At 42.4% G+C, this 140746-nt stretch overlaps 9 protein-coding genes and 2 pseudogenes across 18 annotated transcripts; 2 read left to right on the top strand and 9 right to left on the bottom strand.

The window, feature by feature from the left end:
* Positions 1-3519: 3519 nt before the first annotated feature.
* Positions 3520-11615, bottom strand: LOC114594078 (amine sulfotransferase-like). 4 transcript variants are annotated; one of them, XM_028723246.2, is made up of 8 exons: positions 10706-11611; positions 9986-10160; positions 9019-9167; positions 7647-7855; positions 5860-5986; positions 4998-5092; positions 4190-4370; positions 3520-3809 (listed from the first exon to the last, which is right to left on the bottom strand). In XM_028723246.2, the coding sequence occupies exons 3-8, from the start codon at positions 9158-9160 to the stop codon at positions 3685-3687; spliced, it is 879 nt and encodes a 292-aa protein (XP_028579079.2). In that variant the 5' UTR covers positions 9161-9167; positions 9986-10160; positions 10706-11611; the 3' UTR covers positions 3520-3684. The 4 variants fall into 4 exon arrangements, with proteins under 4 accessions (XP_028579079.2, XP_077782196.1, XP_028579080.2 ...); XM_077926070.1 differs by having other exon boundaries at positions 9019-10160; positions 10706-11615; XM_028723247.2 differs by lacking the exon at positions 9986-10160 and having other exon boundaries at positions 10702-11611.
* A 3876-nt stretch (positions 11616-15491) lies between these two features.
* On the bottom strand, positions 15492-46561 carry LOC114594075 (amine sulfotransferase-like). 4 transcript variants are annotated; one of them, XM_077926069.1, is made up of 7 exons: positions 46495-46561; positions 19996-20140; positions 18732-18940; positions 18066-18192; positions 17199-17293; positions 16324-16504; positions 15492-15984 (listed from the first exon to the last, which is right to left on the bottom strand). In XM_077926069.1, exons 2-7 carry the CDS (start codon positions 20135-20137, stop codon positions 15860-15862), a joined length of 879 nt encoding a protein of 292 aa, XP_077782195.1. In that variant the 5' UTR covers positions 20138-20140; positions 46495-46561; the 3' UTR covers positions 15492-15859. The 4 variants fall into 4 exon arrangements, with proteins under 4 accessions (XP_077782195.1, XP_028579072.1, XP_028579071.1 ...); XM_028723239.2 differs by lacking the exon at positions 46495-46561 and adding an exon at positions 22439-22461; XM_028723238.2 differs by lacking the exon at positions 46495-46561 and adding an exon at positions 20234-20342.
* Positions 25514-26164, bottom strand: LOC144327123 (uncharacterized; annotated as a pseudogene).
* On the bottom strand, positions 26159-28102 carry LOC144327122 (uncharacterized). The gene is made up of 2 exons (XM_077925313.1): positions 27579-28102; positions 26159-27168 (listed from the first exon to the last, which is right to left on the bottom strand). Exons 1-2 carry the CDS (start codon positions 28100-28102, stop codon positions 26166-26168), a joined length of 1527 nt encoding a protein of 508 aa, XP_077781439.1. The 3' UTR covers positions 26159-26165.
* LOC114594077 (amine sulfotransferase-like) lies at positions 32411-45479 on the bottom strand. The gene is made up of 6 exons (XM_028723241.2): positions 45167-45479; positions 43961-44169; positions 43581-43707; positions 41337-41431; positions 33244-33424; positions 32411-32892 (listed from the first exon to the last, which is right to left on the bottom strand). The coding sequence occupies exons 1-6, from the start codon at positions 45462-45464 to the stop codon at positions 32768-32770; spliced, it is 1035 nt and encodes a 344-aa protein (XP_028579074.2). The 5' UTR covers positions 45465-45479; the 3' UTR covers positions 32411-32767.
* A 3390-nt stretch (positions 46562-49951) lies between the features above and the next one.
* Positions 49952-54856, bottom strand: LOC114593342 (amine sulfotransferase-like; annotated as a pseudogene). Its single transcript, XR_013392073.1, has 6 exons — positions 54710-54856; positions 54014-54222; positions 52913-53039; positions 52348-52442; positions 50404-50584; positions 49952-50248 (listed from the first exon to the last, which is right to left on the bottom strand). The product of XR_013392073.1 is annotated as an amine sulfotransferase-like (transcript).
* Positions 54857-60309: 5453 nt separating this feature from the next.
* Positions 60310-61860, top strand: DHRS1 (dehydrogenase/reductase 1). The gene has a single exon (XM_077926067.1). The coding sequence runs from the start codon at positions 60508-60510 to the stop codon at positions 61495-61497; it is 990 nt and encodes a 329-aa protein (XP_077782193.1). The 5' UTR covers positions 60310-60507; the 3' UTR covers positions 61498-61860.
* Positions 61861-64647: 2787 nt separating this feature from the next.
* On the bottom strand, positions 64648-77554 carry ZUP1 (zinc finger containing ubiquitin peptidase 1). Of its 3 annotated transcripts, none has more exons than XM_077926066.1 (9): positions 77407-77554; positions 72254-72364; positions 70818-70930; positions 68900-69068; positions 67626-67814; positions 67041-67209; positions 66195-66346; positions 64920-65137; positions 64648-64817 (listed from the first exon to the last, which is right to left on the bottom strand). In XM_077926066.1, the coding sequence occupies exons 2-9, from the start codon at positions 72333-72335 to the stop codon at positions 64770-64772; spliced, it is 1140 nt and encodes a 379-aa protein (XP_077782192.1). In that variant the 5' UTR covers positions 72336-72364; positions 77407-77554; the 3' UTR covers positions 64648-64769. The 3 variants fall into 3 exon arrangements, with proteins under 3 accessions (XP_077782192.1, XP_077782191.1, XP_077782190.1); XM_077926065.1 differs by lacking the exon at positions 77407-77554 and adding an exon at positions 74994-75252 and having other exon boundaries at positions 64920-65065; XM_077926064.1 differs by lacking the exon at positions 77407-77554 and adding an exon at positions 74994-75249.
* KPNA5 (karyopherin subunit alpha 5) lies at positions 76598-93934 on the top strand. Its single transcript, XM_077926063.1, has 14 exons — positions 76598-77009; positions 79032-79165; positions 80969-81070; positions 81151-81250; positions 82759-82853; positions 84546-84677; positions 85850-85938; positions 86181-86280; positions 86563-86726; positions 88004-88082; positions 89008-89133; positions 89994-90121; positions 90531-90709; positions 92143-93934. Exons 1-14 carry the CDS (start codon positions 76778-76780, stop codon positions 92328-92330), a joined length of 1848 nt encoding a protein of 615 aa, XP_077782189.1. The 5' UTR covers positions 76598-76777; the 3' UTR covers positions 92331-93934.
* Positions 93935-95420: 1486 nt separating this feature from the next.
* Positions 95421-106755, bottom strand: FAM162B (family with sequence similarity 162 member B). Its single transcript, XM_028723254.2, has 4 exons — positions 106429-106755; positions 104173-104284; positions 98746-98854; positions 95421-96844 (listed from the first exon to the last, which is right to left on the bottom strand). The coding sequence occupies exons 1-4, from the start codon at positions 106592-106594 to the stop codon at positions 96746-96748; spliced, it is 486 nt and encodes a 161-aa protein (XP_028579087.2). The 5' UTR covers positions 106595-106755; the 3' UTR covers positions 95421-96745.
* A 2227-nt stretch (positions 106756-108982) lies between these two features.
* Positions 108983-127461, bottom strand: GPRC6A (G protein-coupled receptor class C group 6 member A). Its single transcript, XM_028721703.2, has 6 exons — positions 127112-127461; positions 122335-122638; positions 118013-118843; positions 113887-114099; positions 112951-113074; positions 108983-111560 (listed from the first exon to the last, which is right to left on the bottom strand). The coding sequence occupies exons 1-6, from the start codon at positions 127303-127305 to the stop codon at positions 110428-110430; spliced, it is 2799 nt and encodes a 932-aa protein (XP_028577536.1). The 5' UTR covers positions 127306-127461; the 3' UTR covers positions 108983-110427.
* Between the last annotated feature and the right edge of the window lie 13285 nt (positions 127462-140746).

The following is a 140746-nucleotide window of genomic DNA, read 5'->3' as shown; positions in this document are numbered from 1 at the left end:
AAACCCAGCCAGATGGGTGGGGTATAAATTATTATTATTATTATTATTATTATTATTATTATTATTATTATACTTACTAAATAATTAGCACTGGTCGTTTTAGAAATCTGTCCAAGAAAAGTAGCAACCTTTTTCATTTGCACACAGCATATCTGAGATCAAACATTACTCAAGCCCAAGAATAAACTTTCAAATCCAATATATTGGCAGCAATCGTTCCCACCCTTCAAAGATTTTGAAGGATTTTCAGAGTCCACATCAAGATGGACAGCTCCAAGTCATTATAGTCAGAGTTCCATGAAAGCTATTTCCCAGTAAACAATGCCACATGCAGAAATGGCTCATTTTGTTTTTGTTTATCATCTAAAGCTAATGTTTTCAGGAATACCTTTGCATAGAAAATGCACTTGATGGCTTCCTGTGTTCTCCTTGCTAAACTGTCCAAATTTATCGTGCAAACCACTTTCAATGTCTTGGGCTTGGGCAGCTCCACAACTTTGTCTACCTCCGGTACCTCAGCTTTCCCCCCATGAAATCACAGGATTTTTTTTATACAGCACCCCTGAGATTGTGAAAGCGCAGTTTATTTTATGGTTGCAGAGTTTTTTATTTCAAATGATGGCAAATGCCAGTTGTGTTTCCTGATAAATCATACTGACTTCATATGTTGGAGTGATAGATGTTTCAAAGCCCATACAAACATTCCTGGCTGATAGATATTGGTTTCCTGATGTCCTTTATCCATCAGCTTTAGTTGCCAGGCAGACAGTAATAATACTCCAGAGCAGGCATGGGGAGTCATCTGATTAATGCTTTAATGCAAGTCCACCTAATTTCAACTTCCTGAAACGGTATGTGAACAGAAACACAGCTGCAGTTCATCCATCAAAATTCACACATCTTCAGATTACGTGATACACCTTTCCAACCAAATAATGTGTGTATATTAGGGGAAAGTGTTTATTATATTATGCCGATAATAGAATGTATATTTTACTGAAAATATCATGCAAAATTTAGTATATTAACAAAAAATATTGTGTGTATATATTAAGCATCTTTGTATATTTATTTGTACATGAATAGAAATGCACAGTAAAATGCAGACAATTTTTCATGATTTTTTTCTCTTCTTCTGCATAAACTGGTGCAGAAATATGGTGAACCAAAAAGAACCATGGAAATGTGAGAAACTAAAAGGAAACCCAAACAGATAAGATCCACTCATCCACACCCTTAAAAACTAGAAGAGGCAGAGGCAGTTTTTAAATTTGAAAGCAGAGATGGATCCTCCCACGCCTACTGCAGGGAAATTACTTCTTGCCTGATCATGAATGATCACGAATTCATATTGATTTTGTAGGACCATTATAAGGAAATTACTTCTTGCCTGTTGTACTTCTACTCAAAATGTCTTCAAATAATCACAAACATCTCGACCAATTATTTGCAACACATGGACTGACAGATACTACAACATATGCACATCCTGTTCTAGAGAAGGACCTAAGCAAGGAACTCCATTCAGAATACTGTTTGCTTGGTTCCAACACAGCTTTAGATGGATTGCAGCAAAACTCTTGAGATTTGGACAATTGGTACACACATGCAAGACAGAGAAAAGGTTTCTATAAATATTCTCAAGCTGGAATCAGACTCAGTTCACCATTGATGTTCCAGCAGAACCTGAAGAGGAGCCTTTCCAACTGCTCCTGAAAAACACTGTCAAAGCTTTCAATTTTTTTGCAATGGCCATCATGTTTTACCAGTCTCCAAGAATGCCTGGCACTGTGGTGGTCAAATAGATAGTTGTAACGCCAGGTTGTCACAAAATGCCATCCCTAGTTGCTGCTGCAGAATCCGGCACCTTTATTGGGAGGTTCCAAGATCAACATGCACATTCTTTTAGTGTAATGTCTCCCAAATATGGCATAGTCACATACCCTTTTTGAGAGAAGGAGCACTTGGAACGCTGGGATCTTGCACTGCTCAAAATTGGGGTGGCATGCAACAAGATGGCATAAGAAGTCTTCCTTGACATAGATTGTGGGGGTAGGATGCAGAGGGCTTCTTCACTGCTTTGCTGTCAGCTCCAGTCCAGTCTCTCAGAGGTGGGCAGTGGGGTCAGGCTGGGACTAGTGATGTGCCCCTCTGAGCTCCTGAGACCTTGCCCAGGGCCTGATGTGTTTGATTGCTGCTCTCAGGTCTAGGTTGGACCCTGGGCTAAATATTCCTAGACCTTCAGGACATGGCAAAGTGCAGACTTTTCCCTTCATATGTCCCCTGCCTGGGCCCTGTTCCAAGAATACCTGGGCCCTAAGCTCTCTAAGGAGACAAGCAAGCCAACAAGCATCCCTCCAGGTGGGTTGGGTCTGCAAGGATTTTTGCATGTGTTAGCATCTGTGTGTCCTTGGAGATGGAGGCAGCATTGGCGATGGCTCAGCATCCAATTTACTCTAGTCCTCTCCCCTGAAGGAGAAGGCTTCTTGCTGACTGGAAGAGGCACCAAGGCGGTATCTGGCTTGGAATGTCCAATATCACAGGGGCAGAACATTTTTCTGCCAACCCGCTTGGTGCCTCTCTGTTCTCTAGACTACTGGCCTTCTCCCTGGGCTCAGACGCTTCTTGGGATCCTTATTTCACCACTTGCATCCGGCTAAGACCTTCCCCAGGTTTATTCAGCCCCACCTTCCTGAGCTCCTCCCATTGATCTTCAGGATCCAACCATTCCCTCTGTGATGTCTCCATGGAACTCATGACACCATTTCTTAAGATTTAAAAGTAGCAGTGGGAACTTGTGATCCAGGTTCTATGGCATCCAAAATTTGCTTTAACTCTTTCTCTCTGCTCCATGATCCCGATGGAAATTCCTCCTTTTCAGTCTGACCCATGAAGGAGATTGCGATGGGCATCAAACATACACTGTCCATTTCCCCCACTTCTCCCCACATATTCCCCATGCACCCTCAAAATTGACTCTGAGGGGGTCAGGAGAACCCCAAGAACAGTGCAGAAGGAATGAAGGTGTGGAGGCATTGTGCCAACCAGCAGGCTGGAATGTTTGTCCTGATGGAATGATTGGAAGAGTGTGAAGTTGAATTCCACAAACAACAAATAAATAGGTGACATGAGTGAGTGGGATGATTTACATTGCCGTCTGGGCAGAAGCAGAGCTAGTTGCTCTGGCACCCAGGCGCGGGGTGAGCATATCAGGGGGGGCGCCCCCCATGGCAAGCGGTGAGCATCCAGGGGGGCGGCGCAGCAATGTGACCCCCCCCTCAGGGATGGGGTGGCCCACAGCCCGCTTCCTCCGTCAGTGCATCTGGGACACCAATAGTTGGTTAGTTTGCTTATTTTAAGAACATTTTTTTATTAAATTTCAATTATAATAATCCAGTGGTAGCCTCACTGCCAAATTAAAACACAATTACTAATCCCAATAGATATCCTGGGATTCCTTAACATTTGCACATGGGGTCAGAAATTAGGACATGTTGGAATGTAGAAAGAGAAGAAGCGGACAGTACAAATGTAATTTTATTGTGGTTTAAAAAAATTAATGCACATATTTGAACATTAGGAAACTATTAAGCCTCATGAGAGTATTCTGCTAAATCTTATAAATAGGGCTGGATTAAATGCATACAGTGTACTTTATTTCATCCTTCCAGGCTGAAGGCAGACTCATGATTCCTCATGGATGTCCCAGCAGAACTCGATGGGCAGCTTTTCCATTCTCTCCTTAAAAACGCTGTCAAACCTTTCACTTTGTGCGACTGTCATCATGTTCTTCCAGTCTCCAACAGTGCCTGGCCCAGGAAGCAGACAGAAAGAAAGTGCATTGTGGTGGTCAAATAAATATCCATACCTCCAGATATATTCCATCCCTAGATGCAATTGTCAGGTGAATATGTCAGGAATTCTGCAAGCAGCACCAAGTCAGTGTGATCTACCATTAACTTACCTTTGTGAAGAAAACCTCCTATTTAAACAAGGAAAAAACAACAGGGAAAGTACATAATAGAACAACTCTAAAATTAGGAAATAACAGAAACTGAGAGTTTCATGAAGACTGGAAAAATGAAATCACCATTACTTGGTAGCTATCACATATCAGTGTAAATTTCAGGTGAATCTGTAGGGGATTCTACAAGCAGCACCAAATCAGTTTTTTCTACCATTAACTTACCTTTGCGAAGAAAATGTCCTTTGCTGTGGTCCATGCGATCTGGTCGAGTGAACTCATAGTTTGCCCTGGGATCTGCTTTCATTTTATTAAATGTAGCCTGATCCACAACAGCATCCACCTCCTTTTCCGTCAGTCTCTTTCCCAGGAAGTTGCATAATTTCAAGACACAGCTTCTCAGATCCTGGAATGGAACGTGGTTTTAATGTCAGGCCATCCACAATAGAGAAACCTGACAGCCTAGAGACTAAAACTCATGGAATAGGCAGGAATACAAGCAGGGGAAACAAGCAGCCTGCATCTTTCTTTGCCTAGTTTGGAATAACTGCCATTGCATCATATTGCACTTTCATTGTTACGGTATTTTTATTCCATGAGCCATGCAGAATGCACTATATTATGGGGCAGCTCTTTCAACTGAGTCCACAAGTAAATAAATAAATGTCCCTGTTGAAGACACAAGGGAGGTTCTGTGACATCTCTACTCAGCAGTAGAGAAATGACATATTTCTGTGGCATGGGGGCCTGTGAAATGACATATCTTGCTTGGGATCATGACACTTTATTTATAGCCCCATAATCCCTCAGGGGAAATGGTTATATGCACTATTTGCTGTCTAGGGTCCGAAAAGCTGCACCCAAATCCATGGCCTGCTTGGCTTTTAAAAATCTTTAGGAAAGGAAGCGAGACTAGCAGGGGAAGAAGCAGCTGAGGGCACTTGAATAATCAAATTGCTTCCTTCCTCCATTTTGTAAAGGAGTGTTTTGATGGATGTTTAATATCAGACTGGATAGCATTTTGATAACTTACCTTCTTCATTTCCTCATAGGTAAGAAACAGAATATTGAAGTCATCCTTGTGAGAGTACCAGCCTTCCACATGGTCCAGCCATAAACTTGCAAGTACTGATGTGAGAGATGTTGATTTGGCATAAAATGTAGATCAGATTTTATATATAAAAAAAAAACATTCAGAGAGAAGCAGTATGAACATATAAAGTCCATTAAAACAATTTTAAGGGATCATTTTAAGAACCAGCAGTGGTACAAACCATTAAACAGTAGCTGAATTAATACCATCCACCTTCATCAAACACTTTCTCAGAGAAGGAATTTGCAGAAGAGTTCTGCATTTTAAGGCTCCCAGCAGTGCTTCAAAGCAATGTGATGGAAGAGTGATGGGTGGGCTGAGATCAGTCTAGCCTTCCTCCAGCTCACTTCCTTCTCAATCTGGCAGTTTCCTTATATGGTGTGGAAGTTAATACTTGCAACATTTAGAGACACTGTCTGGGTTTCTGACTTAACTTGACACAAATCTCTACACTTGATTAAGGATTAGGTGCTCCACCTTGTAATGATTTATAGCTGCTGCATCCTGATGCAGACAGCATACAAATCAACCTGATTTGCTGTGTGAGTTGGCCAGATCTATACCCTTCCTTCGGCATCAATGGGCACCAGCCATCAGTGGCATAAAATGGTGTAGTTGGAGTCTGAGTTGGAGACTCTTTGTGATGGATGGATGTGGAATTTCCTCAGAGTAACCTATGGCATCAGACATGGCATTCTGAAAACGATCCTTACCACACAGAGAATTTCTTTAGTCTTTTGTGAAAGGTGATAAAGATGAAGGGACAAGAGTGATTCATTTTAGAGTAGCAATTCGTCCTTACCCTTCCCAGCCAAAAACCTCTCCATGAAAATTCCAAAATCTTCTACCTCTTCAAATTTGATGATAGTTTTGGAAAAATGGTAAAAGGAAACCAAGACATCCTTTGGGTTTCTGGCCACATAAACAACCTGCAGGAATAACAACAAATTCTCTCGATTCCTAAAATAATAAATGGATGGATCTCAGATATCTCTTGTTGTGGATTCTTGGTGCTTCCAAGTTGCTTTACAGCCCTGGCAGCCTCACCCTCTTTTGCAGCATGAATGTCACATGCACAGTGCAATCCTATGGTGTCGAATGAGCTTATTCTTATTAAGTCTGTTGGATGGCACCCTTGTAACGAAGGCCATTTTTTTCTTTTTTTAAAATACTTTTATTTTGCTTTAAACAAATACATATAGACAACCAAAATTACAAACGAAAATTACTTAATAATGATAATAATGAAAAAAGCTAAAAAAGCTACAAAAAATATCAAAGTACATGGCATAAAACATAAGAAGAAGGATGAGAAAAAAAGGGAAAGGGAAAGGGAAAAGGGAAAGAAGGGAAAGGGAAAGGGAAGAAGAAGAAGAAGAAGAAGAAGAAGAAGAAGAAGAAGAAGAAGAAGAAGAAGAAGAAGAGGGGGAGGAGGAGGAGGAGGAGGAGGAGGAGGAGGAAGAGGAAGAGGAAGAAGAGCCAGAACACAGGAAGGCTCATCTACTGTACGCTTCCATCAAGGTCACAACAGATCATTATTCTTATCAATTCTCTCTATCTGCATTCCAAGGAATCCCTCATCTTGGTATCAGGGAACATTTCTCTATGATGTATCATTCTAAACATAACCAGGTCTTTCTTGTTGAACCCTTATCCCCTAGATCATTATTTATACATTCCCATTCTTCTTTCATCATCTTTTTAGGTTTATCTCGTAGTGCGTCTGTCAGCTTTGCGAGCTCCAAGTACTCGCACAACGAATGCCATGTTTCGAATGGGCTGCAAGATGCCTGAAGACCACCACATAAAATGGATGCTGTTGATGAACTATTAATAAATTGTGCTGATCAAAGAGCGAATGGAATGTGCATGTTCTGGTAAAAGTACTGTACCTGCAAGGAAACATAAAGACTGGCTGTGCAATGCTAGTTACAAACAATGAGTATCGTCTTGTGCCAAAAGTTACAGAAGACCAGGTGCAAACCATGAGAGTTGTGATATGCCAAGAACATGCTAAGGGTGGAGGACTGCCAAGAACATGTCAAAGGCAATGAGAAATGCCAATATTCAGATGTGCATCAAAAAGGACTATATAAGATCAGGTTTTTCAAGAGGGTTGGTGTGTCAGATGCAGCCAGGATCCCGCTGTCTGCCCACCCAATCCAGAAGAAGAGTGGTGAGTGTATGTGTGATTGTGTGAGAGACTGAGTGCATGTTCCCTTATCTTGTTACGTGTTCTGCTTGTTAATCAATAAAGCAATGTTATGTAGAAATTCCAATATATTGGTTGTCTGACTGCTTACTTGTGCCTGAAGTGCACTGAATCTCAGATAAAAGAACCTGTTTTATTCTTAACACCCTCCAGGACTTTTACTATGGTGGAGCATAAACTCTGTGCTGTTTAGGAGTCATGGGAATTATTCCAAGCTCAGGGTGCACAGAGCATTATTGATTCATATGGACAAAGGAATTGCAGCTGGATGAACTTCCCTCAAAATCAGAGAAATGTTAACGGAAACTGAGATGTTCATTCAAATAAGGCAAGACAAACATTGAATATGATCAAATAATAAATGTGCTGTTTCCTACTTTTGCTCTTCTGTTCCTTAATCCTTTGGGTACTAAATAGTAGGGTAGATGGGAAGAAAAGAGGCGAGGTGATGGACGACTGACGTAATCCACATTGCGGATATTGTACTCCAGCCACGGAGCCCTGTCTAGTAAGTCGACTTTTTCGGTTCCATCTCGGTGACCTTCATGATAAATCAAGCTCAAAATATTTTGGGTCCATATTGTGCCTATAAACGAGAATAAGTTTACTTAATTTCATTTATATGGGGATGCGGGTGGCACTGCGGTCTAAACCACAGAGCCTAGGGCTTGCCAATCAGAAGGTCATGGTTCGAATCAAATAGAAGGTGAGAGGTGGGGGGCACCAAATTTTGGTGTCACACAGACCACCACTGAAATAGGGGCAGCAAACGGTGAATGAGGAACATTGACCAAGGCTTCCTTTCCATTGTGGATGAGAAATGTGAAGTTCAACTAAAGGTTTCACAGAATTTGAGGATTTGGGAAGACAGAACAATATTTGCTAATAAGTTCCTTTATTGTTCAGAAAGCTACCAAAAACTCTATTCCAGATTCTTCACAGCACATTATACAAATGATAGACAAAGTCCAGGGAATAAAGAAAAGGTTGTCTGATTCTCCAAAGTACTTTGATTCAGCACATTCAAACTATGATTTTTTTATCAATGTATTCCAGAAAAAGGAATGTTGACAAATGGCCAGTGAGACAAACATAATAGGCAAAAGGCAGTTGCAGAAGCCTTTCTTCATGTCACCCAAGTCCAAAATGCCTATACAATGCAGAACTTTCCCTCTCTCTCCTCTCCCACTCTCGGTTATTGGGTCTTCCCCACCCCACCAACCCTCCAAGGCAGATTTGGGGGACACAAGGGGAGAGAAGAGTGAAGGAAGTTCTGGTGTGGAAGTGGAAGTTATTGCATGTAGGGCACAACTGCATTGGATACAGACCCCTGTTATTATTGGCAAAACTGTGGCAGATAAATGCTGAAATAAAGAGACACAGTATGAAAGTTCTTAAGAATAGAATTTTACAACCACCATTTTACCACCACATACAAAATCCTGAAAGTCAGTGAATACAATAAACCCTTAGCAAGCACATTTGAATGTTTTTGATGTGTATTTATGTTGTTTTCAAAACCTCATACAGGTTGACACTGGTGGAAAACATATTACTCCATCTTAAAAATAATAATTGCCCAGTTCACCTTTATGTAACCAGGTAAGTACCATACTACCAGTATTCACTTCACCTTGCATGTAGGTTTTAAACTTGCCTTAGGAAAATACAGATACTATGTAGATATATGTGGGTATCCAACAGGGTTGAATTGAAATGATGGTTCAACCTACGAAAAGGTACTCTTACCTGATTTTGGATAAGTGACTATAAATACATCACTGTCTCTTATTTCAAAACCCTCCAGGGAATCTAAGTGCTCCACTGAAGTAAATACTGGATGGAAATAAAATCCTTTGTATGTGAAAAGGTATTTCTCGCCTGGTTGCATTGCCTGTCTAAGAATAAAGAGAAGGGAATAGTTCCCTCTATTATATGACACTGGGAAAACGCAAAGAAATAGAGGTGTCATTTTGTCAAATCCTACTCTTTTTGCAGACCCCATAGCAGAATCCCATGCTTCTCTTCCATCACAGGTGAGCAACATAAAGGCCCATCATTTAAAGAACAGAGACTTGACCCATCAATGAGGCAACAAAGCATCCCCCCCCCCCCGCTTTAAGTGTTTTTTAAAATGGTGCTGCTTTCAACTCAAAGCTGGCTTTGCCACACACAATAAGGCTTTTCTCTTTCACCCTGACATAGTTATTTCTCAAGTGCATGTGTGCAGCATGCAAAATAGCAGCTTTTGGCCTCACTTTATGCTGCCTGGCATCATAGTTTGATCAGTGTTGCTATTCTGACACTCATTCTTGGACTCAGGGGAGGTGGGAAGGAAGCAAAAACTGCTCCCTGGAAATGGATCCAGGGAAAATGAAAGACAGACTGTTGGGAAATCTTGCCATTTCCTCCTGGGTTCTTGATCAGCTTCAAGAAATTGGGGTGGACGTATTTTCTGGCCTTCCTGGGACCAAACAGTAGATGTGCCTGGGGACCACAGGGTGGCAAAGAGAAAGGTATTCTTCACCGCCCATTTGGCTTCCATTGCCAGCTCTGGCTGAAACTGCTGCTGAAATTTGGTGCCCAAGGACGTTCCATGGAGGGAGTGCTGCCCTCAGCTTCATCTATGATAATACAGAGAGTTGGCTACACATACAATGGGCCCTATTGGGCAGGTGTTCCCATACTGAGACACCACTGCCAAAATAGCCCTTACTTTTTTTGTCTCCTCCCTGCTCCAATTTCTCTCCTCCCACGTAGCGTCTGACAAGGAAGGCACTTGCAAGGGTGGGCTCAGTGCATGGTATAAGGGGCGGGGAATTATTATGGGAGAAAGTTCAAGGCTCCGTTGGGTGCTGAGGAAACCAAAGTTGTCGCCAGGTCTTTTATACCTGTTGGGACATTTCAGGCCATAATATATAATATGATGCATGACATCAAGATATACCACCTTGTGATATTATAGATGAATGGGTGTTTTATAAACATTTAAATAAAAATAAAATCCATTGCTTAAAAGAGATAAAGAAATAAAGTGCAATGAAGCCTGAAAATCACTTTAATTCTCTATACAAGTCTTGTGTTTCATTGCTAAGAAATGCAACAATTGTTTAGTGGAAAACATTGTATGTACTAAATAGATTTTCCAACATATAAAAATTAAGGGTTGTATCCCATGCCGAATGAGCAGGGTTCCACTTGCCTAATGAGAGTTCACATTCAGTCCCCTCAAAATAACTATTAATCTCTGGTAACACAAATGTTGCATACTGTGTGACACCAGAAAAGAATATGAACTGTGACAAGAGTTTTCATGCATCTGATGAAATACCTTATTGCCCCGCAGAACTCTTGCAAGAAAGAGTAGATTAGTTGTTTGTCATTTAGTAGCCCTGCTTTTCCCTGGAAAGTTTAATTTACAAGAAAACTTACCTACCTTTTGTTTTTACAGTCAAAAAGTGTGGGAGAGAGGGGGAGAGACCGATCTCTTCTGTAGCTTGGAGTATTTCAGCTTTTGAAGGCTCACATTCAGAGCTCTCAAGGAAACTGCTTTATAGAATTCTATTAACTAATAAGAGTTTGGTTAAATCGATGGCTCCTCCTTAGTAAATCATTCCTGGCAAGTTACGCAAGAAAAGAACGGTAACACAGGAGCATCGAGGCACATAATCTAAAGAACAACAGGGGAAGAACTTGTTTCTTTGCACAAGGAACAGCCAAGATCAACAGTGGTCTTTGCCCGTTTAAGAAATAAATGCAGTATTACGTCTGGTCCACTAGTAGAAAATGGGCTCAAATGGTAAGAGAGACCTGAGATTCAACAATGGATGTCTATTTGTACACACATGCCTGCACTGACTTACACCCCAATAACACCAACTTAATCCCTTTTTGTTTTAATCCAGAATGAGGCAGCTAGACTGGTGACTGGGAGTAGCTGCCGAGACCATATAACACCGGTCCTGAAAGATCTTAATTGGCTCCCAGTATGTTTCCGAGCACAATTCAAATTGTTGATGCTGACCTTTAAAGCCCTAAATGACCTCAGTCCTGTATACTTGAAGGAACGTTTCCACCCCCATCGTTCTGCCCAGACACTGAGGTCCAGCGCTGAGGGCCATCTGGCGGTTCCCTCGCTGCAAGAAGTGAGGTTACAGGGAACCAGACAGAGGGCCTTCTCGGTAGTGGTTCCTGCTCTGTGGAATGCCCTCCCAGCAGTTGTCAAAGCAATAAACAACTATTTTACTTTTAAAAGTCAACTGAAGGTGGCCCTATTTAGGGAAGTTTTTAATGTCTGATGCTGTATTATTTTTAATATTCGTTTGGAAGCCACACAGATGGGCGGGATATAAATAAATTATTATTATTATTATTATTATTATTATTATTATTATTATTATTATCATCATCATTATAAAACTTACTAAATAATTAGCACTGGTTGTTTTAGAAATCTGTCCAAGAAAAGTAGCAACCTTTTTCATTTGCACACAGCATATCTGAGATCAAATATTACTCAAGCCCAAGAATAAACTTTCAAATCCAATATATTGGCAGCAATAATTCCCACCCTTCAAAGATTTTGAGGAATTTTCAGAGTCCACATCAAGATGGACAGCTCCCAGTCATTATAGTCAGAGTTCCATGAAAGCTATTTCCCAGTAAACAATGCCACATGCAGAAATGGCTCATTTTGTTTATCATCTAAAGCTAATGTTTTCAGGAATACCTTTGCACAGAAAATGCACTTGATGGCTTCCTGTGTTCTCCTTACTAAGCTGTTCAAATTTATCCTGCAAACCGCTTTCAATGTCTTGGGCTTGGGCAGCTCCACAACTTTGTCTACCTCCCATACCTCAGCTTTCCCCCCACAAACTCACAGGGTGTGTTTTTTATACAACACCCCTGAGGTTCTGAAACCGCCGGGCTCTACTAGGGGCGCCATGGAAGATGGCCGGCAATACCATCTCTCCAGCTCACACGAGGTAATTAAGGGGTTGAGATGGGAGTCATCAGCCTCCCAGGTTTCTTCCCAGTGGAAGGGAAGATGCAGTCTCATCTGCAGCTGCCCACAAACCACCCCCGAGTTCGAAAAGAAGGAGGGGGTGGGGGCACTGGATGGAAAGCCCTCGAGTGAGCTCGGATCTCCTGGACACTGTCTTCATGAGCGCTCCAAGTTCCATTTCTTAAGATAAAAGATTGGATAAGATTTATGGACATGCTTCGAGCGAAGAAAGGGTATTTTATCTGCTAATTAAGCCAGCCACTGAGATGCTAAGAGTGACGGATTGGAATAAAGATAACATCAAAGAACAACAGCTAAGCCGGTTTGTTTTCTTACTACGATACTACCTAACAACAAACCCCCCCCAGAAGAACCGTCTTTTACTACTTATAGCAAGTGAGATTGGAAAACATAAACTGTGTGGAAATAATAATATTAAGTAAAGCCTTTGTTTTTTGAAATATTTGGAAGAAGATAAAAGACTTTCTTGTGACGCACTACTTAATCAGGATCCGCCATTACGAGACAGACTGCGCTGCAGAGATTAATAGTCATAGGGGGAGGCGAGCTCTTACTTTGTTATTATATCTGCGTCTCAAGTTCGATTTGGCAAATCTTCCCTGGAAAGAAAAATGTTTGCTGCAACCTGTCTGAGAAAATTAATGAGCAAACGCCTAGATTCTATTTCATCAGAACTGAGGTAAGAAGGCGTCTGCCACCCGAGAAGGACTTTTGGATGGATTCAGCATAAATGGTAGCGCGTGAGGACATACTGCAAATAAAAGACTTACCAGCTGCAAAAAAAGGGGGGGGGAGTCATACAAAGTTCACACAGAAGTATAATATTGATCATTTCAGCTCGCCTGTGGAAACAACTCAGAGGCTATGAAAGAAGAAGGATAATAACAAGAAGATTTAAAGAAGGGACTAGTGGACACTCAAAGAAGTAGAAATATGAGATGATTGGACCCTACTGAACTTGAAGCATGGGAACCCCCAACAAAAAAATTATAATTTGGCAAAATATTTGGACTTTATGATATATATTTGTATAATTTGGAATATTTAATGTGATTTGATTGGATTGTTAAAATGGAAAACTTAATAAAATTTTTTTAAAAAAAAGAGAGATTGTGAAAGCACAGTTTATTTTATGGTTGCGGGGTTTTTTATTTCAAATGATGGCACATCTCAGCTGTGTTTCCTGATAAATGATACTGACTTCATATGTTGGAGTGATAGATGTTTCAAAGCCCATACAAACATTTCTGGCCGATAGATATTGGTTTCCTGGGGTCCTTTATCCATCAGCTTTAGTTGCCAGGCAGACAGTAATAGTACTCCAGAGCAGGGATGGGGAGTAATCTGATTAATGCTTTAATGCAAGTCCACCTAATTTCAACTTCCTGAAACGGTATGTGAACAGAAACACAGCTACAGTTCATCCATCAAAATTCACACACCTTCAAATTACGTGATACACCTTTCCAACCAAATAATGTGTGTATATTAGGGGAAAGTGTTTATTATATTATGCCGATAATAGAATGTATATTTTACTGAAAATATCATGCAAAATTTAGTATATTAACAAAAATATTGTGCGTATATATTAATCTTTGTATTAAGCATTATTTGTATAGCAACAGAAATGTACACTAAAATGCAGACAATTTTTCATGATTTTTTTCTCTTCTTCTGCACAAACTGGTACAGAAATATGGTGAACCAAAAAGAACAGTGGAAATGTGAGAAACTAAGAGGAAGCCCAAACTGATAAGATTCACTCATCCACACCCTTAAAAACTTAGAGGAGGCAGAGGCAGTTTTTAAATTTGAAAGCGGAGATGGATTCTCCCACGCCTACTGCAGGGAAATTACTTCTTGCCTGATCATGAATGATCACGAATTCATATTGATTTTGTAGGACCATTACAAGGAAATTACTTCTTGCCTGTTGTTCTTCCACTCAAAATGCCTTCAAATAATCACAAACATCTCGACCAATTATTTGCAACACATGGACTGACAGACACTACAACATATGCACATCCTGTTCTAGAGAGGGACCTAAGCAAGGAACTCTATTGAGAATACTGCTTGTTTGGTTCCAACACAGCTTTAGATGGACTGCAGCAAAACTCTCGAGATTTGGACAATTGTTACACACATGCAAGACAGAGAAAGAGTTTGTATAAATATTCTCAAGCTGGAATCAGACTCAGTTCACCATTGATATTCCAGCAGAACCTGTAGAGGAGCCGTTCCAACTGCTCCTGAAAAACACTCTCAAAGCTTTCAAATTTTTGCAATGGTCATCATGTTTTCCCAGTCTCCAAGAGTGCCTGACACTGTGGTGGTGAAATAGATAGTTGTAACGCCAGGTTGGCACAAAATGCCATCCCTAGTTGCTGCAGCAGAATCCGGCACCTTTATTGGGAGGTTCCAAGATCAACATGCACATTCTTTTAGTGTAATGTCTCCCAAATATGGAATAGTCACATACCCTTTTTGAGAGAAGGAGCACTTGGAAGCCTGGGATCTTGCACTGCTCAAAATTGGGGTGGCATGCAACAAGATGGCATAAGAAGTCTTCCTTGACATAGATTGTGGGGGTAGGACGCAGAGGGCTTCTTCACTGCTTTGCTGTCAGCTCCAGCCCAGTTTCTCAGAGATGGGCAATGGGGTCAGGCTGGGACTAGTGATGTGCCCCTCTGAGCTCCTGAGACCTTGCCTAAGGCCTGATGTGTTTGATCGCTGCTCTCAGGTCTAAGTTTTCCTAGACCTTCAGGACGTGGCAAAGTGCAGCCTTTTCCCTTCATATGTCCAATGCCTGGGCCCTGTTCCAAGAATACCTCGGCCCTAAGCTCTCTAAGGAGACCAGCAAGCAAACAAGCATCCCTTCAAGTGGGTTGGGTCTGCAAGGATTTTTGCATGTGTTAGCATCTGTGTGTCCTTGGAGATGGAGGCAGCATTGGCAATGGCTCAGCATCCAATTTACTCTAGTCCTCTCTCCTGAAGGAGAAGGCTCCTTGCTGACTGCAAGAGGCATCAAGGTTGTTCCACAGCAGGCTTGTTCTCTAGACTACTGGCCTTCTCCCTGGGCGAGCGGTGAGCTTCCGGGGGGCCACACAGTAATGTGACCCCCCCCTCAGTAATGACACCCGGGGTGGTCTGCACCCCGCCTCCTGCACCAGTGCATCTGGGACACCAATAGTTGGTTAGTTTGCTTATTTTAGCAATATTTTTTATTAAATTTCAATTACAATAATCCAATGGTAGCCTCATTATAACATTGCCAAATTAAAACACAATTACTAATCCCAATAGATATTATTCCTTAACTTTTGCACATGGGGTCAGAAATTAGGACATATTGGAATGTAGAAAGAGAAAAAGTGGGCAGTACAAATGTAATTTTATTGTGTGTGTTTAAAAAAAATATTGCTCATATTCGAACTTTAGGAAGCTATTAACCCATCCATATGAAAGTTTTTTTGGTTTTTTTTTGCTAACTCTTACAAATAGGCCTGGATTAAATTCATACAGTGCACTTTATTTCATCCTTCCAAGCTAAAGGTAGACTCATGATTCCTCATTGATGTCCCAGCAGAACTTGAAGGGCAGCTTTTCCATTCTCTTCTTAAAAACACTGTCAAATCTTTCACTTTGTGCGACTGTCATCATGTTCTTCCAGTCTCCAACAGTGCCTGGCCCAGGAAGCAGACAGAAAGAAAGGGCATTGTGGTGGTCAAATAAATATCCATAACTCCAGATATATTCCATCCCTAGCAGGGTATATGTCCCTCAGTGTGAAAAAAATTCCACACTCTAGATTGGAAAGACAAATATGCCACCCTTAAATATACATATTTAGAAAAAGGGGGGAAACAGGGAAAGTACATAATAGAACAACTCTAAAATTAGGAAACACCAGAAACTGAGAGTTTCATGAAGACTGGGAAAATGAAATCACCATCTCTTGGTGCCTATCAAAGGTTTGAGATTTTGCAAGCACCGACAATTCAGTTGGACTGCCACTGACTTACCTTTGCGAAGAAAAGGTCCTTTGCTGTGGTCCAGGATATCCAGTGGCATGAACTCATAATTTGCCCTGGGATCTGCTTTCATTTTATTAAATGTAGCCTGATCCACAACAGCATCCACCTCCTTTTCCGTCAGTCTCTTTCCCAGGAAGTTGCATAGTTTCAATACAGAGCTTTTTAGATCCTGAAATGGAACGTGGTTTTAATGCCAGGCCATTTACAATAGAGAAACCCGACAGCCTAGAGACTAAAACTCATGGAATAGGCAGGAATAAAAGCAAGGGAAACAAGCAGCCTGCATGTTTCTTTGCCTAGTTTGTAATAATTGCCATTGCATTATATTATATTATATTATATTATATTATATTATATTATATTATATTATATTATATTATATTATTATATTATTATTATATTATATTATATTATATTATATTATATTATATTATATTATATTATATTACACTTTCATTGTTGCTTTTATTCCATGAGCCATGCAGAATGCATTATATTCTGGGGTAGCTCTTTCAATTGAGCCCACAAGTAAATAAATAAATGTCCCTGTTGAAGACACAAGGGAGGTTCTGTGACATCTCTCCTCAGCATCAGAGGGCCTGTGAAATGATATATCTTGCTTGGGATCACGACACTTTATTTATAGTGTGGGGAAATAGTTACAGAACAATATTCACAGTCTAGGGTCTGTAAAGGTGCTCCTAATTCCATGGCCCACTAATCTTTTTAAAAAAAAACTTTAGAAAGGAAATTAAACTAGCAAGAGGGCACTTAAACGATCATATTGCTTCCTTCCTCCATTTCGTAAAGGAGAGTTTTGATGGATGATTAATATCAGACTGTATAGCATTTTGATAACTTACCTTCTTCATTTCTTCATAGGTAAGAAATAGAATATTGAAGTCATCCTTGTGAGTGTACCAGCCTTCCACATGGTCCAACCATGAACTTGCAAGTACTGATGAGAAAGAAGTTGAGTTGGAATAAAATGTAGATCAGGTGATTTTTTTAAAAAAAAACATTCAGAGAGGAGCAGTACAAACGTATAAACACCATCAAAACGATTTAAAGGAATCCTTTTAAGAACCAGCAGTGGAACAAACCATTAAACAGAAGCTGAACTAATACCACCCAACCTCACCAAACACTTTCTCAGAGAAGGAATTTGCAGAGGAGTTCTGCATTTTAAGGCTCCCTGCTGTGCTTCCCATCTCAGTGTGATGAGAGAGTGATGGGTGGGCTGAGATCAGTCTAGCCTTCCTCCAGCCCCCTTCCTTCCCACACTGCCAGTTTCCTTATATGGTGTGGCAGTTAATACTTGCAACATTTAAGAGACCGTGTCAGGGTTTCTTAGTTATTACTTGACACAAATCTCTACACTTGATTAAGGATTAGGGGCTGCACCTTGTAATAATTTGTAGCTGCTGCATCCTGATGCAAAGAGAATATAAATCCACCTGATTTCCTTTGGGCATTGGCTAGATCTATTCCCTACCTTCTGCATCAATGGACACTAGTCATCAGTGGCATAAAATGGTGTAGTTGGAGTCTCAGTTGGAGACTCTTTGTGATGCATGGATGTGGAATTTCCTCAGAGTAACCTATGGCATAAGACATGGCGTTGTGAAAACGTTCCTTACCACAAAGAGAATTTCTTTAATGTGTTGTCAAAGGAGGATAAAGATGAAGGGACAAAAGTGATTCATTTTAGAATAGCAAATCTTCCTTACCTTTTCCAGCCAAAAACCTCTCCATGAAAATTCCAAAATCTTCTACCTCTTCAAATTTGACTGCCATTTTGGAAAAATGGTAAAAGGAAACCATGACATCCTTTGGGTTTCTGGCCACATAAACAACCTGCAGAAATAACAACAAATTCTATTCTATTGCTGATCTTATTGTTTCTACTGTCTCTTTTGTTTTGCTTCTGTAGTTATTTCTGTGGTTGTGAAATGTGTCTGGACCCAAGTTGTTGAAGAGGGATATATATGCCTAAAATAATAAATGGATGGATCTCAGATATCTCTTCTTGTGGATTCTTGGTGCTTCCAAGTTGCTTTATATCCCTGGCAGCCTCATACTCTTTTGGAACATGGATGTCACATGCACAGAGCAATCCTATGGTGTTGAATGAACTTATTCTCATTAAGTGTGTTGGATGGCATCCTCCAAGACCTTTACTAAGATGGAGCATAAAATCTTTGCTGTTTAGGAGTCATGGGAATTATTCTAAGCTCAGGGTGCACAGAGCATTATTCATTCATATGGAGAAAGGAATTGCACCTGGATGAACTGCCCTCAAAAACGGAGAAATGTTAACGGAAACTGAGATGTTCATTCAAAGAAGGCAAGACAAACATTTAATATGATCAAATAATAAATGTGCTGTTTCCTACTTTTGCTCTTCTGTTCCTTAATCCTTTGGGTACTAAATAGTATGGTAGATGGGAAGCAAAGAGGCGAGGTGATGGGCGACTGACATAATCCACATTGCGGATATTGTATTCCAGCCACGGAGCCCTGTCTAGTAAGTCGACTTTTTCGGTTCCATCTCGATGACCTTCATGATAAATCAAGCTCAAAATATTTTGGGTCCATATTGTGCCTATAAACGAGAATAAGCCTATTTCATTCTTTCATTGTCATGAATGTGCTTAGTACTTTACAGAGTGAAATAACTGAGAACAACATGTCTCAGCATCGAGGAGCTTACTGTTGAATTGCAACACTGTTAAAGACAAGAAATGAGGGAGAGGAAGGAAGTCATGGGAAACACAGCAAGCAGAGGCAGATTTAAGGATCTGGCTGCACAGGTTGCCACCACTATGATATAAAATAGAAAGTGGGAGGTGGGAGGTGGGGGGCACTAAAGTTTGGTGTCACACAGACCACACAATAAGGGCAGCAATGGGTGATTGAGGAAGATTGACCAAGGCTTCCTTTCCATTTTGGATGAGAAAGGCAAAGTTCAGCTAAAGGCTTCATAGAATTTGAGGATTTGGGAAGATAGAACAAAACTGGCAAATAAGTTCCCTTAATTTTCAGAAAGCTACCGAAAGCTCTATTCCAGATTCTTCACAGCACATTATACAAATGATTGTCAAAGTCCAGGGAATAATAATAATAAAAAGGTTGTCTGGTTCTCCAAAATACTCCAAAGAAGAGTGAAGGAAATTCTGGTGGGGAACTGGAAGTTATTGCATGTGGGGCACAACTGCATTGGATACGACCCCCCTGATACTGGCAAAGTTGTGGCAGATAAGTGCTGAAATAAAGAGACACAGTATGAAAGCTTTTTAAGAATAGAATTTTACAAACACTGTTTTACAACCACATACAAAATCCTGAAAGTCAATAAATACAATAAACCCTTAGCAAGCAAATTTGAATGTTTTTGATGTGTATTTATGTTGTTTTCAAAACCTCAAACAGGTTGACACCGGTGGAAAACACATTATTTCCTATTTTTAAAAAAACAAACAAACATGACCCGGTTCTCCTTTATGTAACCAGGTAAGTTCTACACTACCCATATTCACCTCAATTTTGCATTTGGTTTTAAACTCGCCTTAGTATAATATGGATACTATTTACATATATGTGGGAATCCATCATGGTTGAATAGCAATCATAGTTCGTCCTATGAAAATGCACTCTTACCTGACTTTGGATAAGTGACTAAAAATACATCACTGTCTCTTATTTCAAAATCCTCCAGGGTATCCAAGTACTCCACTGAAACCAAATCTGGCTGGAAATAAAATCCTTTGTATGTGAAAACATATTTTTCATCTGGTTCCATTGCCTGTATAAGAATAAAGAGAAGAGAATAGTTCTCTCTATTATACGACAATGGGGAATCACAAAGAAATAGAGGTGTCATTTTGTCAAATCCTACTCTTTTTGCAGACCCCATAGCAGAATCCCATGCTTCTCTTCCATCACAGGTGAGCAACATAAAGGTCCATCATTTACACCTTAGAACAGAGACTTGGCTCATCACTGAGGCAACAAAGCATTCTTTTCCTCCTACTTTATGTCTGTTTTTGTTAATGGTGTTGCTTTCAACTCAAAGCTGGCTTCCCCCTGCACAATAAAGCTTTTCTCTTTCACCCTGACACAGTTATTTCTCAAGTGCATGTGTGCAGCATGCAAAATAGCAGCCCTTGGCCTCACTTTATGCTACCTGGCATCATAGTTTGGTCAGTGCTGCTATCCTGACACCAGTGGCGTAGCGTGGGGGGTGCCAGGGGTGCCGGCCGCACCGGGCGCAACATTTTGGGGGGCGCGTTTGGCCGCCCCCCCTCGAGGAAGCGGGAACCTCTCCAAGGCACAGCGTGCCGTCGGTAGAGGAAAAAAGCCGCGCAGCAGCAGCAGCAGCAGCAGCAAAGTCGGGAGGAGGAGGAGGTGGAGCGAGCCTGCTAATTCCTTGCTGGGAATTAAGCGGCTCAAGACTCTCTCCACTGGCCGCCTGGGTAGTGAGCCGAGCCGAGCAGGGAGTCTGGCGAGGGGGCGGGAAGAGACTTTCTCCCCTTTTTTCCACCTCGCCTGGTCAAAAAGGAGAGCGGAGTCTCCTCAGGGCGCCCTCAGGCAGGGCAGGGAAAGGCAAGCAGAGCGAGGAGGAGAGAGGGGGGAGGGGGGGCAGCCAGGAAACGCCGCGGTGTGGAGGAGGAATCAGTTAAGGAGAGAAAGCGAAAAGCCTTGGAGAAAGGGGAAAAAGGAAAGAAAAGAGGCAGCTCCAGGAGAGCGCGGGGGAAAGAGAAGCCTCGCTGCTGCTGCTTGGGAGAGTAAATTACTGTACTTGCCTTGCCCCGGGTTAGGGGGCGCAAATTACTTGCCTTGCCCCGGGTTAGGGGGCGCAAATTACTTGCCTTGCCCCGGGTGCTGATAACCCACGCTACGCCGCTGCCTGACACTCATTCTTGTACTCAGGGAAGGTGGGAAGGAAGCAAAAAACAGCTCCCTGTAAATGGATCCAGGGGAAATGAAAGACTGAAGTCTGTTGGGAACTCTTGCTAATTCCTCCTGAGTTCTTGATCCGCTTCAAGAAATTGGGATGACATATTTTCTTGCCTGCCTGGGGCAAAACCAGTTTTCCTTTCAGTGTTAGCCTTTGACTGTTCCTGGGGTCATAGGAGAGATTGTTTCTGTTCTACTCTCTCGACGACAGACAGTGCATGCATGTGTGTTTGCAAAATGAGTGGATGCTGGATGAAGGGGGCACATGGCTCTGTGTATGTTTGAGGTTGAATGGATGTCGAAGAGGGGAAAGAGAGACAGGGTGGTAAAGAGAAAGATATTGCTCAATGCCCATCTGGCTTCCATTGCCAGCTCTGACTGAAACTGCTGCTGAAATGTGGTGCCCAAGGACATTCCATGGAGGGAATGCTGCCCTCAGCTTCATCTATGATAATACAGAGAGTGGACTACACATACAATGGTCCCTATTGGGCAGGCGTTCCAGTACTAAGACAACCACTGCCAAAATAGCCCTTTCTTTTTTTGTCTCCTCCCTGCGCCAATTTCTCTCCTCTGAGGAAACCAAAGTTGTCGCCAGTGTGTCTTTTATACCTGTTTGAACATTTCAGTTCATAATATATAATATGATGCACCAAATCGAGATATAACACCTTGTGATATTTTAGACGAAAGGATGGCTTATAAAGTAAATAAAAGAAATAACAATAGTCAGTGCTTATAATTGATAAAGAAATAAAGTGCCATGAAGCTTGAAAATCACTTTAATTCTCTATATAAGTCTTGTGTGTCATCGCTAAGAAATGCAACAATCTTTAGTGGAAAACATTATATGTACAAAATAGTAACAAGAAAAATACTCTGGTTGATTTTCCAATATATAAATGAGCAGGGTTCTGCTTGCACAATTGGAGTTCACATTCAGTCCCCTTAAAAAAACTTTTAATCTCTGGTAGCACAAGTGGTGCACTCTGTGTGACACCAGAAAAGAATATGAACTGTGACAAGAGTTTTCATGCATCTTGTTGCCCCTCGGGACTCATGCATGAAAGAGTAGATTAGTTGTTTGTCATTTAGTAGTCCTGCTTTTCCCTGGAAAGTTTAAATTACAATAAAACTTACCTACCTTTTGTTTTTAGAGTTGAAAAGTGTGGGAGGGAGAGAGTGATCTCTTTTGCAGCTTGGAGTATTTCAGCTTTTCAAGGCTCAAGTTCAGAGCTCTGTAGGAGATTGCTTAATAGAATTCTGTTAGATAATAAGGGTTGGATTAAGCCGATGGCTCCTCCTTAGTAAATCATTCCTGGCATGTTATGTAAGAAAAGAAAGGTAACACAGGAGTATCGAGGCTGATAATGTAAAGAATAACAGGGGGGAAACTTGTTTCTTTGCACAAGCAACAGTCCATATCATCAGTGGTCTTCGTCCATTTAAGATATAAATGCAGTATTACGTCTACTCTGGTCCACTAGTAGAAAATGGGCTCAAATGGTAAGAGAGACCTGAGATTGACAAATGGATGTCTATTTGTACACACATGCCTGCACTGACCTACAACCCAGTAACACCAACTTTAACTCCAAAATAGTCCCTATTTGTTTTAATAAAACTTACTAAATAATTAGCACTGGTTGTTTTAGAAAAGTAGAAACCTTTTTCATTTGCACACAGCTTATCTGAGATCAAACATGACTCATGTCCAAGAATAAACTTTCAGATCCAACAGATTGGCAGCAATCTTTCCCACCCTTCAAAGATTTTGAAGGATTTTCAGAGTCCACATCAAGATGGACAGCTCCAAGTCATTATAGTCAGAATTCCATGAAAGCTATTTCCCAGTAAACAATGCCACATGCAGAAATGGCTCATTTTGTTTTTGTTTATCATCTAAAGCTAATGTTTTCAGGAATACCTTTGCATAGAAAATGCACTTGATGGCTTCCTGTGTTTTCCTTGCTAAACTGTCCAAATTTATCCTGCAATGACCGCTCCCGACATCAGATGGGGGCACCTTTTGCGTGGTTACACGCAGACCCCCAGATCCCAGTGCGACTCCTGGTAGTTTGGGCTGGCTTCATCCTCCCTAGGCTGGATACCTGGAGGTCTCCGCCTACCTCACCAATCGCCCAATCCCACCTTGGGAGGCGTTGCCAGGGGATTGGCCAGGTAAGGGGAGGGGCCATCCTGCCCACACAACAGAAGGTGAATCTTACCTCCGAAGCAGCAGTGGCGACAAGACCGCGATTTTGCGGCCTTGGGTGGTGGTTTCAGGCCTTGGGCGGAATCCTTTAGTCTATCTTCCTAAATGGTGTGGGGTGTGAAGCGGTGACCCACGCCTCCCTTGTGGCAGTGATACCAGGGTTCCCCGTTAAAGGGGTCTTGAGGGGAGGCATTGGCCATACACTGAGAGATTCTCATTGCTCTCCCCCCCCCCAACAGTGGTGAAACGGGGGGTGGGCTCTCTGCTTGAACATATGTTCTCCAGAGCCAGCCCAACCCCCACATATTCTGGATAATCCTAAAGTGTCCCAGATCCCCGGCTGGGGATTGAGAAGGATAAATGCCCAATGCCTGAGCCAAGGTCTCCCTACATCTGAAACTTAATAAAGTTGTGGCCAATTTTAATCCCATAGCACGTTGTCTTGAGTCATTATTCCGCTCGGGGGTCGCCTGGGGTTGGGGGGACTCTGCCTGCCCATACAAACCACTTTCAATGTCTTGGGCTTGGGCAGCTCCACAACTTTGTCTAACTCCCCCTACCTCAGCTCTTCCCCCATGAAACGACAGGGTTTTTTTTATACAGCACCCCTGAGATTGTGAAATCACAGTTTATTTTATGGTTGCAGGGGTTTTTTATTTCAAATGATGGCAAATCTCAGTTGTGTTTCCTAATAAATGATACTGACTTCATATGCTGGAGTGATAGATGTTTCAGTGTCCTTACAAGCCATTCCTGGCTGATAGATGTTGGTTTCCTAGGTCCTTTATCCATCAGCTTTAGTTGCCAGGCAGACAGTAATAATACTCCAGAGCAGGAATGGGGAGAAATCTGAATAATGCAAGTCCACCTAATTTCAACTTCCTCAGTCTGTGAAGAGAAACACAGCTAAAGTTCATCCATCAAAATTCACACATCTTCAGATTTTGTGATACACCTTTCTACTCATCCATACCCTTAAGACTTAGAAGAGGCAGAGGCAGTTTTTATTTTGAAAGCAGAGATGGATCCTGGCACACCTACTGCTTGCTGAGAATAGGACTGGGTGACTCAAGCTGTACTAAATTATATTGTGATGGTTTATAAATATCAGAGTCTGGTTACAGTTTGAGATCCAAAGAATGGGTGCTGCTAAACTCTTGGAAGAGCACAAAGAACCATTTTTATTTACGTATTCTTGTAAATGATGGAATCTGTGATTTTTTTCATGTGGTCGTGTTTGCTCAGTGAACGACAGGGAGGAGAATGTGTGTCAAACAATGCAAGGGATACATTCTGGGTGCACTTGTCTCTTATCAAACTTTGCTGCCTTGAACTGGCATGCAGTATGAAGGTGCAGCTTTTTTCCTATAGGCTGGCATGGGCTTGAATTCTGATTAATCATTGTCATTCACTAGGAATTGAATGCTTCCTCCATCTAAAATGCTTGTGAGGCAATTTTATATTGGAGTTCAAATAAGTTCTCCCATCGAACTACTTTTTCAAATTCGCTCAGGCCAGAGTTTTGGCACTCTTGCAAAGTTTATGACCCTTGGGGTAAGATGAGTTCCTCTGGAATAAGACTTTGTGAGTTGAGGACCCTCTAACCGCATAGGATTATAATAAGACACAGAGACACATTATTTTAGGTTAATGGGCAAAATTAGGCCACAACTTTTATTGGTTACAGCATATGAGTAGTATTGGCTTAGGCATTGGATGAAACAGCAATACAAGACTCAACCCCGCACAGCCGGGAGTCATATCGGGGTTAACAACCAATGAGAGGAGCTTGATGATGCAAATACAACTGGAAGCTCCCCCGTGATGTCACCGGGGGTCGTGCCATGGCCCTAGCCACTAGCAGGGCATCGGACAGGATCCACGACCGCCGGATTCCTTTAACGGAATACCCAAAAGAGGAGGCGCATACCCAATCCTTCAACACAACACACATATTCCAATGCCTAACCGCCACCTGAGCCAAAAGGCTCGCCGCCAATACCCTCACTGCTGCAACTAATTCCTAATACTTCTGATGATGTCTGCCAACCACACATCATTTCCTTGATCGGAAAGATAGACGCCATCATCAAGAAACAGAAACACATCACTGAATCGGATGTCAGGGTGTGCAATCACATGGCCATTCATATATAGCAGCTTGCAGGCCACCGCACAATTCAGAAGTTTCCTGGATTTGTCAATGGCTATAGGGTTATGACTGCCACACCACACCCTTCTTTTTAGAAGGGAGGACCAAAACACAGTTGTTTCTGGGAATAATAGAGCCAGTTCATTAAAGTTCTTCTTGATGTGCAACAACAAGTCCATGCTCTTCCTGAAGGCAAGGTCATTCTCCCCCAGGTGGATAATCAAGATGTTGGGAGGACCAAAAGATGCTGCATTTGCCTTCACTACTGGCATAAACTCTTCCCAACGCATGCCGCGTCTTAAAATCCAGGAAACACGAACACCTGATGGCAGACCAAGGTCATTGCCGATGCCACACTTGACCGCTCACACACGGGCCCAATGAACGATGCTATGACCACAGATCCAAATTTGGAGACCTGGAGAAGCTGTAAAATAAGAAAATGAAAAGACAGGTAAGGCTTGAGCACTATGGATTTTGAAAATACAGGTCAGCAGTTGAGAATTACTGATTCTTGCGAATGTATCCCTTATAAGCATTTGACTTCCAGCGACCTAGTACCTTGATCCTATCTGTTGGGAGGCCTAAATGGGATGCCATAGTGGCTGCTCCAATCCTAAAAGAGTGTGCAGCGTATTCATTGGCTGGGAAACCACAGGCATCAATTGCCTTATGTAAGGCACGCGTGAACTGGTGTCTCATCAAGCGGGAACCATCTTCATGTATGAATAAAGGGCCCACACAGGCAGATCTGAGACTCAAATATCTCCTGATGTCTTTTACCGGGCAAGGGCCCTGATGTTTGGATGCTGCAAGCTTGATCAAGGCACCCCTGCCATTCTGGTCCATTTTTGACCGCTGAATGTGTAACACCAACTCAGAGCTAGATAACTGAATGTCTTCTAACAGCAGGCCCCGTGAGGTACTAATTGATTGGGTTTCTGCAACAACCTTCCACACTCTCAAGGCTCCAAAGAAAGCAACAGCATAGGCAGCAGAAAATAATTGTGCTTCATATTTTGACCAGCAAATGGACCTAAGTTTTCTGCGTATCAAAGAGAGAAGGCCAAAAGTTATTGGCCTTCTGCCATCCTTTTTTGAGGGTTGAAGCCTGCTCCACCCCTCAGTTGCTCTATGGACAATAAAGTCTGCGCAAGGGTCAAATGAAAATGCCGATTTGCTAAAGAACGTAATTGCAGCAATGTGAATTTTTAAAGTTTTTGCAGCATGCCCTAAGTTATGCAGATGTGCCAAGCACTGTAGAGCATGATCAGTAGTGGGCGGAATACCATGCGTGAGAGCTATCTCCTTAAACTGAAATTCCAAGAAATCACACCAGGCTTTTTTATACGACCTGAGAGAGGAAGGTGCCACAGAGGCCAATACTCCCTTGATAACTACACGCTTCCAAGGTTCCAAAGGTGGTCCGGGAAAGGTTCTGGCAGCGGGTGAGCCTGAGGTGCTAATGACCGGAAGCGGTCCATCTGAAATTGAGATAAAGAGTCCACTATGTCATTATTAATGCCTGGGATGAATTTGGCAGAGAAAATAATATTAAATTTGAGGCACAGCAGCATGAATGCGCGAAGCAAACCAGAAACCCTCTCAGAACTCAAAGACTGTTTGGCCAGGACGTTCACCACTGCTTGATTGTCTGTCCTAAAGCACACCCGGCGATCACGAAATTCATTAGTCCAAAGGTGCACAGTCACCACTATGGGAAAAAACTCAAGAAAGGTAAGGTCCCGAGTGATGGCCTCGCCCTGCCAGCTTTCAGGCCAACGCTGAGCGCACCATCGCCCCCTAAAGTAAACTCCAAAACTGAGGGACCCTGCAGCATCTGACTGGACCTGAAAGTCTGAAAACAGTTTAAGGTTGTCCTGCCATAGGGAGATCCCATTGTAATTTTCTAGAAACCTGAGCCAAATCTCCAAATCTGCCTTGACAGACTTGGGCAGGTGGACCCTGTCATGTGGGGACTTAAGGCCTGCAGATAACCTAGCCAGGCGGGCACAGAAAAGTCGCCCTGGGGATGCTACCCTGCAGGCAAAGTTAAGGTGTCCCAGGAGAGACTGGATCTGCCTGAGGGTGACCTTCCTGAGGGGGAGAATTTGCAAAATAAATTCCTTAAGGGCAACCAGCTTATCCAGGGGCAGACGGGACGATTGGGCGATGGTGTCTAATTGAATACCAAGAAAGGTGAGCGTTGTAACTGGGCCCTCTGTTTTGTCAGCTGCCAAGGGGACTCCCAACTCCTGCATCAAGGAAGTAACAGCCTCTAAAAGAGAAGCACATTCAGAATTATTTGATTTCCCAATCAATAAAAAATCATCTAGATAATGAAGAACCCCTAACAAACCGGTTCTATAACGCAAAGCACAGTCCAGAAAGGTGCTAAATGTTTCAAATGCTGCACAGGCAACCGAACAGCCCATGAGCATAGCTTTATCAATCCACCCTAAAAGCCAAGAAGCCAAGAAGATGGAAATTGCTAGGGTGAACTGGCGATAATCGGAAGGCTGATTCAATGTCACACTTTGCCAAAAGAGCCCCCTGCCCAAAACTGCAAATAAGTTTGACAGCCTGATCAATTGAGGTATATTTAACAGAGCAAAGTTTGGGGGGTATAGTATCATTAACTGAACCCCCTTTTGGATAGGACAGGTTATGAATCAGCCTGAATTCCTCTGGGGTCTTTTTTGGCACGATGCCTAAAGGTGAAATGTGAAGGTTTTTGAGGGGGGAGTTAAAGAAGGGGCTGCCACCCTGCCTGCCTTGACCTCTTTTTCTATCTTTTTTCCTGGCAAACTCTGGCATTTCCCTCACAGATTTTGGTTTGGAGAATCTTTAGCTGTAAGAGTACCTGACAGTACTCTAAAGCAGTGTTTCCCAACCTTTTTTGGGCAAAGGCACACTTGTTTCATGAAAAAAATCTCGAGGCACACCACCATTACAGCCCCGTGACGTCAGCGCGCAGCGTCACGCCGGGAGGGACATGAATTGCTAGCAAATTACATAATCACCTCCTTGAGGGCTGGCTCATCTTCTCCGAAGGCAGAACCCCATTAATTAACAGCACAGACTCACACCATAGCCAAGACGAGGGGGGAAAACCTCAGTCATGCACAGTCATGCACATGTAGGGGCTAAATGAGGACGAAGACCGGGCAGAGAGCAGGGTTCAAATCACCCCACCTGGCCAGGACAATCCCTGGGTGCTCCCTTGGGCCACTCGCCTGACCCACCTCGCAGGGCTGTTGTTGCGAGGATAACACGGGGAGAACCACGCGCGCCCCCGGGAGCTCCTTGGAGGAGAAAGCGGGCGATGAATGCAACGCACGAAATATATGAGAGGCGACCAGGTTTTGCAGGTGAGGGGCCCCCGCCAGCCTCCGCTTCCAACACCCGGCGCAACGACACCGAAGTTTCCCCCCGGGCTCGGCTCGGGGAGCAGCGCTGCTCCCCCCCGGCTCCCCTTCGCCCTCCCGGCTCTCTCTGCCGCCCACTGGGGACCCCCCTCACCTGCCAAGTCCGGAGCGCCGGTGGAAGTTGCATGCATGCATGCAGGGCGCCGCGTTGCCATTGCATTGCACTGCACTCCATGCAACGCCTGCACGCATGCATTGCCTTGCACGCCCGCCAAGGGGTCTCCCCGCGGTCCAATGCGTCCCCTCCGGCGCAGATGCAGCATTGCAAAAATAAAGAGTATTCTAAAACCCTGAGAAAAACCATGCCACAAATAGGAGGCTGCTTCCTTATTAGGATAAATGTTTAAAATACGACACAGGGAGGAAAATTAGATGGGAGTGAAAGCCAAGCAAAGGAGGTTGTTATCTGCAGTTTGCTGCTGAGCCATTGTTGGGGCCAGGGGTTTTTTTGGGGGGAGCCCTGCTGATAGTGCCCCTGGCCCCCCAAAAGGGCTGCCTCCCTTTGAAACATGACGATACCAGATGGGCACCGCCACACACTCATGAGGATACTTAGAAACCTGCCTTTGGCATAACCCTTTGTTGTGCTCCCAGAAGAATTTGCTTTTAAAATCCATCTTTGTGTCCAATTTACCTGAGCAGATGTGATTGTGTTTGCTCAGTGAATGACAGGGAGGAGAATGTGTGTCAAACAATGTAAGGAATACATTCTGGGTGCACTTGTCTCTTATCAAACTTCACTGCCTTGAACTGACACGCAGTATGAAGGTGCAGCTTTTTTCCTATAGGCTGGCGTGGGCTTGAATTCTGATTAATCATTGCAAAGTTTATCATCCTTGGGGTGAGATGAGTTCCTCTGGAATCAGACTTTGCCACTCTTCTTGCACAACCTTTCTCCAGGGGAGTGAGGTGAGGGAGCGATAAGCAGCCCTGTCCTCTGAATTAAAGCCAAATGTGCTCAATAAGACTTTCCCTCATAATAAATTTGTTTAGGAATGAAGCTTTCCAAGAGATTATTCAGTACCATAAAAATAAATATCTCTTCCAGCAATCAAGATTTTCCACCAATTATTTGCAACACATGGATTGCTAATTGCACAAGCATTCTTCAAGGGCCAAAGGTGAGTAAATGACAAGCAGCGTACAATAAAATTGCTCTTGTAATTCTTACGTTACTTTTTCCACACTTCTGAAATTATACTATACCACACAGTTATGCATACCCAGCAATATGGTGTAACCCACCAAAGTGACTTATCTTCACCAGGGAAATGATCAAGTATCCATATTGGTTTTGTAGGACCATTACAAGGAAATTACTTCTTGCCTGCAATAGTTCTACTCAAAATGCCTTCAAATAATCACAAGCATCTGTTCCAACAATCACAGCTCTTGACCAATTATTTGCAACACATGGATTGACAGATACTATAACACATGCACATCCTGTTCTAGAGGAGGACCTAAGCAAGGAACTCTGTTGAGAATACTGCTTGCTTGGTTCCAACACAGCTTTAGATGGACGGCAGCAAATCTCTCAAGATCTGGACAATTGGTAAGGTAAAGGTAAAGGGACCCCTGACCATTAGGTCCAGACTCTGGGGTTGCGGCGCTCATCTTGCTTTATTGGTCAAGGCAGCCAGCATACAGCTTCCATGTCATGTGGCCAGCATGACTAAGCCGCTTCTGGTGAACCAGAGCAGCGCACGGAAATGCCGTTTACCTTCCCGCCAGAGTGGTACCTATTTATCCACTTGCACTTTTGATGTGCTTTCAAACTGCTAGGTTGGCAGGAGCAGGGACCGAGCAACGGGATCTCACCCCATCACGGAGATTCTAACCGCTGACCTTCTGATCGGCAAGTCCTAGGCTCTGTGGTTTAATCCACAGCGCCACCCGCATCCCTTGTGTGTACCAATGCATGTGTGTACCAATTGTGTGGACAATTGGTACACATATGCAAGACAGAGAAAAAGTTTGTAAAAAATATTCTCAAGCTGGAAGTAGACTCAGTTCACCACTGATGTTCCAGCAGAACCTGTAGAGGAGCCTTTCCATCTGCTCCTGAAAAACACTCTCAAAGCTTTCAATTTTTTGCAATGGCCATCATGTTTTCCCAGTCTCCAAGAGTGCCTGGCACTGCGGTGGTCAAATATAGATAGTTGTAATGCCAGGTTGTCACAAAATGCCATCCCTAGTTGCTGCACAGGATCTGGCACCTTTCTTGGGAGGTTCCAAGATCAACATGCACGGTCCTTTACTGTAATGTCTCCCAAACATGGAATAGTCACATACCCTTTTTGAGAGAAAGAGCACTTCGAATCTGGCACTGCTCAAAATTGGGGTGGCATGCAACAAGATGGCATAAGCAATCTTTCTTGACCTAGAGTGTGGGGGTAGGATGCAGAGGGCTTCTTCACTGCTTTGCTGTCAGCTCCAGCCCAGTCTCTCAGAGATGGGCTGTGGGGTAAGGCTGGGACTAGTGATGTGCCCCTCTGAGCTCCTGAGACCTTGCCCAGGGCCTGATGTGTTTGATTGCTGCTCTCAGGCCCTGGGCTAAATTTTCCTAGACCTTCAAAGTGCAGCTTCTCCCTTCATATGTCCCATGTTTGGGCCCTGTTCCAAGAATACCTGGGCCCTAAGCTCTCTAAGGAGACTAGCAAGCAAACAGGCACCCTCCAGGTGAGTTGGGTCTGCAAGGATTTTTTGCACTGGTGCAGTGTCCGTGGAGGAGATGGTGGCAGTGTTGGCAATGGCTTAGCATTGAATTTACTCTAGTTTCCTCCCCTGAAGGGGAAGGCTTCTTGTTGACTGGAAGAGTCACCAAGGTTGTTCCACAGCAGGAGGTGTCTGGCTTGAGGTGTCCAATGTTACAGGGCAGAACATTTCTCTACTACTGGCCTCCTCCCTGGACTCAGATGCTTCTTGGGGTCCTCATTTCACCTCCTCCATTCCCCAAAATTTGCTTTAACCCTTTCTCGCTGCTCCATGATCCTGATGGAAATTCCCCCTTTTCAATCTAACCCATGAAGGAAATTGCTATGGGCATCAAACATACACTGTCCATTTTTCCCACTTATCCTCCCTGCATATTCCCAACGCACCCTCAAAAATGACTCTGTGGGGGTAAGGAGAACCCCAAGAACAGCGCAGAGGGAAAGGAAGGTGAGGGGGGAGGGGTTGTGTCATCTGGCAGACTGAAATGTTTGTCCTGAGAGAACAACTGGAAGAGTGTGAAGTGGAATTCCACCAACAATAAATAAATAAATTACTTGAGTGAGTCGGATGATTTACATTTGCATCTGCAACACCAATAGTTAGTTAGGTTTTTTTAACAATAATCTTTATTAATTTTCAATTACAATAATCCAGTAGTAGCTTCATTAAAACAGTGCCAAATTATAATACAGTTACTAATCCCAATAGTTAATTTGCACTTGCAACTTGACTGTTGCACATGGAGTCAAAAATTAGGACATGTTGGAATGCAGAAAGAGAATAGGTTTACAGTACAAATGTAATTGTATTGTAATGTTTTTTTTTTAAAACAAGAAATATTACACATATTCAAGCATTAGGAAGCTATTAAGCCACATTTTTGCCCCTAACTCTTACAAATAGGCCTGGATTAAATGCATACAGCACACTTTATTTCATTCTTCCAAGCTAAAGGTGGACTCATGATTCCTCATTGATGTCCCAGCAGAACTTGAAGGGTAGCTTTTCCATTCTCTCCTTAAAAACACTGTCAAATCTTTCACTTTGTGCGACTGTCATCATGTTCTTCCAATCTCCAACAGTGCCTGGCCCAGGAAGCAGACAGAAAGAACGTGCATTGTGGTGGTCAAATAAATATCCATAATTCTAGCTATATTCCATCCCTAGTTGGGAATGACTGTGTGAAAAAGTTTCCACACTCCAGATTGGAAAGACAACTATGCCACCCTTAAATATACATATTTAGAAGAAGTAAAAAACAACAGAGAAAGTACATAATAGAACAATTATAAAATTAGGAAACACCAGAAACTGAGAGTTTCATGAAGACTGGAAAAAGTGAAATCACTATTATCAAATGTCATAGTAGGTGCCAAGTGAATCTGTCGGGAATTCTGCAAGCCGCACTAAGTCAGTTTGATCTGCCACTGACTTACCTTTGCGAAGAAAATGCCCTCTGCTGTGGTCTATTAAATCATTTGGCAAGAACTCATAGTTTGCCCTGGGATCTGCTTTCATTTTATTAAATGTAGCCTGATCCACAACAGCATCCACCTCCTTTTCCGTCAGTCTCTTTCCCAGGAAGTTGCATAATTTCAATACAGCGCTTCTTAGATCCTGAAATGGAACGTCGTTTAAATGTCAAGCCATCCGCAATAGAGAAACCTGACAGTCTAGTGACTAAAACTCATGGAACAGGCAGAATAATAATAACAACAACAACAACAACAACAACAACAACAACAACCTTATCTGGCTGTGTTTTCCCAGCCACCCTGGGCAGCTTCCAACAAAATATTTAAATACAATAATTAACCAAACATTAAAAGCTTCCCTAAACAGGACTGCCTTCAGATGTTTTCTAAAAGTCAGATAGTTGTTTATTTCTTTGACATCTGATGGGAGGGCGTTCCACAGGGTGGGTGCCACTACCGAGAAGGCCCTCTGCCTGGTTCCCTGTAACTTCGCTTCTCGCAGTGAGGGAACCACCAGAAGGTCCTTGAGGCTGGACCTCAGTGTCCGAGCAGAACGATGGGGGTGGAGACGCTCTTTCAGGTATACTGTGCCGAGACTGTTTAGGGCTTTAAAGATTAGCACCAACACTTTGAGTTGTGCCCGGAAACGTTCTGGGAGCCAATGTAGGTCTTTCAGAACCGGTGTTATGTGGTCTCGGCGGCCACTCCAAGTCACCAGTCTAGCTGCCACATTCTGGATTAGTTGTAGTTTCCGGGTCACCTTCAAAGGTAGCCCCACGTAGAGCACATTGCAGTAGTCCAAGCAGAAGATAACCAGAGCATGCACCACTCTGGCAAGGCAGTCCAAGGGCAGGTAGGGTCTCAGCCCTGGACACAGAATTGGGCTGCACACCTGATCCTTCAGAGGCACAGTTACCCCATTCAAGACCAGGAAGCCCTCCACTCCTACCCACCCCCTGTCCCCCAAAAACAATACGTCTGTCTTGTGAGGATTCAATCTCTTAGCCGCCATCCATCCTCCAACCGCCTCCAGACACTCACACAGGACCTTCACCACCTTCACTGGTTCCAATTTAAAAGAGAGCTAGAGCTGGGTATCATCCACATACTGATGAACACCCAGCCCAAACCCCCTGATGATCTCTCCCAGCGGCTTCATTAAAAAAGCATGGGGGAGAAACTTCAAGATGGCTCTGCAACTTCTCAGCTGGAATTGTAATGGTCTAAACATCCCTCGAAAAAGGAGAAATGTGTTTCATTTATTGAAAAAAGAACATTTGGACTTGATTTGTTTACAGGAAACTCATGTGACAAGATTGCATAGAAAACTACTCATCAACAAGAGATTAGGACAAGAATTTATTTCATCTGATAAAGTTAAGAAAAGAGGAGTGGTTATCTACGCAAAGGAAAAATTCTCTCCAAAATTGATGTTTAAAGACGAACATGGAAGATTTTTGGCAATTGAAATCCAAGTTCAAGGTGAAAATTTTTTGATATTAGGGATTTATGCACCAAATGAAGGGAAGTCGGAATTTTTTAAGAAGCTGCATGAGATCTTAATGGACTATCTGGACTACAATCTAATTATGATGGGAGATATGAATGGAGTAGTATCTACAAATATGGACAAATCACAAAGACAGGTAGTCTCTAAAGATGGGAGACTACCAAAGACTTTTTTCGAAATGACTGAAAATATGGACTTGATTGACATCTGGAGAACAAAGAACCCTCTCGAGAGAGAGGGAACTTTCTTTTCCGAAGCCATGATGACATGGACTAGAATTGACCAAATTTGGATCACTAGTGGGATGGCTCCAAAGATAAAGAAAGTGAAAATCTGCCCAAAAACTTGCTCTGACCATAACGCCATAAAGATGGAGATGAAGTTAACAACAGCTGGCTCTTTCAGATGGAGGATGAATGACTCCTTATTTAGAGATGAGGAGGTCTATAAAAAGGCCCAAAAAACTTTGAGAGACTATTTTGAAATAAACTTAAAAACAGATGTGGAAAAAAGAGTAATCTGGGACGCAAGTAAAGCTATTATGCGAGGATTTTTAATACAACAAAATTCAATAAAGAAGAGAAAACAAAATGAGAAGAAGGACAAGATCTTGGAAAAGATAAAAGAAGGAGAAAAGAAATTGAGATCTAAGCCAAAGTCCCAGGAGATTTTGAGAGAAATTAAGTTATATCAGACACAATACATGGAATTGATGAACCAAGAAATAGAATGGAAGATTAAGCAAATGAGACAAAAGACATTTGAATCTGCGGATAAGTGTGGTAAACTTCTGGCTTGGCAATTGAAGAAAAGGCAAAAACTAAATACGGTTACAAGCCTAGAGGTGGAAGGAAAGAACATTTATAAGCCAAATGAAATTAGAAACTGTTTTCAGAGTTACTTTAAAAAATTATATTCACAAGGGCCGCAGAATGAAAGAGATATAGATGAGTTTCTTAAGAAATTTGGTTTACAAAAAATCTCTCATCAAAGTAAAATAGACCTAAATCAGAAAATAACTGATCAAGAAGTAGAAGGTGCTATTCAAAACATGCAACTGGGCAAATCTCCAGGACCAGATGGGTTGACTTCTAGATACTACAAGGCCTTGAAGGAGTGGTTATTACAACCTTTGAAGGAAGTCTGCAACGAGATTTTGGAGGGGAGAAGGGCACCAGAATCGTGGAAAGAAGCGTATATTACACTCATACCGAAAACAGAGACTGAAAAGACTCTGCTTAAGAACTACCGCCCTATATCATTACTTAATGTGGATTACAAAATTTTTGCAGACATTTTGGCAAAAAGACTGAAAAAAGTATTGGTGGAAGAGATTCATAAGGACCAAGCAGGCTTTCTCCCAAGAAGACATTTGTCAGATAATGTGAGGAACATAATAGACATTTTGGAACTACTAGAGGTGAATATAAACACTAAAGCAGTTCTGATATTTGTGGACGCGGAGAAAGCCTTTGACAATATTTCTTGGAGTTTTATGAAGAAGAATCTACATGGGATGGGGGTAGGGCAAGGATTTGAGAATGGTATGGGTGCAATATATTCAGAACAAAAGGCTAAACTAATTGTAAATAATGTGATAACGGAAGAATTTAAAATAGAAAAAGGGACACGACAGGGGTGCCCAATTTCCCCACTACTTTTTATATCAGTCCTGGAGGTTTTGCTAAACATGATTAGAAGTGACCAGCTGGTTAAAGGGGTTCAGGTCGGAGCTAAACAGTATAAATTAAGGGCATTTGCAGATGATCTAGTACTTACTTTACAAGAGCCAGACACTAGTACGAAAAGGGTTTTAGAGTTAATTCAAGAATTTGGTCAAGTCGCAGGATTTAAGTTGAATAAACAAAAAACTAAAGTTTTGGATAAAAACTTTACAGCCATGGAAAGGGAGAGGTTCCAGAATGAAACTGGTTTGACAGTGGTCAAGAAGGTGAAATATTTAGGGGTCAATATGACATCTAAGAATGTGAATTTGTTTAAAGACAACTATGAGAAATGTTGGTCAGAAGTTAAAAAAGATTTAGAAGTATGGTCAAATTTGAAGCTTTCCTTGTTAGGCCGAATCGCAGTTATAAAGATGAATGTATTGCCTAGAATGTTATTTTTGTTTCAAACATTGCAAATCCTTGACAAGATGGACTGTTTCAAGAGGTGGCAGAAGGACATTTCGAAATTTGTCTGGCAGGGCAAAAAACCCAGAATAAAATTTAAGATTTTAACGGATGCAAAGGAAAGAGGGGGATTTGCCCTGCCGGACTTAAAACTTTATTATGAATCAGCAGCTTTTTGCTGGTTGAAAGAGTGGATGCTCCTCGAGAATACAGATATCTTGGATCTGGAAGGTTTTAATAATGTATTTGGATGGCATGCATATCTATGGTATGACAAGGTTAAATCTCATAAAGCTTTTAAAAATCACATTGTTAGGAAAGCGTTATATAATGTCTGGACCAGATATAAAGATTTGTTGGAAAATAAAACTCCAAGATGGCTGTCGCCAATGGAGGCTAAAGCTGTGAAAAAACTCAATATGGAGGCTAAATGGCCAAAATATTGGGAAATTTTGGAACAAGAGGGTGATAAATTGAATTTACAGAGTCATGAGAAATTGAAGACCAAAGTACGAGACTGGCTCCATTATTATCAAATAATGGAGGTTTATAACCAAGACAGGAAAAATGGCTTCCAGGTGGAGAAATCAAAATTAGAAACAGAATTGTTAGAACCCAATGCCAAGAATTTGTCTAGAATGTATAACTTGTTGCTGAAATGGAATACACAAGATGAAACAGTTAAATCAGCTATGATTAAGTGGGCACAGGACATTGGTCATAACATTATGTTTGCTGACTGGGAACAGTTGTGGACCACCGGTTTGAAATTTACGGCATGCAATGCCTTAAAGGAAAATATTATGAAAATCATCTATAGGTCGTACATGACCCCAGTCAAGCTAGCAAAAATCTACCATTTGCCTGATAATAAGTGTTGGAAATGTAAAGAAACTGAAGGTACTTTTTATCACCTTTGGTGGACGTGCCCGAAGATTAAGGCTTTCTGGGAAATGATATATAATGAAATGAAAAAGGTACTTAAATGTACCTTCCCTAAGAAACCAGAGGCCTTTCTCTTGGGCATTGTCGACCAATTGGTGTCAAAGAAAGATAGAATTTTTTTTATGTACGCCACCACAACAGCAAGAGTACTCATCGCAAAGCATTGGAAGACTCAAGAGCTACCCACTCTGGAAGAATGGCAGATGAAGGTGATAGACTATATGGGACTGGCTGAAATGACCGGCAGAATCCATGATCAGGGGAAAGAGACGGCGGAAGAAGATTGGAAGAAATTTAAAGTTTATCTTAAGAAACATTGTAAAATTAATGAGTGCTAAAATGTTGAGGTTTTAGGGGAAAAAGGGGATTACAGCTGTAAAAGATTAAAGTAAAAGAAAAAAAATAAGGGAAAATTTTGATAAAACCAAGTGTTAGGATTTGCTGAAACAATTTTGGAAATTGGGAGGTAGAAAGGGGAGGTATGGGGAAGTCGGCGAAGTAAGGTTTAAGAAAAAGGGTTATGAAATTATACATGTTTGTTTGCGTGTTTGTCTGTTTGTATTGTGTATTGTTTGTGTTTATAAAAACTGTGAAAAACCAATAAAAAAAATTATAAAAAAAGCATGGGGGAGAGGACGGAACCCTGAGGCACTCCACAAGTGAGAGCCCAAGGGTCTGAACACACATCCCCCAATACCACTTTCTGAATACGGCCCAGGAAGAAAGAGCGGAACCACTGTATAACAGTGCCCCCAGCTCCCAGCCCCTCTAGACAGTCCAGAAGGATGCTGTGGTAGATGGTATCAAAGGCCGCTGAGAGATCCAGCAGAACTAGGAAACAGCTTTCAACTTTGTCCCTAGCCCACTGGAGATCATTGACCAGTGTGACCAAGACAGTTTCAGTCCCATGATGAGGTCTGAATCCTGACTGGAAGGGATCCAAATGGTCCGCATCCTCCAGGTGTGCCTGGAGTTCAGCAACTACCCGATCAATCACCTTGCCCAAGAATGGAAGATTTGAGACTGGGCGATAGTTGGCCATCTAAAGATTTTTTTTTAAGAAGCAGTTTAATGACTGCCTCTTTCAGTGGGTCTGGGAAGGCTCCCTCACCGAGGGAAGCATTCATCACCCTGCAGAGCCCATTGCCCAGCCCTTCGCAGCTCGCTTTTATTAGCCAGGATGGGCAAGGATCAAGGAGACAGGTGGTTGGTTTCACTCATCCAAGCAGCTTGTCCACATCCTCGGAGGTAACAGATTGGAATTGATCCCATACAACTTGACTAGACAGGACTCTAGCACTCTCCCGCCCAGGCCCTGCTACCACTGTGGCGTCTACCTCATTCTGAATCTGAGAGACTTTATCTGCAAAGAACTTTGCAAAGTCATTGCAGAAGATATTGGGGCCTTTACCGGGCCCTGGTGGCACAGGTGGTTCCATTAAATTGTGAACCACCTGAAAGAGTCTCCTGCTGCTGTGTTCTGCAGATGCAACAGAGACAGTAAAGAAGGTCTTCTTCGCTGTCACTGTCGCCACTTGGTAGACTCAATGTTGAGCTCTAACCCATATCCGCTCAGATTCAGAGTGAGTTTTCTGCCACCAGTGCTCTAGCCGTCTCAGTGATTGTTTCATTGCCCTCAGCTCTGGGGAAAACCAAGGGGCTGTCCAGGCTCCATGCAATCAGAGAGGGCGCTTCGGAGCCAGACAGCCAATAGCCTTGGTTAGCTCAACATTCCAGCGGGCCACCAGGGAATCAGCTGAAAGGCCATCAACATGGGATAAAACATCCCCTACCACTCTCTGGAAACCATTTGGATCCATTAAGTGCAGGGGGTGGACCATCTGAATCGGTCCCACCTCCCTGCAGAGGTCACGGAGAAGTCCAGTTGCACCAGGAAGTGATCTGACCATGGCACTTCTTTTGTTTCGCTTTTACGTAGTGTCAGGTCACCCACATCCATAGAGGTGAACACCAGGTCTAAGGCATGTCCGCGACTATGACTTGGGCCAAACTTATTTAAGGACAGCCCCATGGAGGCCATGCTTTCCACAAAGTCCTGAGCGGCCCCTTGCAAGGTCGTGTCGGTGTGGATGTTAAAATCCCCCAGGACAACCAAATCAGGTGTCTGCAGGAGAACATCCGCCACGACCTGAAGCAGCTCGGGCAGGGAATCCTTGGTGCAGCGGGGAGGTCGGTACACCAAAAGGAATCCTGTACTGCCCCTATTGCCCAAGTTCCATAACATGCACTCAGAAAACTGAGTCTTCCCAATAGGACGCCTGGTGCAAGCTAATGACTTCCTAAAAATCACCGCAACCCCCCCCCCCATGACCTGGGTTACTGTGCGTAAGAGAAACCTGGTGGACAAGCAGCGGCAAGAACAGGACCATCTGCTTCATCCAACCAAGTTTCTGTCACACATGTCAGATCAATTCCTCCACCCACGATCAAGACATGGATGGTAGTGGTCTTGTGAATCATTGACTTGGCATTGCACAGCTGCACCTTCAGGTCATGTGGGTATCCTTTGCTGATTCCAGTATCCATCTGGTCAAGACCAGACCTGGAGGCAGGAATAGTCCTCAAACAGCAACTAAATCTGCTTCCTCTCTAATGACATGGTCAGGTCTTAGTGTAACTCCTCCTCCTACCCGTGATCACTGAGATCGGTTGTCCCAGTACATCCCTCCCCCCCCCCCATGGAACTTGCCCCAGCCATTCTGTTGGCTGGGGCCCACCCCGCCCCTTAAAAACAAAATACAAACTAAACAAAAAACCAATAAAACAATAGAAACTAAAAATAATTATAATAAACAACACTCATACTAAATTTAAGCAAATCCCTAACCACAACTAAACATTTAAGCTAAAAAAAGAATTTAAAAGGATAAAAGAATAATTTTAAAACATTTTAAAAAGAACCCTCTGTGCTGTACAGAGGCCTGTCGGGCCCCGTTCTCAGGATTACAAGCAGGAGAAACAAGCAGCCTGCATCTTTCTTTGCCTAGTTTGTAATAATTGCCATTGCATCATATTGTACTTTCATTGTTGCTTTTATTCTATGAGCCATGCAGAATGCATTATATTCTGGGGCAGCTCTGAGTCCACAAGTAAATAAATAAATGTCCCTGTTGAAGACACAAGGGAGGTTCTGTGACATCTCTCCTCAGCATCAGAGGGCCTGTGAAATGACATATCTTGCTTGGGATCATGACACTTTATTTATAGCCCCATAATCCCTCAGGGGAAATGGTTATATGCACTATTTGCTGTCTAGGGTCCGAAAAGCTGCTCCTGAATCCATGGCTTGCTAGGCTTTGAAGAGTCTTTAGGAAAGGAAGCGAGACTAGCAGGGGAAGAAGCAGCTGAGGGCACTTGAATAATCAAATTGCTTCCTTCCTCCATTTTTTAAAGGAGTGTTTTGATGGATGTTTAATATCAGACTGGATAGCATTTTGATAACTTACCTTCTTCATTTCCTCATAGGTAAGAAACAGAATATTGAAGTCATCCTTGTGAGAGTACCAGCCTTCCACATGGTCCAGCCATAAACTTGCAAGTACTGATGTGAGAGATGTTGATTTGGCATAAAATGTAGATCAGATTTTATATATATAAAAAAAAAACATTCAGAGAGAAGCAGTATGAACATATAAAGTCCATTAAAACAATTTTAAGGGATCATTTTAAGTACCAGCAGTGGTACAAACCATTAAACAGTAGCTGAATTAATACCATCCACCTTCATCAAACACTTTCTCAGAGAAGGAATTTGCAGAAGAGTTCTGCATTTTAAGGCTCCCAGCAGTGCTTCAAAGCAATGTGATGGAAGAGTGATGGGTGGGCTGAGATCAGTCTAGCCTTCCTCCAGCTCACTTCCTTCTCAATCTGGCAGTTTCCTTATATGGTGTGGCAGTTAATACTTGCAACATTTAGGAGACCTGGTCTGGGTTTCTGAGTTATAACTTGGCACGAATCTCTACACTTGATTAAGGATTAGGGGCTCCACCTTGTAATGATTCGTAGCTGCTGCATCCTGATGCAAAGAGAATATAAATCGACCTGATTTCCTTTGGGAGTTGGCCAGATCTACACCCTTCCTTCTGCGTCAATGGGCACCATTCATCAGTGGCATAAAATGGTGTAGTTGGAGTCTGAGTTGGAGACTCTTTGTGATGCATGGATGTGGAATTTCCTCAGAGTAACCTATGGCATCAGACATGGCATTGTGAAAACGTTCCTTACCACACAGAGAATTTCTTTAATCTGTTGTCAAAGGAGATAAGGATGAAGGGACAAAAGCTATCAACCAGACTAATCGTCTGGACCTGATGGACTGACCACAAAATATTACAGAAAACTGAAAATGTACATCTTAGAGCCACTGAAAGAACTTATGAATAACATCCTGAGATCAAGGAAAGTCCCAGAGTCCTGGAAAAAGGCATATATTAGCTGCCCTGAGCCCGGTTATAGCCGGGGAGGGCAGGGTACAAATAAAAATTTATTACTACTACTACTACTGCTGCTGCTGCTGCTGCTGCTACTGCTATTATTAAACAGGATACTGATTTAACAGCAGTAAAAAATTATAGACCAATTTCTCTGCTGAATAATGACTATAAACTGTTCACCAGTATTATGGCAGAACGTTTGTAAGTAATTTTGAAGGATTTGATACATCAGGATCAAGCTCGTTTTCTACCTGGCTGACAGATTAAAAATAACAGAAGAAATATAATAGATGTGATTGAGTATCTAGAGGTCATGGATGAAAGACAGGCGGCACTGATGTTTATTGATGCAGAGAACGCTTTTGATAATGTCTCTTGGAAAAAATGATTGAAATGATGGACTTCAGTAAGACTTTCTTAAATGGTATAGAAGCAATTTATTTTGAACAACAGGCAATGTTGATTGTAAACAAGACAATAACAGAAAAATGTAAGATACCAAAAGAAACAAGACAGAGTTACCCCCTGTCTCCATTATTATTTATATTAACCTTAGAAATCTGGCATAGAATATAAGAATGGATGATCGCATTAAAGGAATAACAGTGGGTTGAAAATCATATAAATTAAAGCTTTTGTGGATGACCTGGTGATAATGGTAGAAGACCCCTTGGACAACATACCAAGGGTGCTGGAAAAAATTTGGACAAGTAGCAGGCTTTAGGCTAAATAAAAATAAAACAAAGGTTCTGTTAAAGAATATGTCGGAACAACAGAAAAATGAATTTAGAGAAACAACAAAGTTGGTGGTAGAAAAGAAGGTAAAATACCTTGGTGTATGGCTAACAGCTAGAAATATAAACATTTTGAAAGATAATTATGTAAAGGAATGGAATGAAATGAAATAAAAAGAAATATGGAAGTGTAATATGGAAAATAAACCTGTCACTGTGGGGGAGAATCTCGGTGATCAAAATGAATGTATTGATAAGAATGCTGTTTTTATTCCAATCAATACCTGTAGTCAGAGGTGCAGTATACTTCAAACAATGGCAAAAAGATGTTTCAAAATTTGTCTGGCAAGGCATGATGGAAAACAGCAACAACCGGGAAAGATAGACATAATGATTGGTATTAGTAATTGTATTGCATTGTTGTAATGAGTCTGTAATTGGGTTGTAATTGAAAACTAATCAAAATTATTATTAAAATTATTATTTAAAAGTTGTTCATTTTAGAGTAGGAAATCATCCTTACCCTTTCCAGCCAAAAACCTCTCCATGAAAATTCCAAAATCTTCTACTTCTTCTAATTTGCGTGAAGTTTTGGAAAAATGGTAATAGGAAGCCAAGACATCCTTTGGGTTTCTGACCACATAAACAACCTGCAGGAATAACAACAAATTCTATTCTATTGCTGATCTTATTGTTCCTACTGTCTCTTCTGTTTTGCTTCTGTAGTTATTTCTGTGGCTCTGAAATGTGCCAGGAACCAGGTTGTTGAAGTAGGATATATACGCATAAAATTTCTGAACTGCCCTCAGAAACGGAGAAATGTTAACAGAAACCCAGATGTTAATTTAAATAAGACAAGACAAACGTTTAATTTGATCAAATAATAAATGTGCTGTTTCCTACTTTTGCTCTTCTGTTCCTTAATCCCTTGGGTGCTAAATAGTAGGGTAGATGGGAAGCAAAGAGGCGAGGTGATGGACGACTGATGTAATCCGCATTGCGGATATTGTACTCCAGCCATGGAACTCTGTCTAGTAAATCCACTTTTTCAGTTCCATCTCGGTGACCTTCATGATAAATCAAGCTCAAAATATTTTGAGTCCATATTGTTCCTATAAATGAGAATAAGTCTATTTCATTCATTCATTGTCATGAATGTACTTAGTACTTTGCAGAGTGAAATAACTGAGAACAACATGTCTCTGCATCGAGGATTTCGGAAGACAGAACAATATTTGCTAATAAGTTCCTTTATTTTTTAGCAAGCTACCAAAAACGCTATTCCAGATTCTTCTCAGAACATTATACAAATGACAGTCAAAGACCAGGAAATTAAAAGAAAGTTGTCTGTTCTCCAAAGTACTTTGATTCAGTGGATTCAAACCATGGTTTTTTATCAGTGCATTCTAGGAACAGGAATATTGACAAATGGCCAGTGAGACAAACATAATAGGCAAAAGGCAGTTGCAGAAGCCTTTCTTCATGTCACCCAAGTCCTAAATGCCTATACAATGCAGAACTTCCCCTCTCTCTCCCACTCCCGGTTATTGTGTCCTCCCCACCCCACCAACCCTCCAAGGCAGATTTGCGGAACACTGGGGACACAAGGCGAGAGAAGAGTGAAGGAGGTTCTGCTGTGGAAGTGGAAGTTAATGCATGTAGGGCACAATTGCATTGGATATGCCCCCCCCCCCCCGTTATTGGCAAAGCTGTGGCAGATAAATGCTGAAATACAGAGACACAGTATGGAAGTTTTTTTAAGAATAGAATTTTGCAAACACCATTTTACAACCACATATAAAATCTGAAAGTCAGTGAATACAATAAACCACTAGCAACCAAATTTGAATGTTTTTGATGTGTATTTATGTTGTTTCCAAAACCTCAAACAGGTTGACACCGGTGGGAAACATATTACTCCATCTTAAAAATAATAATTGCCCAGTTCATCTTTACGTAACCTGATAAGTTCCATACTACACATATTCACCTCAATTTTGCATGTGGTTTTAAACTTGCCTTAGGATAATAGATACTATTTACATATATGTGGGTATCCATCATGGTTGAATGGCAATCATGGTTCTTCCTATGAAAATGCACTCTTACCTGACTTTGGATAAGTGACTAAAAATACATCACTGTCTCTTATTTCAAAATCCTCCAAGGTATCCAAGTACTCCGCTGAAGCCATGTCTGGCTGGAAATAGAATCCTTTGTATGTGAAAAGGTATTTCTCGGCTGGTTCCATTGCCTGCATAAGAATAAAGAGATGAGAACAGTTACCTCTATTATGCGACAGCAGGAAATCAGAAAGAAATAGAGATGTCATTTTGTGAAATCCTACTCTTTTTGCAGATCCCATAGCAGAATCCCATGCTTCTCTTCCATCGCAGGTGAGCAACATAAAGGCCCATCATTTAAAGAACAGAGGCTTGGTTCATCATTGAAGCAACTCACCTAGCCTTTGCACTTTTTGTTGTTGTTGTTGTTGTTGTTGTTGTTGTTGTTGTTGTTGTTGTTAGACTGAGGTGCCTTCCCGCTGCTCTTTAATTCTTCTTCATCTGACCCTTCCTCATTATTTTGAGAGCCTCTCTCCAGAGACAACTCACCTTGCTACTGCGCTGGCTTTGCCCTGCACAATAAGGCTTTCCTCTTTCACCCTGACACGGTTGTTTGGTCAGTGCATGTGTGCAGCATGCAAAATAGCAATCCTTGGCCTCACTTTATGCTGCCTGGCATCATAGTTTGGTTAGTGCTGCTATCCTCACACTCATTCCTGTACTCAGGGGAGGTGGGAAGGAAGCAAAAAACTTCCCCCTGCAATTGGAACACTTGCAAATTCCTCCTGGGTGCTTTATGAACGGCATGGATGGGGTAATAATATTAATGGTAATGATAATAATCATGATGATGATGATGATGATGATGATAAGCAACTGGGGCAAAACCAGTTTTCCTTTCAGTGTTAGCCTCTGACTGTTCCTGGCATTGTTGGAGAGATTTATTTCTGTTCTACTCCCCCTATGACATACAGTGCCATTAAGCCTGAGAATCACTTTAATTCTTGCGTTTCATTGCTAAGAAATGCAACAATTGTTTAGTGGAAAACATTGTATGTACAAAATAGTAACAAGAAAAATACTCTGATTGATTTTACAATATATAAATTAAGGGTTGTATCCCATGCCGAATGAGCAGGGTTCCACTTGCACAATGGGAGTTCACATTCAGTCCCCTCAAAATAACTATTAATCTCTGGTAACACAAATGTTGTCACACCAGAAAGGAATATGAACTGTGACAAGAGTTTTCATGCATCAATGAAATGCCTTGTTGCCCCTTAGGACTCATTCAAGAAAGAGTAGATTAGTTGTTTGTCATTCAGTAGTCCTGCTTTTCCCTGGAAAGTTTAATTTACAAGAAAACTTACCTACCTTTTGTTTTTAGAGTCGAAAAGTGTGGGGGAGAGAGGGAGAGAGCGATTTCTTTTGCAGCTTGGAGTATTTCAGCTTTTCAAGGCTCAAGTTCAGAGCTCTCAAGGAAACTGCTTTATAGAATTCTGTTAACTAATAAGAATTTGATTAAATCGATGGCTCCTCCTTAGTAAATCATTCCTGGCAAGTTATGCAAGAAAAGAAAGGTAACACAGGTGCATAGAGGCCGATAATGTAAAGAACAACAGGGGAGTAACTTGTTTCTTTGCACAAGCAAAAGCCAAGATCAAAAGTGGTGTTTGCCCGTTTAAGAAATAAATGCAGTATTATGTCTGCTCAGGTCCACTAGTAGAAAATGGGCTCAAATGGTAAGAGAGACCTGAGATTCACCAATGGATGTCTATTCATACACACATGCCTGCACTGATTTACACCCCAATAACACCAGCTTTAACTCCAAAACAGTCCCTATTTGTTTTAATAAAACTTACTAAATAATTAGCATTGGTTGTTTTAGAAATCTATCTAAGAAAAGTAGTAACCTTTATGTCTTACTCCCCCAAATATTTTATGCCGTACTCTCCATTCCAAATATGTTGGACTGATAGATGTTTAAGTGCCCTTACAAGTCATCTCTGACGGAAAGCTCAGAAAGACTAGAGTATGCAATGCTTCAGAATTCCACCAGAGTACTGAGCTGTAGCCTCCTTCTCATAGGCTGTGGACAGGTGCGCCAAGTTGGGCCAAACATTGGGGGAGTGCATCACATATTCATGATGTCACATGCATGACACCCCCCCAGCCCAGCCAGACCCACTCAGTCCACTATCCACCAGACACATTTTCTGGTGGGGGTGACTGGGCCTCCCCAACAGGCTCCCATCGGAACCTGGCTCCAGCATGTGAAGGAGCTGTCAAGACTGTCACTCTCCTCAACTGGTCTGCACCACGCACATCTCCTCTTCAAGTGGGTCTGAGCCCTATGCCCCCAAATATTGAGGGGGCTGAAGCCCCCTCCACCCCATATACTCAGTGTCCCTGGCTGTGGGCACAGCTAAGCAGAGGTGGGTGGAGTCAGCAATTTGGACATCAAGAGAAAAAGCAATAGAGAGAATTAGAGGGCAGAGGGGAGAGTTTGGTTCTGGGGTTCAACTGGCTAGGAGTGTAACTCCTGGGCTGTGTGTGTGTAAAATCCACTCTGAGGAAAAACATATACAGGCACAGAAGGAAGACTCTGAGCTTATATTGAAAGGCAGTGTCTTTAAAGAGTATTTACACAAGGTTTAATGTGTAAATACACATGTATTTACACATGGTTTAATGTGTCAACCAAATTTCAACTTCCTGAAACAATATGTGAACAGAAATACAGCTACAGTTCATCCATCAAAATTCACACATATCCAAATTATGCAAAACAGCTTTCCAACGGAAAGGGACCATGTTTATTATACAAATAATATGATATAATGCTTATTTTAGCCAAATATCCTACAGAAAGTGTTATATTAAGAAAAACCATTGTGTGTGTATTAAACATGTTTGTCTATAAATTTGTATATCAAGAGAAATGCACACTAAAATGCTGACACTAAAAATTTTCATGAACTTTTTTCTTCTAAAAAACACAGACTGGTGCAGAAGTATGGTGAACCAAAAAGAACAGTGAAAATGTGAGAAAGTGAGAGGAAACAAAAAAGATAAGAGTCACTCATCCATACTCTAAAGACTTTGAAGAAGCAGAGAATGGCATAACCTGTACTAAATCATATTATGGCAGTTTATAAATACCAGAGTCTGGCTAAAATGTGAGATTCAATGAATGTGTGTGTTGCTAAACTCTTGGAAGAGTACAAAGAACCATTTTTATTCACGTATTCTTATAAGCTGCAAATGATGGAATCTGTGCTTTTTCACGTGATCGTGTTTGCTGTGTGAACTGTAGAGTATGTGTGTCAAAGAATGCAAATAATACATTCTGGGTGCACTTGTCTCTTATCAAACTTGTCTCTTATCAAACAGTATAAAGGTGCAGCTTTTTTCCTATAGGCTGGCATGGGCTTGAATTCTGATTAATGATTGCCATTCAGTAGGAATCGAGTGCTTTCTCCATCTAAAATGCTTGTGAGGCAATTTTATATTGAAGTTCAAATAAGTTCCCCCACTGAACCACTTGTTCAAATCCACTCGGGTCAAAGTTTTGGGCCCCTTGCAAAGTTTATCATCCTTGGGGCTTGGGGTCAGGTGAGTTCCTCTGGAATCAGACTTTGTCACGCCAATTACCTAACCATTCTTCAGGGGCCAAAGGTGAGAAAGCAACAAGCAGCAGAGTCCTCTGAATGTTTACCTGAAGTAAATCAAACTGTATTCATGAAGACTTACCCGCTTAATAAATTTGTTTATGAATGAAGCTTTTAAGGTGATTGTTCAGTGCCATAAAACACAAAACAGGGTTAGTGCATATTATGGACTACATGTGTCACAAGTTCCTCATCTCTAGTGTCTTTTTCTCTGGGGGGACACAGGGCTACGTATACCCCTAAACATTTTGTGAATCTTGTACTTTTGTCCATTTACTGTATTTATTTTTCTCGATTCGAACTATAAAATGGCGATTTTCTTGAATCAAAATGAGAGTATCCATGAACATTTTTTTTTAGAAAAATTCACTGCACATCTCAAAGTATGGGCAACACATCATTCTTTCAGACCAAGGACTCAGCTACATTAGTAAAAAAAAAAAAAAAACCCAGCACTTTGAGTGCATTATAAATATGCAACACCAGATGGCACTGGAGAACAAAAATAATTCTTTGCTAGTTTACATCACTTTTTTTCCCCTTTTGCTATAACGATTTAATTTCTGACTTATTTATAGTGGTCCCGTCCCCCCACCTGTGTATAGATCCATCCCAAGTGAAATTGTGGAAGACTTCTAGTCAAAATGACTTGAAATACTCACCAGCATGTGTTCCAACAATCACAGCTCTCCACCATTTATTTGCAGCACATGGATTGGCAGATGCTATAACAGATGACACACTGTTCTAGAGAAGGACCTTAGCAAACAACTCTATGCATAATATTTCTTGCTTGGTTCCAACACAGCTTTAGATGGACTCCTGCAAAATTCTCAAGATCTGGACAACTGGTACACACATGCAAGACATAGAAAAAGTTCCTAGAAATATTCTCAAGTATAGTGTCCAATTTAGCCATGCTCCAAGAAGCCCAACTAAACCATTTACTCAGGAAAGAGTCAGGGCTGCTCATCCAACCTTCAGCTTTTCCCGCTGCTTTCTCCTGGGAAAACCTGACCTTTACTGCTAAATTGGAGCAGACAGCCATTGGGTTTTCCATGGATTAACACTGGCTCTGATTCAGGGCTAAAAAAATGGGTTTCCCCAGAAACAGTATATTATCGACATCTCATTGTGGAAGAAAGAAGGTACCAATGTAAATAGGAAAGATATTTAATAAACATGTTCAGCATATTTTAGAATGAACAGCATATTGTGATGCACAAAGAATGTTTTAAGTGGTTTTTTTATCCTCTCCGTTGACAAAAGCTATGGATTAATCGTGTCCCACACTGTATACAATTTTCTTCTTTCAAGCTGGAAGGAGACTCATAATTCATCATGGATGTCCCAGCAGAACTTGAAGGGCAGCTTTTCCATTTTCTCCTTAAAAACGCTGTCAAACCTTTCACTTTGTGCGACTGTCATCATGTTCTTCCAGTCTCCAACAGTGCCTGGCCCAGGAAGCAGACAGAAAGAACGTGCATTGTGGTGGTCAAATAAATATCCATAACTCCAGATATATTCCATCCCTAGATGCAATTGTCAGGTGAATATGTCAAGAATTCTGCAAGCAGCACCAAGTCAGTGTGATCTACCATTAACTTACCTTTCCGAAGAAAATGTCCTTTGCTGTGGTCCATGAGATCCGGTGGCAAGAACTCATAGTTTGCCCTGGGATCTGCTTTCATTTTATTAAATGTAGCCTGATCCACAACAGCATCCACCTCCTTTTCCGTCAGTCTCTTTCCCAGGAAGTTGCATAATTTCAATACACAGCTTCTCAGATCCTGAAATGGGAAATAGTTTTGATGTCAAGCCATCCACAATAGAGAAACCTGACAGCCTAGAGACTAAAACTCATGGAATAGGCAGGATTACAAGCAGGGAAAACAAGCAGCCTGGATCTTTCTTGGCCTAGTTTGAAATAATTGCCATTGCATCATATTGCACTTTCATTGTTACGGTACTTTTATTCCATGAGCCATGCAGAATGTACTATATTATGGGGCAGCTCTGAGTCCACAAGTAAATAAATAAATGCCCCTGTTGCAGACACAAGGGAGGTTCTGTGACATCTCTCCTCAGCATCAGAGGGCCTGTGAAATGATATATCTTGCTTGGGATCATGACACTATATTATCAGTCCCATAATTCCTCAGGGGAAATGCTTTCAGTGCACTATTTTCAGTCTAAGGCCTGAAAAGCTGCTCCTGAATCCATGGCCTCCTTGGCTTTTTAATCTTTTAGAAAGGAGGAGATACTAGGAGGGGACGCAGCAGCTAAATTGGGGTTTTGAACTGTTTGCATTGAACATTCAAGTAAAGCTTTAGTGGTTTCTAAGCAGGCTGTCGCTTATGGGTGGATCTAAACACAGGGGGGGCGGGGGACCGCTATAAATAAGTCAGAAATTAGATCTTTTACCTGGAGGGAGGGGGGATCCTATGGGAAATGTCATTTCAAACAATTCCTGCTCACTGGCGCCATCTGGTATTGCATGTTTAAAATGCATCCAATTTGTTTTTTCTTCACTAATGTGGTTGAGTCCTAAGTCTCTACCAAAGTCAGAAGACATTGTTTTTCCCTGAAGGAAGACTGTGTCAGAAATTATTGTTTCCATTCACTTTGTTTGGAAAAATCATTGCATTCTTGTACATACAAAGATTGTGTGCCTTTTAAAAAGGTGCCTGGCTGGAAGAGCCCCATGCTGTCATTTATTTTATTTGGTGCTTGTCAGAGGCTGACTGGACACTGAGGAGTGGTGGCTGGATTCTGATGGGTGGGCACACCAGGAGAAGGCGGCTTGGAGACTGAACTGGGGGGATCTGCAACAGCTGGGAGACAAGAGTGGGAGGCAGGAGAAGCTGCAGGATTGGAGAGGGAAGACCAGGCGCAGGAGGAGGCAGAGGCAGATCAGGCTGCTGGAATGTGAAGGGTTTTCATGCCTCCTCCTTCTGCTCCCACTTATCATGTTCTTCCAATCTCCAGGTCCAGAAGAGGACTGAAGTGGGAGGAGCAGAAGGTTACACACAAGCGGAGTCATTGCCTGCTTGTGCGCTGCTTGGATAGGGGAGATTCATAAACCAAGGTTGGGGACAGGGCCTCTCCATTCTGGCAACTGCCTCATCCGGCGCACACCTACAAGTAGCTGAGACGGAGGACTGATAGATATGCTTTGCCTAACTTGTAAGCGTATTTTTGCCAATGAAGAGTAAATTCCTCACTCTGGACATTCCTGACTGACAATGCCGTGGCAGTGAATGATTTGTGAATCTGAGTCAACCAGGGCTAGCTCCGTTTTGAAATCAGTTAATAATAATGCGGGGCAGTATGATTTCTGGAGCTGTTTAAAACTGATTGTATGAATTCATGAAGGTTTCAATGCCATGATCAGCTCACTCAGAGTGAGTGCTAATTGGCCAGAGATGAGGGGGACACAGAATCTCCTTCAGTCAGGGCACTTGAATCATCACATTGCTTCCTTCCTCTGTTTTGTAAAGGTGGGTTTTGATGGTTGTTTAGTAACAGTTTGAATAACATTTTGACCCTTTACCTTACTCATTTCCTCATAGGTAAGAAATAGAATATTGAAGTCATCTCTGTGAGTGTACCAGCCTTCCAGGTGGTCCAGCCATGAACTTGCAAATACTGAAAGGAGAGAAATTAATCTGTCATAAATGTAGAGCAGATTATTTTCTGAAAAACATCCAGAGAGCATCATAGCAGTCATATAAACTCAATTCAAACAATTTAAAGGCACCAGTTTAAGAACCAGCAGTGGTATAAACCATTAAATCACAGTAAAAAAAATCACCCTTTAGTAGCTGCTTCAACCTGACACAGACAGGTTACAAATCAGTCTGGTTTGCTTTGGGAGTGGGCCCAATCCAGTGCACAGCTCTATGCTATCAGTGGCGCAAACTTGTTTGCTGTAGTTTATTTAGTTGGAGACATTCTGTATTACTGAGGGATGTGGGAAATCAGTTATGACTTCCTCAGAGCAACTAACAGCATCAGACATTCCTTACCATACATATAATTTATTTTATCTGTTTTCAAAGGAGGACAGGGTTGAAGGGACAAAAATGAATTGTTTTAGAGTGGCAAATCATCCTTACCCTTTCCAGCCAAAAACCACTCCATGAAAATCCCAAAGTCTTCTACTTTTTCTAGTGCGCATGCAGCTTTGGCAAAATGATAATAGGAAACAAAAACATCCTTTGGGTTTCTGGCCAAATAAACAACCTGCAGGAATAATAACAAATTCTACTTGGCTTAACTCTCCCAATCATGAGATAGATATTGCTAGCAATGAGATTGATCTCTTGAACTTGACTATTCTCGCAATATTCTCTGGTTTATTTTTCTGTTACACACATCGTCCTTTTGGGAAATTTTGGCACACTAACAGTTGCTGGACTGCAACTCCCATGATTTCTGGCTAACTTTGATGGGAGTTGAAGTCCAACCGTGTCTAGAGGACCGTGAGCTAAATCAAGGAAAGGGCCTTTGCAGGGACACTGCTTCCTAAAAGAGGCTGGCATGATCCTTCCTTTCCTATCGTGTCAGTTTGGAGCTTGAACCATTTTAATTTGCTGCTTATAATTGCCAGTCTTATTGCTTACTATTGTCTGTTTTGTTGTGCTTCTGTAGTTATTATATTATGGTTATATATAACTCCTGGAAATCTCATTGCAGCAACGTATCCTATGCTGGTCCAGGGCAGACCTCTTCAACTCACTGCAGGGGTGTTTTAACCCATATAACTGGACGTAGATAGAAGATAGATGTTAAGTTGTGGCCGAACATAGCAGACGACACAGCGATTTCTCCAGAGCAGCTCTTTATTTGTAAGCTGGACAGAACTGAACAGCAAACAGCTCAGCCGGCCTGCTTTTATAGGCAGCCGGCTTTCAACAATGTAGCAACAACAACCCAGGGTTTCCCGCCTAAAATAACTGATGTGGACCTGAGTGAAAACTACATACACAATACTCCTGGTGGCCAGGGTGAGAACTTCAATACATAACAATAGATGTCCATACTGTTTAGGAATCATTGGAATCAGTTCCAAGCCCAGTTTTCATTCATATTGACAAAGGAACTGAGGCTTGTTGAAACTAAGAAATATCAATGGACCTGAGAAATGTCAATGGAAAATGAGGCTGTAGTGTAAAGTAAGGCAAAGCAACCATTTAATTTGATAATTAAGTGCCTACTTTTGCTCTTCCATTCCTGAATCTCTTCGGTACTAAATAATATGGTAGATGGGAAGCAAAGAGACAAGGTGATGGGCGATTGATGTCATCTATATTGACGTTCTTGTACTCCAGCCATGGAACTCTGTTTAGTGTATTCACATTTTCAGTCCCATCTTGATGACCTTCATGAAAAATCAAGCTAAAAATATTTTGAGTCCATATTGTTCCTATGAACAAGAATAAGCTTGTTTAATTAGTTCACTACCATAAATGTACATACTATTTTACAGAATAAAATAATCGAAAACAACATGTCTCTGCATCAAGTTCTTACTATCTGAATTGCAACAAAATAAATGATGGAGAGGAAGGGAGCCAGGGGAAAAACAGATGCAGATTTGGGGGTCTGGGTGAGGAGCCTTGGGGACGCTGCAGGGGATGCCTCAACTTTGATGTAGAATTGAAGGCAAGAGGCAGTGGGGAAGCAAATTTTGGTGTCGCACAGGGCACCACTGAAATTTAAGACCACAATGTCCACCCCTGCAGCAGCAATGGTTGAAGGGAAAAAGTGAAGTGTGACCAAGTTTAGTCACCAAATTTAATATCAAACTAGTGGAGTTTAATACCAAACTATTAAACTATTGGTTTAATACCAAACCATTAATGGAGTCTGGTAAATTCTGGTTCTTCCTATGAATATGTTTCCACTCTTACCTGACTTTGGATAAGTGAGTACAAATATGTCACTGTCTCTTATTTCAAAATCGTCCAGGGAATCTATGTACTCCGGTGAAGTAAAATCTGTCTGGAAATACTGTAATATTCTTTGTGTTTGAAAGCGTATTTCTCAGCTGGTTGCATTGCAATGGCTGCCTGTATAAGAATAAAGAGGAGAGCACAGTTCCCAGGTTACGCTAAAATGGGAAATCACAAGGAAATAGAAAAGTCATTTTGTGAAGTACTTCTGCACAATCCTATGTCTCCCTTCCATTAGAGGTGAGTGACATAAAAGTCCATCATTTAAGGAACAGAAACTTGGCTCAGCATCAATGCAACAAAACATTTCCCCCCTTCCTATAATTCCATTTTTTTTAATGGTGCTGCTTTCTACTCACCCCAGTCCTTTACTATTTTGCCCTCCCACTGTCCTTTAATTCTTCTTGTCTGATCTTTCCTCATTCCTGAGAGAGCCTCTTTCCAGAGACAAGGATGGGGTTTCTAACCCACCTTGCTACTGTGCTTACTCTGCCCAGCAAGGGAAAGGGAAAGGTAAGGTAAAGGGCCCCTAGACAGTTAAGTCCAGTCAAAGGTGACTATGGGGTTGTGGCGTTCATTTCACTTTCAGGCCAAGGGAGCTGGCATTTGTCCACAGACAGCTTTCTAGGTCATGTGGTCATCTGGTGCAACAGAACACTGTGACGGAAACCAGAGCACATGGAAACACCATTTACCTTCCTGCCACAGCGGTACCTATTTATCTACTTACACTGGCATGCTTTTGAACTGCTAGGTTGGCAGGAGCTGGGACAGAGCTCACTTCATTATGGGGATTCAAACCACTCACCTTCTGATCAGCAAGCCCAAGAGACTCAGTGGTATAGACCATAGTGCCACCAGCACAATAAGGCAGCACTAGGCAACTCTCTCACCATGACTCCATTGTTTCCCTCTCCATAGTCTTCCCTTGTTGACTTCACTGTTTGCCTGGATTAAACAGCAGCTGTGGGAGCATGAGACCCCAGGCTAATGGTCTCTGATGCATCCTCCAGCCTCCCTTTTGACTGCCTTTCCCTCTAGTCCTGCCATCTCTCCTGTTCACATAGCAATTGGGACAGTGTGGAGTCACCAAGCTACTTGCCAGACGCCCAGTCAGGTTTACATCCGGTTAGGCCAGCCGCAGTGTGGAGCCAGCCCCTTGGCCCCGAATAGTCCCTGACTGTCTCCGGATATTTTTATGTTGCCTTTCCTCCAAATAGACTCTGGGCTGAGTTACAGCTTTCATATTTTATTTTACTTATTTATGCCTAGCATCTCGAGTGCATGTGTGCAGCATGCAAAATAGCAGCCCTTGGCCTCACTTTATGCTGCCTGGCATCATAGTTTGGTCAGTGCTGCCATCCTGACACTCATTCTTGTACTCAGGGGAGGTGGGAAGGAAGCAAAAAAGAGCCCCCTGGAAATGGATCCATAGGAAATGAAAGACTGTTGTCTGTTGGGAACTCTTGCCAATTCCTTCTCAGCTCTTGATCAATCCCACAAAGCTTCTTGTCAGTGCCTTCAATCATGTCCTATCTAGGCACAAAAATTGGCAACACAGCCCTTTTATCTGAGACTGGGCTCCCTAGACTTCCCCACTGTAATCCTAAAGAAATCCCAAGATACCAGAGGAATGAGGAAGAAACAGGGAAATCTTCTCGGGGGGGGGGGGGGGAGGCTTCAAGAAATTGGTAGGACATATTCCATTTAACACACTAAATCAGGATATACCACCTTGTGATATATTAGGTGAAGGGGTGGTTTATAAATATTTCAGTACATAATAAAAAAAAGAAATAACAATAAAAGAGAGCACTTAATATGGATAAACAAACAAAGTGCCAATTAAGCCTGAAAATCACTTCTAATTACCGTAATTCTCCATATGCTTCTTGGGTTGTATTGCTAAGAAATGCAACAAGTACCGTATTTTTCGCCCTATAGGACACACTTTTTTCCCCTCCAAAAATGAAGGGGAAATGTGTGTGCGTCTTATGGGGCGAATGCAGGCTTTCCCTGAAGCCTGGAGAGCGAGAGGGGTCAGTGCGCACCAACCCCTCTCGCTCTCCAGGCTTCGCGGACCTCTCCACAAGCAGCGGGAGCGCTCCCACTGCTTGCGGAGAGTTGCTGGCATGCCGAAGCCTGCGCGTGCTGAGATCAGCGCGTCCAGGCTTCGCGGACCTCCCCGCAGAAATGGTTTCCCCCAGAACAAAGCACTGGGTGTGTGCAGCTCAAAACGGCCCTTCTTGAGAACAAAAGGAGGGCAACCTTTGCACCTGATAAAACCAGTAAACAACCTTGGACACACTGCCTGCCCCTGCTGATTTGCCACGAAAAAGCAACATATACTGTTTTTCTCCTCTTCTTCAACAGAATTGTGGGTGCTGTTTGCGTGTTTGGTCTGCTGGGGCTTCTGCTTGCCCTGTGGCCATCAGGTCAGAAATTTCCTAGGTCTTGCTTGGGGGTGATTTTCCAGGTTCTTAATACTTGGCTGCCATTTTGTATGGTGCATTTCCCTCCTGGTAGACCCACTCACTTGATGGCGCCTTTTTAGGAACTTCTCGCTTATTTTCTGCTGGGTTAAACCCTTTCCCAACTCTTCTGTTTTTTTACTGCTTTGTCTAGATTCATTATGTTTCCAATGAAGGGCAAGAGTAGACCTAAGCACAAGGGTTATTCATGAATGCTGAAATCACTTCCATGATTTCTTGTAGGCAATTCATCCCTCTGTAAATTCTCTTTAAAATAAAATAAAGTTCAGTGGCATTTCTTCAACAAGCTTCTTCATATGCTGTAATTGCAGGCCAAGGTGTGGTCAATGTTATTGTTTGAGACTCTGTCCTGCCATGGCATGTAACCCTCCAACAGTTTGACTTCACCTGCAGAGGCACATTCCTCCATTGCCTGCAGAGACAGACAGATGCCAACAACAACAATTATTGTTATTATGTTAATATGTAACACTTAATATGTGGAAAGCACTTGGCAGTGATTATGTCTTTCATCCCTGCTAATATCCTGGGTTGTCATTATCAAAATGTACATCTTAGTTCTAAGCTGCAGTTACACACCCAGTGCTTTGTTGTGGCTGTTGTTATCAGATACAGCAGTATTTGTCATCTTTATTTTGATTTTAAAATATATATATACTTCCACTTCCCTTTACAGTGCCATCACATCACAAGTGCATTTTACTTGGAAACAGAGAAGCCACTCTGTTGTCACAAAATTGTCTTTATGCAAAAAGATCAACTCATTGTCATCTGCTAGGATCCTCAAAGCCAATTCTTGGGAAATGAGATTACCCAGATTTTGACTTCATGCTACGAAAATCGCTGCATTACCAACTGAGTATCCTTAGCTTGTTGGTGAAGCAATGTCTGTGATGATACCATTTAGTAGTACATAAATCCTTGTGAGTCAGGATTTCCAGCAATGACTGTTATGGGGATGAAACTAAGTAGCAGGCTGTGTGTCAATAATTATCTGGGACCGACTACCATCAAAGTTCATATTGACCTACTTGTTGGCAAAATGCATATCCCTTTAAACACACCACCTCAAGAGGAGAGGGATGTTTTGCAAGTGAGAAACCAGGTCATTGAATCTACCTGAATGGTATGCATATAACCCAGAATGTAGATCCAAACCCAAACTAAAGCAAAGCTTTATTTTATTGTAAGAAAAGAGAGAGAGAGAGATTATGGGGCTGCATAGTAGCATTCATTATTAAAACTTACCCATTTGTAACTCTAAAGAGAGAAAAAGTTCCTATTGCTACAAGAAAGAGCATGTGTCAGAAGTTGCTTCTCTTAGGCTCAAGGGCGGAAGGAATGGAATACAACTCTGTCTGTGAAGCAGCTCTGACCAAAACGCAGGGATGGGATTTGTACACCTCCATGGTTGCTCTGGGGCAACAGAAATCCCCTTCAGGCCTGTGGTCTGAATCCAATATTGCATCATTGGGAGCGTAGGTATCTAGACAGAGCTCAGATAGCCTTCTTTCTAACTAAAACCAAGCTTTAGATGCCTTTTCTTCTCACCAAATGCATGTGAAATGTGGACTTTGGGGTACAAGGTGAGTGTGTGCTGGGTGCCTTTTTTGGGTTGCCAAATCTCCAGCTCCCAATGAAGTAGGGGCTGGTCTGCCACAGGCACACACCTTACAGAGGGTCACCAAACCAAAATGCAGGGGAACCACTACCTTACTGAGACTGTTTGCTTCCCTTCCAGGGAATGACTATAAAAGCAAGTGTCCTGTCATTTACAGGCAACTGGGGGAATGTTTGTTTTTATAATAATTTTTATTGAATTTTCAATTTTACATTCTTAATTAGAGGTGAGGAACTTTTTTTATCCGATGGGCTGAATTCCCTTTTGGACAACTTTCTGAGGACTACAAGCCATAGGCAAAGGTGGGCAGAGCAGCCAATCTAAATTTAACTTGGATGCTAATTTTTGCCTTTAACACATACCTGTGTCCTCCATCCACCTTGATTTGAACAAGGTGTTCAAGCAAAGTATTGGCTCCAAGTAGTAATTCATAAGTAGTCTGTTATTTACACTGAAACTCTCTGCCTTTCTCACACTGCGGGTTGTTGCTTTTTTTTTAAAAAAATACATTTTTTATTAAATATTTCTTGGTTTACAAAAGTATTGCAATGTCTCTTTTTTCAAGTTACATTTTCTACAGATCAGTTTCACTTGTTGAGACATTAGTGTTACATTAGGAAGAAAAGGGGGAAAGAGGTGGAGAGGGGAATGGTGGGTGGGGTGGCGTCAGGCAGCAATGCTTCTATTCTACTTAGTGTATGTGTGGGGTTTTGTGTCAGCGCCACTTCTGTGGGTTCTCTTTACTATTCACTTGTGGTGGGAACAGGGCTGGATTTAGGTTTGATGAGGCCCTAAGCTACTGAAGGTAATGGGGCCCTTTATATGTCCAGCTGTCCTTTGTCAACAACAAATTGTCGCTGTTTTTGTGTTGAATATATGCTATTTGATCATTTATGGACCTAATAGTGATCTTAAAGCCATTTGCACATGTTGCCATGCAACCAGTCCATGCAGAATGTAGGCACCCTATATACAGAAATGAGCAAACCAGTGATATTTTAGGGAGCAGGCGAGCAGGAGCTTACATCTCAAAATCCTACACAACACAAAACACTGTTGCTGTATGTAGCTTTTATTTTATTTGTTTTTTATCTTATATTTTGGAAATGTACATCCAGGTTTTTCTTCCTTTAAAATTTTTAAGGGCCCCAAAGAATGGGGCCCTAAGCTATAGCTTGTTTAGCTTATACACAAATCCGGCAGACCTGTCAGGAGTAAGCACTGCGGGTTGTTTCAAGGCGGGTTGCTCCCCTGCTCAAGGCAGGGAGGCTTGTCACCCCTGCAAACATTGGGCAGCAGGCTTAGGTAAGCGGGTAGAGCGGTGGGTAGAGCTCGCCCGGGCACCTGCCGACCCCTCCCGGCGTAGCAGCGAAGGTGGAGGGAGCGCCGCGTTGGGGAGGCGAAGTGCAGCTTCGCGTACGGCGCGCGCGCGCGCGCCTTCAGCGCCTTCCCCGCCGCCCGATCCCGCCCTGCCTGTTCGCGGGAGGAGCCGCGTGGAGGAGGAGGGCCTTTAAGCCGAGCTCCCCAACCGCCCAGACCGGCACTGCAGCTCTGACAGCCGCCGCCGCCGCCGCCGCCGCCGCTCCAGCCCGACTGCGGCCTGCACGCTTCTCATCCGCCTGGCAACGCTTCGCCTCGCCGCCATGGCCAAGCCTCTGTCAGGGCAGGTGTGCGTGGTGACGGGCGCCTCTCGAGGCATCGGCAAGGGTATCGCGCTGCAGCTGTCCGGGGCGGGCGCCACCGTGTACATCACGGCTCGGCACCGCGAGGCGCTGGAGGAGGCGGCGACGGAGGTGCGGGCCCGCGGCGGGAAGTGCGTGCCGGTGGTGTGCGACTCGTCCCGGGAGGAAGACGTGGTGGCGCTGTTCGAGCGCGTCCGGCAGGAGCAGGCGGGCCGCCTGGACGTGCTGGTCAACAACGCCTTCTCCGGGGTGGGCTCCATCGTGGAGGGGTTCGGGCTGCCCTTCTGGGAGAGCTCGACGGCCCTGTGGGACCAGATCAACAACGCGGGCCTGCGGGGCCACTACATCTGCGCCGTCTACGCCGCCCGGCTGATGGTGCCCGCCGGCAGGGGGCTGATCGTCACCATCTCGTCGCCCGGAGGGCTGCGCTACATGTTCGACGTGCCCTACGGGATCGGCAAGGCCGCCTGCGACCGCCTGGCCGCCGACTGCGCCGTCGAGCTGCGCCCCTTCGGCGTGGCCTCGGTGGCGCTGTGGCCGGGCTTCGTGCGCACCGAGAGCCTGGCGAAGGAAGTGGAGCACAGGACGGGGCCCATGATGGCGAAGCTGAAGGAGAAGATGGCCTCCATGGGAGAGACCCCCGAAGTGAGCGGGAAGTGCGTGGTGAGCCTGGCGTCCGACCCGCGCGTCATGCGCCACAGCGGGAAGGTGCTCCTCAACCCGGACCTCGCCCGCCTTTACGGCTTCAAGGATGTGGACGGCAGGGAAGTCTTCAACTACCTCTCGGTGCGGGACATCCTCTCGGAGCTGATGCCCAAACTGGCCGGTTTATTCCGCCTCATACCTCGGTTCATCACCATCCCCAAGTGGGCTCTCGCTCTCTATTCTAGCAAGTTTTCCGTTTACCCACCCATCCAGCCGCCTCAATTTAAATCAAAAAAACAAGCCTAAGAGGTATATTGTGCAGCTATGCCTTTAACCTTCTCCAATTGCTGAAAACTTCATTTTGACACTTATTTGGCTGGTGCGTTAATTATTTTATTATTACAGTTTGCAATAGAAAGCACTTCCAAGTTTGAATTTGAAATCATTTTAAGAAGGTTTTCCAGCCTCTTAAAAGGAAGGGCTGATTTCTGCAATATCTTCTTTCTGTGCTTTATAGAAAGCTGTTAACCGGTTTCCTTATAATTCTGTATTCAGTTATAAGCCCAAGTTCTGACACTTGGGGGTGCATCTTTCATCATTCCTGTATTTTGGATGTGACAGAAGTAGCTTAAAGAAGCTACTCTGCAATTAAATGCATTTGCTCTGAGAGACTTTGTCATAGCTGGCAATACTTTGCTCCCATTTTTTGCCCCTGTGAAACGCACCATTCCTGCCCGCCCCTAAATTTTCTACACGGGGCCTGGTGATATCACTGCATCTTTATTGAAGAGCAAGCACTGTTTTAGATCTGGAAGATCATCCCACTGCAGGAAGGGAGGATAGTTTTGCGCTCTGGGAAAATGCACAAACTGCTCAGGTAATCCAGAGAGTACACACCCTAGGCACCCTATGTTTTGCTCTAATAAATGTATTGGTATGGGTTAAAAAACCCTTTGCAATGTCTTAAGCTTCATTTCAAAAGATGTGTGAAATTCTAAAAAGGCATACCTAGGCTTCTTGAGAAAAAAGATGTACTCTGGAACAGACAGGTGAGGCATTCTTAACTAGAGGTGAGGAATCTTTTTCATCCAGTGGGCCACATTCTCTTTCGGACAACTTTCTGAGGGCAACAGGCAAAGGTGGGCAAAGCAGCCAATATAAATTTAACTTGGATGTTAATTTTTGCCTTTTACACACAAACATACTCCTATCTCCTCCATCCATCCAGACAAGCATGAGCACATTATCAGAGTTGAGGGACATATTCCAGCCCTGCAAATACAAAGAGATTCCTCCCACTTTTGTCATACCCTTACTCCACCTCAGTTCTGCTCTTTGCTTTTCATAGGAAAGGGGCTAAGGTATATCAGCATTTTTCTGCCTCAGACTTTTGAGGGTCTGCTGTGTTACTTTAAGAGACGAAGGAACAGAGAGGTGAGTTTGTTGGGGAAACTCCCCCGTTAGAAAAAAATAAAAGCAACTTCAGGTAGAAGTCATTTTAATAGTGATGAGAAACAAAACCTTTCCCACTCACCTTTCTTTATCTAGATTGTGTGTGCCCTCTGCTCTCCCCCACCCTTTGTTTTTCGGTTGGTGATATGTTTGCAATAATAAAAGTAAGTTACATCTAATCTCTCCAATACCAACTACTTTTGAAAATGATAAAAGTTTCAGTTAAATAGTAGACATGACACAGCTGCTGTGGACTCTCCCTTTACCTCTAATTTGATACTGAGAAACTGGTTCCAACAATAGCTGGTCTACATCCAGGTTTGGTTTTGTAATAACTGCATCAGCAAAAAATGTTATGACATTTGTATCCCATCTAGAGAACCAATACTGATAAAACCAGTTAATATAAATCTCCTTTCACAATCCCCCTTGCTTGGCCTGCCAAGGCACTGACCTCAAACTGTCAGTTTTGGGAAGAAAGCAAGTGACTGTAGTGGTAAGGGATAAAACTATCCCTTACCAACTGCCGAGCTGGTTAATGCTTCACAATGATGCTACATGTACCCTACAGAGGTGGCTTTACCCAATTGGCCAGTTTCTGAACATTTGCTTCCAGTGTTTTGCTGTGCAACACTCTATACCAATCACTGTTGGAAGTTGTGTAATTCATGCCTGGCATCATCACCCGCTTGGAAGCTCATTTGTATTAGCACTTAAAACAGCAGCTGACTTGGAAAATGCAGAGGGATGGTGACAAGCAAGCTTAAGCCAGCCTTGGGTCTTCTAGCACTGCCATGCTGTTGCTGTCTCCCTCAAGAGAAGGAAGAGAGGAGAGGGGTTGCATGTTGAGCAGTGTCCATCAAATAATAAATCTGGTAAATTAAGTACAGACAGCTGGGATACAAAAGGCTCAAGCGGTACAGCCTAAATGCTTATAGGCACATGTGTTAACCAGCACGTGCAAACAATAAAACATTTTAAGACACAGATGGGAAGTCATGGGCCTCCAGCTGTTGTCCCATCAACTTCAGCCAGCATGACCAGTGATTTAGGGAAGTTGTAGTTCATCAACATCTTCATAATCACAGGTTGCTTCTTCCTGCTCCAAAGGTAGCTAAGGAGGCATTACTTAATCTCCTGTAGATTCTTCCCATTTAATTATGGCTTTATTGCAGCCTAAACCTGCAGTTGACAAGATGTTCTCAAGAGTTTACTTGAATTACATTATAATTAGAGATGCAATCCTGAACAATTCCACCCAGACCAGTAATACAAGCTCTAGGCAGTCTTGAGTGGGATGCTAGATTATGCTGCAATTATTTTAATAGAATGTCTATGTCAGACATACGCAGCTTGGTTAAACATTCCAAAGAAAAGTACTTCAGATCTTTTTAAAGGAATACTAAATGCAACTTGTAGCCTGGCTGTTAAATCCCTGTACTTTCTGTTCTTGCCTGAAGTGGCTTGGAAAACTAAACACACTGTGCAGTCAAGTGAGTTGAGGAGTTGTAGGAATATTGGCTGCATCAACATGTTGACACCAACTTTTCAGCTGCACTGTGATAGTCCTTGATAGTCTTACTCTGCTTGCCTAGCTACTTACAGGATCCTATAATACCAGAGGTAAAATGTACATTTAAGGGAAGTGGGGCAACTGTAATTCAAGCCAAAGTAAACTTTCTGTTGTAACAGATCCCACTAAGCCAGAAATTTCATTCATTCTTTCTTTTATTCCCTTTGAGGACTTCCTGCTGCACCCCCTCTAGTATAAGGGCTGAGTTAGCCATTTTAGAATATGTCAAGTACTATAAGATACTGTAGTATGTGGCAGACTTTGGCTGGTTCTGTATTAGCACATAAATATTTTTTTCCTCTGAAACACTGAAAAGAGCAGCACAGTATTGTTGCCTGTCATACATATTTAAAAACAGTTTGCTATAATGACTTGGTAATTTAGGATTGCACCTTTCCTCAATCTGATACAACAAATCACATGCCAACAAGTCATTTCCCCCCAACGTTTATTTTTAAGTCTTAAAAAGTTTTATGTACATTGTTCAAGAACCTGTGTGAATGCACCAGAATCTCTCCTGCAGCTTCCTTGATATTCTTCAGGATTCCTAATTTCAAGAAATCCGCTGAGCCACGAAGCGCTGAGAAGCCTGCCTACGAGTCTTAAGTGAGAGACAAACAAGAGTTAGCGTTGCCACTTTTACTTACACCACAGTAGATCACTAAGATATTTAATCAGATGGGCTCTTATCTGAAATACTCACAACTTTTTCCTCCGCTGACAGTACACCGTCTATGGCCACAAGCTGATACTGTTTATGTTTTAAGCTGCCCACAAATCTTCGAAGCAATCTGAGACTGTTCCCATCTATGCCTTTTAAGAGTTTTTGCATCTCTTGTGAGGGGCAACCTGGATCGAACATCAGTAGGCACACAGTTTTGTTTTTCCTTTCTTCTATTCCAATAATAGTACGACTATGACCTATTTTTTTTAAAAAAACACACACACCAAAACACACCCATCAAGTATACATTACTGCTAACACACCGTCTACAAACCCCTTAAGCAAAACCCCAAACTGCTGTACAGAATTGCAATACAGATGTTTGTAATTGTTATAAAAACAAATTACTTGTATAAATGTCTTTTTCAGGTAAGTTTTATTTTAAAAATCTACCATTTTCTCTCTGACTTTCAAAGCAGCTCATAACACAGACCATCCCCTCAAATCTGTTAATATAAAAAAAAACCACAACCCCACTAGTCTAACCCCCTGCAATGCATGAATCTCAACTACAACATACATGACAAATGGCCATCCAACCTCTGCCTAAAATCTCCAAGTAAGGAGAGTCCACCACCTCTCGTGGGAGATAGTTCCACTGTCAAACAGCTTTTAGTATCAGAAAGTTATTTCTGGTGTTTAGTTGGAATCTCCTTTCTTGTAATTTGAATCCATTGGTTCAGGCTACTATAGCCTCCAGAGCAGGAGAAAACAAACTTGCTCCATCCTCCATGTGGCAGCCCTTTAAATATTTGAAGATGGCTATCGTATCTCCTTTCAGTCTCCCCTGATCCGGGCTAAACAACTCAACTCCCTCAACTGTTCCTCATAAAGCTTGGTTTCCAGACTCCTGTACTCCAGGTGTGGTCTGACCAAGGCAGAATAAAGAACTACTATGATTTCCCTTGATTGGGACACTATAATTTTGTTGATACAGCATAGAATAGAATTTGCTTTTTTTCCACCCCTGCTACATCACACTGTTGACTCATGTTAAGCTTGTGGTCTACAATTACAATCTTTTGTAAACTACTTTGAGGAGGTTTTTTGTTTTTGTTTTTACAACTGAGCAGTGTATAAATTTTATGAAATAAATAATACAATTATATTTGAGAATTACAGTTAAGAAGACATTCCGCTGCTCTTCCAGGAAGCATAATTCATAAAACAAAAAACTGGACATGGGGACACCAGTAATACATGAGTAACACAGCTTCACGTTTAGAAAAGAGAGAAGTGGAAAGTTTCGCTGACCTTGGTGCTGAAGGTAGATTGGTGGCTTGGGAGTACACACAACCTTTGCACTGTTTTCCTTGTCTGCCGAGTAATAGTTGAAAACCCACTCCAACAAACGAGGATGTGTTCCTGCAGGGCCTGTTGGCTGGTGAAAATCAATGACCTGACACCTATAAGGCAGTTTAAATGAAGCCTTTATAAACTGTTAGTTTACAATGTCAGATAGCATCTTTTGTTTAGTGCATTAGTCACCAAGTTCTACCACTGTTATAATTCTTTAGTCTCCGCAGTAAGAACAATGGTCACATTTGTGAGTTTGTAGTAGCACATATTCCTTCAAGTACATAGCTCCCCCTAGTGTGAGAATGATCTTTTACTTGATACTTAAAAAAAAACCCTTCCTGCAATGTTAATCTGGGTGGCTTTTTTCTTCTTTTTTTACTACCTAATTGTTACTTGCCCTGATTTGAAACACTAATGAACGGGATATATATTTTATAAATAAATATACAGCTTATACTTTGTCTTGGTATGAAACTTAAGCCATTGAAATGAAAGCATGCTATAGCAAGCAATAACTTTGCACCATTTATACTTGGAAGAACTTTGGAAGTAGCAATCTTCTTTTAAAAAGAGAGTTGCAAGGAAAGATGCAAGGAGGAAGGTCCTAGGCAACTGATTGACCAATTGCCAGCACAATTTTTCCCTTAAGTATTTCATGTTCTTATTCTCCTGGAAATGCCATCTCTACATAGGACCAGTTCGAACTTGAATTTCTGTGATATTCACATAAAATCACTCTCATAATTGGTGTCATGTGCTTAGAACTAAAACCTTTTTACTTTCTTTAATAGCAGCACTTACTTTATCCTGAGAGAAGTTAAGAGTGAATAAATTTCACATGCTCCTATCCATGCCTTAGTTCCATGTAATCTGCTGTTGAAGTGAGAAGCTCCTTGTGGGTCAAAGCCTTCTTTCCAAGCATCTTCAATCAATGACTGAATTTTTGGAATGCATGGAATTGATGAATTATCTAAAACAACAACAACAACAGGACAACATTCAAGTTGCAGCTATGAAAAGGCAAAAGCAAAGTTACAATAGATTTCTAAGTGTCCTGAAGTGGGACGGCCTTTACTGTCGGGGAATTACTTCCTCTTGTTTGACATAAAAGATTTCCAGCAAAAAATGACATCAGTGGGAAGGACTTCCCCTCAACTTGAGCCCGAGTAAGACCTAAGGAAGGTATGATCTGGACAGGAAAAGGTTCATATTCTGCAGGCTCATTTTCAATCTATAAAATTGAAAAAAACTGTTCTTGTATCCAGCAATTTTTAACCTATATGTTACAGATATTGTAATATACGCCAGCATAGGAACACATTTTTAGCAAGCGCTCAGGCTGGCAAATGTGCCACTGGCAGCACAATTCCATGCAAAAATACCCACCTTTCAAGCACTCTTCATAGGTACTGTTCCTCAAGAGGGAAGAAAGAAGCATTTGGAAGTTCCTATAACCGCAGCCCCAACCTCTGTCTCCTAAAGAACAATGGAAGTGATCTACTCCTGTAGAAAGCCATACACGCTTTATGTCTTTACATTCATTCTGATAGTACTGGCACAGTACTTCAGTAATTCCTGATTTAAAAAAGGGGAGATAGGGAGAGAAAGAGACTTAAGTTTATGCAAGTCTATTTACTGATGATACTTCAACAACAGTCACACAATTTGCAAGATGCAACCAGTATGAAAAAAGTAATAATAATGACTGCCGAATTCTACATAACTGTACAAAGAGCAGGGAACAAGTAGTGAATAGTTTAACATGCTGACAGAAGACATGGCTCCAAGCCTGTTCCTCAGCTATAGATTTACTCTCCTGTGTTTGGCAAGCTGTCCAAGGCCTTAAGGTGAATGGAGAGAGACTAAGGCACATGCAACTAAGAGTGCAAATTAAGTGACACACAGCACGAGTGAATTTAATGATTATCTCAATTTTGAAGCTAAAACAATAGTTAAAAGGTGAAAAATCTGGCAAAAACCACAAGAGTGCCAAAGTAGTCACGCAAGAAGAACTGCCTGAAGCCAAGAGTAAAGATATAATATGTGAAACCTGTGATCACCACTGTGCTGTCAGACAAGGAAGTTGCAAGCATGAAGGGCTGACAAGGCAAACAGCCAGTCACCACCACTGTACAGCTTTATTTAAGCAGAATGTTTCCTTAATGAAGGTGTCAAATCATTACAGGAGACTAGGTGTAATATATTAAGATACTGTGAACCAAGCAGAAACAAGACAGCATTTGGTCATAATTACTGAGAAAGTTTTATGAAATCATTCACCCTTAGCTAGATAGCAAGCCTACCATATACACCAGAGAACTGCAGTATGTTTCCTGTTACTATTTGTGAAGGTTGGCAAAAACCATGATGACTGCCAGTTCTCTACTTTGAAATTTGTCATGGTATTTGGATAAAAAATTTAGACAATTTATAACCTATTTTTGAATCGTGACTTTAAATCTACCTGAGAGCCATTATCTTTAATATGGATTGTAGGAATCGCCATTCTTAGCTCCTGTCTAAAGGTCTCTCTCTCTGCAGGCAGAAAAAAATTATTTTGCAATCTGCAGCACACTTATTGAACAATGGCTTTTGGCTAAATGATTTTTAGACACCTCAGTCAGACCTTTGAAGAAACTCACACATTTTTAATTACTCACCCGAAGTCTTTGTCTTTCCATCATCAATACCGAAAGCCAGAGATTCCATCATGTCAGCTTTTCTCCTGTGATAGTCAGATGGGGTCATTCTCCCAAAAGCCACTTCCTTTTCCATATTTTTTAGTGATTGCTGCTTATATCCTCCTGAGCCATCCAAGCCGTATTGCCTCTGTTAAGGATATATTATACTTTTAAGCAATAAAAAGCCTTAGCAGTTCCTGGAGAAAGAAGAATTGTTAGCGCATGCAATCCTGCTTCAACCTTGCACAGAGGAGAGAATGCAAGAGAACCATGGAAGTTGATTCAGAACACGAAGCTGCCCATTTAAGAGTTAAGTGTAACCTCTAGTAACTACAACCAGAATACCCTTTTTCAGTGGTATGATGTATTTATGTATATATTTTTCAATGTCATTGGGGACCTTTTTGAGAACAAGTGACTAATAAACTTAATAAATTATATATATGTTACATATATCTACACACACACACACTTACACACTTTATGGTTTTTCTGTAAAGAAATAAGAATAGATATTACAATTTGTACTGCTTCTGAACTAGGGTAGTACAGCTTGAAAAACCTAGGCACGAGATTCCATGATAATTAATAAGAAACAGCCAATTATCTACAGAGTCATTCTTTGTGATGAATTCTCAGAAGAGAAATTACTCACATTTCTACTTGTAACCTCTGAACGCTGGAAGTCTCTGCACACTTGTCTCTATAGTTTTCCTTTTAAAGTTTGGGAACCTCTGACCTAGCTTATAAAATGCATCCTGACCAAAGGCATTAGGCTCTCTGCTCGATAAACATTAATTCTTTGTGCACAAAATAAATACTTACCGTATGAAGGGGAAATGTGTGTGCGTCCTATGGGGCGAATGCAGGCTTCAGGAAGCTATCCGCACGCCTTGGGAGCCCAGCGCGACTTCCCTTGGGCTCCCAGAGTTTGCGGATGGCAGCCTGCGGGCTATTCAGGGAGGTGGGGGAATTCACCCATCTCCTAGAAAAGCCAATAGAAGCCGTGCAGCCCCCACCTCCCAGAAAAGCCAGGAGAAGCCACACACTCTTTAAAGGGGTTGCGCGGCTTCTGCAGGCTTTTGCGAGAGGTGAGGGAATCCCCCCACCTCCCAGGAAAGCCAGAAGAAGCCGTGCATGCCTTTTAAAGAGCACACGGCTTCTGCCGGTTTTGCGGGAGGTGGGGGAATTCTGGCTTGGGAACAGCCTTGTTAGCCTCTGCAGGACAGGGGGGTGAAGGCACCCCGCTGCCCTGAAGAGGCTTTGCGCGCAGCCGTCCCCAAGCTAAAGAGCGAGACGGAGCCCTTCGTCTCGCTGCTCTGGCTTGGGAACAGCCTGCCTTTGCGCGCAGCCATCCCCAAGCTAGAAGAGCGAGACGGAGCCCTCCGTCTCGCTGTTCTGGCTTGGGAACAGCCTTGCTAGCCTCTTCAGGACAGCGGGGTGAAGGCACCCCGCTGCCCTGGAGAGGCTTTGCGCGCAGCCGTCCCCAAGCTAGAAGAGCGAGACGGAGCCCTCCTTCTCGCTGTTCTGGCTTGGGAACAGCCTTCCTTTGTGCACAGCCATCCCCAAGCTTTAAAGAGTGGCGGCTTCTGCAGGAGGTGGGGAATACTCCCAGAGTTTGTCGGGGCTGGTGGGGGAAGACTTGCGGATAGCATCCTGTTCTGGGGGCTGGGGTCGGGGGAAGCTCGGGCTTCCCCCGCCCCAGCCCCGCGCATGGGGGGGAATAATTTTTTTTCTTTATTTCCCCCCCCCCCCCAAAAAAAAACTAGGTGCGTCCTATGGGCCGGTGCGTCCTATAGGGCGAAAAATACGGTAAATGTATCACACATTTACAAAACACTCCATATATTTACAAGCTATACCAAAGTACATTGCAACTGGAACACCGATACCACACCTGTAGCTTTTGGAAATCTTCTCTTTCTTGTTTTGCTGCTGCTGCTCTTCTTTGCCTGTCTTCCTCATTCTGGAGATGCTGTGCCAATTCTAGGTCAGTCAAGTTTCTTTCCACTGTCATGCAATATTATATAAAATAAAAGTCTAATGAATATTTCAAAGCTACAGCCACATAACAATTGGTTATGTTGTACATTACGTTTGCCATAGAAGACCTGCCATATTTGATGATGTTGAATATTTCTGAAAATGCCAGGTTTTTATCAATAACCTGTATGTTTTAAATTTGCAGCACAATCCTATGTCCATTTACTGAGAAGCTAAGTCCCGTTGTGCTTATATTGGGCTGACGTCTAGCAATGAGTGTACAGAATTTCAACTTCAATTACCTACATTCCTAGGCAGAATGTATTAATACCATTCATAGTTACCTAGATCACAGATTTAAACCCAGCTTCTCACTTGTAGTTCAGATATAATGATACATACAAATTAGTTAAACACTTTAATATGAATGCTCTATTTAGCTGTAAATGAACAAAATATATGTCTGTCTAACCTTGCTGCTTTCTGTTTCATTTCCTCTACACAGCATATCTGTAATGCCTTGCTCCACACCCATCCTGAGCCCACAAATGCATAGTAGCTAATGCTCCGGAAATTTTGCTCATTGCAGCCCATTTGTACCTGTTTGTTTAGCTAAGGACCCAGCATTTTTGAGAAGCGAGGACCAGTAAATTAATTTCTTGGTAGAGCAATTTATTTTGCTATGATGAAAGGTAAATTGTTATTGTTTGCTTAGGGAGAGGAAATATTGATAATTTGGTCAAGTTGCAGAGTCCACCAAAATGGGCTTAGGGGGTAATCCTCTCAATGAAATACAAACACTATTGTAGATCCAGGGCCTTGATCTCTGTGCCTGTTGTTACTGGCCACTCCTTGGTTCCCAGTACCAAAACAGTTTTTTCTTTTAAGGCAGCCTTAACTCATTACATTTGATTGGAAGCCACTGATTCAGCTTTTAAGAAGTTGCTTATGCTTGTATTCAGATTTAACCGTGCTATGTTAAAAAACAAAAATATGTGATTTGTTTTTTAATCGACTCCTCAAATGTCTTCTTTAATTCAGTTTTTTATCCATCCAGGGCACAGATATATGCTATTTAGGTGTCTCTACAGATACAGTCTCTAGCATTAGAGGAAAGAGACATACAAAACAAAATTGCTACCAGTTCTGAAAGTGTTGTTGTTGTTGATGATACACTGCATTGTTTTCTACTTTTTTTACGATATGCTAACATGATATATGAAGTTCCAAGTCATATGATTTCATGTTACCTTGCATTATTTGGATAATACCAGCTTCTCCTGAATGAAACATTACATCTTTCGTCAATACACAAAATATGTCTTTCCTATTTTGGAATCTTCCCCTTACCTTCTAAAAAGGTGCATTCCTCCAAGTGTAATTCAACATGTTCCTGCAGAATTGGGTAATCAGTACAAACAAGGTGACACATTGGGCATTCATACAGCTCCTGGCCATTTTCTGCATTAAAGCAAAGTATTAAGAGTAAATGATGAGGTCATTGCATATTCTTCTGTTGGAAACAAACGCTTGCTTGCTAAGCTCATACCTAGAAGGCAGTTCCAAGTTTGGGGGAGTCCCTTGGTAGTGGCTGCTCTTGAGTGCTAGATGGCTTGGAGCTGCCAGTGCCTTAAAATTGTAACTCTGTACTCTGCAGTACTCAGACTGTTTTAGCGTGCTTTAAATATATTGTGTATGGGCAAAGGAAAAACAAGAGTACAGTATATATTAATGAAAAGAGTTCGGAAATGAGGGCCAAGCTCCTTTTGCCTCTCACCCCATATATATATGAGCATAAGAGCTCATAGGCGCATATATATATATATATATATATGCTTTCGTAGATTTTCACGGGTACATATATATATGCAGGTTTTGGTGTCCTCGGGTATCTTCCCGTGTAAAAGTTGGGGTGTCTAGGCGACGTTTCGACGAGGTCTCACTCGTCATCTTCAGGCTGGTGCTTTCGGCTTCTTGTTACTGGAACAGAGCAGGATCTCAGTGTTTGAGTTCCTATAAATACTGTTGAGGAGGTGTGGCCTCCTATGTTCTGGGCAGAGAGGAAGTTCCCAGGCTAGTGTGCCTTTTCTTCTTTTGTTCCTTAATTGCTTGAGGGATATCTTGAGTGATTTCTTGAGTGATATCCTGAGTACCACTTAGGTGGGTCATTAGGTGTGGATTAGTTGCTAAAGCCTTTGTGTCTTGACCTCTTGAACTTTGTGAAGAGTTTTTCTGAGAAGATGGGTGTACTACATTTAGTTGTGCTCTGGCTTGGCTTCGTGTATAGGGGCGAGCTGTGGTTTTGTGGCCTGTGCCAGCCAGATCTGTGTAGGGATTGCAGGGGGGTGCAGCATCCGGAGGTGCCACCATGGTTTGGCTACTGGATGGTGTCTGTAATTTATCTGTGGAGAGGGTCTGGGTTTGGGTCTGGTGTGGTTGATTGGTGATGGCGTTCTGTGTGCCTCTGGATCTGGTGTCAGTTTTTGTGGGGAGGGCTAATTTCCAGATGTCTGGCAAGCGGGATGTGTCGTCACGCTTGTTCATGTTGTGAGGGTGTTTCTCTATCTCGATGGCTTCCATGATTATTCTCTTGTGGTGATGTTCCATTAATTTCGTGTCCTGTTTCTTTCATGTGTTGGAAGAGAGAGGAAGTTTTTTCTTCTTTTTTGACGGGCATGGCCCTCCTTCCTTATATCAAGGGCACTACAGATAAAATTAGCAAAATCCTCCATAAACACAATATCAAAACAGCCTTTTGCGCCAACCAAAAAATAGCCAATATCCTCAGAAACCCCAAGGATAAAATCCAGTTGGAAAACCAAGGGGTCTATGAAATACCCTGCAAAGTCTGCCCAGCCACGTACATTGGACAAACAAACAGACGAATAAATGCACGTATCGCAGAACACAAGAATGCCGTCAAAAAAGAAGAAAAAACTTCCTCTCTCTTCCAACACATGAAAGAAACAGGACACGAAATTAATTTTGCAGATTCCAAATTGCTCTCTAACATGGAACATCACCACAAGAGAATAATCATGGAAGCCATCGAGATAGAGAAACACCCTCACAACATGAACAAGCGTGACGACACATCCCGCTTGCCAGACATCTGGAAATTAGCCCTCCCCACAAAAACTGACACCAGATCCAGAGGCACACAGAACGCCATCACCAATCAACCACACCAGACCCAAACCCAGACCCTCTCCACAGATAAATTACAGACACCATCCAGTAGCCAAACCATGGTGGCACCTCCGGATGCTGCACCCCCCTGCAATCCCTACACAGATCTGGCTGGCACAGGCCACAAAACCACAGCTCGCCCCTATACACGAAGCCAAGCCAGAGCACAACTAAATGTAGTACACCCATCTTCTCAGAAAAACTCTTCACAAAGTTCAAGAGGTCAAGACACAAAGGCTTTAGCAACTAATCCACACCTAATGACCCACCTAAGTGGTACTCAGGATATCACTCAAGAAATCACTCAAGATATCCCTCAAGCAATTAAGGAACAAAAGAAGAAAAGGCACACTAGCCTGGGAACTTCCTCTCTGCCCAGAACATAGGAGGCCACACCTCCTCAACAGTATTTATAGGAACTCAAACACTGAGATCCTGCTCTGTTCCAGTAACAAGAAGCCGAAAGCACCAGCCTGAAGATGACGAGTGAGACCTCGTCGAAACGTCGCCTAGACACCCCAACTTTTACACGGGAAGATACCCGAGGACACCAAAGCCTGCATTCCTGTACCCGTGAAAATCTACGAAAGCATATATATATATATATATATATATGTGTGTGTGTGTGTGTGTGAGAGAGAGAGAGGCTCTGCTCTCATACAGGCAGCACGAGAGCACGGTGGATCCTGCTGCCCTACATACTATATAAGCGCCTGACGTTTATAAAGCCAGACCCATATTCCGACCAGAGACGGTTCCCACGTGCATATCAATTTAGCGGGCGACTCGCACGTGTGAATGTGCGGTAGCAGGTCTCTCTCGACACTCCGCACGCAAATGATTCATTCTCAAGCCAGACAGCTCCAAAATGTGAAGCGACATCCCTCCAGGTCTCACTCACCGCGGGCGGGAGAAGGCGGCGGGGCGCGGGCGCCAGCGGACGGGGCCCCCTGCAGAAGCCGCTGCTGTCCCTGCCGGGCTTTTCCGGAGAACTCCATCTCTGCGCCCTTCCCGGCGGGAGCCACGCCCCCTTGGCACGAGGCGGATATAAACACCTCGACACCTACCGCGGCTGCCAGGAGCCCAGCGCGAGCGGAGAAGAGCCCACCGCATACGTCGCCCAGCCGCGCGCGCGCGCGCTCTCCCGGCTCTATCCTCTCACGTGACTCCTAGACTTACTAAAAAGGGAAACAAGCCTACACTTTCGTTTCACAGGCAGCCGCTGTGTAACCCAACCCTTGCGCACGCGCAGTTTACGCACGCTCCCCAGAAGAGTCTATGTTGGCTTTCCCCAACGAGGTGCCGTGGAGATGCTTTGAGCTACAGCTCCCATCCTACCAAGCCTGCGCGGACTTCCCGTAGGCATCATCTGGTTGCGGAGACAGGATGCTGGTTCCTGCAGAATTCCACGAAGGAAACGAAGTATAAGCAAGAGAACGAACTTCTAAACTAAACTTCTTTTAGTTTTCCGCAACCTACTGGATATGATTTGGACTGAAAGTCATGCAACAGTTGCAACCCAAAAATATCCAGAGTAAGGCACCAGGTTGCGGAAAACTGACCTACAGAGTTCTCTTTCTTGCTTATATTTAGTTTCCTCTTTGAAGCTCTCAAAAGTATAATTAGGTAGGAGTGTCATGGGACACAAAAGGGCTTCTAAGTAGACATGGTTAGGACTGCACTGTTAGTCCTTCTTTACTAGTGTGTATTTACAGGGCCGGACTTAGGTTTGATGAGGCCCTAAGCTAATGAACAGATCGTGAAGCTGAGGCTGAGGCTCCAATACTTTGGCCACCTCGTGAGAAGAGAAGACTCCCTGGAAAAGACCCTGATGTTGGGAAAGATGGAGGGCACAAGGAGGAGGGGATGACAGAGGACAAGATGCTTGGACAGTGTTCTCAAAGCTACCAACATGAGTCTGACCAAACTGCGGGAGGCAGTGGAAGACAGGAGTGCCTGGCGTGCTCTGGTCCATGGGGTCACAAAGAGTCGGACACGACTAAACGACTAAACAACAACAAAGCTAGTGAAAGTAACGGAGCCCTTTATATGTCCAGCTGTCCTTTTTCAACAACAAATTGTCGCTGGTTTTAGTGTGTTGAATATATGCTATATGAATATATGCAACTAGTCCATGCATAATGTGGGCACCCTATATATAGAAATGAGCAAACCAGTGATATTTTAGGGAGCAGGCTAGCAGGCATGACTTACATTATAGGAGCCTACACAACACAAAACACAGTTGCTGTATGTAGGTTTTATATGTTTTTAATCTTATATTTTGGAAATGTACATCCAGTTTTTCCCCCTTTATATTTTTTTGGGGGGGGGGGCCAAGAGAGTGCGACCCTAAGCTATAGCTTGTTTAGCTTATATGTAAATCCTGCACTGCGAGCCAATTAATCGCTTCCCTGCAACGATAGAAACCGACCGACTCCTTCCACCCCTCTCAGGAGAGCCCCTTTATCTCCCTCTTATCAGGGGTAGCCGGGAAGGGGTTATTCTGGTGGTTTCGATCACCAAGCAGCCCGGTCCAGAGCTCGGCTGCATGATGCGCACTCTCCGCGTTCCGTCGCGCCTGTGCCTTGTTGCGCTCTTTTTCCCCCAAGGCGGAGCAAAACGTCCCCTAGTCAACCCGCGCGCTGAGAGCCGCGTGTCGCTCTTCCGCTGCTGCCTAGCTCTATGGGCGTGCCTTCCGTGGGCCGCGGGAGAACCGCGAGCCCCGTTTCTCGCCATTGGCGGCTCCGTTCCCCCTCCGCGCGCGCACGCCGGCGCGCGGGTGGTGCTGGGCGGAGGGGAGATAGAAGAGGAGGGACCGGCTTCTTCGGTGCGCCTGGAGCCGCCATCTTGGACGGCGAATCTGCCCGCTTGCTGCTCTGCGGAGGGGAAAGCGGCGGGGGGCTGCCCGCAATGGGTGCGTGAGTGTGAAGGAAGGGGCGCGGGGCGAGCTCCTTCCTGCCACTGGATTCTGGGTGGCGGGAGGAAAGGAGGGTGGCTCAAAATGGAAGGGGCGCTTTGCTGCCTCCGCATCCCTATTTCTTTAAAGGACGCTGGCGCTGCTGTCCTATCTCCTCCCGACCCACAGGCGTGCGGGACAGTGCTGCACCCCCCCTCCCCACCCCCTTTTTGGGCTGTTGCGTTCGGGTGGAAAGCCCACGGGCAACTCATAGCTGCGGTCCTGTGCGCGTAATCCACACTGACATCGGTGGGACTCATTTCCGAGCAAATATGTGTATATATAGGGCATATGCACGCGCGCGCACATATATATCTGTCTATATTAATAACTGGTTTGCAAGTGCTATTCTTACCTTCGTTCCTTCACGCGATCTTCCCCTACTTGCTGGTCCTGGTGCTCCACGAGGCGGGGACTCGGCCGTCTTGTTTTGACGGGGATTCCCCTGGCACGGGCTTCCCCCCAGGAATCTGCCCGTTTGATTTTGTTGATTTGTACTTGCTGGTTGCCTTTGAGGCAGGACGTAGGGCAGGGGTAGTTTTTTTGCGGGAAACAACAAAAACGACACTCTTCACACGCTCTAGAATTCTAAGAATTCTCGTCGCGCCTGTCAAGCCCCCAAAACCATTGCGGGGGGGGGGAGGCCAGGAGGGTCCCTGGTGACTAAGATGCCCCAATAGCCTTCAGGCAGCAGCGCCCAATGTGACCCCCTTTCCACATTTGCCAAGGGGACCACCTGCCACTTTGCACTCCTTCAGGGAGGAAATCTAATCCTGCACCTTCCTGCCTCTCTTTCCCGTCTTGGGAGTGGGACATGTCAGTATGGGGCCCTGGGACTTGTAGATCTGGCCCTGAATGACCACGGCTGTGTTGGGTGATTCGGCCACGCAGCTGTCAAACAATTCCCAGCCTTCCTCCCAACTTTGGAGCTGGTGGTGTCATGGTGCAACAGTCCAGCAATCTCCACGAACCTCTGCAGCTTCAGAATGGGAAGACAATGCTGCTGGTCACACTTGCCAGAGGGTGGCACCACACTTGCCATGGCGAGCAGATTTATTCAAAAGCTGCCCGTAATTTTTAGACAGTATGGGGGTGCCAACTTTCCGTCCCCTTTCTGTAATTGTTAACAGCAGCTTGAGGTGAGGACTTGAGCATGTGATGCACGCGCTGTGACAAGCTTCCTCATGCTTACTGTATATCAAGCCACAGTTAAAGGCTAGTTTCTTCTAGTCCACTGGCAACCCTAACTATACATTTGGTGTCCAGCACCTGGTTTTTTGAAGTGATTCAGTTGAAGATCTGAGGTGTTCTGAACATTTTGTCTTTGAATTAGGTCTGTCATGTCAATTCATGTCAGAAACATTCACATAGATTTCCATCAACTTCCTGTAAATTGGAACACATTGTAATATCTTGTTTAAGATCTTCTGCCCCATGCACCCTTTCTGTTTGAAGTATGCTTGGTGGCAACAGGTGGTAGTGCCGCCTCAGGAGTGGTGCCCTTTTTTGAAACTAAGAAAACCACAAATGCTGCAATCTTTCCTCATAGGAGACTTGTTCCAGCTGCTTGTTCATGTATTGTAAAGCTGTATCTGGTAGTAGCAGAAATTCCTGTGTTACATGCTGATGTTGCCTACACAGACATAATAATATGTAGAACAGTAAATATTCCTATATTCTTTCTAGGGCCAGATTCACACCGTATGTTTAAAGCACATCCAGCACACACTTAAAGCACATGACTTGCCCCAAGGAATCCTGAGAACTGTAGTTTGTTAAGGGCACTTAGAACAGTAGCTCTGTGAGGGGGAAACTACAGTTCCCAGGATCTTTAGTGGAAGCAGTATGTTTTCAAAGTGCATTGAATGTTCTTTAAATGTGAGGTGTGGGTTGGCCCTAGGTTATCGCCTCTTGTTACCTCGGACTTGACTGGCAGTCCAGAGAAGGAAATGCAATCAATTCTCTTGCTCTTTATTGTAGATACCATGGCAAGCCCAGAAAAGGATCACTACAGAATGAAAAGTTATAAAAACAATGCCCTCAATCCCCAAGAGATGCGGCGGCGAAGAGAAGAGGAAGGTATTCAGCTTCGTAAACAGAAAAGGGAAGAACAAGTAAGTCTTTAAAGATTATGGGAGGGATTCAGTATCATGCTAAGGTGATCATTCCATCAGCACAAGCATTTTTGCTTGCCAGACAGAGCACACTTTCTTTCCTCCCTTGTACTTTTCGGGGGGGGGGGTGTCTCCTGACCCTCCCAAGCAGATTTGGGGGGTGGCAGCAGGGGGAAAGCCTTGTTTTGCTAGGAGTAGTCATGGCACTATCTTTCTCTAGCACATCAAACGCATCCATGGATCAAACGCATCCATTCTTAAGGAAATCAGCCCTGAGTGCTCACTGGAAGGACAGATCGTGAAGCTGAGGCTCCAGTACTTTGGCCACCTCATGAGAAGAGAAGACTCCCTGGAGAAGACACTGATGCTGGGAAAGATGGAGGGCACAAGGAGAAGGGGCACAAGGAGAAGGGGGCGACAGAGGACGAGATGGTTGGATAGTGTTTTCGAGGTTACCAGCATGAGTCTGACCAAACTGCGGGAAGTAGTGGAGGACAGAGGTGCCTGGCGTGCTCTGGTCCATGGGGTCACGAAGAGTCGGACACGACTAAACGACTAAACAACAACAAAGTCATGGCACTATCTTTCTCTAGCACAACAACTTAGTTGAATCTGGCCCTATGTCTGCAATCCAAGTTACCTGGAAGTAAATCTCATTTAATTCAGCAGGACGTATTTCTACATAGATGCGCATAGGATTTTGTTATTAAATGTGTGTCTTGTTTAGTGATTGTTTGTTGTTTAGTGATTGTCTTGTTTGTTAGCCACCTTTTTTTGGCGGACTTGCAGAATAAAATATCTATAGATAAATAAGTGACATTATTCAGTTTAGGAGAACTGTGCATCTATACATATGGAAGTATGTTACCATGGTCTGCTAAACCAAGAGGCATTAGGGAGCCGACGAAACCTCAGCTTTTGTGATGTACTGTCAGTTGTTTTTACTACCCAAAGAAAGCCCTTATCTGCTAACACACCACTGTGTTTTTATTTGTGGTATTCCTCTACTTGCATATAGACCCATGTTTACAGTAAGTGATTATTGTGCATATATATTTGGGTTTGGCTTTTAGAAAAGTAGTGTTAGTTTTTAAAGGTATTTTATTTTAACTGTAGAGGATATTGCCTTGCGGATCAGCCAAAGGGCAGCTGTTTTTCAGTAGCCTGCCAGGTGCATTTGGACACAAATAGAATATGATGGTGTTTGCCGTCTTCTGTTTGTTCTCAGCATCTGGTGTCAGAACTGTATTTGTTTGAAAAATGCAATAGGGCACATCAGGACAATAAGTTATTGGTCCACAGTAGATTTGCCCTCTTTTCCCTTCCCCCACCGAAATCTAACTCTCGAGACAGAGAATTATTAGCTACTAGATAAAATAGCTTTAGGTTTACAATGTTGAATTTTGGAGTTTGTGTAATACGCCTAAACTGGAAACCTTCTACGGCCAGTTCAGATATGTGTGGAAGCCAAGACTGAGATCAGGTTCAGGTTGTGGAATTATATGTATTGTCTCCCCTCTTCTGCAAAATTTGATCCGGCTCTTCTCTCGCTGTTTCCAGCATTGCCTATGATCATTACCAAATCGAGTTAAAATGTAACTGGGTGTGTACTTAAACTTTTATTGAAATCCCTGATTTTAAAGAGGCTGTCAGAGGAAGCGAATGATTTTTGTGTTTGAACAACTTGGAAATGGAGTTGGTTGACCAAATGGGTTTTAAAATTGAGGGTTATTTATGTAAACAAACTTTAAATGCAGTTCTCTACCTCCTCAATCTGAAAACAAACCTGATTCTTTTTCTTAGTTATTTAAACGCAGAAATGTTGCTCTACTGGGAAATGAAGAGTCAATGCAAGAAAGTCCAATCCAGGATCCTGATGTGAGCTCTACGGTGCCTATTCCTGAGGTAAATTACCCCCAACAGAGAGAGCATTTTGACAGTTGTAGCTGAAAGATGTCAGAATGATAATGGCTTTTACTTTTTAGGAAGATGTCATTACCTGTGATATGGTGCAGATGGTTTTCTCAGAAGATCCCGACCAACAACTTGCAGCTACTCAAAGATTTAGAAAACTGCTTTCTAAAGGTAAATTGTATTTTTTCCCATAGAAAATGGAAGTTGTGAATGTTATTCCCACGGGTTCAAATTGCATTGGGGGGGGGGCAGATTTATTTTAAAAGCAGTTTGTTGGACTGTGGTCTGTGTTTTTCATCACATGAGTGCCTGTATTCATTCAGAAATAATGGCTGAATGCCAAAACTCACTTTATGAAAACAAAACAGAAAGGTAGCAGGACAGCAACTGCACGCTTCACTTAATATCCCACTGTTCTTTGCAGCTCCAGTAATTCATCTAGTTTGTTGTATGGGACTTAAAACTAATTGTTTTTATTGGATGTCCTCAAAGTTGAGTGTTCTGTTACTGCGGTAATGTTATTTGTATCAACTGTGTTGAAATTATTTTCATAAATTGAACTAGTGACAGAAATAATTTGGAACTCTGCTTGCGCACAAGCATACACATCCCAACCACAGGATTATGCTGCTGGGCCCCATGAGAGGTTCATTTTGGGCTTAGGAGCTGAGCACCCATGGCCACAAAGTAATCAAGCCCCTGCAATGGGTTGAGGGACAAAGAAAGATTGCTACTACTTCCCCCTCCCTTTTCACTTTCAACATTTATCACTGGAGCTTGTCTTGGGCTCAAGGGGCAAAGGCACTCTGTGTTCAATTGCCACAATGCGCTCTGGCCAAAAGGGTGGGTTAAGCTTGAACCTCCTTCTTTCCTTGTAGCTATTATGGAGGTTTATGCTTGGCTTAAAGGAAGCATCTGGTGGGCAACTTTTGTCCCTTGAGCCAACTGAATTTCCAGTGTTAGCTGCCAAAAATATATACATGCTTCTATAAGCCTGTGCCGGTTTTTGGAATTTTGACAGCTGTGTGAGCGAGCGTGATTTTGAGACTTTCCCCCCACCTTGCCAGACTAGCCATTGATCCAACAAAGAATAGGATGAATGAATTGTGGCTAAGTTTACCAATTGCTATGAGCTGCAAACCTCCTGTGTTCAGTGGCACTATTAATGTTAGAGTTGTATGGAGGAGCAAAGAAAGGAGGAGAACTTATGGGCTTCTCGGACACATATGTCTAATAACTAGAAAACTGGACAAGCAGCAGCTGTGGTCAAATCCAGCTGGCCTCTTCATGTTTTAACCGTTTGCATCTGTGCTCACTCACTGAGGTTATACAATTATATACAGTACATGATTGGTCATCTTCCAGCTGATTTACTGTTTAATCAACTAGATTTTCTTGGTTGATAACATTAGCTTATTTCCTTTGCTGACTGGGCAATCTGTTATATTTTTATTTTACTCTATCTCCAGGGAGATCTTAACAACATTTTACCTTTATTATATCCCTATGAGTAACAGAGACAGTTATTTGGAATTCTTCATCCAAACCCAGCTACCTAGCAGCTATATCTGCTGCTTACCTGTTTCCTTAATTGCACCTTCCTGTCTTCTTTAACCTGCTCCAAGCTGAACTTTGGCCCAACGTTTGTTTTAATCAGTCTAATTAACCTTTATTTTCAGAACCTAATCCTCCAATAGATGAAGTCATACAAAAACCAGGAGTTGTGCAGAGATTTGTGAAATTTCTAGAAAAGAATGACAATTGCACTCTTCAGGTGAGTTCACTTAATAATATATGTGCTAAGGCATTAGGAAAATGTCAACATTTGAAGAATTCAGATCCTTCTGCTGGGAGACGGTGGTGTTTTTTCCTCTCAGACATACCAGACATGCAGAGACAAATACACACACACAATAAAAAATACGAATTAAAGGTAGCCATGTTGACTTTCCTTGTAATTTTGCCTTTGGGTGGAGCCTGAAGGGCTTTTATTCCATTGTAGCATCCTACATTTGAAATTTCCTGCCTCTGGAGGTGCAACAGGTGCTTACAGTGGCTCGGTTTTGGTGCCAGTTGAAAGTGTGCCTGTTTTGTTTGGCTTTTGGGTTTCCATAAGCTGCATGGTCCATGGGGTCACGAAGAGTTGGACACGACTAAATGACTAAACAACAAAGCTGCATGGTTGACTTTTTTTCTGTAGTCATATGGTTGTATGATAAGGTTTTCTCCCGCTGTATTGGCTTTTCTCTGTGTTGAATATGTTTGTGGGTCTTAAATGTATATGTTAACTTGCTTTCTCAAATTTAATGTTACATTGTGTCAACTGCCCTGGGATTATTATTTTTTTTTAAAAAAAATGAAGAGCTGTATGGTATATGCAACAAATAATAATAAAGGAGGCAGCACCTGGCCTGATGCAGTCGTGCAACGAGCAATAGTGCTGCATTAGAGATCAGGAAATAAGGATTTGAATTCTGCTTTTTGCACATGCTTCTAGTCCTCTCCTCTGCATTGTGGAGGGATACTGGTTGCTCACTGGAAGGACAGATCGTGAAGCTGAGGCTCCAATACTTTGGCCACCTCATGAGAAGAGAAGACTCCCTGGAAAAGACCCTGATGTTTGGAAAGATGGAGGGCACAAGGAGAAGGGGATGACAGAGGACGAGATGGTTGGATTGCATTCTCGAAGCTACCAGCATGAGTCTGACCAAACTGCGGGAGACAGTGGAAGACAGAAGTGCCTGGCGTGCTCCGGTCCATGGGGTCACAAAGAGTCGGACACGACTAAACAACAACAACTGGTTGTGGGAGAGAGATTGTGATCTGTGCCCGAGTACATCTACGAGGCAGCTTTGCAGAATACTTCCATTGAGAGATATCCCAATGTTTCATTGTACACATGTCAAAACATGCATACACAAACACTGTAAAGTGGTATGTAAGTGGCGGCAACATTGGACTGGACCTCTGGCTGCTCATGCAGCTGCCATGGTCTGTCTTTGCTTCTTCCACAGAGCCTACTTGTGAAATAATTTTATTCTATTTATCTATTACATCTGCCTCCCACCATTCAGGAAAGGGTATCCACATACATCAGTTTCAGTTTAACAATCCTGTGAGGCTGCGAGAAAGTGATTTGCCCAAGACTAGCAGTGGGAGATTCATGGCTGAGCAGGAATTTCAACCCATATTTCTCTGATCATAGTCCAACATTACTTATTTTCAATAATATACTTTCAAAATAAAATGTTGGCTTATTTCATCACAAGAAATGGAAAATGTGGTTACAGAATGTATTTTGTACCTAGGAAATAAGATGGGAGAGAGGGCTGTTGTACTCCGGTTCTGCTTGCTGAATTTCCATGGGCATCTAGTTGGCCACTGTGATGAGCAGGTTATTCCTATGTTCTTAATCTTAATCCATATTTTACAGTTTTTTTAATTTAACTATATTTTTGTCTTTTAGTTTGAAGCAGCATGGGCTCTTACAAATATAGCATCTGGGACATTTCTGCACACCAAAGTGGTAATCGAGACCGGAGCTGTCCCAATTTTTATCAAGTTGCTGAACTCTGAACATGAAGATGTCCAGGAACAGGTAACTTCTGGCACCAACACATTGATCTGGTTTCGAAGTAATGTTAAACTGTGGCTTAGAGTTAATTTCCTAAGCCTGAGTCTTGTTCACAGAGTTTTGCTTAATGGGTTGATAGAAGCTGGGATTGTGGTTAAGGCTTCTCACCCTTAACCGTGATCTGCAGCCAAGGTTGGTTCTGTGGTTACAAATCTTACTTAAGTTACTTAACCACAGCCTCTCGTGCAGAAATGAATTGTTTCAGGCAAAACAAACTTTTCTCTGCCTGATAGAGCACGCTAATTTTATTTACTTTTATGGAGCTTTAGCCACTCTCCATTGATAGTTGTCTCCAGTAAAATAGGCACATGCTGAACCACTTGAATGGCCCCTGGGATGCAGTGTAGGTACCTGGACAATGCTGTGTATTATGAGATTTCCATACCCCTGGCAAGCTAGTTATCCATGGCAATTATAAGCTTCTGATACATTCATTCTTTCAGTGACTGCTCCTTTGCTATTGGGATTGTGTATGGTCCTGGCATATAGGTGCCGTTGTTGTGCTGGGACCGAGCAGCCTAATTTATTATATTCTGTTGCAACTTTACAACAGATTGAGCTGCAGAGGTAAACTCTTAGGGTGGCGCTTTCCATTTTTTTATCGTAGTAAGCTTAATTGCCAGAGGACAATTATTTGAGGCCCTAAAATTTAATAGACAGATTTTTACACAACCAACTGTCCAGGACCTGCTGGCGGACAGCGATGATCAAATTACCTTAATAACGGCTGAATTTTTAAGTGCTGTCCATGAAGAAAGAGTGGGCCATGGTAAAGAGACTTAGTGGTTTTTAATGGTAGGTGATGTTGCTGTGTTGTATTATATTATGTATGTACATCGATTTATTTCTTGGAGTTAAGAATAGGACTGGGTTAAATTGTGTTCACTGAGCCCGTATTTTATACAGTCTGTATATGATGTTTGTTTGTTAATGTGAGATGCGATATGCCTAATAAAGGATTTTGAATTGAAGTAAGCTTAATTTAGGTCATAGCTTCTTGTCATATGTTCTTGAGTTTTATTTTATTTTATTTTTAAAAAAATGCTAATTCTGTAATGTGAAGACAGCAGTGTACAAGAGTTGCAGTTAAAGACTTTTAAAATGTATTAATGTTAATTTAACCCTTTGTTTCTAAGGCAGTGTGGGCTCTTGGTAATATTGCTGGAGACAATGCAGAATGTAGAGATTACGTGTTAAGCTGTGGAATACTTCCCCCTCTCTTACAGTAAGTACTGATAATCTCTGGCAATAAATATTAATTTTATACATGTCTAAACTTTGGAAATAGCTAGGCTTAATTTCAGGTTTTAAAAGGTTAGCCTGAAAACTGTTATGAATAATTAAGGCTGTAATCCCATGCACATCTTCCTGTAAAACCCATTTAACTCAATGGCACTTACTGCTGAGCACAATTTATGTAATTTAGATGCTGTATTCTATTTCAGATTTGTTTGTTTTTCTTGACAGACTGCTAACACATTCAAACAGACTTACGACGACTAGAAATGCAGTCTGGGCACTTTCAAACCTCTGTAGAGGCAAGAACCCACCTCCTGATTTCAGCAAGGTAGAGTCTAATTTCTACTCTGTGAGGTGCTATAATGGTCAAAGGCATAAATTGCTTTAAAACAATGTATTTCCTCATGCAAAGTCAATACAAACCAACCTTTCTGCAGTCTTAATTGTTGGGTCAATTTTTAGTCAGACTGTTTTGTTGTGGAATGAACTGAACTAATACCAAAGGAATGGTTTCAACTCTTTAGAAAGCTGCTTGCAACAGATATGAAATTTCTAAAAAGAGGACATTTCTGATAACGTGCCTTTTCTTCTTCTTTTTACACTCCTGAAGGTTCGTCTTTGCTTAGGTGTTTTGTCAAGACTGTTGTTTAGCAGCGACCCAGATGTATTAGCAGATGCTTGCTGGGCCCTCTCTTACCTATCCGATGGACCAAACGATAAAATCCAAGCAGTTATTGACTCTGGAGTCTGCCGAAGATTAGTAGAACTTCTGATGTAAGACCCTTTTTAATAGAAGAATTAAGATACTAGGAATCTGCAGCCAAAGATATCAACAGTTGTGTTCTCAAACCAATGTGTCAAAGTAATGTAGTCTTTTTGTACCCCACTGTAACCCGACAGTTTTCCCTCTGTCCTTAGGACCTTTATGATTCCCCCACCCACCCAATACATCTGCAGTGATTGTCACAGCACCAACCTTTCCTCCTCTGCATTATCTTAAATATTCTGTGGCACATTTGAAACTCTGCCAGATGCTAAGAAAGGAACTTGTAGAGTGTAGATATTTGAGAGGCATATAACCAGTCCAGTTTATTTTTATCTATTAGCAAAAACTGGATTTATGTTGTAATAGGCAATATAAGCAATAGGACCTGAAGCAAAATGTTGCCGTGTGGAGGGCTATTCCCCCCCCTGCCCCGTTCTAAGGTACACCATGTCTTCCCCCTCCACAAACAGTCAGCATTCTGTGTCCCCTAAGTATGCTTAATCCTCATTCAGCTATTTTTGTGGATTTTCCTGCTTTATTCCCTCCTCCCCCCCACCCCGCAAAAAATGTTCTTCTGTACTTCTACATACTTTGGAGTTCCCTGCCAGCCTGTCAACCCTTCACTCTTGTGTGTAGATAGTACTGTCTTGGCTATGTAAGAAATAGCACTGAATGAGTTTGTTATTTGAATGTACAAGTGGGACCTGAAAGGAACTGTTGCAGTGGGAACTCCTTCTGTGCCAGCCATGCAGACTGGATACTCAATTCCATTCCCCCTTCCTCCTGGTTTTCTCTTTCTCTCCTAACAGATATTCAACATGTTTTCCATCCCACCTCCCCAGTAAATCCTGGGGTTCCCCCAAACATATCAGAACCTTTACCTTATATCTCAGTAGCCCCTTCTGGGCTAAAGAGCTGTTATAACTCAACACCGGAATTTAGTATATAAATTGATAATAAGCCATAATCCAAACAGCTGCTGGTTTAGCTTGTGTGTTCAATCATCCATTCTTGTCTGTGTCTGAGACTTGCATGATGTGACATATCCAAACAAATAACCGTATTTTTCCATGTATAAGACGCACCCATGTATAAGATACCCCCTATTTTGGGGGACTCCAAATTAAGAAAACACCCCTCAGCACTACCCATGTATAAACGAGCCCCAATTTTAAACCAAATTTTTTGGTAAAAAACCCCTAGTCTTATACACGGAAAAATACGGTGATCTATTTTAGGGTCTGAGAATAATTTAACCTGCTCTATGTGCTTTTGCTTTCCCCAGGCACAATGACTACAAAGTGGTATCGCCTGCATTAAGAGCAGTTGGAAATATTGTTACTGGTGATGATATTCAAACACAGGTCAGTGGAGCTTTTTGAAAAACTTCAGTGGCAACGTGTAATGGCTTAACTTTGTTTTTTGGGTTGTTGTTTTTTTTTTTAAAGAGATTGCAACAGTATACTTTGCTATTATTTTGCAATAGATATAGATGGTGCTGATTGAATGGATGGAATGTTATCCAGGCTTATGTATAGTCGAGGGGAAATCTGCCTGTCTTGCAGAAGAACTGTCCTTAAACAATCAAAGAGCCATATTCTTTGCAGCAACTGACATTATTTCACTGAAATGAGTATTTTATTGCTTCACTAAGTTAGAAACTAAAGAATAGCAACAATTAATAGGAATGCAGTTATATGCTAAAGTTACTGTGGCTGAGGTCAGACTTTTGTCATTCTGAATGTTTTAAAGCAGGGCATCATTAAAAGCAGACCTTGGTGGTTTTATGGCAAAGTACAAATTAAGAAGGTGTTGGCACCTGTACAAGTGTACAAGAAGATTATTAACCATAATTATGGTGTATGCTATAGCTTGGCCTGCTCTTCGCCTCTCCACACTCATACCGTCTTGCGAGGCATTCGTCTTGTGGGTCACCACTGTAATTCTTTTGCTGACAGAGCCAACTCTTTCAATTTAGGTAGTAATGAGATTCTGTCAGATTTTCTGTAAGAGCTAAAACTACCATTCTGTTTTTGTGCTCCATTTCCGCTGTATATTGCCTCTTGTGACTTTGTTGGGATCTTAAATAGCACATTTTTTTCAAAAGCATATGATCGTAACTTTTTCTGTAAATATACTGCATATGGCATTATAATATTTAAAAATAACTGCAATTGTAAGCATACATGTGAACATTTATTTCAACTATATGGACTGTGTTTGGATATATGGACTACATTTGATTATACACTGCTTAGGCAGAACTTTTCATCTTTCAAATTATTTTAGGTAATTCTAAATTGCTCTGCATTACCCTGTCTCTTACATTTGCTGAGTAGTCCCAAGGAATCTATACGGAAAGAAGCTTGCTGGACAGTTTCTAATATTACTGCAGGAAACAGAGGCCAAATTCAGGTAATATATTTGGGTCTTTCTGACAGTGCTGACATAGCAGTGGACCATGTTATATTTGCCTTTACTTAACTACTTCTCCATCTGTTCCTGATGCAAATCTTTGTATCTTCCACATGCTGAATTATGATGAATAGCTGGGATATATACCCCAGAATGTATGGGGAGGGTCTTAGATTGAACATCTTAACAAACACTGCATTATATCAAAGGAATGTACTCATGATTGCCTTTAAATCAGGGGTGGCAAACCTTCTGAGATAGGAGGAGAGGCTCGTGTGTGTGTGTGTGTGTGTGTGTGTGTGTAGAGCCCTTGTAGGGGTTTGCAGCCTTCAGTAAGGCCCTCAGTCTGAAAAAAAATTAACCCTTGCTTCAAACGGTCATGCTGGCATAGCTCCAGGTCACACCCTCATCTTTGGGGAAGTGTTGATACTTGTACTCCAATTTGGGGGCAGTTTTCAAAGTCAGTTGTCTGTTAGATAAAAATGACAGCGGACAACATCCAGTTCACTGCTTGTCAAACAAACAGGAGTATTCTTGGGTAAGATACAATTTGCCAATTTCTCCCAAGAAACTAAAATTCCCATGGCTTATTATCTGAATGAGATTTGTGTAAAGGCCATTCTGAACTTGCCAGTGTTCTGGGGAAAGTAAGCAAAGTGTTACGGACGACTTGCTAAGCATAAATTGCCAGTTTTTCATAAAGTCATTTTTCATAAATGGGGTCATTTTCCTTTTCCAGAAAAATGATCACTGTGTCTTTTCAAGGAATGCATTTAAAATGTACTTTTCAGTTAAGTTCACTGGTTAGTTTGTTGACTTTAAGCTATACTTCAGTGTTCCACTTTTCCTTTTTCTCCTAGGCTGTTATAGATGCAAATATATTTCCAGTATTGATTGAAATTCTTCAGAAAGCTGAATTTCGCACTATAAAAGAAGCAGCATGGGCCATCACTAATGCAACATCAGGAGGGACTCCTGAACAGATTAGGTAATGGATTGCAATTGATTCATAGGTGAAGGGAGTGGATATTTTGACTTTCCCCTGTTCATTTTCTAAACTATTGTACAATGCCATGAATACTTTTCTGTGTTTCTAGTACTTGAAATTATAATTTATTTAGATTTATGCAGAAAGGAGAGCTAAAATCAACATGGCTTTCATTGTAGAAGTATAGCTAATTGATATAATGTGTGTGTGTGCTTGTGCACGTGTGTGTGTGTGTGTGTATGTATTTCATGTATTAAAATGTGTGTGTACATACACAGGAATATGCTCTAAAAAGTCAAGTTTTGCGAAAGTATCTTCATGCATCTATCCTGGGGCAGTGTTGCATCAAATAAATACTGATCCAAGCCTCTTCTCTCTTTCTGTCTTTTTTTAACCTACTGTACCAAAGTTATTTGGTGGCTTTAGGCTGTACCAAGCCTCTCTGCGATCTTCTGACTGTGATGGATTCTAAAATAGTTCAGGTGGCATTGAACGGACTTGAAAACATTCTGCGACATGGAGAGCAAGAATCTAAGCAAAATGGGATTGGGGTTAATCCTTACTGTGCCCGTATAGAGGAAGCGTATGGTAAGAAATTGTGGTGTGAATGCTGCAAGCCTATTACCAGTATAAAATAATTCCACTGAATAGCTGGGTTACTGTTGTTCTGCTGAAATCTTTGTTTAGAAATTAGGGCAGCAGCCCTATGCAGTTTTATTTGAGACTGTTCCCCATTGAACACAGAGACAATCCTGAGTAAACATGCGTAGGAGTGGGCAAGAGGACTCTAATTTCTGTAGTGAGATCAGGTCCCACACGTTGGCCAGAAGAGTATTTTTTATAAACTAAGAAAAATTCTGAAGTGGTTGCAGTTATGTAAGTAGGTAAGCAGTAAGCAGTAAGCAGTAGAATTGAGCTAGTGAGCAATAGAATCACAGGCAGAACCAAATCTTCCAAATTTGGAAGCATTCCTAATATTACATGTCCCAACGTAATCTACCCTTCTTTGTGAATCTTTAGGAGAGGATTGCAAATTTCTTAACAACGCCCTGAAGGGAGTTCTTGTATATTTGAGCTCGCTGTTAAAAAGATGTAACAACTGAAGGTCATAATTCTTGGCTGGCTTTTCTGCCCAAGCCAGTTGTGGTTGCTAAGGCCTATTTTAGGCCAGCGCATGCTAGTGCTCCATCTGCTTTTCCTGTAGGTGGCTTGCTGGTTTGGCTGCTCCAGGGCAAGGTGTGCTAGTGCATCAACTTGGAGCAGCCTGGGAAGCAGCCCATCAGCCTGCCCTGCAAGAAGATTGGCATGGAGTCTGCTGGTCTGGCAGCTATATAACCAAGGCACTAAGCCCCAGGCTTTCCTCTCCTGTCTTCGAGGTGGAGAATACCCAGGCAGCTCTGTGGTTGGTAGGCAGGCTAGTTGCTTCTCACACTTGCCAGAGAGCAGCAGTGGTGTACAAAAATGTGGAAGCCCAATTATAATGCACTGAGTGCACTAACATTTCAAACTGAGGATTTTGTTTAGTGGGTTACGCTCAGTGTTAGTCATACTCTAGAGTAAACCCATTGAGATTGAAGGCTTTGAGGGCTCCGCTCTGAGTATGATTTCATTGGATATCATCCACTGGGTGTAACTGTACATTGTTTTATCAGTGTAAGCAACCACTGATCTGTGTATTTCTCACTTCTTGTCTACTAGGTAGATATTTGAGAGAAATACTATTTTGTATGCAAGGGGGCATGCGTGCTGCCTGCAGTCCGTAACAAGCACATTTCGAGTAGTCCGTCTAAATTAGTGAGATTATTTTGGAGTAACTCTATTGTAGATTGAAGCCTTAGGTTCAGGAAATATTACAGGTGCGTTTAGAACTTAGCTTTTCCTCTCTGCAGCCTACTCACGTGATCCTCACGTATTATGGCCAGTTTATTTAGCTGTTTAAGAAAGTATGTACATCTTAAACCACATGTGCGCTCTCTCTCTCTCTCTCTCTCTCTCTCTCTCTCTCTCTCTCAAATATTTAGGACTAGATAAAATTGAAATTCTTCAAAGTCATGAAAACCAGGAGATCTACCAAAAAGCTTTTGATCTTATTGAACATTACTTTGGTGTGGAAGAAGAGGATGCCAATATTGTACCACCAGTGGATGAAAATGAACAGCAGTTTTTGTTCCAGCAGCAGGAAGCTCCAATGGAGGGATTCCAGTTGTAACCATTCAGTTTAAAGCAAAATCAGTAGCTCATCATGGTAGCCTCCATTTGTGGGCCAAAGACAGGAAAGGTGGAAATGTTTTGCTGGAGACGGATGAAGAAGCAAACTCGTGCATTTATGTGTTTTTGTGTCAGACACAAGTATTGGTTCATTCTTTTTTATATGTGTATGTTTCCATTGTCTTACGTGCAGAAAAACCGACTAATCACAACTGAAAGTTTAGAATAAGGCTTGAATAGTGACCTCAGTAAGACATTGGAAACTGATGCTGAGTTTTCAAGCAGTTGTTAAATAGGCAAAATTGTGCATAAACAGCTGTTGATATTTTAAATTTTGGCTGTAGGGTTCACGTGCCCATTCTACACTAAATCTACCTCTTTGCGTTGGAGCAAGAAAGATGTTTCAGAACTGACGTATATATGAGCTCCTAGTAAAAGCTAAGCTTAGAATGTGAACGTTATTTATTTAAATAGTGGGGAATATAGTTTTATGCGTGATACTTTGTGATAAACTGATGAAATATATTTATATTTAAAAGCATAACACTTACTGGGGTGCACTGCTGGTTACATGACATAACCTTGTCATGTAGGAAAAAATGGTTTTTCTGCTATGTGAAAAGGGATGGTAGCTTTGTAATTTATATAGCCCTTACCTAGCCATGTCAGCAAAATTCCCTCTTCCTCTTATTTCTTCAGTGGTATTGCAAATAGGTTTGCCAAGTGTTCAGCTGGCTCCTTCAACAGCAGCTAGATGGGCAGTGGGATAATGTTTGCCTCCATGCCGTGAAATGTATTACCTGCTGATTTTTGTGCATCAAGTTGCTGTTAATAGGCATGAGAGCAGGCTAGGCTGTTTTTGGTCAGTTGGCAACCTGATTACAAAATGGTTAAAAATTAGTTTGCCTTGCAATGACCTCTGTGTTCTTGCGAGGATGAGGGAAGGCTTCTCTGTATGTTGTAACTTAAATGCTACCAAAGTGTGAAACTGCAATATTCTCTTTTCTTGAAACAATGATTACATGCTTTATTTACACACAGTCCATGTGTTACATTGACCCAAATACACTAATGCATCTCATACGACTTTTTGGGCTTAAAAAAAAACAACCAACAACAACAGACCGGTCAGAGTATTTCCGGTTTGCAGCCGTGCTATATTGGGAGAACATATTTTTCAGTTAATTGAAATAAAGATCGGTTTCACTGTAAATGCGATAGTAGGTGTTTTGAGTATGCAAATTTCTCTGACAATTTATGCAAAGTGTTTAAATGATATGATGCCAGGCAATTTAAAAAATAACCTGAATTCAGACCCAGAGACCCATTTTGTCGCTAGGTTTGAATCCACATGGATATTTATTTATTTATTTATTTATTTATTTGGTAGCACAATTAAAGGACTCCGGTTAATTTTGCTTACCACAAATGTATTGATCTGTGTGACATATATAAAACAACTTGTATATAATTGCAGTTGATTGCCTTTTTTCATAGTATTGTGTAATGTTAAACAAAAGCAAAAATAGATGCACTCCAAAATCTAAGGGGGCTCTTTATATTGTACCTGCAAACAAATTCATATGTTAAAAGTTTAAATCTTGATCTTTCCGTCTTCTGTTCCAGTCCTATGAGCATGATCAATGCAAGGACCTGCCATAGCCAGGCTGGGTGGAGACAAAGCAGCTGTGTTGCTTAGGCATCTTGCATAGCTATTGAAAAATTATCCTTCAGTGGCAGATGCGTATTGTGAGGAATTTATGCGTGAAGCAGCTCAGAGTACCGGTCGGCTGTTAGACACTTCCGTATCTCACATACATCTTGCTCCATCCCCTGGGAGACTTTTGCTCTCCATAGTTGTGAGAACTGCAAGTGCAGTAACAGATACATGCCTAGCCTTCTGTGATGCGCACAGGTCTCTGTAGCCAGGTTCACAAAGGCATTGTAGCAGCAATATCCACTTCTAAAGGGTTATGGAGTCAAAGTTTGCCAGTGGATGTGTTGTAATATTAATAGCTGTAGCTTATGTAAAGATAGTGAGGTACAACTAGGGGGGAAATGCAGGAATGCTTGCTGGAAATCAAATGTATCGTCGGGAGAAGAATTGTGCAGCTAGCTATGAATTCTGTTTGTAGCTTTGAACAGGTAACACTTGATATAAGGGTGAATTTGTCCCCTTTTTGAATAGGAAATGTTGGTCCTGAGTGTCTTATATCATTCATTCATTCATTCACTTTCACAGGTTAATGAAAGTGGTCAGTAAAAAAGATAAATTTATCAGAATTGCTCTAGAATTTAAAAAAAAACAAAAACAAATGTTCAGGGTTGACAGGGTATCCCATTGTTTTGCTATATTACAAAAATTGCCAGTTGTGCCTGCTCTTAATTGGAGAATTCAGTAGATACTATCATCAAAACATTTACATCTGAGCCAAACTCAAGACTTTATACAAACCGTAGAAGAAATAGAAATAGTAGAGACAAATGAATTTAATGTGTAATTTGGAAATATGTCTCTTTGAGTCTAGTCTATAACATGAATTTGGAAACTTCCGAGAATCATTGCTGAAGCTGTACGGTTTTATATGGTTAATTTGGATCTTTTAAATACCAGTATTTGATTTAACTTCAAATTCACTCTTATGCATGAAACTGAGAAGTTTTGATGCTTAATAGAGGGATGTTGGAGGTGAAACCTTTTATCAGAACACGTGTGAGTGGCAACTGTAGTCTCCTGGATTTAGTAGTCAATCCAAAATGGTTTGGGGTTTTTGAATTTGTATAATTAAACCATTATGGTGTTTCCCTGGTGCAGGTTGTGTGATTCTCACATAAATGCCTCATTTTGACATGACCTCAGTCTATGCAACCATGCCAAGTATTTATTTCAGATACGAAACCATATCTGAGTTTTGTTTTGTGTTTGGGTCCCTGCACTTTTATCATTGAATAATTTATTCATTTTGCTATTACATTTATAGTATTGCCTTTTTAAAAGGGTGGTAACAAAATAATGGGCATTCATTCAATGATTGGTTTACGTTTAGAAAATGATTATTAGTTGGATTGTTTAACAGAAAATAATTATTACTTTTACATTTGATTCCAGATTGATTTATTTGCTTGAACCTTATTAACTTATTAACCTGCAAATATGTTTGAAAAAATACAGATTATGAAACTGCTACAAAGATTCACATCTCCAATAAGAGTTGTTCTTAGTCATTATTGTTACTGTGTTTTTGAACATTCATTTGTAATTTGATCAATACTGCATCTTTAAAGACACACTAGAGGCTCTAACTGAACAAACTTACAAATAAGAACAGTATGCAATATTAGGGGATGTTACTACTATAAATGCTACAATACAAAACTAATAAAGGTATTTTGCAAAGGCAGTGTGTGTCTTCTGAATTTAGAACTTGCAGTATTTCTTCATAAGTTATAATAACTTTTCAGACCAGAAGCACGTACTGCACTGTTAGAAATCTCTACTGGAAGGCTTACAACCAAACCCAATGCATGGTTATTCAGAAGTAAGTTTATATTTCCTGCCCTCGGTCATATGTAGGTATGCAGAGCCATTACAATTTTAATTTACTAAGTTTTTAACTATACCACTTGGGATTGGGAAAATCAGATGGGACAGGAGAAAATCTTGTAAAATTCATTTGGACCAAATCCTATAAAGTCCTTATTCTTCAACTGCCATCTTGATTCAAAATGGCAGGTGGTGTCAAACATGAATGAAGAGTCCCACCCCCACCCTGGCAGCCCTCATGCTAAGTTTGGCAATGATATCTCAAGAGGCATCAAGATGTACAGTGGTACCTCGGTTTAAGAACTTAATTCATTCTGGAGGTCTGTTCTTAACCTGAAACTGTTCTTAACCTGAGGTACCACTTTAGCTAATGGGGCCTCCCGCTGCCACTGCACGATTTATGTTCTCATCCTGAAGCAAAGTTCTTAACCTGAGGTACTATTTCTGGGTTAACGGAGTCTGTAACCTGAAGCATCTGTAACCCAAGGTACCACTGTATAGGGAACAAACAAAGACAACAATATCAGGACAAATTTTGTTGAGTAACGAATTTTAGTCAGAAAAGCCACTGTTACGGTTGATGGAATTCTGTGTTTTCAGTTTTAACTACAAAGACCTTAAAAGTTCAAATAGAAGCAAAATAGCAGATGAAGCCTTTCAGAGCCAACTTTCGACTGAGCTTGATTTATTTATTCACTTGTGGTAGAAAAAAAATAATGATCTCTCTCCCAGTATTTGTTACACAAGTGGAAATGAAAGTTGTTAGTAGTAAGTTGTGTTCAACTTCAGTGTTTCCCATGGAGGGTATATCTTTTGCTAACTTGCCAATTTTGTGTGTTTTCTTCGTTCCCAGTTTCAAGAGCAGATGACTCTTATTTTGCCTTTTCCTCTGCTCTTGTTGCAGCCTCTTCACGCCACTTGGCTTTCTTTGCTAAGTTCCAGCTTGTGAGGGATTCATGGCGTTCAACAGCCTGCAAAAGTAGAGCATCCGCTTCATAGTGGCACAGTGAAAGGAACAGCTGAAAGATAGACATTATTCCACATACGGTGCCCCATGTGCTGGCATTGCAAGCGTAGCATCCTCAGAAATTTGACCTGTAAGAGTGCAGAGTGTTGGAGAAGGGAGATCTGGGTTCAAACCAGTAGGAAGCTCCCTTTGAGCAATCACTCTCTACCCAATCCCTTGTAGGAGTGGAGTTTGCATGCTACTCTAAGCTCCTTGGAGGAAGAATTGGGTATAAACATAATACATGAAAACCAAGCGGTGGCCCCAATAACCTAGAGCAACCCTGTGCCTTCAAGATGATGTTCCAATACCCATCAGTCACACAGTACGGCCAACAGTGAAGGGGTATGAGAGCTGGAGTACAGCAACATCTGAAAGCGGCAGGGGTGCCTTGTGCCCATTGGGACTAGTAGGGTGGAAGGCTGGGAGCCCAACAGTAGGTGGTGCCAGAGCAAGAGAGAGGCAGAGCTAACAAATCTAGTTTTGCCTCCATCTCATCTGAATTCTACAAGGGGCAACACTGAGACACAAGTAAGTAAGGTGGCAGGCAGGTGGGAACTGGAAGAGAGCAGACCAAGGTTGATGGGCCAGTGCCCCTTTTGCCCAAATGGACCAGTCTCCACTGTCCTCACTCCTGACGTGACGGCAGATGAATCCTTTGCCCAGCAGTTTATCTCATTTGAGCACTACTGTTGACTGCCCAGCCTAAGTAGCGTTGACATACCTCGTGCCAAAACATAATGCAATGGCTTGGAAAGAAACTGCTGCAGCAGTTGGCCTTTGTTCCGAACAAACGTGCAGGAGTAATAAGTCTGATGGTCACGCTGTGGCCCAGATAGTAAACAGAATCAGACTAGATATTTCACAGAATCAAAGCATTGTGGAGTTGGAAGGGTCATCTTGTCTAACCCCCTGCAATGGAGGAATCACAGCTAAATAATTCCTGGCAGATGGCCATCCAGCCTCTGTTTTAAAACATCCAGTGAAGGGAGAGGCCACCACCTAACATTTAGTCGGAATCTCTCTTCTTGTAATTTGAATCCACTGACATGGGACCCACTCTCTGGAGCTTGCTCCATCTTCCATGTATCAGCCCTTCAGATATTTGAAGATGGCTATCACATCACAGGGACACGGGTGGTGCTGTAGGGACGCGGGTGGCGCTGTGGGTAAAAGCCTCAGCGCCTAGGGCTTGCCGATCGAAAGGTCGGCGGTTCGAATCCCCGCGGCGGGGTGCGCTCCTGCTGCTCGGTCCCAGCGCCTGCCAACCTAGCAGTTCGAAAGCACCTCTGGGTGCAAGTAGATAAATAGGTACCACTTACTGGCGGGAAGGTAAACAGCGTTTCCGTGTGCTGCGCTGGCTCGCCAGATGCAGCTTTGTCACGCTGGCCACGTGACCCGGAAGTGTCTCTGGACAGCGCTGGCCCCTGGCCTCTTAAGTGAGATGGGCGCACAACCCTAGAGTCTGTCAAGACTGGCCCGTACGGGCAGGGGTACCTTTACCTTTACCTTTTATCACATCACAGTCGTCTCCAGGCTAAACATACCCAGCTCCCTCACCCGTTCCTCATACGGCTTGGTTTCCAGACCCTTGATCATCTTGGTCATTCTCCTCCTCACACATTCCAGCTCGTCAATATTAAATTTTGGTGCCCAGAACTGGACACAGTATTTCAGATGTGGTCTGACCAAGGCAGAAGAGAGTGGTGCTATTACTTCTCTTGATCTTTATTTCTAGTTTATTTAAAGGTGTTTTTTGTTTAGTGTGAAGCCGTTGTAACATTAGGCAGAAATCAATTTAACAATTGTGATTTTTAAAAGAAAATTGTATCAAAATCCAGAAGTTTCCCATGGAACAATACATACCCTTTTAGCAGAGGCAATCACAGCAAAGCAAGCCATGATTGTGAGGGCAATCATAATGTAACAGGCCTTTACTCGGGCTTTGTTCCTTGCAGCATCCAGCATCTCGGGCCTGCAAAAGAAATTGGGTTGGAACCAATTGGAGCAGTGTTCTTCAACAACCTTGGGCCACCCAAATTTGGCAAGCAATTATGGGAATTATCTTCCAGCTTCTGGGGACAAGCACCCAAGGCTAAGGAATACTAAATTAATGTGTGAAGTACTGAAATGTTTTTAATTGCTTTGTTTATACTCACAAAAGATACATAAGGACTAAATTTTGGGGGTATTTTTTTTAGTAATTTGTAATTAAAGCCATATTTGGTTATGTGGGTGAGAGCAAAAATTGGGGGGGGGGCAGGGAAAATGCTGAAAATTGCCTTCCTCATTCCACCTGTTGGATATAATCTGCTGAGCTGTGAGCCCTAACCATTTCTGCCTGAAAGTAAATCCTATTGAATTCAATGGGGCTTACTCTCAAGTAAGTTTGGTTAGGATTGCTGCCTTGCTTAGGAATGAAGATCACTGACTTCTGTGCTTTCACTGAATTTCTCCTGTGAATAATTATTATCAGTAGTAGTATTTATGTATTTTTGTCACATTATACAAAGAAGTCTCAAAGTGACATAATTAATTGAAATCAATGTGGATGTGGTTTTATGTATGCTGAATTCCCAATAAAGTTTTTGGAACAGAGTATCCCTTAGGGATGGACAGATCTGTCCATTTCAGATTCTCATTTTTCCAATCTTAAGTTCAGTTGTCCACATTTCCATATTAGTGTGCTTTTTAAAAAAGTTCTTGTGAAAATTTATCAGCATCTTGGAGAGAATTTCTCTTGGCATACAGATTTTTAAAATGCAATTTTACCTAACTGACATTTTTACAGATCAGTTCTCCCAAATATATTCCAATTTTGTAGGTGGTTGTCAGTAATGTATGCATTTATATGCTTATTTAATCCTAGGTTATGCCTTTTGGTACACATTACTGTACTTGGCTGGAGAACTGGATTGCAAAATTATGACAAATGCAAATTTTTGAAGCACGTTTGTATGTATTTTGGTACGCATATTGCTTTGGAAAACTCTAATTAGGTAGGTTTGGCTTTAAATACAAACCAAATCCAATTTTTCCCAATTCCTGTGTGAATGCATCACAAACAAAATATGTTTGTTATTATAATCTCTCTCTCTCTCTCTCACACACACACACACACACAAAAACACTTGCAAAAGCAGCCTTGAATATTGGGAAAGAAGCTTCAGAGCTCCTCTCTTCCCAGTGTGGGGAGACAAGACTAGATAAACCTGCAGGCAGATGGATTTCATAGTATTAAGGACTAAATGCATTTAGAATTGAACAAATCAAAAACAGGCCAGCCCATTAAACCCATTAATCACTAAGTCACTTGCCGTGAGAGGAGCAAAGCACGAACTTGTTGGGTTAAATCAACTAATTGTTATTTCATGGCCCACTAATTGGAACTTTTTGAAGAAGCAGATCAGTGCCTTAAACCGGAGTCATAAAACAAGCAAGACAGACAGACGTTATTACGATTCCCTGTAATCTCTCCCTAAATGCAGGATCTAACAGTTTCAGGGGGCCCCAAATTGTTTGGGAGGAAGGGCTCAAAGCGGTCCAATATTAAATTAAAAATTAAATTCAAACGGGATCCCAACTAGTGAAATGTCACAGCTTATGAATATTATAGAATGGTAGGAGCACTGGAAGTGGAGGGCTGTAGCCAATTTTTGCCCTATTCAGAGTAAACCCCTAATTTGCATCTCACTGCCCTGATGTGCCTGGAAAAAAGGGTCACTTATAGAGTCTGTAAATAAATTAAGACTGCCATACGTCCTGATTTTCCCAGATATTACTGGGATTTCAAAGGCAGAATTGACACCCGGTGCCTTGTCCTGCATGTTGTTGTTGTTGTTTAGTCGTTTAGTCGTGTCCAACTCTTCGTGACCCCATGGACCAGAGCACGCCAGCCACTCCTGTCTTCCACTGCCTCCTGCAGTTTGGTCAAACTCATGCTGGTAGCTTCGAGAACACTATCCAACCATCTCTTCCTCTGTCGTCCCCTTCTCCTTGTGCCCTCAATCTTTCCCAACATCAGGGTCTTTTCCAGGGAGTCTTCTCTTCTCATGAGGTGGCCAGAGTATTGGAGTCTTAGCTTCAGGATCTGTCCTTCCAGTGAGCACTCAGGGCGGATTTCCCGAAGAATGGATACGTTTGATCTTCTTGAAGTCCATGGGACTCTCAAGAGTATCCTCCAGCACCATAATTCAAAAGCATCAATTCTTCGGCGATCAGCCTTCTTTATGGTCCAGCTCTCAATTCCATACACCACTAGTCTTGCATGTTAGGCAAGTCAATTGAAAAATCCTGGGGTTTGTTTGTTTTTTGTAAAAATCAAACACAAAACATTGGGTTTTGTCTAAAAATCTTAACAATTTTGGGGTCTTCCTAAAAATGACAACCCTAAAATAAATGGTGTAATTTTGAGTAATAGTGTTGGTACATAAGACCCATTTGTCATTGCAAAAGTATTTGCCTGCTTTCATTTTAAAAACAGCCATGGGAAGCTGCATGCTACAACAATCCTTTGCTATTAAAGGTCAAAAAGTTACAGCTGATGATCTCTTCATGCAAACAGGAACACAAACAGATAAAAAGCACAGCGCTTTTCTGTGGTGACAGGGATGAACAGCCAGCAGAAAATGTTACATTTAGCTTATCAAATGCTTGTATTTCAACAGGATAGAAACAATGATTTTTTTTTCAAGGAAATGAATGTGGGAGTAGATGAGTGCACACGAAAAAATGCCCTAGAAATGTTATTTCATCCTCAGTCTTCTCGGCCACATGTAGCAAAGGGAAATGCAAGCCTTTGAGTTGTTTGCCTGGCATTGGCCATTGCTGTTATGATTCTGCAAGCAGGCCACAGCTTTTGCTGCTGTGGCTGTGGCTGCTCTGAAGCAATGGTAACAGAGAAAGCTTGTAGCCTTAAATTCTATCTGAGAAGGGGCTGAAGGGCCATGTATTCCCACCCTGCCACCCACCAGGCCCATCCTTGATGCGCTGAGTGAAGTCTGAAAGGGGACTGTAAATGCATTCAGCTGAAGGCACTTGTAGTCCTCCCCAGAAATCAAGAACACATGGATAAAATTTAAGAAGGGCTGAGTCAGCACTTAGGTAGTACCTTGCTTTGCATAACCTTGGAGTTGCAGGAGTATGGGAAAGTCCTGCAACTGCTCATGAAATTTACAGACACCAGGACGGTTATTGCATGAAATATCTCATCGTTCTGTGGCTCAGTGCGGGATTGCTGAACCAGTTTCTCTCCATTTTTAACTTCTCAAATCTTCAGTTCTCCACATTTCTACATTGGTTTACTTTTCAAATTAAAAAAAAAGTTCTCTTGAAAATCCATCTGCATTTTACTGCAAATTTCTCCTAATAAACACACTTCTAATACAATTTTGTGCGCAGTTTCCCAAGCAATAGAAGACATTTTTTGTATGTTATTTTGGCTAATATATAATATGCATTTTTATGCACACTTTCCTCACATAGGTGCATTTTGGTACACATCGCTTAGCTGGAGACCTGCATTGCAGAATTGGGAGAAATTTGGATATGAAAGATGGCTTGTTTTGGTCCACAAGTTGTTTGGGAAGTGAGAATTAAGTAGATTCTCTTTTAAATGCAACAAGAATCAAATTTCACCCCTATCCCTGTGATCAAGGTTAACCTAGACACTATGATAAGCATATGGCTGGCACTAAAAATGGCCACCATGCATCCAATACCCACTCCATGACATCCAGTAGAACTTACTTTGTGTCATAATGGCGCAGGGAAACACAGAAATTTGTAACACCATGCAAGAAGTACAGAGCCTAGAGAAGAAAGTGAGACATGCAATAGCCATTTGGGGCGACAGCAGTAATCCATTGCAACATCTAGTCTGGCCCTTAGCTGCACGTCAGGCATGTAAACCATGTAGAAATCAGGCTGAAAAAAAACAAGTTGACTGTGTAGTTCAGCTGTGCATTGGTGCATGTCTGATGCTAAACTGCCCCATACCAATATCTCACTCACATATATTGCTTAAGCCTGCTGATATGCAAAGCCATTATTGTGTGTGTGTGTGTGTGTGTGTGTGTGTGTGTGTGTGTGTCAGTCATTTCCTTTCCGACCTTTAAGTGGAATATGAACCTTGCCGTCCAATGTGGAGTTGACAAGAACACATTGTTCACACAGTTTATAAACAAATACGGACACCATCCGCCTTTGATCACAGTTTGCGTTTCAGATTTCCCCCATGCCCTTAAGCAAAATAAAAACGTCATCTTGTATGTGTGATAAGCTAAGCTTCAAAATCCTTAAGGCCATATCCTGGTTTTCTTCAACTAAAATTAAAATTTTCCTAATGGAAAATATCGGCAGGATTAAGCCTATTTGTAGATCACTAGCAGCTCACATCCCATCGCTCCAACCAGCATGGCCAATAGTTAGGGATTAAGGGAGTAAGAGGCGGATAGAGTGGTGCAGTGGAACTAGGCAGTAAGCTGCCGAGGAGGGCACCTTCTCAAAGCCAGGTAAACACTTGCCCAGCCTCAGGAAGGAGGCTTGAGGGCTCTGACAGGGTCCTCGGGTCCTCCTGTCTCCTTCCCAAAGCAAGAGAAGCATTGGGAAGGAGGTGGGAGGGCTATAGGACCCTTTCAGAGCCCTTATGCCTCCTTCCCCAAACCCCAGCACAATGAGGACTGGAGAGAAGGCATCAAATGTTGGCCTTGCACAGGGAGGCATATTACTAAGGTCCACCCTGATGGGAGTTGCTCTGTAGAGCACTAGTTTGGCAAACCATGAGATAGTCAAGTGTCACGCTCCCATTGCCTGACTTTTGCAGTAAGAACATAGGCTGGAAAGCTGGATTGGCCATAGTTTCTTATCACACATAAATAAAGCAAAATATAAATACGTGAGTGCATATCTGTAAAAGTTTAGTGCAACTCAATGATGGAAGCCAGCAAATATATTTGATTTACATGATGTATGTTTTGATTGCAAGGTTCATCTTACAAAACAAGGAGAACAGGGGTAGGGAACCTGTGACCTTCCAGATGTTGTTGGACTCCCACTGCCATCAATCCCAGCAGCATGGCCAATGGTCAGGGATGATGGAAGTTGTAGTCCAACAACATCTGGATAAAACCATGTTGACTATTCCTGAGCTAGATGGATAGCTTTATTTTTTCAAAAGTCTTCCATTCTCCACTGTCCTCCCTTCCACTAAAGGATTGTGACTACTTCTAAAATATGGCAGTAGTTTTTCCTCAGCGTAGTGTTTCTAGTGGTTGAATAAAATGAAGTACATACGGGATCCTTGGAGGAATTTCATCTTCCTTTCTGAAGCGTCCAGTCCACAGGAGGATTTTCTTGTCAAATGTTGAGGGTTTGTGTCCGCCAGGCACTTTGTACACCTTCTCGGCTTCAAGATCCAGTAGACAGAACATCATGTCAAATCACAGCCATGGAAAGGGTAAGGAAATAAATGTCTGTGCTCAGACAGACAGACAGACAGATAGATTTCAGCCGCTTCCAAACAACCTCTGTGTGGAGCATTCATCCTGACTTGTTTGCAGGGTCCTTTCCTCATCACTTTCCTTATTGCAAAAAGTCTGATTTATTTTGGGCCAAATCAAGCCTCACTTTCTACTTGATGCTTTTAATTGGAAAAGTCAGGAAGGAACCTGAGAGCTCCTGTATGCATAGCTTGAGCTCTGTTTCTGTGTTATGGTCTCCCTTCCTCCCTGTTCTGAGTGTCCCCAAGGCTTTGAAATCTAATCCTAGAGAAGGCATGTCCAAAGTCCATTTTGGGGGCCTAATGCGGCCCCCTGTGGCAGTTTATTTCCTGGGGTAAAATCCTAAAAAAACCTCAACACTTCAATCCTTTAAAAAGGTCAATAACTTTGGTTGGTCCCTTGGTTGGCCCTCATGGCTCTTCACTTCATCAAATCTGGCCCTCCTTGAAAAAAGTTTGGACACCACTGTCCTAGAGGAATATCATCCTTTCCCCCTTGCTGTTTGTCTTCTCTACAAGTAAGGGTAATCATTTTTAAAAAATGGTATTGGGCCCTGAGTTTGAAACCAGCACAAGACATTTTGCTGCCTGGGACAAAGGATAAAATGACACCTTTCCTCCATTCAATTACAAAAGCCAGCTGGAATGGCAGCTGAATCATACTTCAGCACTGTAAATGGGGCAATGCCCTCCACTGTATCTGAAACCAGCAGGTTAGCATAGGGCAAGCTGCTCTGGCCTATACCATCTCCCCCACTGCTTGCTACCCCTTTTGTGCCTAAGGCACCTGCTTCACTCTGCCTAATGGTAGGGTCAGCCATGTTGAACAAATGCCCTTCCCAGCTTGCTCTGCCAGATCATTCCCCTCCCCCTGCTGCTGGTTTCTTTGTTGTTGCTACTGCTTCCTGTTCAATCATTTTGGAGTAGCCCAGATTAGTTATTTCATTATGCATTTGGTGTAAAACACACACACACAGTTAGATGCTTTGGATCAAAAACAAGATCCAAATATTCTCTTGCATATATATGAATAAGGCATGAATGTAAAATTCAATCCACTCTATATTCTATTTTTCTGTATTGTTATTGGTCTTTGCAGGTTGGTTTTAGAAATGTTGAGGGGGTGTGTGTGTGTGTGTGTTGTAAGTCACCTTGAATCGTTTTTGGGAAAAGGCAGGATATATATATATTTGAAATTTTAAAAACCCCAGATATACTCTGTATGCTTATAGTGGGTTGCTGTTTATGCCAGGTCAAAACATTCAACCCCCAAAAAGTTTTAAACCATCATTGCAACTGAGCTGGGCACAGTAACTGAAGCAAAGCTTTTCAAGTCAATAAATACAAATAACTCTAATTCTGATGTAATAAATACAGTGGTACCTTGGGTTAAGAACTTAATTCTGGAGGTCCGTTCTTAACCTGAAACTGTTCTTAACCTGAGGTACCACTTTAGGTAATGGGGCCTCCTGCTGCCGCCACGCCACCACCACACATTTTCTGTTCTCATCCTAAAGCAAAGTTCTTAACCCGAGGTACTATTTCTGGGTTAGCGGAGTCTATAACCTGAAGTGTCTGTAACCTGAAGCGTCTGTAACCCAAGGTACCACTGTATTAAAATCAACCATAACACTCTCTCTCTCCCTCTCTCTCTCTCTCTCTCTCTCTCTCTCTCTCTCTCTCTCTCTCTGTGTGTGTGTGTGTGTGTGTGTGTGAGAGAGAGAGAGAGAGAGAGAGAGAGAGAGAGAGAGAGAGAGAGAGAGAGAGAATCTGCAACTGCACACAGAGAATTCCCACAGGGATCAATAGAATCCTGTCCCTTTTTCTTCCAGTGCACTTTTAGGCAACACATCAGGGCCAGCCCTGCCATTAGACAAGATGAGGGAGCCACCTTGAGCAGCAGATACTGGAGAGTGTTGCTGGCAGATCTCCCTCTCCTCAGGACCGCCATTAAAGTCAGAGCCTAAAATTGTCTAACTGCACCACTGATGGGATCTCAAAATCAAACTACATACAGGGTGGTGCGTTAACACTCCTTGTCAGCTACTCACTTGAAACTGTTGCCCCCGAGCTTCTGTTCTGATCTGTGCAGGACAATGCTGTGGAGCCCAGGAGCCCTGGTCCTAGAGGCCGGCGCACAGGAGCACTGAGTTGCCCCACTTCCGCCAGGAGCCGCCCAAACTGGACGCGGATGCGGGTCCCGCTTGCAGCCAGCATGGCGAGGGCAGCCCGTTTGAGTGAAGAAGGAAATCAAGCAAACCCTTTGCTTCCCACGAGTGGTGTCCAAGCTGCAAAAACAGCAACCCAGAAATGACATCCAACTCCTCAGCATCTGCCTTTATCATCTCTGGAACCGCCTCTCCATGCCTGGGAACAGCAGAAGCGTTTTCCAGTCTCCTTGATCATTTGCCAACCTTTCCTCCCCTCCTCCTCCTCCTCCTCTTTTCCTGTGTTTCTCCATGTTCCAAATGAAAATGAAAAAGGGATCCCTTTCCAGGTTTCCCTAACCTTCGCTAGAAAGCAAGGTTGATGCTGCATTTTATTGTCTTTGTTGCACTTATATTAGTGGGGTTATTTTGTATTTTAATACAGTATTTTGGGGGACATAGGAAACTGTTTGCTACAGAGACCATTAATTGTTCTAGCTCATTACTGTCTATTCTAACTGTCAGTTTCTTTCCAGGGATTCAGACAATGAATTCTCTAAGCCCTACCTGTAGATGCCAGGAATTAAGCCGGAGACCTTCTGCTGGGGATGGGAGAAAGTTTTGATTTAGCTTGCATTTAAAGGCAAACTTACTGAATTTGCACCTTCCAAAACACTACATGAACCAAAACAGCAGCCATCCTTCAAAATTTGCACTTCTCTGAATTTTGCAGTCCAGTTCTCCAGGTGAGTAATATGTGCAAAATACATATATTAAAGTAAATGGTGCATAAGAATGCACATTTTTAAAAAAATAAAAAAATAATGCAGAAATGTGTTCAAAATAGAGGAAATTGCTTTGCAAAATATGTCTATTATGTAAAAAAAAAAATATGTAAACGTGTATATTTGAAGAAATTAGAACTAATACCCTGATGAATTCCATGAGGACTTTTCTAAAAAATTGCAAGAAGTGTGGGGAACTGAACATTAGATTGGAAAAAATGTGAAACTGGGAGATTCTGGCGTTGATAAATTTGCCTGTCCCTAGTTTAAGGCGATATTATATTTTCATTCACATCCCAAATAATCAAAACCCTACCATTTATTAATTTCTTGGGTTCAAGGAGGTCCCCCACAAACATGATAACGATATGTGTCTGCATGCAGGGATGGCTCAAGTCATTTTTGTTTCCTAGGGTGAAATACGAGGTGATGTTTCCACACTCCATGTACAAAAGCCTGTCAGACTGGCAACTGACTTTTACTGCAACACTGGGGGTGTGGAGCGGGAGGGACAGGCACAGTTTTAGGGAATGCCCAGCCACAGTGATGCTCTCTCTCACATGACTTTGATAAGCAGCAGCACAGAAAGAGACCGCACAGGTTTGGTCTCTTTAGAAAAGAAAACGAGGCTCCCCTTCAGGAGAAGCAACAATCTTGAGAGTGTGAAGACAATGCATGGGTTGACTTACTCAGTTTCCACAGTGCATACCAGAAGGACGTCAGAGCTAATCATTTATAGAGGTGATATAAGGATATCCTACTTCCAAGCTAAAAGTGAATAATATCTTTTGGAGTGCGTATGGGGAAGTCTTGTGGTAGAAGACTGACATTATATTGTACCAGGTATGGACTTAATCAGACATCTGGTGTCTGGACCAAGTGTGCCAGCAGTGGAATAGGGGGAAAGGACTGTCACCGAGTGCGGCAACATTGCTTCAAGTTGCAGTTTGCACCCAAATAGCTGTATCTACAGACTCTGGCCACGAGGGGGCAGTATTTAACACATCTTGTGATTTTGTGGAGCTGTTCTTAAATATTGTTGTTTTATTACTCATCTTCAGAGTACTGAGGTCCCTGGGAAGGTTACAACAAATTCAAATACAGTTTAGAACAGGTTAAAAGCTTACAATGAAAAAACACGATCACAAAAATAGGGTGGGTCCTTAAAATACACACCTTGGGTGTCAAAGGACAGAGTAAAGAAGTGTGTCTTCGGCATTTGCTGAAACCTGTATAATGGAGGTGCTAAGTACACCTCTGTGAGAAGGGAGTTCCACAACCTAGGGGCTGCCACAGAGAATCATAATAATAATTCAGTTGTTAACCTAACATACTGATTCTCAAACCGTGTTCTGTGGGGAACTGTGACCTCTTCAAAAACCTTATCAGGGCAGATCAGTAGATCAATAATTGGAAGCAAACTTCCCTGAAAGAAAGCTTGCCGACCATTACAAATCTTCCGCTGCAATGCACAACCCACAGACGAGTCTTGCTAATGTTTGTTCACAGTTCACACAAAGCAGCCTAGACTGTCCATGAATCTTGACTTCTTCCTTCTTTTCTTGATCATCATTCATGTACATGTCAGAAGATTATGAAGAGATCTATGGATGGAAAGCTTTCCATAAGTGCAATAAACCAATCAATAAATAACTGATTGCTCACAAGAAACGTCCAGGAAGAACATAAATTTAAAAGTTTATTTTTAATAGCAGTATATTTGTATTCCTTTATAATGAGAAGATCCCAGTACACATACATCCATTCAACAATGCTGTAAGTAGCCAGCTGCTGAAAAAAGTCGATATTTTATTAAAGTGTTATAGTTTTGTCACTTTCAGATGGATGTAAAGCCACAAACACAGCCAGCTTTCAACAGCAAAATGCTTAACACTGAGGACTTCTGAGGTATTGGTAACAGCATTTACAAACAAATATTTACAAGTGGTTGTGTGTGTGTGTGTGTGTGTGTGTGTGCATCTTCACACATTTTTCCCAAAGGCTCAGAGATCACACACATAGGTACTGTGCAATCTTATCCAAGCCTACACAGAAGTAAGCCCCACTGAGGTTGCTGTGGCCTACTCTCAGGTAAGTAGGTACAGGATTGTCTTCTAAATACAAATTTAATTTCTGTGAATCACATTACTCCTAAACAGGTGCATATACGTGCACATAATGTGTGGCTTTGCAGCAAGAATAATGGGTGCAGAACTGCCCCCTAAAAAGTTCAATGGAAGTTCTCATTTGCTCCAAGGAGGTCACTGTTTCACCCTATGGTTCCATATATAGGGTTACTGATGAAGAAAATAGTGGTCTAATGATATGTGATTCCAGCCATGTGAACCCAAATCCACTAAGAAAAAGCAATGTGACAGAGACAACCTGCTAAGCATTTTAAATGTGTTTTCTCATATAATTACTTATAAATGGAATTACTGTGAGATTCATTATAGATCTGATTATTTTGTCAAAGAATTCAACTATTCCTGATCGACATGCCCTTCTGATTTACAAACATAAAAGTAAAACCAGGATTAACATACAAAAGTTATCTGTGCAGTTGTGGGAGATCTTGTATTGGAAGCTAGTCAGCCAGCAACACTAAGTGCTAATGGTGAAACCAATTCAAATGGCAATGAAGTACTTGATCCATGGTTGTTTGCACCATAAACTTTATAATAAGGTCTTTTACCTTTGGGCGCTAGGTGTCTTCAAAGCATAATTGTCATTTGGCTTTTATTTGTATAATAAAATACATTTCCCCCTCAAATTTTGTCGTTCAGCCTCTCCATTGGGATGGAAGCATGTATGGAATGCAATTATTGTCAAAGGACATGCCATTAACCTTCATCATTTGAACTCTTTCTTTGGACGTTTTTGTGTGCGGTTGCCATCCAAAATAAACCTACATGCGTAACCATTTAATTTTATTTTTTAACACTCTAAGCAGTGGACTCCAACTCCCATCAGCCCCAGCTAGCATAGCCAATGGTTGGGGATGATGTGATTTGTAGTCCAATAACATTTGAAAGACCACAGGTTGCGGAAGGCTGACTTATGGGGAGATCAAAGAAGGTTTGCTTGTCCTAAAACTACATTTCTTACCATAACTGCTTCATATGCTAGAGAGTCTTCTTCTTGGGATGGTGGGCCCTGCTGCATTTGTGGGTTGCAATTCCCTCCTGATCTCCCTGTACCCAGATGCCTGGAAATGGCAGCTGCCATTCACCCAATTTTTCTGACCCTTAGTTTTGCAACAAGCATTTGCACTGGGAATCGGAGGCGTCTCACTTTTCGAGTCCAGAGAACTTTGGTTTACGCTTAGACTCCCTGCACTTTTGGACGAATAATTGTAAAGCATTTTCAGGAAGGCCGACTTGGTATTTGTCTCTTGCTTATACTGTATGATGTAGCACTTGGGGAGGAATGTACAGCACAGGATCCCATAGTTGGATATTAAAATGACAATAATTTCCACGGCTGGCAAGTACTTGCCAAAAGTAGTTGTGTAGACGGGGATAAACGTAATCCACGCAATGAAGTAGATTAGCATGCCAAACGTTATGAATTTGGCTTCGTTGTAGTTCTCAGGTAGCTTCCTACCTTTAAAGGCGCATATAAAGCATATGAACGCCAAAAGAGCTATATAACCCAGCATGATCCCCAGGGCTACAGCCGAACCCTCGTTACATTCCAGGATAATGACTCTCCGGATGGAGAAGTTCTCATCCACAAAAGGGCTTCGAACGCTGATCCAGACAGCACAAATCATGACCTGAATCCCCGTGCAAAAGGACACGATGGGAATGGGCTTGTAGAGGCCCTTCAGCCATTTTTGCAACTTGGGATCAAAGCTGAAGGCCAGCAGAATTTTCAGAGACTTGATTAAAATGCACGAAATGCAGAGCGCAAAGCTGATGCCAAAGAGAGCTTGCCGGGTTTTACATTTGTACGCCATGGGCTTGCCGATGAAGAAGCCTGTGCTCACAAAAGCAAGGAAATGACAGAGAAGGATGACATAGCAGACAGTCAAGCCACCCGATGCCTTTACAACAGGAGTGTCCACGTTTCTAGTAAATATTATGATAATGCTGCAAATCAACACAATTCCAAGGACAGAGAGTACCAGTAACAAAATAGCAAACCAGTCATTCCAGTTGAGGTACTGAACCATCTTCCTATAGCACCTCGAACTGTTCACAGGGGCCCAGTGTGTCCTGTTGTTGCATAAAATGCAGTAATCCATATCTGTGCAGAGAAAAACAAGAGACTTCTTGACAACTAGCCCCTAGCAGTGCTGTGCATCTTATTGAAGAGATTAGGGCAATTTAATGCACAATTGCGGTCCATTATAATGAACTCATTTTGTTTTGAGAGCCAATACATATTATTAGCAAACAACAACAGCTGCATTTATAGACTGATCAATAGCCTATCTTTGTGAGCAATGTAAAAATACCGTATTTTTCACCCCATAGGATGCACTTTTCCCCCTCCAAAAATGAAGGGGAAATCTGTGTACATCCTATGGGGCGAATGCAGGCTTTTGCTGAAGCGTGGAGAGTGAGAGGGGTCGGTCTCGCTCTCGCTCCCTCTCTCCAGGCTTCAGGAAGCTATCAGCAAGCCTGGGGAGCCCGCGGGAGTTCCCGCAGGGCTCCCTAGGCTGCGGATAGCAGCCTGCTGCCGGGAGCATGGGGCACCCTCCGGAGGGCGCCCCATGCTTCGGGCAGGTGTCCGCAAGCCTTGTGAGCCCTGCGGGAGTTGCCGCCGGGCTCGCAAGGCTTGCGGATAGCAGCCTGTTCTGGGGGCTGGGGTCGGGGGAAGCTTGGGCTTCCCCCGCCCCGGCCCCGCAGCTGGGGGAAAAATTTTTTTTTATTCATTTCCCCCCCAAAAAGGAGGTGCGTCCTATGGGCCAGTGCATTCTATAGGGCGAAAAATACGGTATATACATGCATATAGAAAAATAATACAACCATGTTAGATCCATTACATTCAGTATTTAACATGGGGCTCCCCGTGGGTACCACAGCACCCTCAGATGCCTCTCTTGGCACCTTCTAAAGCCCACTGATTTCCCAATGTTGTTTTAACTGAGGGGTTTTTGGTCTTTGTGGTGTTGGGGGTACCTATTTTTTTGGAGGGGGTTTTGCCTGTTTTTTATTTTTATTTGGTTTTTGAGGGGTGCATATGATTTTGAAGTGGTGTCTGAGGATCACCAGTTGTTACCCTGTGAAATGGGTGCTCTGTGGTGCCCACAACGGTTTATTAGATTTCCAAATGTGCCCTCAGGTAAATCAAGTACCCCTGATTTAAGTTAATGTAGTCACACAGAAGCCAGGCCTTTTCAACTGGAACTGGGATTCAGGTGTTCCAGCAGAGGACTGTTGCCCATGCCACTTGAAACAATGGCTAGAAATACAGGGCACTTCACCTCAGTGCTTTTCAGAAAATGTACTTTAGTTGGATTGTGCATGTGAATACAGGTTGCTTTTGTCTGCCCCCCACCTGCCACCCCACAATTTCTATGGCTCCTGAAACAATCAACAATATATTTGATTCACAGAAAAATACATTAAAAGTATTATTCTTAAGCAAACATTCTGTTCTGATAAAGCCTAAATTCATTCAGATTCCACACCTGATTTATTAGTGTAATAATTTTCGGGGCAGCTTATACACTCGTAGCAGCAGGTATGTGGGCTTGCGGAAACTTTCTTCACCTGTCCTGGGCTGCATTTGCTGGAGCATTTGGACTGAATGTTCTGCAAAACAAAAGAGGCAAACGAAACCTGGAGATCTTGCATTTTAAAATAATCAACAATGACCGCTCTCCCATCAACCGGAGGGCACCCTTCGTGTGGCCGTGCGCCCCACCCCAATCCCTTAGACAACGGCAGAAGTTCCTGGTCCGCCTCCCCATGTCACAGCCCTTTGAGGTTCCAGCCAAATCTCAGTTCTAATGAACCCATCTGTGGTGGGGGGAGGCAGAGCTCTTCACATAGTTAAAAGGGGTGGAGCCTTCCTGACAGCAAACAGTTGGCTCCCCCGTTAAAGGGGCTGAGTTGGAGGGGAGTCACTGGCCATACACTGCAAGCTTGTCAGTGCACTCTCCCGTGTTGTGGTGAAATGGGGGCGGGCACTCTGCATAAACAAACTTTTGGAAAGTTTGGAACTTTCATTAGTCGTGTTGAGCTTAAATCCCATTGATTTCAGTGGGTCTACTCAAATCATGACTAAGTCTTGATCCAAGTTTAAGCATGCATGACATAGGCAAATTGTGGGTCTTGGGTGTACATTCAGCATGCGCACTGTGTTTTGCAAAACGCACAGCATCCACTTGCAGCTTGCACCAATTCCTGCCTATTTAGAATTACAAGCTCATCACAACCGACTTATTGGATAAAATGCTGTTGGTATAACCATCGCATTAATACCATTCTGTTCAATAAGTCAGTCTTCTGTTTTGTTTTCCCAGTTGCTGCTTTCCATTCTTTCAACCGTAAATTTGAAAACAAGAGGATAAATCCAGAAGTGCTTAAAACCCCTTTGGTTTTATCTGTGTGCCTCGAAATACCTTTAGATTCAGGAACTCCATTTCATCTTCCTCATCTGCAAAGATGAAGTCATCTTTCTCAAGGTCGTACTCTGCGATGTTGGAAATCACCATCCGCCCATCAATTTCCTTCCAAACCAGCACATCATAGCCTGTGTTGATGTCTCCGTGAGAGTCGAAATAGACTTCCCTTTCATTGTCAGTGAACCTGATTTCTTTCAGTTCTTCAAGCAACTGCAGGGATAAAAGTGAATAGTGATGCAAACCAGTGCTTAGGGAAGAGAGATGGCATATAGTAGCATTTTATAGAGGGGCAGTACAAATCAAAAACATATCAGAAGAAAAAGAAATGCTTCCAGAGGCCAGATCACTTCACTCATTATAATCATATCTGGGCAACTTGAGTTTTATCAGTTTGCAGAAAGGATTCCCAGTAAAAAATGATTGTCTAATTACTTGTTATGTGACTAATCTCAGGTGTGACTGATCTCACCTCTTTGCTGAGGTGTTTTATTCCTAGATTCATCCTTCCTGAATATTTTAGAATGTCCAGATTCCATTTTACAATTTGGAATAGTGTTTATTATGGGCATGAAAAGCAATTCTAAGAATCACTTGTGAAGCTGCTTTCCCAATAACAAAGTAGAGCTGGAAAAGGATCATTCTGGGGGGAAGTTGTCAAAGTGTTGAATATTCACATTTAATAGTCTAATGTTATTGCCCTATGGCTATTGCTTTCAAAGCACAAGAGGTAAGGTATTTTTTAAAAAGTACTCTGAAGTCTGATTTCATAAGCAAAATTTTAAAATTGAAAACATTCAAAATGAAGAAAAAATGTATTCAGATGTTTCATAAATTTTCTAATTGTTTATGACATTTCATTTCTCCTCTGCTAAAAAAATGTAACCTTGTGGTCTGGGAGTGGAGGAGAAATTTAATTCAGTTCTCATTTAAAGGTGAATCTGAGAACTGAAACACAGCTATCCTTGGGAAGTTGCGAATTTTCTGAATTTTGCAATGCAGTTGTCCAACCAAAAAATGTTTACAAAAAAAATGTCTATATGAGGGGAAAGTGTGCATTTAAAAATGAAGACATTAGTGAAGATAACAAAAATGCATCGTATATGGGGAAATTGCTTGCAAAAATGTGTACATTAGTGAAAAGTCCATACCATATTAGGAGAAATCTGGTGCTGATTTAAAAAATAAATAAATCACAAATTGCACCAGAAACATGTAGAACTGAATTAAAGTTTTCTTAAAAATGAAAAACTGAGAGAACTGAAATTGATAGATCCTTCCACCCCTTAGTATATCTTTCCCTGAAAAAAGAAGTTTAGGCAACAACAAAAATCTTTCTTCAGTCAAAGAAGGTCAAAGAAAGCTAAAGGGTCACATGCAGTCATGGTGCTTCAACTTTGTTTATCTTAAAATAAACGTTGGTTAACTATGTAAAAAATGCAGAAGAGAGTACTGCTGCCCAGGTCCCTAGATAAAGGCGGTCAATTCTCATTTATTTGCCTAATGTTCCTATCTAGCTTTGGCTGCCTCCACTTTGGGAATTTACTGCGGAAAGGACACACTTCGTTCACTCACTTTTTATGGGGCACCTGCACAGTGTCTTGAACAAAATATCCCCCTTTCATGTTTTCCCCTGTTCAACTTCTGTTTCTTTTCAGAGGTCAGGAACATCAGAGTTCTTTTTAAATCAATAGAAAAGCTGTGCGATTTCTATTCCGGTCAATTGGATCGCTCTATTTTTCAGATTGTGCTTTTCTATGTCCTGTCTGTCCTCTCTTGGAATCAACCTCACCAGTTTAACACTTCCCTTTCCAAATAGCATTGCCTTTATATCTCCATTTCCCATCTAAATTGCAGCTGGGGATGGCAGAGAAGGGATAGGGAGTGCTTAGCGTTCCCCACACCCCACGGTCCCAAATAAAATTACCCGCTTCCCAGGCCAGGCGCAATACATTTTTCTGCCCAAGGCAAAGGGCAAGATGGTAGCTTTTCATTCCACATTCACAGGACAGGCCCATTGCACTCATAGCTGTACATTCCCAACAGAGGAGAATGGCTGGGAATCCCACTATGCCCCTTTCCCCAAAAACTGCTGTCTGGGGTACAATTCACACAGTGGTTTAACAATTAATCCGTGTCCCCGACCAGCCTTGTTTTGCACATCGTTATATGCATTCTGATATTGATAATATTATATGCATATACATTCCTGGTTTCCTAAAGAAAGCAACACACAAACACGTGTATGTATGTATGTATGTATGTATGTATGTATGTATAAAAATCCTGATGTATTCATGCTTACAAAATTATGCTTCAAAAACATAGTTCCACAGGAGGGTTGACTCATCTATTTAAACCACTTTTAGGTATTATATAAATTTTGTGAAATAAATATGTTGTGCATATTTTTTTGCAAATGATTTCACACTGAATTGCACAAGTGGCTTGGTCATAAGTGGGCACCCGGTACAGGAAGAGGTCTGGTGCCTGGGCAATGCTCACTCAGATCCATGTAAAACAAATTATTCCTCCATCCCTAACTCAGACTGAATATGCTGTGGGAGGAGATCTGCAATACTGTACAACACTAAGGGAAATACTGGACAGAGCTTCTTGACATGGAGGGATCTGGGAAGCTCGGGGGTGGGGGGGAGAGACTTGAAAGCACCCTCACCACACAACCCAAAACCCAGAATGTTTTGGGAAAGCCATAACAGTAACAGTTTCATAAAATGGATATCAATATATGTGTTGTAACGATGTGATTTTAAGAATGCCCTCTGGATTCTTAGGTAAAGAAGAACATCATTAGTTGTGTGTCAACACTAGAGCAAAAGATTCTGATTACCACAATATAGTCTCAACCTCTCAGCACTGCAGCAATATCTGATCCCAGACCCCACATGACCCTTCAGCATGAAGACTCAAATACCCAGAGAATTGTGCATATTAATACGCTCACTGGATCAATGTATCTCAAACAGTGTCAAAATGTAGGTGAGGAGATTTGCAGAAGGAACAAAACCAGCTGGTTGGGTTTGTTCTGGACAGATGTGGTCTTCTTTATTACAAATATTTATACGTTGCCTATTGTGAAAACATCAGGGTAGTTTACAACACGAGTTGAAAAAACAGTGGCAATAAAATAAACCCAGCAGCATTAACAGTCAGTACAAAACAATTCAGAGGTGATATGATAGCCACCTTCAAATATCTGAAAGGCTATCACATGGATGATGGAGCAACCTGCTGCTCTGGAGGGTAGGACCCGAACCAATGGCTTCAAATTACAAGAAAGGACATTCCAACTAAACATTAGGAAGACCTTACTGGTGTTATGAGCTGTTCAGCAGTGGAATGGACTACTTTGGAAGGTGTGGACTCTCCTTCATCTGGGGGTTTTAAGCAGAGCTTGGATTAACATCTCTCTTGGGTGCTTTAGCTGAGATTCCTGCATGGAATGGGGTAGAACTAGAACCCTTGGGGTCCCTCACAGGTATACAAATATATGATTGTATGAAAATTAAACTTTTAAAGAAGTTATGGGGAAAGCTGCCATCAGTAACCAGCACAGGCCTCAGTAAGGTTTCAACAGGTGCTGAAAACTCTTGATCTTTTGCAGTTATGCATTCGTTGTGTTGCCCTGGGACTGCAATTTTATCTCAACATCCAGTTCTCCCTAAGATTAAGCAGAAATAATTGTAAAGAAGATAACAGGATTGTTGGGAGGGAATATAAAATAAGGGATACAATACTTTCTGAAAAGTTGATTAATGTTTTTTTCCTATTCTTGAGCGAAAAGTTTGTTCATGAAGCATAATGACCCACCTGTATGAACTGGCTTTCATTTTCAGGGGTTAAGCTCGGATAGGTTTCAGCTAAGATTTTTAAAATCTTGTTGAGACTTTTTGGCAGTGATTTATACAAATGTTAAAGTTTAAGTCAAATGTATCAAATCTTTAAGCTGCTGCAACCCCTGTAGAGTAACGAGGATGAAAATATCAAATTGTTCAAGTAATACCGACTTGAAGTAATGCCCAATGGTTTCTGCTTGGAAAGGTTGGAAAGGAAGGGATGAAAAGTGCGGAAAAATATGTGTAATAAAAATATGTTTAAACCATACCTCCCAAGGGGCAAAAGCATATGGGTCTTTGCAGTTTCTGGCCCTGCACTGATTCCGAATGGCATTTGCAATTGCATACACGGCTAGCATGGTGCTGTGGATAAATCCTGGTTCAATGTTTGCGATGAGAAATTCCTCTCTCCGAAACTGGTTACTTGGTTTAGTGCGGTTCTGTAGAACTCTCTCAACAGAGTAATTACCAATGCACTTGCTCAAATCTTGATCGTTTATATGCGAGCATGCTGCCATAAGCGTGTTGTATTCCATTGAGAACGTGTTGTTTCCATTGGGGGCTGTATGTAGATTGCTCAAGAAGTCGTGGAAAGATGACATGTTGCCACTTTTGAACGTAAATCCAACCACTTTCCCCAGGCGACTGATGTTTGGAATGGTGCTAATCTTGACAGCTGCTGACCAGTTATCACTTGCAATCCAGGTCTTATTTATGTTCCTCTCAATTGCTTTTCTGAACAATCTCATTACGTGGAATTGCCTGAGAAAGACAACAATGACGTTTACCCTGGTTTCCTTGACAATCTTCTCAAGAGCTTGATTAATTTTGCCATGAATGGTGCTGTCCGAGAGATAAGCAGGCAGCATTTCTTTAAATGCAATGCAGACATTGTTTGCCATTGCCTGTAACCCGAAGCTCTCCACAGCGAGGCGCCCAAAGTCATCGTCAGTGGCTATGATTCCAATCCAGTTCCACCCTGACCTGTGGATCAGTCGTGCCATCGCTTTCGTCTGATAAGAATCACTAGGCACGGTGCGCAGAAAAGTCGGGAAGCGGACTTTATCACTAAGGATTTCTGCAGTTGAAGCGTGACTCACCTGTGGAGATGACAATACAGCCTCGTTATAGACACAGGGAACAGCACTGAGCAAAGACCCAGGGTTCAAGTTCTTAGAAGCATCAAATAAGCTGTTGCAAAGGGGGAAGCTGAGATGGCTATAATTCACTCTCTCAACTCCTGGTGCATTTTCTATCTAAGTGCTCTTACGCTCCAACAGATATATGTAAGTTTGAGTGAATTGCAGCATGGTGGCCTCCTGCCACAGACACCACCAAAAGCTGCTTGAAATAGCCGTCTCCACTTATGGGCCATTGCAACACATTTTCTGGGCAGGACCCCCAAAGCATTACCACCATTTCAACATTGGGAATATCATGACTGAAAAGAGAACCCTGGTGGATCAAACCAAAGGCCTAGCTAGTCCAGTTTCCTGCTTTCACACTAGCCAACCTTAGACAGCCACCTCATTGGTTTCAAGCAATGCACTCCTCAAACAAGGGTGTTGGAGGATTCTGGTTTGCTCTACCTTTGAAACTTACCTCACACACACACACATCCCTGCAAAACAACAACCCATGCATGGATTGGACACAGAAATGTAAATTAGAGTGCATAATCTATGAGCCGATACACACATGGGTCCAACAACCTAAAAACAATACAATGACATTACATTATGGACATTATAGACATTATGACATATGGTTGCATCCTGAGAGCATTTAAAAGTACTTTTTAAACTGGATAAACCTGGTAAAGTTACTAACTGTTCTAAGCAGTTGATTATTTAAACAGAAAGAAAGTAAGAACAATGACAATCTTCTAACCCCCTCATAAGTACAGTGGACACTCGGGTTGCAAACGTGATCAGTGCGGGAGGCACGTCCGCAACCCCCAGCGTTTGCAACCCGCAGCGCCGTGTGTGCACACATGCAAGTCGCGATTTGGTGCTTCTGCGCATGTGCAGAGTGCGATTTAGTGCTTCTGTGCATGCGTGAGCGCCGAAACCCAGAAGTAACCTGTTCCAGTACTTCTGGGTTCGGCGCGGTGCGCAACCCGAAAACACGCAACCTGAAGCGTCTGTAACCTGAGGTATGACTCTACCCAGTTTTTATTTTTAGTAGAATTGTGCAGATTTGAAGGGTATTTTTTTTATCCACATGTAAATGGGGTAGCATAGATTCTTTCTGTACATAGGAAAAACTGACAGGATGGAAATAGGCTGTTTCATCCAGCGCTATCTTTAAAATGCATATCCCAGAGTAATGATGTCCAACTGAGCATGCACCACTCTCCTTATCTGCATGGTGGACTGAATTCAAGAGAAGATTCTTCTAACTGAACTTCAGCTGTATTTTAGGCTGGTAGCAAGACTTTGTACTTGTCTGGAGACGCAAATGAACATATGACTTCATCTCGCCAGGCGAACAGTAGAGTTTGCGTTCAGATAGAAATGTTTTCTCAGATTAAGGATTTTCAAAACCTGCTTCTTGAAACGCTACATTTGCTTTTTTAACTCATTTCATGCAGGTCAGAGTGAGGTTTGGTATCATGGCTGGCAGCCAGTACCCTGCGTGACACACACACACACACACACACACACACACACACACTCCGAAACAACACCACCACCACAGAGTCCTCTGCAACACATAGAGATTCTGTGGCTGACATTCGAAGAGATATGGAAAGGGTTACCCAAGGATAGGTCATCTGAAAAAAATAAACGCACTCATTCTATTGAATGAAAACATCTGGGCTAATGCAGTGTTTTGTTTCTACATACCATTCATACTGTCACTACAGTTTCTGTTCAGTTTGAAGATTAACTGTGCACACACTATATCTTTAAAGCACATCCAAAACACATTTCCCCACTGGAAGAATTCTGCTTTACCCCAGACAGAGTTGCAATTCCCACCAACCCTTAAAATCTAGCGCCCAAAATTCATTGAGGGGGGAAATGTGCTTCAAATGCACTTTGAAGTTATATTGTGCACTCAGCCCATGCCCCCCCCCACCAATTCAAGCAGGAACACACGAGGCAGCTGCCATGCGATGGCTGCTGTTAATTGCAACATGTGGTACGTGGTGGCAAGAAATCTCTATTCAGCGGCTCACCTTACAAACTGTGCAACTTTCTCAATGCTTTCATTGAGGCAGCGAGGAGGGCAGATATCTTGTTGTGGGGTAAAGTCTCCTGATCTGATAGTGGGCTGCATATAAACAGCTCAGCACATGACAGAACCAGTATGTGGCTGCCAGTTGTGATGTGTGCACCCCATTGGAGACTCTTAAAACATGTTTATGTTCATAAATCTTTATATGGTTTTGTTAAGTCTTTCAATCCAGGGTTTTGTGTTTCTTTTAGAATTGCGGTTCACTGAAATATAAACACCTCACAACCACATATATGGGGGGGGGGAGGCGGGAATCAGTTGGCAGGTTGATTACTACAAATGGGATATTAAGTCATTCAAGCCTGACTTACTGCTAATCCCTACATGTGTGTGTGCATGCATGGTGGGGGGTGGGTTTGATGTTTGTTTTGTTTGCCTATGCACACATTTGCTATCCTTCTTGGCAGCTCCATAGCTGCGGCACCAGGGTGAATCAAGATAAAACAATCAAGGAAGATGAACAAAAACCTGTGGTGCCAAATGACTTTGTCAGAAGATGCAAAAATGTTGTTGGCACACAGCCCTGTTGTTTTCTGTCAGATTGCTTGTGGCGATCACATCGTTGAATTGTCGCTCACCTCAATAAACATGCCTTCTGACATTCAGAGGGCCAGTGCAACAGGGGAGGAGCCTAGGATCTTGACCATGTGCAAGGGAACACCAGCATCAAGAGTCTGGTTTGACTCCCAGCTGGTGGGTGGCACACCAGCCTCAGTTTGAGCTGGCTCCTCCTCCAGTTCAGAACCATGACAGTCCCCTGCTATTCTAAAGCAGTGGTGGGGTCTCTTCAGCCCGCAAGCCTAATTAGCTGCCCCCGCCCCAGCCATTTTGGCCAAGCCATATCTACCCGTCAAATATGACACCATACATATGATGTTTGGTGTGGGACAGTTAAAGAACTGGCCGAAAGGGGGATTGCAAAGCACTGTGCATCTGAATCAAAGACTAAGGCTTAGTGCACAATTACATAAAAGCAAACTACACTGCCAGGGTGTCTCACTCTGTGTGCTGCCTTAGGTCATTGAAACTCCTGCTCAGTCAACAACAGGTTGGGTGATTCCACAGAGCACCAAAGGTATGTCAATACCATCAAAGTCTCACGATCCACATCACACCAAATTCATGGAAATAAAGTTGTGTGGCCTTCTCATCTTCTTTCTTTACCCCATGTTAAAATATGATAACCAAGAAATAAGCATATTGTTTATTTAGTACTCTAGAATGTTGTCCCTTCCATGTTGATATATACCCACCAGCCAAGCCAGCTTATAATTATATTCAGAGTCCTATAATTTCATTAAAACACTCCTCCTGTTGAAAGCAAGAAGCTCTTTTTATAGTGACTTACCTGTGGTATAAGCTGCAAATTCAATACTCTTGCAACCGACATAGATACTTCTGAATAGGTGGCCCCTATGACAGCTTTGACTCTGGGCGTATAGTCTGAATAGTTGCACCTGAATTCCACGAGGTCTTTTGAGGCATTGAACTTGGACAGGAACCTCAGAGCTGCAGCCATTGCCCTGGTGACCTCTGCACAAGTGTCATAGATCTCATACCCCAATTTAATTCCAGGTAAGAGTGTAGAGTTGTTGATTGTTTCGATTGCATGGACCATTGCAAGGCTCTGAAGAAACACTTGAACTTCAAAGCTGTTGAGAAACACACAAAGTCAGTTATCGTTATGTCACCCAAATTCACTTCCCATGATATGAAATTAATATGTGCAGTGTGCATATGTTGAGAGTGTATCCACCATGGAAGGTTATGACATTTTGTAGTCTTTGAAATTCATGTCAGATCTCTAGAGAAAGATGGCGCCCCTCCCAATGCTGTTAGCTTACACTGCCCCAAACCTCAGCTCTCTCTCTGTATGTCTTTCTTCTCCATACTGCTTCTGTTGTTTTTCACTCACAGCTTAATAAGGATGAGTCACACCCCCAACTGTCTCCTACCCTCTTGGGCCATTGACCTAACATAAGATGTGTCTGGAATCTTTGCCACTGGTGACAAGGAGCATCTGCAGTCATTCTGACCTCATTAACTTTCTCTCACCTCCTCCATCTCACAACACACACACACACACACACACACACACACACACAGAGAGAGAGAGAGAGAGAGAGAGAGAGTATCAAGAAATTGGTCTAGCTCATACTTTTCTTAAAACAGTAGCAGCTTTTTCTGTACAAGATAAATGAGAGGTTCATAGACATTAAACACATAAATATTGATATAAATAAAAAAGGTAGCCGTATATAAATTTAAAAACCATTTTCAATTTTGCAGTTTGCCTTTAAAGGTGAACCTGCCTAATTCACACAAAACAATATGAGAACTGAAAAACAGGGCATCCTGCAAAATTTGCAGTTATCTGAATTATTCAGTGCAGCTCCCTGCCAAGTAATGTGCAATGCATGCACTACAGTAAAAATAAGCATAAAAATGAATATGATTGTGAAAGTAACATACAAAATGCAATGCATTGGGGGAAATATCAATATTTGTGAAAATATCCATATTTGTGAATGTTTGTTTTACATAAATACATATATTAGGCAAAACTGCACACAAAAAGTGTGTATCAGGAGGAATGCTTATTAAATTATATGTTGACTTTTTTCAATGCAAACTGACGTAGAAATGTGGAGAACCGCACACAAGACTGGATACATGAGAAAGTGTGAGAAACCAAAACTGACAGATTTACCCATCCCTACGTATGAACTCTCCACAAACAAAATGGAATGAATTTTTAATAAATAGCTGACATTGTCTAATCTCCCTAGAAATAAATTGGGATGAATGCTCAATACGGCTGTCATCTTGAAGTGATCCCAGTCTCTTCTGTCGCTGTAATTTGTAATATCCTGTCTTAATCTCACTGCTGGGGCATGCCTCTAGGGTGCACCAATTGGAGGGGCCTTATCTCATCCAGTAACACATTTGTGAAGCACCTATGGGGCAAAGAAGTCAATAAAAGATATTTCCTTGCCCAGGTCTCTGCACAATGGGTGCTCTTCCAGCAGAAACACTTCCGAGCTTTTCCTCCTCCTCTTTCTCTTCCATGGGCACAAATGGGATGGAAAAGAATCTGTCAACAGTAATCTGCAAATGACCATTCATTCTCACTTCCATCATGCACTGTACTCCCCAACCTTGCATCAACATCTGCACATTCTTTCCACTCCCTGCATTTGTGGGACTTCTCTTCCATCTCCAAAGAACCAAGAGGCTATGTCTATCTAGGATCCTGGAAATGGTTGCAAGAGAGGGCTATTGCCACCATTTCCAGGATCCTAGACAGACAAAGCCTCTTGGTTCTTTGCTACAGACTGCAAATCTTCCCAGTTAAGCCCATCACCAGCTCATCTGCTTCCTGCACCCTCCTCTTAGGCCTAACTGCCTACTCTGTTGCTGGGCCTCTGAATATGTCCTGACTACCCTGGCAACAGCCAACACTAATCTTCTTATGTTGAGTTTCTATATGATGCTTAGACTAGAGGTTGTACTTGGGAGACCTCCAGTCTGTCTGCTCATGCTTACCTTAAAGTCAATGTGAGGTTACTACTACTACTACTATTACTATTACTACTACTACTACTACTACTACTACTGAAACAACTTGAACCGCTGCTACATGCTTCATTATGGCTGAACCACACCAACCCAGAATTTCTCTCCAAAGAAATGCAGTCCCACTGCCAATACCAGTTTTGGTTTTTCCAGGTGATACAGTGTTCCTGGGTTGCAGTGCTAACCCAGGTTTGGTTTTTCTTTGAGTTTATTTTCAAATTCACAGGTCAAACATAGGTAGGGGGACAGCTTAACATCCCAATAGGCAGCCAAATCCACTGCCCCACATCAGATTTCCAGAGAGGGGCACCTCCCTCCAAAAACACACTTTTCAAACATTGCTGTCTCCCTGGCTCTCTCTGTGTGCCCAACTCAGAGTCTGCTGTCTGTTGCCCAATATGCTTCTGTTGTTTTCCCACTCATATCTCACATGCCCCTTCCCTCTGGTTGAAGGAGAATGAGAATGAGTTCATCTTCTCCAATCATCTCTTAACCCTCGTGGGCAATTTACCACCAATTTCCCTAATAGAAGATACGCCTTGAAACTTGGTCATCAGCTATCAAGTAGCATTTGCAATCATTCTGGGCCAATTACACAACACTCTCCTACCCAAACCCCAAATCTCACAATACCGCATATGAAGCTGTGCTTTATGGAATCCAGGGAAGGGCTCTTCAAACTGCATGTTGTTGAGAGGGGGCAATTTTGATTTGTCTTGCTAACTGTCTGGCCCCACAGAGCCCTACATTTTAAATAAGGGAAGGGACAGGAAACAGAAGGTACAAAGGAACCTGCCTCAAACTGAGTCAGTCCATTCATCTCTCTCGATGTCAACAGCAGCACTCTCTCTACCTGAGGTGTAGAGATCAGGGACTGAACCACTGTGCTTTACCACTGAGATGCATCCTCAGGAGTCTTTTGTAACTGCCCTACAGTAATTCTGAAAGCTTTACCTGTTTCTTATGCAATCAACAGTCTCTAGCTATCTTCTGCCTTCAAGGGGTACTGGGGGGCATACATAGGAGCCAACTCCTAGGGGCCAAGGTCTCTTTGGCCCCCAAAAAATATTTGAGGGGGCTGGGGGCACCCAAAGTTGATGGGTGTTACTATTTAAATGTTTGTGCGCTGCATCTTGTGATTATGTAGGGCAGAGCTTACCTAACCCCCTCAGATAATTCAAGTTGGCACCCCAGGTGGCATACATGACCCTCCCCCCTCCATACACTACATGATTGGGACTATGTTAGTCAGCAAGCTTTAGTTCAACTGGTCCATTTAGAGCTTTTGACAATTTAACTGGGGAGGGGTGATTTTAATTACATACTGGGATACATTTTAATTAGTAGGGTTGAGTATGAAGGTTATACCTATTTACTTTTGAGTCTTTCTTGTTCTGATGTTTCAATATATACAACAGTTATGAAAAATTGCCTTTCCTTTTCACAATAGGAGTTGGAGTTTTTCGTTATGCTAAGCTGTTATCCCAAGCATCAGTCAGTAATTCAATACGGTATCTATGTGGTGGTTTTGGTGATACACACATATATTGACATATAATTGATTTGTTTGTTAAAACTAAAAGAGGACAACTTACATTAAATGTAAACTGTGATTATGAGTTGAATACATTTCTGGATTACTTATACAGCCAACATAAAAGCAGTTATGCTGCAGTCCTGAAAACACTCTCTTACTGAGTAGTCACATCAGTTTCATTTGGGTAACATCAATGTAAACAGTCTATGGACAGCAGGTTAATTGCCTTTTGGCTGGCACTGTCAAATTGTTGACACATCAATGCAATGTAAAGTCTACAAAGTAATGAAAGGACTGACATGGAATGATAGAAAAAGAGGTTCAGCTGTACTTTCTGAAAACATTCACATTCTGTGTCAAAAATGCTCTCTATTATTTTATGTCACTACAGTTCAAGCTTATACATTTCCACTCATAAGTAAGTCCCACTGAGTTCAATGGGATTTACTCAAAGGCAAGTCCACGCTTTTCTGGGAGTAAGTCCCATTGAACATTTATAGGTGTACATTGTCAGGCTTTAGCATGGCCAAAGTGTAAAAGTTGGATACTGTGGTATAACACAGAAGAAATCCAATATACAGAATGGGTTCCAGTTATGTACTATGTTTTATGCCATATTAATATGTGGTGTATGGAGGTAATAAAAATGCAGGGTTTGGTTATATACCATAAAAGAGGTGGAAGTCAATAAGACACTAACAGTAGAATCCTATGCATGCCTGTTCAAAAGTCCCATTACATTTAATGGGATCACCTTCCTGATAAGTACATATAACATTACACAACATAAGAGATAGAAAGTAATTGCAGCCTCTCACAGTCATTCATGTTAGATTTTACCCAGGCATATCAGACACACACTTTTCGTTGCTGATACTCTTTTAAGAAACAGTGATTTAAAGATTCCAAAAATGTAAATGTCCCCCCCCCCCCACCTTTCCTCATTTACTCCATTCATGTCATGTCATGCTGCTCTTTTCATTCTCCTGACACAGTTGATATTATTACTCACCCGGCACAATTGGCAATCACTGGCTTGAGGGGGTTTTCTTCTGAATGCAACATCTTGCCATGAATTGCAAACAAGCCTCCAATGACAACATCTCCCGGAGAGCTGGCACCCACAAAGTCATCAGAATTCCGGCAAGACTGCCCGATATTAAAGCATATCAGGAAGAAAGGCATCAACACACCAAATATTGCCATGTTTCTGTTTCATTTGATCTTTAGTTGCCTTCAGTCAATTAGGTAAGCAGCCCTGCCAACAACACAGTTCCTATTTCACCTGTAAACATCAGCAAGGCACAGGGCTGTTCTGGGAGCCAAGCACGCCTTAACCAAATGCTGGTTACCAGCTCAGACGGGTCATGCTGTTTAACTGATACCACTGGAGGACTTATGAGGGAGGGGGAGGTCTGGGGAAAACTGGGGGGGGGGTGTATAAAATAAGAGTGCACAACTCAAATCACTCCAGAGGGCCACTGTTTTTTACAAACTCAGGAGAGCTGTATCAGTAAATTAACTGGAGAAGGATTTTGGTGAAGCTCTATATTTTTGGTCCTCTTAATAATACACACTCGCTGCCACTCTTTTATGTAGGTTTGCAGCACCCACATTCAGAGTACCTCTTGTCCTCTTGTTTCTCTGCACCCTGTTGCACACTCTTCAGTTACATCTCATTCTCTGTCATGCTATCCCCGCACTCTTTTTAAAAAAAATATTTTTATTAAACAATTCAACATAACAAAATATCAGTCTGAATAATCAATTACATTATTTTCCCCCATCCCTCCCCCCCCAAGGACTTCCCTCAGCTCCCTTCTCTGATTTCTTTGCACATACTGTTCTCTGCATGTTACAAATTTGTACATATCCTTCCCTTATCTATCATGTGTTCAACTAATAAGTTTGTGGATGTTTATTCAAAACCTGCCAAGGAGTCCAGATCATTTTGTTGTCTTTTTATAGCTATCCCCCACACTCTTGTTTCACCCCACTGGCCCCTGTGCACCCCATTTTCTTCCTCTGTGCCTTATCTCTTGGGTTGCGCACACACACTGTGTATTTGAAACACGCACCCCAAAAGAATACTGGGAATTATAGTTTGCCTCTGACAGAGCCACAGGTCCCAGCATGCTTAACAAACTACAGTTCCCAGGATTATTTGGGGGGGAGGTGCTTTAAATATATGCTTTGTTTGCAGCCTTGATTCCACCCCCTTTTCTTCCTTTAATCTCTTATTTTACTCTTGTCTTCATCCTTATATCCATTTCTTTTTATTGAATCATGCCCAAGGCTGAGATAGCTTTGAGTTTGGTTGAGGGGACTCAGGAGGAAGGAAAGGCTTGCATTTAAAAATTTGGGATTCTGCATGGAACTGAGAAGCCATGATGGCTTAAGGGTTTTTTCAAAGGTCCTGGCAATTTCATGACAACTGGAGACAATGTCATGCGCTGGATTTTGTGTGCCTCGGGGCTAGTCCCCCTGGTGCCATTGGCAATAAGGGCTGGGCTGGCACGTCGGGCTCCATCCACCCTCTGTGCCTTGTTTCCCTGGTGCTGGTGTGCCCACCCCAAGCACCAGCAATCTATGAAAAAGACATAACACATGAGGGGAAAGAGGATTTGAGGGATGAGAGGACAACAAGCTCAGGCACCAGTTCTTAAAGTTACAAGAGCAGCGGGCAATATGCAAAGCTGGAGGACAAGGCAATTCCAGCCACTAGTTCTTCTGCAAGACAGCTGGCTTGGTGATGACGATGTTTGTGGTGGCTCTAAATAGAAGGCAGGGGTGGAATATGTTTGCATGTGTGGAACTGCCATGCCTTTCCTGGTAGGCAGTGGAGGCAGAAGCCCCCATCGCCTATCAGGAACCGGATCCTACCCTGCATCCTGATATGGCAAATGGGGATGCAGGCTGGGACTTGGGCTGTGCCATGGGGTGGAGCAGGTAGGCTTCCCTCGGATCCGCTCCTTGTCCATTTAAGCAGCCCGCACCTCTTATTGTTGGTTTCTTATTTATATGGGTTGGGGTATGGTGAGCCCGATGCCTGGTCCTGCAAGTGTGCTGCTAAACAACCACTACATCTGTACTCTACAAACTTTTCACAACTCAAGCAGATCCTGCAGAATAAAAAGGATTTGGGGGAATCAAGAACTGCCTATACGCCATTTTCTGTCTTAACTCTTACAACAACATCACTTGGACAAAGTGATTGCTGAATGCATTCATTCTTCAACAGGTTTATGTTTTTCACATGAGTTTCCATTATCATGCTCCTTTGCCTTAGGCAGATAAGCAGAGCTTCCCAACAAAGACTCAATGATAATATTAAAAAATGGATTTTCCATGGATTGTTTGAAGTGCTGAACAGGAACATTGCTGCTAGGGACTGGAGACCCATTGTAACATTTGGTTGCTGGACCCAACTTGTATACTCATTGGTTCAGCCAATGTAGAGTTTGCGCGCATGGGTGCTAGTAATATTTTTTGTTCCAGCTTTTATTGCTAGAGGAGGAGGAAGCTGGAGCAAAGGGGGAAAGGCAGAAGCAGTGTAATCAGATAAACCATTCAGCCAGGATCATTCCTACCAGTGAGCAGATGCCATCTTCTGTGATTACACTGCTTAGAACCCACTAATTCCCATCTACAGTTAACCATAACTCAGCTTTGCACTTATACAGGTACAGTCCTAAAGCCAAGCAAAAATGAATCCCTAGTAGATGGACCCAATCACACACAAAGTTTAGACACACACACACACAATTTAATCAAATTGTCTTTTTAAATGCTTTCTCTTACTGCAAAAGAATTCCAAACACCTAAGATTATTCATCACATCAAATTATTGTTGTTTCCATAAATAACAGCCAATTATGTACCAATTATAGCTACTGTTTATTCTGTCAACTTCTATTTCCAATGTGAAGGCCCAAGGATTTCCTTATCTAAATCTTATAATTCTATTTAGAGCAAGCAAGCTTGCTGCCACAAGCCAAGACAGGTTTTCCAGCTCTTACCAGTTGCTAAGTAAAAAGAACCCTGCCCAAGCATAATTGTCTTGCAAGTTCTGAAAACTGTGACTTATATTACAGGCATCATGTAGAATTTAGTTCACAGACTGGAAAAGGTGCACCAAAGTCTGGGAGCTTCCAGATGCATGTTGACTATTGCTCCTCGTGCATGCAAGCTTTTGGTTGACATCTAAGTGCCACTCCCCAAGTTCCCCATTTAATCCGGATTTACCCTATCCATGGAAAATCTTTTTTTATATATATATTATCATTAAGCCCTTGTTGGGAAGCACTGCTTATCTGTAGTATAGGCAGTTCTTGATTCCCCCCAAATCCTTTTTATTCTGCAGGATCTGCTTGAGTTGTGAAAAGTTTGTAGAGTACAGATGTAGTGGTCATTTAGCAGCACACTTGCAGGACCAGGCATCGGGCTCACCATACCCCAACCCATATAAATAAGAGACCAACAAGTCTGATTTTGGGTCAAAACAGGCCACAACTTTATTGAATACAGATGAAAGAGGGTTGGCTTGGGCATGGGGCAATCTAACTACTTCCGGCCTGCCCACCCGCCGGCTGAAAGTGATGCGTGTTCAATCCAGGCAGGGGTTCCTAAGACTTACATCCAATAGGGTGACCCCTGCAGGGACCACTGTCTGGGAGACTGCCTTCAGCCCTGGCCCCACCTGGGCACGCACACATGGCCACTCCCCCCGGATCCCTTTAACGGGATACCCCAGTGTTTGGAGGGGCAGGCAGAGACTTCAACCTCCCCTCCGTCCAAAACAAAGGATTGCCCCAATGCCCAACCTGTTGTGATGATTGCTATGAGGTAGGCAAAACCAATGGGTTGGTGCCAGTCAGCCCAGTGGGCAAATTCCTACCCAGCCCCAATAAAGAACGGTGACCACCGTAGCCATAGCAAAGTCATTGACTATCAGCTTAAACCGAGGGTGGGTGGGCAGGGAAACCTGGCGAGGGAACGAACAGTCAGGGCCCCAGGTGCAGGCTACTTAAATGGACAAGGGGTGGATCCGAGGGAATCCTACCTGCTTCATCGGCTCCACCCCATGGCACAGCCCAAGTCCCAGCCTGCATCCCCATTTGCCATATCAGGATGCAGTCTAGGATCCGGTTCCTGATAGATGATGGGGGTTTGTAGTTCCACACATCCAAACATATTCTACCCCTGCCTTCTATTTAGAGCCACCACAAACATTGTCATCACCAAGCCAGCTGTCTTGCAGAAGAACTAGGTGGCTGGAATTGCCTTGTCCTCCAGCTCTGGATACTGCCTGCTGCTCCAAGTCATGTAACTGGTCCATAATAAACCTGCTGCCCTCAGATTTGATGGAAGATATTATATTACTCCCTGTATTGTAGTAAGATTCAACTCTCAGTTCAGTTGGCTTCTCTGCATGAAATGTGGGAAGGCAGAAATGCTACCTTGTCCTTCACCTCAGGTAGAAAGAAGTCCTATTCCAGACCAGGCCTGTTTCTTTGTGACTCCTGCTTCCCAGCTTCTCAGGCCCTGGATGAACATCAGCTGAGAGGCTGTGTGCAGGAGAAATGAATTGGGAGAGAAATGACTTTTTGCTTGTCATGAGGTGTTCTTGACTGGGGTGCAGGATGATATTCACCCTCCTTTGTGTGATAACTCAGAACTCAGGGAATGTGAACAGCCTTGAAGAAAAGGGAGACTGTGGCACACATGCATGAGGAGTCTTGCTTTGTGGGGACTTAATGCAGAAATACATTAAACTCTGTATACATCAGGATCCGTTGGATATGAAGAAACCTCTGCTTTGTTTTAACTTCCAAACAGATTGCCAGGGGAGCACCAGTTTTGCTATTAGAAAGAACGATGATTTATCAGATTTTCATCCTACTGTGACTTCAAAGAGGTTCCAGCAGTGCATCTGCATAGTAACCCTTTAAAATAATTTAAGCCAGAGCTTAGCTTTCTTCTGAAGTGACAGTGTGTTTCATGGCTTATTTCAAGTGACAAAGTATTTCAAATTATCAGATTTATTTCATGGCTGAGCAGATATATGAGCCAAAGTTTCTGCAGCTGAAGTCCTATATTAGATTCCCTCCTCCACTTCTTCCTCCTCTTTTTAAAAAAACTTTTTTTCAATGGCATCTGAATATAGATCAGCAGAAAATACTGCTGCAATACTGAAATAATGAGAGCTCCTGCCAGTGCAGAGGCTCACCAGTGTCACAAAATCTCCTATGTTACTCACTTCCCTCTTCCACTGTATTGACAGTATCTGGTTTGTGTGCTTGATCACATGAAGCAGCATTTAGTGCCCTGATTTGCTGCGATGATAACTTTTGAAAGAGCTAGCTCAGGCAGCCAAAGCACATGATAAGGGCTTGTGAGTTGACACCCCATATGTGCATATTTCCCCTTTATTATGTTTTGAATTCTTGGACTGTCGCGGCTTGTGCAATGCTGTTCGCAGTCTGGCTTTTACAGTGTTTTGTGAGCTAAACTTTTATTATCCTGCTATGTTTACAAGCAGTGCTGAGGATAACAAGCCAATGATCACTGGATGCCATTCTTTAGGAATATAGGAGAAGTCGGATGTGAGGATGGCACATTCCTGTCCAGGTTCCCTGACTGTGAAGGTCATTCCTCATCTGGAAAAGTCCTGGTTTGACCTCTAGGTTCTTGTCCTGCACCCTTTGATTCATGAGTAAATAATGTTATGTGTGAAAAGAACAGAAATGAGCTGGCAAAAGTCCTGGTTTGACCTCTAGGTTCTTGTCCTGCACCCTTTGATTCATGAGTAAATAATGTTATGTGTGAAAAGAACAGGAATGAGTTGGCAAAATGTATATCATTCAGGTACACTCACCAGTGAACCATGATTGAATACAGCTGGAGTGAGAAAAGTTTTTCACCTTGGGGGTTTAGATTGCCTTGTAATCTTTCTTTCTTTCTTTCTTTCTTTCTTTCTTTCTTTCTTTCTTTCTTTCTTTCTTTCTTATTTTTTTCTTTTCAAACTGCTTTTTTAAGTGTATTATCATAGTCAATTTAACCAATTTTATTCTAGAGAAAACAACACAATCCAGGTAAGCCGCAGCAGTGCCAGTATCAGGTACACTGGCATGACCATTACCACTCTGTTCCAGGGCACTTACTTATTTAATTTGTATATCACCCTTCATCTACAGAACTCAGGGCAGTTCTCAACATAATTTGGCCATGTGGACATGTGAACCTGCCTTACACTGAGTCCATCCATTTAATAATAATAATAATAATAATAATAATAATAATAGTAATAATAATTTTACTGTGCCCATCTGGCTGGGTTTCCCCAGCCACTCTGGGCAGCTCTCAACATCATCATCATCATCATCATCATCATCATCATGTGATAAAACATCAAACATTAAAGGCTTTCCTAAACAGGACTGCCTTCAGATGTCTTCTAAAAGTCAGGTAGTTTTATTTCCTTGACATCTGATGGGAGGGCGTTCCACAGGGCAGGCGCCACTACTGAGAAGGCCCTCTGCCTGGTTCCCTGTAACTTTGTTCTTGTAGTGAGGGAACTGCCAGAAGGCCCTGGGGGCTGGACCTCAGTGTCCGGCCTGAACAAGTGGGGGGGGGACGCTCCTTCAGGTATACTAGTGTCTGTTCCAATTGGCAAGTGCTCTCCTAGGTCTTAATAGATATCTTTGCCAGTCCTGCTTCCCACGACCATTTTCTAGCAGGGACTGAATTTGGGACCTTACCTTATGCAAGGGCAGCATGTACATACACTGCCATGAGGAATATCAGACCCAGGGGCTGAATGCAGCCATCCAGGTTTGGCGCTTAGGGTTATTTCCCATCTCCCTGGGGAATCAGAAGCCATCCAGTCAAGGATGAGGTGCCTTAAGATCTATGTTCTTTTGCCCCATGTGGATCTTCTACATTGGAAGGGGAAAGTACAAATATTTGATGGGCCAAAGATACAGAAGCAGGTTTTCTGTTTTGTCTGAAGATGGTGGATGTAGCAGACCTCACAGACTGATTTCCAATTCAAGGAACGTCGTTTCGCTGGGTTCATTCTGCAACTTGAAGCTTTGCCATCTGCTCTTCTGATCACATTATGGCTTCCGTCTTTTCACACTCTCGGCTGTTTACATCAATTCTTACTGCTGTTTCTGGGAATCCAATTTTTGTTTGGTTCCCAGCCATAGGAGAAAACAGCAATGCAGCAGACCTGTAAGGAAGAGTCCAAACATGTTCTAACTTAAGATGCAATGATAAGTGGCAGAGAGCAGGAAATGTGAGTCAGTTGTGCATCTTACCCTTTTTGTCAGCTTCAGAACAGCTCCAAACTTCTTGAGTTGAATGAAATAATGTAATACTGGCCATGGAAAACCATATTGTGTTTTGCTTACATAATATATTTGTGTGGGGTTTTTTTTTTAAGATATATAATAATAATAATAATAATAATTTATTATTTGTACCCCGCCCATCTGGCTGGGTTTCCCCAGCCACTCTGGGCGGCTTCCATAGAAACCAAAAACCCCACTAAAATATCATACATTAAAAACTTCCCTGAACAGGGCTGCCTTAAGATGTCTTCTGAATGTCAGGTAGTTGTTTATCGTTTTGACATCTGATGGGAGGGCATTCCACAGGGCAGGCGCCACTACCGAAAAGGCCCTCTGCCTGGTTCCCTGTAGCTTTGCTTCTCGCAATGAGGGAACCGCCAGAAGGCCCTCGGCGCTGGACCTCAGCGTCCGGGCAGAACGATGGGGGTGGAGACGCTCCTTCAGGTATATGAACCATAGATGTTGGATTACTATCTATTCAGGCGATCAGTGCATCAGTCAGTGAAGGAAAGAAAACACAAAGCAGAGAGCAAACGTTGTCAGAGCACACTCTTGGTGTAATGGTCAGGCTTTGAAAAGGGTAAGGAGGTGAAAGACAGTCCTCTGAAATTTTAGCAATAAGCAGGGAGGAAGAAGAAGACTGTGCTCCTCCTCTCCTTGCCTGCCGCCACTCCCATATTTTGTTTTCCTATTTCTCCACACCCATGCTAGTGGCACCCTCTCTCCTTCTCCCTGCCTCACTCTGAGAAAAGGCCTAGGCTAGGGGATCATTCCTCAAAGCGAGGCATTCTGAGGGAGCTGCTCAGGACTCTGCAGGACACAGCACTAGCTAGAACTTCTGGTTAAACCTCACTTTAAAATTCCCTTAATTTTAAAATCTAAGTTGAAACAGAACCACCATGACACCATGAAACAGCCACCATGACACAGGTGCAGGCACTTTCCTGGCCACCATGACAAAAATGCCCCATTCCAGGCCCCCCGCTCCCCATAGTCCATTCTCAGACCAAGGCAAGGTAGACAGCCCCACAGGAGCCCCCATGTTGTTGTACTGGTGTGTGTTTTTAATCATTGACTACTGGGTCAGAATCAGTTTATACTGGAAAGAACTTTGCTGATCTGCCAAAGGCAGGTCACCAAACTCCTTTCAGGGTTATGCTATATATCAGGTACAGGCAGACTCAGCCCTCCAGATATTCTGGGACTACAACTCCCATCATCCCTGACCACTGGTCCTGTTAGCTAGGGATGATGGGGGTTGCAGTCACAAAACATCTGGAGGGCCGAGTTTGCCTATGCCTGCTATATATCATATATGTGGCATTTCATAAGACCATGTCTTTGCTGTATTTTTAAATCCCCTTCTCTGGATTAGGACATGTTTTACCTAATGCAATATCCCTGAGAGACATTTCTCCAGACCCTACAAACAATTAGGCAGTCAAGTGTTTCCCACAGCTCATTCTTTAGAGTGCTTTGGGTGGGGTATTTTTTATTGACTGGAGCTTATGTATATCTTTCTTCAGTTCTAGTTGATAGGAGAAACAATGGCTCAGATTTCATCAGTTCATTGGGTTCTTGTATGTCACATGGAGTACTTCTCTGAGGAGAAATGCAACTTATAAACTATACTCCTTTTACATGTCATAAATCCATCCTTAGAAAAAAGGGCTCGACGGGTGATGAGCCAGTTTTGTGACACTAAGAACGAGCAACCCTGCTAACTATGGTTGCTTCTAGATGACCTACTTCTTGAGCAAAAATCGCAATTTATATGCATAAAGTTTGTGGAGCTGAGTCAGGCTAATGGCCCATTTAGTCAAGCATCCTGGTCTTACAGTGGCCAACCAGATGCCTCTGGGAAGCCTGCAAGATGGACATGAGCTCAAGAACACTTTGCCCACCTGTGATTCTCAGCAACAGGTATTCAGAGGTGTGATGCAAGGGTACCAAATCACCTTTAATTTTGCAATTATTATTATTATTATTCCCCATCCACTCTGGGAATATTAAAAACACAATAAAACATCAAACATTAAAAAATTCCCTAAACAAGGCTGCCAAAATGGAGGTGCGGGGACAGAACCAGTCATATAACCTTCTTGACTATTGCACATGTACCATCTTGCTTGTCTTTTCAGCCTCTAGTGAAGACTTTCCTCTTTCAACAAGCCTTCTGAGATTTTTCTTAGTTGGCATCACTATTGTTGTCACTAGAATTGTTGTTAAGATGTTTTAGCTTTTTTATCATTCCAGTGAGAGGGTGAGCAGGATATAAGCATATGCAGACAGTTTAGCACAATCAGCTGGCACCATTTTCTATTGGTATCTAATCCATCTTGGGAAATTGCTAGATTCTTTGCCACAGCAGTTTCCTACTGGAATTGAATTCTATAGTTTAGCTTTCCTCAAGCTAAGTGCAGCTACTGGAAACACTGTGACTCGGTTTCCCCATTTCAGGAAGAATTTGCTGATTTGGAGGCTCTAAGCAAGTCTCTTTTCTATCCCCCCCCCTTCCCATTCCCATTTATCACAAAGTATTTTTTACTCATCTATCATTTCTTCTCCCATTCTTCTTTCAAGCTCTTCTTTCATTTGCAGGTATGAGATTGAATCACACTAAAAAAAATAGGTGCCTGTTGAGAATTGTCATATCGGAAGACCTTTAATTAGGTTGACCCAAATGTGAAAGAACTGAACTTTAAAATGTGTGCAGAAGTGTGAATTTAAATGAGAGGGATTTTCTGGATCTTGCTCATCAAACATCAGAGCCTGGCCCACTGTGGTCAATAGGGCACTGCCCCACCAACCTCAGTCTGCCATCAGCCAGCCCCTACCTGTGTGCCTTTTTGCAACTGGTCAAGGAGTGACTCTGCCTGCCATTGGATCTGCTTCACCTGCTTTTGGCTTTCCTGTCTTTTGCCCTACCAATCCCAACATGCAGCAGCCACCACTATTAACAAGTCACACCCAGTAAGATCCCCCACCATTCCAAGACGTCTCCTTGTGAAAAGTAATAATGCCTGCTGTTTTTTCCCCACTCAGTCACCCTGGCTTTAAAAAATGGCACCTCTCTGCTCTGTAGACCCATGAAACCATGGAAAAGAATTCCCTTTAGAGGTCCTGTTTTCCTCCTGAGAACATTTTCAAACAGTAGCCAAGGAAACAGAAACACTGAAGGATCTTCATAACTATTCAGGATTCTGATTTCACTGAGCTGTTAGGAAAACCAGTTGTCCATTGCAAACGCACCACCTCACATAGTCTGTTGAACAGAAAAACATAGCAAAAGGTTCTGTAGTGTTTGCAAAACACTTTCTAGACAGGGCAGGTGGTGTTTTAGAAAGTTTTGCAGAGTTCAGATGAAATGAACAGACAAGCTGAAGCTGGTTTTTGCTAAAGCACTAGCATAACAAATTTAAGTGTGTAGAGGAAAGGGGAAAAGGGGGCAGGAATGTATGCAAATATCTCTCCCCCTTCCCCCATGTGCGCACCAGCTTCTTTGTCACATTTAACTTGAACTTACATTTTTATCACACACTCCAAAAATGATAGGCTTTGGTTTAATTGCTGCAAACTTGTATCAACGTACCATAATATTCTCCAGGGTGTTTTATGAAAAAATAGCGCCATCTAGGGTAACTAATGCCTTATCTTTTTATATGATATTGGATTTGGGAATCCAAATACAGCAAGATCCACTTAGGAAATGCAACTTGTAATGCCAACCATTACTAATCCAGGAAAAATTAGGCATCAGCTATACTAATTTTCCTTGACTTTAACATGATAATCAGAAATCTGTATCTAATGTTTGATACATTGTGTTTTAATCTAAAGTGTCCAAAGGAATTTCCACTTAAAAACAAATAACAAAAATAATTTTTGGTTGCTTTCTTTTGATTCTGATTCCGAACTTTTCCCCAATGTCATGAAGCTTGTGAGTTCTCTAACTGGCTTTTAATAAAGCTGAGCAAAATATTCACTGAAAAGCTGAACTGGTTCTTATATGTCTAGTAAGTGTTTTGAACCTGTCTTTTGTAGGGGTTATATAAATATGCATATAGTTATATATAAACGTACTGTCAAAATAAGTAAATACCACAAAGGCATATGTATTCAGCTTCTATATATACTATTGTTCCAAAAAATCAAAACTAAATTTGTTGTGTTTTTTATGACTCACAGGACAGCGGGAATCTGCTCATAAGTGCAGATTCTGGATCAGGCCTTTATTAACAGATCTCATTTCCTTCAGGAACCATAAAAATTGTTCCCTTGGAGAGTGAAGTAAACAGAAACAGCATTAAACATTGCCATCTACTGGTGATATTTTCCTTCAAAATCAATGGCACAATGAACCTGATGCTGGTGTACTCAGACATAAATCCCATTAATCTCAATGAGAATCCCTGTTAAGTGTGCCTAGGCTTGCAGCCTGAATAACCCATTGTCATTAATAGAATGTATTTTCAAAGTAACACGGTAGCCTGCTGACTTTTGCAGAGAGTAAAAAAGCAGGGGAGGAAGGGGCAGAGTTGGAGAGTGTTCCTATAGGCAAAGGAGACTGCCTACCCTTGTGGACATGAAGAAGGAGCAGAGAAATGCCTAAAGTTGAACCACATCATCACCACCCAATGGATCATGTTACTGGCACCTTCTTGTTGAGCCTAGTTCCTTCTTCTCAGTTATCACTCATTGGGATACTGAACCAGTGCTCACATCAAGGTGGCTTTAAAAAAAGACTAGGCAAATTAAGGGGGAATAACGCTCTCATTGGCTACTAGCAATAATGTCTATGTTCTCCTTTCACTGCCAGGGGCAGCATGCCTTTGAATGTCAGTTGCCTGGAGTCAAAAGTGAGGAGAGTTCTCTAGCACTCAGGTGGTTGGCCACTGTGAGGACAGGATGATGGGCTAGATGGACCACTAGCCTGATCCAGTGGGGTTCTTCTTGTATTCTGGTGTTGGAAAATACTTTGGGGACATCCAGGTCCAGGCTGAGCAGAAAGGCCACCCAATGCAGCAAGGCTGGATTGCCACATTTTGTAGTTAGTAGAGTAATACATCTAAAAAGCCCCACCCCACCCCCATAATACCATTGCTCAGAGTCAAAAATACTGGGGGGGGGGGGCTGGGTTCAGAGTTAACAAGGAGAATAGGGAAAGGAATAAAAAAAATATTTCTTGCCTTTTTCTTTGACTCCCCACTTCCTTGCGGGTGACCATTGGTATCATCTTTATCAAAGCCCATAATATGATCAGATCAAGTGCTTATTAACATATGTCAGAAAGAAGTGCATAGGAGGAAGGCAGAAAAGCATATGGTGCCTGCTTTTGTTCACACAAGAGAGCTATATTTGGCTGCCCTGTGGGGGCAGATCCTGGCAACTTGTTATATTTGGCATTTTGTGAGTGATATGATTAATGTACTTTTTATGTTACTGAGAGAGTTCTGACCTCTTCCTGCACCCTGGCATCTCCTGGAAGACCAATTAGCAGGGCATCTGAGTTCCTTAAGTGGTCACAGTGGTGTATTAGAATGTCTTGGATCTTTCTTTGTCTAGCTCCTTCCCTTTGACCTTACCGTCTTGGGTGACCCTGCTGGGACTACAAGATTCCCTACAGCTTCACTCACAAGGGTCATAGGAACGTGCAAGCCCACTCACTCCTGCCCAGGAACCAATGTCCCCACTGTGGAAGGACATGTGGGTTCAGAATTGGCCTCCACAGTCACTTATGGACTCATTGTTAAAACTGTGTTTATGGAAGACAATCTTACTCGGCTACGAGTGATCGCCAAAGATTAGAATGTATTAGAGTGTTGGCTCAGAACCTAGGACACCACGGTTCTAATCCCCACTCATTCATGAAGCTCATTCCTGAAGAGCCAGTGTGGTGTAGTGGTTAAGAGCAGTAGACTCGTAATCTGGGGAACCGGGTTCGCGTCTCCGCTCCTCCACATGCATCTGCTGGGTGACCTTGGACTAGTCACACTTCTTTGAAGTCTCTCAGCCCCACTCACCTCACGGAGTGTTTGTTGTGGGGGAGGAAGGGAAAGGAGAATGCTAGCTGCTTTGGATATCAAATCCAAACTCTTCTTCTTACTGGATGACCTTGGGTCAGTCACAGTCTGTCACCTTAACCTACTTCACAAGGTTGTTGTGAGGATACAGTAAGGAGAAGGAGAACCATGTACACAATTTTGAACTTCTGGGGGCGGGACGGGATGATGGTATAGAAATGTAAGCAATAAAACAAATGAACAAATATCACAATGCTTTAGCCCAATGGA

This window comes from Podarcis muralis, chromosome 3, assembly GCF_964188315.1.
Source record: "Podarcis muralis chromosome 3, rPodMur119.hap1.1, whole genome shotgun sequence".
NCBI lineage: Eukaryota > Metazoa > Chordata > Lepidosauria > Squamata > Lacertidae > Podarcis > Podarcis muralis.
This window is presented reverse-complemented; position numbering and strand designations above follow the sequence as displayed.

Bases quoted from the DNA above. Each gene is read 5' to 3' on its own strand.
- DHRS1 (XM_077926067.1), top strand. From the start codon at position 60,508: ATGGCCAAGCCTCTGTCAGGGCAGGTGTGCGTGGTGACGGGCGCCTCT.
- ZUP1 (XM_077926064.1), bottom strand. From the start codon at position 75,090: ATGGAGTTCTCCGGAAAAGCCCGGCAGGGACAGCAGCGGCTTCTGCAG. The intron at 72,365-74,993 runs GTGAGTGAGACC...GCTTTAATGCAG, and splicing joins GCCGCCTTCTCCCGCCCGCG to AAAATGGCCAGGAGCTGTAT. The intron at 67,815-68,899 runs GTGAGTAATTAA...TTTTTAAATCAG, and splicing joins TGGAAAGACAAAGACTTCGG to GAATTACTGAAGTACTGTGC.
- KPNA5 (XM_077926063.1), top strand. From the start codon at position 76,778: ATGGGCGTGCCTTCCGTGGGCCGCGGGAGAACCGCGAGCCCCGTTTCT. The intron at 82,854-84,545 runs GTGAGTTCACTT...TTTGTCTTTTAG, and splicing joins ATGACAATTGCACTCTTCAG to TTTGAAGCAGCATGGGCTCT. The intron at 84,678-85,849 runs GTAACTTCTGGC...TTTGTTTCTAAG, and splicing joins ATGAAGATGTCCAGGAACAG to GCAGTGTGGGCTCTTGGTAA.
- LOC114594075 (XM_077926068.1), bottom strand. From the start codon at position 20,293: ATGTTGCTCACCTGTGATGGAAGAGAAGCATGGGATTCTGCTATGGGG. The intron at 17,294-18,065 runs GTAAGGAAGATT...CTTTCTCATCAG, and splicing joins GAGGTTTTTGGCTGGAAAAG to TACTTGCAAGTTCATGGTTG. The intron at 16,505-17,198 runs GTAAGTTATCAA...GTTCCATTTCAG, and splicing joins CCTATGAAGAAATGAAGAAG to GATCTAAAAAGCTCTGTATT.
- LOC144327122 (XM_077925313.1), bottom strand. From the start codon at position 28,102: ATGCTCATGGGCTGTTCGGTTGCCTGTGCAGCATTTGAAACATTTAGC. The intron at 27,169-27,578 runs GTTTCTAGAAAA...ATAATGACATAG, and splicing joins GATTTGGAGATTTGGCTCAG to TGGACTCTTTATCTCAATTT.
- FAM162B (XM_028723254.2), bottom strand. From the start codon at position 106,594: ATGCTGGCTGCAAGCGGGACCCGCATCCGCGTCCAGTTTGGGCGGCTC. The intron at 104,285-106,428 runs GTGAGTAGCTGA...TGGATCTTGAAG, and splicing joins CTCGGGGGCAACAGTTTCAA to CCGAGAAGGTGTACAAAGTG. The intron at 96,845-98,745 runs GTATGTATTGTT...CTACTTTTGCAG, and splicing joins TGATTGCCTCTGCTAAAAGG to GCTGTTGAACGCCATGAATC.
- GPRC6A (XM_028721703.2), bottom strand. From the start codon at position 127,305: ATGGCAATATTTGGTGTGTTGATGCCTTTCTTCCTGATATGCTTTAAT. The intron at 114,100-118,012 runs GTATGGTTTAAA...TTATCCCTGCAG, and splicing joins ATGCTTTTGCCCCTTGGGAG to TTGCTTGAAGAACTGAAAGA. The intron at 111,561-112,950 runs GTGTGGAATCTG...TTCTCTGCACAG, and splicing joins TTATTACACTAATAAATCAG to ATATGGATTACTGCATTTTA.
- LOC114594077 (XM_028723241.2), bottom strand. From the start codon at position 45,464: ATGTTGCTCACCTGCGATGGAAGAGAAGCATGGGATTCTGCTATGGGA. The intron at 41,432-43,580 runs GTAAGGATGATT...CTCTCACATCAG, and splicing joins GAGGTTTTTGGCTGGAAAGG to TACTTGCAAGTTTATGGCTG. The intron at 33,425-41,336 runs GTAAGTTATCAA...GTTCCATTTCAG, and splicing joins CCTATGAGGAAATGAAGAAG to GATCTAAGAAGCGCTGTATT.
- LOC114594078 (XM_077926070.1), bottom strand. From the start codon at position 9,316: ATGTTGCTCACCTGTGATGGAAGAGAAGCATGGGATTCTGCTATGGGG. The intron at 5,987-7,646 runs GTAGGAAACAGC...TTATTCCTGCAG, and splicing joins TAAGGAACAGAAGAGCAAAA to GTTGTTTATGTGGCCAGAAA. The intron at 4,371-4,997 runs GTAAGTTATCAA...GTTCCATTCCAG, and splicing joins CCTATGAGGAAATGAAGAAG to GATCTGAGAAGCTGTGTCTT.